This window comes from Amblyomma mixtum, chromosome 4 (assembly GCF_055824585.1).
Source record: "Amblyomma mixtum isolate Tamu chromosome 4, ASM5582458v1, whole genome shotgun sequence".
NCBI classification, from domain to species: domain Eukaryota; kingdom Metazoa; phylum Arthropoda; class Arachnida; order Ixodida; family Ixodidae; genus Amblyomma; species Amblyomma mixtum.
This window is the reverse complement of record NC_143015.1, coordinates 94,140,421-94,284,599: the sequence shown is the minus strand read 5'-3', so window position 1 is coordinate 94,284,599 and position 144,179 is coordinate 94,140,421. Positions and strand designations below refer to the sequence as shown.

The 144,179-nt window shown below is 47.2% G+C and overlaps 1 protein-coding gene and 1 pseudogene across 3 annotated transcripts; one reads left to right on the top strand and one right to left on the bottom strand.

Moving 5' to 3' along the window:
- The first annotated feature begins 46,743 nt into the window (after nucleotides 1-46,743).
- LOC149347460 (uncharacterized) lies at nucleotides 46,744-75,527 on the top strand (annotated as a pseudogene).
- Nucleotides 75,528-90,752: 15,225 nt separating this feature from the next.
- On the bottom strand, nucleotides 90,753-128,325 carry LOC149347459 (mitochondrial dicarboxylate carrier-like). 3 transcript variants are annotated; one of them, XM_089587128.1, is made up of 10 exons: nucleotides 128,189-128,325; nucleotides 117,939-118,058; nucleotides 116,740-116,859; nucleotides 114,649-114,809; nucleotides 113,143-113,184; nucleotides 108,034-108,148; nucleotides 104,480-104,572; nucleotides 102,498-102,578; nucleotides 100,508-100,564; nucleotides 90,753-97,842 (listed from the first exon to the last, which is right to left on the bottom strand). In XM_089587128.1, exons 2-10 carry the CDS (start codon nucleotides 118,047-118,049, stop codon nucleotides 97,735-97,737), a joined length of 888 nt encoding a protein of 295 aa, XP_089443254.1. In that variant the 5' UTR covers nucleotides 118,050-118,058; nucleotides 128,189-128,325; the 3' UTR covers nucleotides 90,753-97,734. The 3 variants fall into 3 exon arrangements, with proteins under 3 accessions (XP_089443254.1, XP_089443255.1, XP_089443256.1); XM_089587129.1 differs by lacking the exon at nucleotides 128,189-128,325 and adding an exon at nucleotides 127,879-128,163; XM_089587130.1 differs by lacking the exon at nucleotides 128,189-128,325 and adding an exon at nucleotides 127,540-127,802.
- Nucleotides 128,326-144,179: the final 15,854 nt, after the last annotated feature.

Sequence of the window (144,179 nt, the reverse complement as noted above, 5' to 3'; positions counted from 1 at the left end):
GGAGCGTTTCCGAGAAATTTGCATAAAACTGCACTTCCTAATATTCAGTTCCATCATCCACCAAGAGCACCAATTTTCTATGAGCTTCAGATCGTCTTGGATTCATTCTAAAACTCTACTCAGGCTACTTTCGGAAGGCCTATACACATCTAGCGACGCTCACTCAGGACTTCTCTCCTGTATTGATTTTCAAAAACAAGGTTTCCTTTGCCTGCAGTAACGCGAGAAAATCTTGCACTCGCATCTATACATATTCAATGTTGTTGTAGACGGCATCGCGAAAGGTGCAATCGTGTTCTTGGTACGGACGGGCCAGAGCTCGAAATATTACTTCCATTACAGGATCGATTGGGATATGTCATGAGACTAGGGACTAGTTGCGCCGAGCGAGCGCGAAAATGACCTTGCTGATGTCAATTCGTAGCGCACTTCCTAAGCGGAGTGGACGCCTGTTGACTAGTCCATAGCTCAGGACATTCAGACTGGTCCATATACTTGTCATCTGGTGGAATTCAGAAAGTTTCAGCAAGAATTGCGCCCACAGCTTGAAATGCTTACAGCGGACATTTTCTCTGTGAAAAGAACGTGGGAGCTTCGTCAACTCACTCTATGCATGCGGCTTGACATCAACTCTCCATTCAAGAGGACTTTTTAGCACGACACTGAAAGGCAAGACAATAGCCCTGATGCCTGTGAAGGTTGCCAGATAATTATTAAGAAGAAACATTAGGAACGATGATCAAAGTGCTCATTGCATGGACCTGCTGTATCTATTACGTGGAACCCAAAAACACAATTTGTTTCTGAGCGAGATCACCTTAGTTTCCTTTACGACGTCAGTTTAGATTCGCATTTGCCATTCAGTGATCAGAAGCAATGTGCAACTTATCTGTTGTCCCGTCTAGAACTGATGATTTAAACACATCGCTGCAATAAACAAGGCAATAGCAGTCAATAGCATTTAGAAAATACGCGTCGCAGAGTTGACCTTTAGGCACATTCAAAAAGATATAGTAATTATTTTGCTTTAACTGTGTTTACTGTTTTAACTTCTCACTATAGTCTTTCTATTTATAGGTGAACGCAGTTCAGAAGGAAGCTAGGTTGCTTTGCAAGAAAGCAATCGCCGAACTTTCGCGGCTGTAGTGAGATAATGGAGAAAAAATCGACAATCTTCGTTCTTTATTTTTGCTTTCAAGCTATATTACAAAGGCAATGTTTAATCGAAGGGTGCCTAGGACATGCAGAAAAATGTTCCTCTGTCGTACGTGCTCTTGAGTCCCACATATCGAGAGACGACCGCACGGCGTTGGTAACTTGCAAAAGACGCTGGGACGACGAAGACCGCCTGTTGCTTAGCCGGGTACCATGGCCTGTAACATTATGGAAGCTGCCGAGTGAATTCCTGCTTCGATATTTCGAGGGCAACAGGCGCATGAGTATTAAGACAAACGTCCTGTTGCTAAGCCATGGCCTAAATGACTCAACGTGCCTGGAGAAGACTGTAATTTTGTCGCAGTCAATCAACTTAGTCGACTGGCTAGTGATCGAAGGGAGCAGCGCGGTACGGGACACGCTTAACCGCTTCGTGTCACAGTCCACGGTCAGAAACTTTTCTTGCGGCCATAAAGAAATAATACAAACTGCCGCAAGCGAGTGCGGAACGCTACGACCTAGCGTAAATAATTACGTGTCTCGATACTCAAGGGGTTGTTCCGAGAGTTCGCATGTCCAAGGTGTCAAGTCGGACAAGCGCAGCGAGCTGAGAGACAGTGTCGTCCGCGTCGGATGCCTTCAGTCTGAAGCCACCGGCCCCTGTTCGAACTTTTGGAAAACGGAATTCCTGTTGAACGCTCTTAGCCTGTACAATGTCACAGTGCATCGAAGTTTGTACAACGACAGAAGAATTCACCACGAGGATCTTTTGAAAAGCTATTACGACATTTCAGGACAAATGACCATTGCGAACGAATGGTTAGCGATGAGGTTCGCAGTTCCGGCTAGCGTCCTAACCGGGCAAGAAACATTCTACGTCAAAAGCAGCCGTCCTGAGCCGGTCTCTTTCATCGGTATTCTGGTGAAGTCTAAGCTCGGGGTTTTTCTCCTTTTCGCGGCATTGCTTGCTGTCTCTGCAGTTGCAATAGTCGCTCAGCTCGTGGAAGGAAATCGTGAGCTGGGGACCACAGCCGCTGATGCTTTGATGCTGCATCTTGCGTCGTTTTACGCAACCTCATTACCAATTCCACGAACACCAAGTTCAGTGCCGGCAAGAGGCATGGTATTCGGCGTATGGCTAATGGCGATACTCCCCCTGTCGAGTTATTTCCGCAGCGAACTTGTTTCAAGGCTTAGTCTACAGACATTCCCTGACATCATCGACACTATCGAAGAACTTGAGGAGGCGCTGGTGCGCGGAAGGATGACTCTGTGCGTCGTGGCGGGCACTTTCACACACCTCATTCTTGAGGCGGAGACCAACACAAGCAGCTTTTACTCAAAGATGCGGTTAGCGTATCAAGGAAGAAAAGAAAAACGCCTTTTGTTGGTTCCACATGTAAGAGACTGCCTCCCATGCGCACAACACGAGGACCATGTATGCTTCGCACTCAAGTGGCCTAGTTGCTTTGTGCTTAAATGGGGATGTGATATGGTGCAGTCGAGAGAACATTTAAGCACGAGTTGGTTTGTAACTCCCGTCCGCAAGAATTATCCCTTTCTGCGCGGATACCACGAGTTTCTGCGGAGAATAGACGAAGCCTCACTGCTGGAAATGGCAAATTTGGGCCTCCGAGATTGCATTTCTGATAACGGTGACTATGGACATGTCTATCCTCAAGTGAGCCAAACTGCCGAGTTGAAAGCTTTCTTTGTGACTTTCACAGTGTCTCTGGCTTTTGCTACTGCCGTTTTCCTTTTGGAGTTGATCATTGGTGGGGCTGGAAAAACGATTGCAGTGACTAATTTCACACAGAACTGAAGAAATGGCCCTAAAGTTTTCTGATGTTGAGAAGACGGCTGCTCGTGAACACCGAAATCATATGAAACTGAAATTCCTTACTTTACCAAAATGTGTAAAAAGGCGCTACGTAAACTGCACTATAAAGCTCAAAATATAGTGACGTATAGAAAAATGCAGGCTTCGAAAATTTTTTTTGGTGCGCAGTCCCGCATTTTCCGTATTCATATTTTGTTAGTACCGTAATCTGCTGAAAAGATCCCCTCCATATTTCCGGCTGTGGACCTATAGAACGTGCGTTAGTAGGTTTCATGTGCATAATATGTGAGCGCTTTTCGCGGAATCCTTTATTCCGAACTTCTTGCGCTAGATGTAGTATGACATGGAAAGATTCTGTGGTAACGGATTGATATTTATGAGAACACTTCTTATTGCACATTCGTCATATGCCTTGATAAACACGCACGTACATCATCATCATGCATGAGCGACATCTGCAATGAGGCATCTACCGCAATGAGCACTAAGAGTTTCTTGTGTTGGCTGGCATCTAGATGAATCAGTTTTAATCCCCAACACCGACCATCTACTCAGCGGTTTTTTCTGAAAACCTTAGTGTGTACGCAGTGTTTACGTTCCTTGTGTGGCCAAGTATAGATATCATTAGGCGACCTGCCTTCATGATATCTGGTAGCCTGAATTCACTCACTCATATGAAATATAATCTATTGAACGGTGTGCTCAACTCTGCGCTCTGCTGGAACAATGAAATCATGCCGCACTAAACTATATTTTTTTTTTCATTTCATAGGAGAAAGCTGCAATCTAAGCATACCACGTGCTAACAGTCTTGGAGCTCATCGAAATGGGTTCATAACGAAAACAACTCATTTCATAGAAACGGCCAGTCGATACAGACTACCCCACTTATAGCGGCCGTAATTATAACTAAAACGCTCGCTTCTTACGCGCGCGGGCGGTTCTCGTTCTGCAGCGAGACGCCAGTGAGAGTGCATCTCTGATACAACGTCCAACCGCGGTGGTGTAACTAGCAAACAGGCGGCGTAAATCCGGCTCCGCCGTCGAAAAACGCGTGCAACTGAAAACCGCGGACATTGAATTGCGCCTCCGAGCACACTTGACATTCGTACTCGGAAAGGTGTGGAGACATGAAACTGCAATGGGAAAAGAGAGGGCGTGCCAATAAAATTGCAGAGTTTTACAAAATGTCGCCGTCAGAAGCAAATTCCTTGAAAAGGGTTGTCTGCGTTGGCGGAAGGCACGCAAACTTTCGCGTTAGCGTGCTTTTGTACATGAGAATGAAAGGCGCCGCCCGGCAACTCTCCTTTCTCGTTGCAAGTATGGTGAGGTGCGATGCTTGTGGAGGTAGGCTTTTGTCGACTACTGGCCGACCACAATGGCCTGCAAAATGGGCCACATTTTAGTGTTGTTCGGATAGCGTGCAACCAAGGAAACGTTTCGCTATAGTGACTCACTATTTTTTCTTAGAGCTGCTTTTCAGTTCAACCATATAATAGAGATTTGATACTCCATATAGGGAAATTTGAGCTCAGCTGTGTTTGCGTCAACGGCGCAAATGGCAAGGTCTTTTAGAAGTGGCCGCTTAGCGTCTACATTCGCACCGCGAAACCTTGGGTTCTCTCGACGGCGGTGCTTAGCTCCTCCTGCTTAGGCGGCGCGCACCTCTCAATTCTGGGGCTGGCGGTGCTGAAATTGTGATCAGGCAGCTCGTTCACGAGCAGCGGCAGGTGAAATATTTCCACGGCTGCGTCGCTCATACTTCAGGAAGAATTTTCTGGGTATTTTGTGGTCTATTATGCAAGCAGGCGGCACGTACTAGGAAGACAACTCTGTGAATGGCGTCGTCGACGCGCACAGTGCATTCGCGCCGCCCGTTTCACAGCTCCGCCCGCTTACGCAGCGGAGCGCGGTGCGACTGCGAAGAGCCTGCGCGTGGGTGTGCGTGGGCGCATGCCGGCTCGAAAAGACCTCCCTGCCCTAGCCGCCCTATCTCCGCGCCTGCACCGCCGAAGGACAACGGTGCACGCGGCGCGAACTATTGTGGCGCCATCTTTGAGCGAGCAGCGGTACACTTGTTGCTTCGGTTACACTGACGGCTGTGACAGCGATGCGGCTGAATCCACGAACGGGAGCTTAGCAACTGCGCTCTAAAACAGGAAGTCCTGCTCATTCTTGACAACGTTGTGTAACACAAGTTGCCTTCTCTGAATGTGGTTAGAATACTCTTCTCGCCATGGAATGGAAAGTGCTAGAGTCAGTCACCAGACACGGGCGCCATAGACGCGCTCAAGATAAAGCAACATCAGCACGAGATGAAGCGCTTCCCAATAAAAGCTGACCCAGCCGATGTCTGGTTAAGGTATCGATATCTTTGTTCCCCGCTGCGAAAAATACTATCACCGTGTGGACCGGAGTGACGCTGGAGAGCATCGAGAATTGCTTCCATAGAGCATTGTTTGTGGACCAAAAAATGCTTGAAGACGCCGTTGAACATCCGAGTGATGAAATGTATGGATTTGTAAGTACGTGTAGTTAAGCGCACATGGCCAGATTAGATATCGTCAGGTATGGCTTGGTGAGGTGGAGATTGTTACGACTGGGCATCCCACTCTCTCTTACTGTTGGGGCTGGAGCATCCTAACCTGCTGCCACTGCTGTGCAGAGCTGAGCTATTAAACGTTCGAGGCGACGGTGGGTCAGACATTTATTTTCAGTATGTACAAGGGCTTTACACAATCCGTACAATGGCCAAGAGCACAACGGGATAGCAGAAAGGGGTTGGGCCATGCCGCGGGAGAGCGTCTCTCTGGGGAGATCTCTCGTCTGCTACCCGTCTGCTGCCCCGGATCAGCGCGGCTCCGTTGGTATAGCCTCGACAACGGTTGCCGCAGCCAGTCATTCGAACACTCCAATCAGCGCATGCCACTGGCCACCGTTTGTATTGGATGAATGGACGAGAAGAGCTCGGCCGTTGAACGTTTGCAGCTTGGAATGGGCTGGCGGCGAAGCTTCGGTTGAGTCCCGAGCCGAAGCTAGAGAGGAGATGGAGAACGGACTACTCGTGCGAGTCAGGATGAATCATTCTGCAAGCCGCAACATGTCCAAGAGTCCGGACTTGCTTTGCACAATGTCGGTTGCAAGCGCTGGTTTCCGTGGAGGCTAGCTTAATGCGTGTTCAGGCATAACAGCACCCCCCGACGCCAGACAATGCGCCATGAAGACAAGCTGCTTCCGTGTCGCTCGGATGCGGGGCGCGCCCTCACACCAGGCCCCGCCAAGGTCCCGTCTGGTATTCAGAAGCAGGTGGCTCCATGCTCCTTTTCGTAACAGATCTCGCTCATGAGACGAAAATCACTGCTCCACCACCTGGTCTCCCAGGTGTCTGGACCACGTTCACTCAGTCCTTCTGGAGAGCTTGCTGCTCAACACCGGTCGTTGATGGTTCTGCGCCACGCCAAGAACCGACCAACAACAGACAGCACCCAACAAGAGCAAGTGCCCTCTGTAACCAGTCATAACACCAGACTTCAAGGTCACAAAAAGTCTACTAGCTTTATTTCTGACACCCTCACTTGCTTCCTTTCAACAAGAGAAACATGAGGGATACCACAACTCTTAAAATACTGATTCAGCAAAGTGCCCAACGCATGTGACACACGGAGTGAAATGAATGCAAAATAAAGTTGGTCCCATGGTCCTTTCTGGCAGGAACACACTCAGCTAAGGCCGCAAATGAGGACATCAATTTTTCCCCGATCTACCGGAATCCTTCCTGGTTAACATGCCTGCCTTTCCCTCTCTCTCTCTCTCTCTCTCTCTCTCTACGAGCAAACCGGATAACTATTCGCATAGTGACAAACTGTAAGTCACGAGGAGGTAGAAGACAGCCTACCTTAGAACGCAAATGTTAGTGCGTCTACGTCAGCGCTTAACTCGCTTCTAACAGACGTTAAAAGACACACTCTACTGCGGAAGGTAATGTCTCTCTTTTCTACGGTAGGAGCAATACCAGAACGAGTTCCTTTCTCTTACTGACGATGTGACCCTTTTCTTACGCTTCCGGCGTCAGCCGCGACTTTCCATTACGAGTGCGTAACGCTTCTGATGTGAGAGTTCTTTTTTTCTTGCCTTCTGGTGGCAAGCGAGACCATCCAGGAGCGTTTAATTTCTGGCGCACAATTCCTTTTCGCTCTCTGTGAGGTTCCCATCTATCCGGCGTTCTGATTTTGCGCCTACTAAATAGCGTTATCTCGACCCGGGGGTTCCCATCGCGATGGCTATGCTTGGCCGAGGACTTAAGCGGTTTCTTGTTGCCAGTTATCTCGTTGCCTCTGTCACTACGGCCCCCTACAGGTTTTGGCATCATGAGCCAAACACGCGTTTTCTCTGAGCGCCCGTGCCGCTTTCTGTGGGACCGCGACTTCTTCCGCGATTGCAATGGAAAGTGACAGCCTGCATGAGAGTACAGACCTCTGCGCGTCCTGCTCCCTGTGTACTGGCGGCAGGCTTCAGCCTTGTACCGCTCCATAATTTTTGTCCTCTAGGCACCGCTCTTTTGTGTCTAAGTTTCCTGCCATGACACTCTTTCCCGCGCGAATGCTTGCATGCTTTCTGTTCCCAGTTTGTCTTACTGCCCAGATCCGCGTGCTTCGGCGCACTTATGTGCTTCGCTTTGCGCGATGGTGATGCCTCGCACATTTCTTTAGCGCTGTTTCTGAACGTATTTTCAGGGCTAACAACGTAACTGACGTTCCTGTTGTCCTTGTGGCGGTGAAGCTGATGTTTTCGATGGCCGCTACTCCTTTTCGTGCGCTTGCCCTTTCTTGTTGGAAAGCGCCGTTATTTATGCTTTTTCGAAGAACCCGATGCGCATAACGATCCTTTCTAAGACACAAACGTCAGTTTCTTGCTACTTCGCATTTCTGGCTGCATATTGAAAAGTCTTATTTCATCGAAACTCCGATACATCCAACACACTCCTCAAGACTTTTGGGTTGCTTTTAAGTTGGCAGGATAATACACCCTTACACATAAATACTAATCGAGGAGAACGCATTCGACAAAAAAGAAAAAAACTACCTAGCGCAACTGTTTTTAGACACATAATGTCAACTAAAGTTTGCAGAACCATTAGCGAAATTCACTGTTTAAGAAAAAAATCGCAGTCAACTCAAAATTTTTTTTTTCTCTGTCCTTATCTGTACACGTAGTTGTAGAGCTAGAGGTGTCTCCTCAGGGTACAACTTCGATTTCGACGCGGATGAGACAATTACCTTCAGTGCCTCACAAAGTCAAACCAAACCTAACTGTATGGTGGTGTGGCCCAAGCTACGGTACTATGACCACGTAATCATATGAGTATGACCATTGGATACGTGACCTTGAGCTGGACATTTGATTTGAGACTGTGGAGACCACGTGTAAGATTGTTTTCATTCGTATAACTAGATTCAAGCCAGATTGAACGCAAGCCATTTTTTGTTTGGAGTTGGACCATAATTAAAACATGTGCGCATATTTTGCGATGAATGCACTTCCTGAAATGTGAAGCTGACGCCTGAAACATTGATTTATATTGTTTCTGTGCAATACGCGCGGACTGTTTTATATTCCTGTTTGCCTATACGTGATACCACTCAACTGTGTACTCATGGCATGAAGAAATAAAGTCATGTATCACATCATCTGCTCTGATTTTAATGACCTGTCTGACGAAGCATATTAGTTGTACTCTTTACCTCTGCTACTGGGTCATATATGGGAGCTACTATTGGACGATGCTAATGAAGAACCAGGCGTCTGCAACACACTTTTCTTGAAGCGTTTTCATTAAATCTCAATTCTTTGAGAAATAATTTGACATCGGTAAGTGCTCTTGGGTGCGAGTACAGTGTACGCAGACGATAGTGAAGCAGCTGCTCCAAAAGGCCGCTCCACCAGCCGGACGAAGAAGCAATCGATATCCCAGCCAAGTGGGTGGGCCGGTTCCACGTGTGTTCTGAAGGTTGCTTTTTTTAAAGAGCAGCTCTTTCGCGCCCGTACTGCGTTCTGAGTCGCCGCCGACGGGTGGGTGGTGGTGAAAACATTTATTAAGAAGGGATAGGAGGTATGTTTGGATCAGCCCATAAGGGACCGATCCTTAGAAGCACTAGGTGGAGGTCCATAGCATGGGAGCCCAGTGGGGGTGGCCGCCACCCGGGCGCGCCGGGCTAAGGCTTGCTGGCCGTGTAAGTCGTGGCAGCCGATCAGGGTCTCCTCACAGTCCTCCCAGGTTTGTTGGGGATGGGGGAATAGCCGGTTGGAGGGGCAGGCCCACACCATGTGATAGGTGTCAGAAGACACTGCACTATAGTGCTGGCAGCTGCCGTTAAATCAGGGGTCAAAATGTTTTAGTGCTGCCGGGCACAGCAATGTATTGGTGAGAAGGCGGAGAAGGAGCCGCTCATCCGCCTTCTTCAGGCGTTTACATGGGCGACGGTAAAGGCGATGACCCTCTTGGTAGTAGGTTGTAACATCTTTGAAGGTACAGATCGGATTGGGATCGGTTTCCTGATCGGGTGGGAAAGAGAAAACAGCCCGGTAAAAGACAGCGCGGGCGGCTGCGTCTGCTGCCTCGTTTCCTGCCAACCCCTGATGAGCAGGGGCCCATATAAAGTAACGGTGTGCGTGGTCCGTATCCCGTATGCAATTTGCTACATCGGATAGGCTAGGAGGGGATTGCAGCCTTGTTCAATGTTCCGACAGCCCGGTCGCGAGTAGATGATTATGCATTTGAATTGGAATGTGAGCCCGCGAGAGCTAAAGCGACCTCTTTTGCTTGTGTTGCACTGCGGGCTCTGAAGGTGAGGCCGTTAATTGTGTTGCTGTTGTGATCTACCGCGACCGTGTACCATCCGCCGTGGTGAGGATCAGGCCGCCAGCTCTCCTGGCTCAGAAGCTCATAAACCGCTTCTCCGGTTCCGCGAAATCCTAATTCATTATTGCGACAGCCACCGTCTCTACCCAGTACCTGCCAAGGGGCTGAGTAAGGCGGAGGAGCGAACTCTGCGGCGCCTGCAGACAGGAACCCTTCTCTGTCCTGCCATAGCAAAACACTTCGATCCGAACACAGATGGGCGCTGCCGGCACTGTGGAGGGATCTGCGATATCTTTCACATGGTGTGGGGATGTACTCAGAATCCTCACCTTCCTCCTTCCCTCACCCCACCCCCACCCGAGAGGCATGGGAGACTGCCCTCCTCAACTGCTCTACGCTGGAGTCCCAAAGGGCTTTGGTCAAGCGGGCGCGAGACGGGGCCTCGTCGTGCGGTGTCCCGGACTAAGGATACCGACCATGCAGCAGGGTTTTTTAACCCTCAAGCTCTCATTGAATATTAAAGTTTTTTCACCACCACCACCATGGTGAGGACCGGAAGCGCACAAGTAGTATACACCTGTTTTGTTGCCATAATGTCTGGCGATGGCATCCGCTAGTGCCAGGCGCCGACTATTATGGTCCTCTTGTTACATGTTGGCAGGAAGAGGTCGCACATGGAGGGCGCGTCTCCACAGTTCTGGGATATGAAACCTGTCTTCCATGGGAGTGGTGTGCTGGATATGGAGTCGAGCAAGAAGCCGGTGACCCAACTCCGTTTGCGACAAGCGCGTCTACTGGTTTGTCAGGTGCGCCTCTTGGAACTCCCGGAAAGTATTCACCACCCCAAGGGCCATAAGCCGGCTGTTTGGAGTAGTGACGGGGAGGTGAAGGGCACGTTTAGCAATTTTGCGAAGGATGACCTGAAGGGCATCCTCCTCTTGTTTCCATATGTGGAGATAAGGAGTCGAATAGAGAATTCGACTAGTTACGAAAGCTTTTGTCAGCTGCAAGGCATCCTTACTTTGTAACCACCACGTTTGCTGGAAACCCGGCGGACCAAGCGGCCCACCTGTTCCCCACCTTGCGGACTTTGTCCAATGTTGTGTGTCGCCGTCAGTGCTTGAGGATGTAGCGTCTGAGTACCCGTATCTCATGAGGTTCGCGTATGGGACCACTATCAAGAGAAAGAGATATTTTAGTTGTGCACTTTTGTGAGGGGCGGACGTTCACAGTTTCCGATTTTGGAGGGGAACATTGAAGACCGCAGCGACGGGCGTAGCGGTCTACTATAGTCGCCGCTATTTGCAGTCCGGTTTCAATGTCCCCTGTGCTGCACTGCGTGGCCCATAGGGTGATGTCATCGGCGTACAGCGCGTGCTGCACGCCGGCGACACCACCTAGCTGGGCCGGCAGGTGCATCAAGGCCAGATTGAAGAGCTGCGGGGAAGGTACTGGGCCTTTGGGAGGGTTCCCCGCGTGCTGAGTAGGTAAGGACCATGGTCTCTGTCTTAGATGCGGATGTAGGACTGACGATCCATTAAAAATTGCCATATGTATCGGAATGTGTTGAGGCGACAGTCGGCCTGGCTTAGGTTAGTGGGTATGATGTCGTGTGTTACATTATAAAATGCTCCTTTAAGATCCAAGGCGAGTATTACCCGGTGAGTATGGGGGAAATTGAGGGGGTAAAGCACTCTCCGATTCAGTTGCAGGAGGACAACCTGTGCGGATCTGTGTGGGCGGAGTCCAAACATGGTGCTCGCAAAGATATGTTTGTGTTCAAGATATTAAGATAAGCGATCCTGCACCATCATCTTCATAATTTTTCCCACACATGAGGTGAGAGAGATGGGGCGAAGGTTATCTGTGTCATTTGGTTTTCCTGCTTTACGAATAAAAGGGATCAGAGCCGTTTTCCAGTCGATTGGCAGGGGGGTGTCCCCGCGCCAAATTACATTGATGTAGACGAGGAGGGACTGGTATGCCAAGTCAGGCAATTTCGTGAAAAGTTGGACGGTGACCTTATTCTTCCTGGCGCAATGCCCCGTTACATTTTGGCGAGAGCCGCCCGCAGAACATGGAGCTGGAAAGGTTGATCCAGCTTCATCGTCTGTTTGCCTGCATAAGAGTTCGCAGATCCACGGGGGTCCTGGGTTGTACACAAATACTGGCCCCGAAGTTCCTGGGCCAGTTGAATTGTGTGGCCAGGGAAAGCATGCATGGCTCGCTGCAGGTGTTTTTGTGTTTCGGTTCGTGGTTGGCTTGGGTCGATTAGGGCTCGAAAGAGACGCCACGTGTAGCGGCTGGACATTTGTCGCGCGGCCGTGTTGCATCTATCCTCCCAGTTGGAGTCGGCGAGTTGGGCTGCATACTCTGCCGCTTTCTTGGTGAGATCGGCAATTCGAACTTCACCTTTTTTATTGTATTTCTCGTGTCGCTAGCGCAAAACGAGGCTGCAACGTGCTTCCCAGAGGTGTAGAAGGTGGTTATCCACGTCCGTGACAGCCTCTCAGAGCTGGATCTGAGTTTCATGCCAGTAAAGGTGTGTCAGCAGCTGTTGGGACCATGCTGAGTAGCGTTTCTCGGAAACGGGTGTATCATCAAGTGAGTGAAAATTTTACCTGAATTTCATCCAGTCTGGGATACGGGCTTGTGTTCTGGAACGCTTTAGGGGGCGTATGCGTAATGTAGTGTTAAGGATGCAGATCGCTACCGAGGAGACCCTCGGTCGCTACCGAGGGTGTCCTCGGTGTTGAGCCAGTCTGCGTGTCATATGTTGCGAGTGAAGATTACGTCCGGAGACGTATCCGGTGCCACGGAGTTTCCTAGCCGTGTTAGGTAGACGGGGTCCGTGTGGAAGGTGAAACGCAACGTGGACGCAATTTCCGCCAGCACGTACGTGCGACTCTTCCTTGCGATACCCCCACAGCTGACTGGGAGCGTTAAAGTCGCCCACAATAAGCAGGGGATCGAGACCCACTAGTCTTAGCGCGCGGCTAAAGAGGTCGCTCGTTTCCTTTGAGCTCTGGGCGTTTAGCCTTAGGGCAGGGCACCTTGAGCTGCCGGAATTTTCCCGTGCAGTCGCGGGAGTTAGTAGCGTGGGCTTGCCCACAGACTGCACAGGACAAAGAGTCTAATTTCCCAAGCTTGCGGACATCGACAAGCTCTCCAGCATGCCACTGGATATTATTTTGGAGCGGCTCACTTGTCTCGTGCTTGGCCACGGTGATGACGCCGCGGCACACGTCGCCAGCGAGTTTCAGCTGCTCGTACATGAGGAGCCGGCCCTTCGATGTTGTGAGTTCGAAGTCCCACAGAAGCTTGTCAGCGACGTGCGGCTCTCGGGTGCCTGCTACGATCAGGTTTTGCTCCCATGTGGGGAGCAGGCTCAGCGATGCTGCGGCCTTGACGCCGAGGTAGGCCGCGAAAGCTGCTCCCTTCTCGCCATGTTGATGCACATTCTTGACAGCGACGCTCACCGGGGCTTCAGGATGATGACGAAGTCTTGAGGATGAAGCCGCGGAAGCAGCTTTGGTTTCCAGGAGGGTCCGGTCCTAGACTGAGGCCGGCTATGAAGCGCTGCAGCGCTCGCAGCAGCGTTTTGCCGGGTTCAGCGTCCTGCCGATGTGGCGTCCGTTTTCTTGCAATTAACGTTCCTCTTGCGGTAAATTGATAAATTGTTTTGGGTAAAGAAAATGGAGCAGTATCTGTCTCACATATCTCGGCGGACAGCTGAACCGAGCCGTAAGGGAAAGCAGGAAGATGGGAGTGAAAGAAGACAGAGAGAAAGAGGTGCCATAGTGGAGGTCTCCGGAATAATTTCGACCACCTGGAGATTTTTAGCGTGCATTGACATCGCGCAGCACACTGGTGCCTCTTGTGTTTCGGCTCCATCGAAACGCGGCCGCTTGCGAAAGCGGCGTTCGACGAGCTTAAAAAGCTTCATGTTTTCAATGGGCGCAGTATTCGGGTTATCAGGCGTTGGAGTTGCAGGAACCTCGGACCAGGCCATGATCTCCGAGTAGTAGCCACGTTGTACTACTTTTTGAGAAGCCATCTTGACGCGGGTGGGCGACTCACTCGCGGCCCGGTGTCGGCGTATGGCCTAGTGCCGTTGCCCCGATACGCAAGTGAGGATCGGCCCTAAAAGGTCTAAATGTAGGCCCACCAGGGTGCGAGTGGTATCCTAAGGTAGCTGTCAAGTTCACCAAGACCGACGCAGCTGCTTTAATGGGGTTTTGGTCGGAATTCCGTGGCTCCAGCCAAAAGTTGGCGGAGCCGATGCGCTCCAGAATAATTTCTACCGCCAGGGGATCTTTAACATGCGTGAGCGATCACAGAAAGGTAAGGTCTCGCATTAGCTTAGGTTCTAAAAGGTAACGGAGGAAATTAGTGAAGCGGAAGTCTATTAACGAGTTTGCATTAAGAGGAAAAGTAGAGGAATTCTGGATTTTGCTGCAGAACAGAATTTCCCCTTTAACTGAAGATGACGACCTTAATGTTGAAACAATGAGCGATCCTCTCACAGATATGATTACGGAGTGCGCCGTAGAAGTAGGCGGTAGGATGGTTCGGCAGGATACCGGGAAGCTATCTCAGGAGACAAAATCTGATTAATAAACGGCAAAGCATGAGGACGGCTAACTCCGTGGAGAGAATTGAACGCGTAGAGCTGTCAAAGTTAATATATAAGCGCAAGGCAGCCAGCATCCAGGAGTTTAACATGGAGAAAATCGAGCATGCTCTAAAAAGTGGAGGTAGCCTAAAAGCAGTTAATAGAAAACTAGGCATACGTAAAAACCAGATGTATGCGATAAGAGACAAAGAGCGCAATTTGATACCAATATGGGTAAGATTGCTAAAGTAGCCGAAGAGTTTTACACAACTATACAGTAGCGATTGCAATCAGAATGTTACTGAGAAAGGCAGTAGAGCACAGTAATAGGACATCCCGCCAGTAACGAAGGAGAAGTAAAGAAAGCCTTAGGAACACTTCAAAAGGGGAAAGGAGCTGGTGAGGATCAGATAACAGCAGATTTGTTGAAGGATGGAGGAGAGAGTGTGCTCAAAAAACTAGCCACCCTGTACACGCACTCCGTTGTGACCTCGAGCGTACCTAGAGCTTAGAAAAACGCCAACATTAACATTATTCATGAGAAAGGAGACGTCAAGGACTTGAAGAATTACAGACCGATAAGCTTGTTGTCTGTTCTCTACAAGGTATTTACTAAGGTAATCGCTAATAAGGTCAGGACAACCTTAGACTTTAATCAATCAAATGATCAGGCAGGCGTTCTTAAAGGACGCTCGACAATAGACCATATTCACGCATTCAAAGAGATGATAAAGAAATACCCAGAATATAACCAGCCCCTATATACAGCATCCATTGCTTATGAGAAAACATTCGACTCAATAGAAAGCACAGCAGTCATGCAGGCATTGCGAAATACGGATGTAGAAGAGTGTTATCTGACCATATTGGAAGATATTTATAACCATTGCTCAGTTACCATAGTTCTCCGTCTACTCAGCAATAAAATTCCAGTCAGGAAACGCGTCCGGCAGGGAGACACGATCTCGCCTATGCTATTCACTGCCTGTTTACATGAGGTATTCCGGGGCCTGAAATAGAAACAGTTGTGGATAAGAGTTAATGAAGAATACCTAAGTAATATGCGATTCACTGATGACATTGCCTTGCTAAGTCACTCAGGACATGGCCTGCAAAGCATGACCAATGAATTAGAAAGGCAGAGCAGAACAATGAGGCTAAAAATTAACATGGAGAAAACCAAAGTAGTATTCAACAATCTAGCAAGAGAACAAAAGTTCGCAATTGATGGCGCCGTGCTGGAAGTAGTAAGAGAATATGTCTATTTAGGGAAGGTAGTGACAGCTGATCCGGATCATCAGAGGGAAATAACTAGAACAATAAGAATGGGGTGGAGCGCATACGGCTGGTTCTCTCAGATCATGAATGGCAGTTTACCAATATCCCTCAAGAGGAAAGTATACAACACCTGCATCTTACCGGTACTCACCTATGGGGCAGAAATATGGAGGCTCACAAAGAGGGTTCAGTTTACGTTAAGAACAATGCAGCGAGCTATGGAAAGAGAAATGATAGGTGCAACGTTAGGAGATTGGAAGCGGGCGGAGTGGTGAGAAATCAAAAACGCGGATTAATGACATCCTAGTTGAAATCAAGAGGAAGAAGAGGGAGAGGAAGAAGAGGAAGAGGAGGAAGACTTGGGCAGGGAATGTAATGTGAAGACACAATAACCGCTGGTCCTTAAGGGTAAAGGAGTGGATTCCAAGTGAAGGCAAGCATAGCAGGGGGCGGCAGAAAGTTAGGTGGGTGGATGAGATTAAGAAATTTGCGGGAATACGATGGCCGCAGCTGGCGAAGGACAGGGTTAATTGGAGAGACATGGGAAAGGCATTTGCCCTGCAGTGTGCATAGTCATGCTGATGATGATGATGAGGAGGAGGAGGTATTGGTATATCTTGGTTAAGCTTGTTATTGCTTGGTTTCCCCACTCTTAAACCTTGAAATTCCGGTTCCTGTAACTATGACTAAATTAAAGACGTAACAATGTGCAGTATCAATTGTGAAGTGTTTATTTATCTTATGGTTTCTCTTCTAGTTCTCCTCGTTGGTGAAGCCATAGGCCGTCGGCGTTCGTTGTGTTCATTGGCGTTGGAGTAGACAACGTTTTACACTCCGATCATTTTAAGGAAATGAAGTGCGCATAATGGCTCCCTGGGTAATGGCTCCGGTGGTTGCGGTGAAAACTTTATTTACAACTGGGGAGTTTGGGACACACAGGTCCGTGGGCCCCCGCACGGCCCCACTGCACTGAAACGTTCATGTCCCGTAGGCTCATGACGCTGGCAGCCCGGCCGGTCGCATGGCTTGCTTGGCCGGGTCCTCAGAACGCAGTAGCGTCTCCCATGCCTCCCAAGTGGTAAGGTGCTCCAGGCCCCGCGGGGGAGGATCCCCAGAGAAGAGGAAAAGGATATGGTCTAGAGTGGCTTTGGGGTGGTGGCAGAGGGTACAGGAGGGGTTTGTGAAGTCTTGGTGATAGCGTGAGCGTATATAAGGGGAGGGTAAGGTGCATGTTTGAAGCCGCCTCCAAAGTGTCTGATGATAATGGTCGAGGGAGGGATGGGGTGGAGGGTAGAGCCGACGCTCGGCTTTGCAGGCCTGCGTCATTTAAATGAATTAGTGCATGCGCTCCCGCGAGAACCCCAGGTCGGAGGCCGCCGGTGCCCGGTTGAGAAAACCTCGGGCTAAAGCGTTGGCGGCCTCGTTTCCGGGATTCCCGGAGTGGGCAGGCACCCATATCAACTCCATGTGGCGGAGTGGGTGCGCGGTTAGGGAGTTCAGTATGCGAAATGCAGGGACGTGAACTCTCCCGCGAGCAAAATTTAGTATGGCAGTTTTAGAGTCGGATAGGATATATCGGGCCTCCGTGCGTGTGATGGCTAGGGCAATGGCGGCCTCTTCGGCCTCCTCCGAAGTGGCAGTAGGGGTTATGTGAAGGGTGGCAATCGGTTAGAGGGAGGGGTTCGTGATGGCTACAACCGCGTCCTCGCCCGTACATGCGACATCCACCCAAACAGCATACGGTTCCGTGACATAGTGTTTGTGGAGTGCCCGCGCGCGAGCTCTGCGGCGGGGTTCGTGGTAGGTGGGGTGCGTGTTTTTGTGGAGAGGTTTAATAAATAATTCGTGGTGAATGTGGCGGGGGACCTGGAGCTGTGTGGGATCCATGGCTAGTAGGCGGATACCGAGGGTGTGTAGGACGTGTCTGCCGGTGGTGGTTTTCGCGAGACGTATGTATTGTGCCTGCCGGTGGGCCTCGATAAGCTCCCCTACCGTAGCTCCCCTAGGAGTTTTTCGGTTAAAGTATTTAGGGGCAGGTGTAGTGCTGTCTTAAATGCTGTTCGGATCATGGCATCCAGGGTGGAGATTTCCCCGGCCTGGAGTTTCAGGTAGGGGAGCGTGAAGAGAAAGTGGCTGAGGCCGAAGGCATCAATGAGAAGACATAGGTCATGCTCCTTCATGCCCCGGTGGTGTGCAGAAACGCGGTGGATTAGGTGGGATATCGACACCGTTGTCTGCTTGAGTTTCCGTATGGTGAGTGTGTTTTTCCCGTTGTTCTGTACATGGAGGCCCAGTACCCGGAGGGAGTTTACCTCCGGGATGTGCCGGTTTTCCACTGTCACCATGATGGTGGCTGTGGGGAAGTTTCGGGTTGTGGGGCGGATGATAAGGAGCTTCGACTTCTCCGGAGAGCAGGAAAGTCTGATACTCCGCGCATGTGTTTGGGTGAGGTTAGCTGCCGATTGTAGAGTATTTTCTGTCTCCATCACTGCCAAGGGTGGTTGGTCCATAGCGTGATGTCATCGGCATAAAGTGTATGACGAAGGTTAGGGATGGTTTGTAGAGTGCGGGCAAGGGGAATGAGAGTGACATTGAAGAGAAAAGGCGAGAGGACGGATCTCTGGGGGGTGCCAACCCCGCTAAGGGTGTATGGGGGGATATGTAGGGACCGAAGCGAATTTCGTCCGTATGGTTAGTAAGGAATGCTTGAATATAGGTGCACATACGTTCACCTATGTTCAAGGGGGAGAGGGCTGCCACGATCGCTTGATGGTCTAGGCGATCAAAGGCCTTGGAGAGATCCAAGGCTAGGACAGCTTTTGTGTGACCCGGAATGAAGGGAATGAAAACGTCCTGTGTGAGTTGGAGCATGGCTTCCTGCGCCGACAGATGGGGACGGAAGCCCACCATGCGCTGTGCGGGTAGAGGTCTTGCTCAGCCATGTGGTGGGTAGGTGTTCGAAAAGCTTGCCCAGGCATGAGGTTAGGGAGATTGGATGGAGATTGGCAGGTGTAAGAAGTTTATGGGGCTTTGGTATGAATAAGATTTTGGCGTGACGCCAGGATTGGGGGAGAGTGCCTTCCTGCCAGCATTTGTTAAAGTACCCCGTGAGGTGGGCGATCGACTGATCGTCCAAATTGTGGAGCATAGTATTCGAAATCAGGTCAAGTCTTGGGGTGGAGTTAGAGCGGAGAGTCAGGAGGGGAGGGCCGCTCTGACTTCTGCTTCCGTGATTTCTGCGTCGAGGCTGGCATTCGGAGCGCCTGTATAGGGGGGCAGGAGGTTTGAGGTACCGGGAGTTGTATGTGTGTTTCTAAGTATATTGAGGAGTGCGTCAGGAGAAAGGTCGGTCTTGTGTGTAAGGCGTCTGACGTGGTGTTGTGTGGCTGTTTTGGATTGTGTGGGGTCAATTAAGTGACGGAGGAGTTGCCAGGTACGTTTGGAGGCTGGAAAGCTGTCCTCCAAACGTACCTGGGTCAATCGACGCCTGAATCGTACTTATAGGTACGTGGGGCGATAAGAGAAAGATGTGGGCTGCAGGTATTGACAAGGTTGTGCCAGAAACGCGGCGCTCAAGCCATAAGCCGTCGGCGTTCATTGTTTTCATTGCCGTGGGCGTTTCTCCTCTATGGAACAAAGCGCGGTAGCTGCGTATCCCTCCACATTGATACACGCCACTCAATCTCCTCGCGCATGCGCAGTAGCCCGCAGCGGCGAGCGCTCGCGGCGACATGCGCAGCATGGTCGAGCAAGAGAGCACGTGAAACGGCGAGACTGTGGCCAATGTCGCTCACGCTACAATAATAGCCTGAGTAGCTCTGTGATGTTCACCATCATCGTCATCACTTCACTGCACCCAGTGCAGGGCAAAAGCCTTTTTCTTGCTAAGCCACTCAGGAGATGAGCTGCAAAGCAATGACTGATGAGTCAGACAGGCATAGAAAAACGGTGAGTCTAAAAATTAAATATTCAGAAAACGAAAGCAATGTTCAACAGTATCGCAAGGAAACAGCAATTCACAATTGGTAGCAAGGTGTATGAATTGTAAGAGAATACGTATGCTAAGGGCAGGTAGTCACCGCTGATCCGGAGCTTTAGAGGGAAAAAACCAGAGGAATAGAACTGCTGTGGATAGCATATAGCGGATCATCTTATATTATTAATGTAAATTTACAAAATACCTCAAGAGAAAAGTAAGTTATCACGTAGTTGTGACTGCGGGTCCGGTGAACAGGAAAACAGCGGGAATCGCTTCTAAACGAAACTCTTTATTTGGGCAGACTTGCGCCCGCAAAGAACTTAATCACTCGGCGGCGGCGAAGCAACAAGCGTGCTCGGCGGTCGTCAAAGAGAATGCCCGCCGCTGTCGGCCACGCTCTTTTTTAAAGCTGATAGCGAACTTTCGAGATAAAGCTTGGAAAATTACTGGAACATTCCGGCGCAAAGTATAATCGGCTCCGCCTGGATGCGATCAATCGAGATAAATCTAGGCGCGTCTTGCGTCACAAACTAAGCCATAAATCGGCGTGTCGGCAGCCTTGAAGCATGAACAAGCACTACAAACAAACGCTACAAAGGTTCGCGGCATTACTCCCCTCACAAAGAAGCATCGACTCGATGCTTTAGTAGATAATGCGACTATAAAGAATCAAAAACGGATAGTGCAAAAATAACCACCTGAATGTGGAAACACGGCGTCCTTTAGCGTGCATGATAGGGCTTTAGGCGTACGACATGGACTACTTCTGGTCGTACGCGGCGTCGCTGGGATGCAGTCGCTTGGTCAGGGACGACTTCATAGTCCAATTCACCTAGCCGACGAAGAACCTTGTACGGGCCGAAATAGCGGCGCAAAAGCTGTTCACTAAATCCTCGGCGGCGAATGGGCGTCCAAGCCCAGACTCGGTCTCCTGGCTTGTATTCCGCGTTGCGTCTTCGTAGGTTGTAGCGTGTGGCGTCGGTCCGCTGCTGGTCTTTGATCCTAATCGGGCAAGTCCTCGGGCTTCTTCTGCGCACTGAAGGCAGGCGGTGACGTCCACGTTATCTTCCTCGGAAACGTTGGGCAGCTTGTCATCTAGCTTGGTCGTGGCCTCTCTGCCATGGACGAGCCTAAAAGGCGTCATCTGGGTGGTCTCGCGCACTGCGCTGTTATAGGCAAAGACTAGGTAAGGCAGGATGACGTCCCAGGCCTTGTGTTCTGCACCGACATACATGGCGAGCATATCGGCAATGGTTTTGTTGAGGCGCTCGGTCGGTGCGTTCGTCTGCGGGAGGTATGCAGTTGTTCTCCGGTGGCTGGTTTGGCTGTAATTCATTTCACACATACTGTCAATCCCATTGGGATTTTTACAGGATGGGCATATAGTAAGAAGGTACAAAGCGAATACAATGGAATGGTGTACATTAAAAACACTGTTATTTGCAAGTAATTACATGAGTATGGGAAAAAAAACACAGATAAAAGAAAATAAAACACATAACGAGAGAGTATTTTTCACAGAAAAGGGTGCAATTTTATACATTCTAAGTAATATGTTCATACAGATGCTGTTACATGCAGTGATACGAGTGGTCTGTTGTACTTGAATAATGGAGGATGGCTTGCGTCAGTTCCGCCGTGAATGCTGTTCATCTGTCAATGATGAGCACATCGGGGACGCCGTGTCGCAGAAGAATGTACTCCACGAAAAATTTGGCGACTTAAGCTGCTGTTCCGTTCGGCAGGGCTTTTGCCTCGGCGTAGCGGGTCAGGTAGTCGGTCGCTATAATGACCCACTGAATTCCAGACGTTCATTTCGGGAAAGGGCCGAGCAAGTCCATGCCGATCTGCTGAAAGGGCCATGAGGGGGGTTCAGTGGGGTTCAGAAATCCTGCTGGTCGGGTTGGAGGGGTCTTTCGTCGCTGACAATATCGGCAGGTTTTAACATAATGTGCGACATCGGCAGACAGTCGGGGCCAGTAATACTTGTCTTGAATGCGGCGGAGGGTGCGAGAAAATCCGAGATGTCCAGCTGTCGGCTCTTCGTATGAAGCCTGAAGAACTCCGCGCAGGCTTGCAGGTACAACAAGCAGGTAGACTGTCTTGTTCGCTGCAAAGTTCTTCTTCACGAGGACATCGTTCTGTAAACAGAAGGAAGACAACCCTCGTTTGAACGAGGCGGGGAGTGAAGGAACATTGCCTTCCAAGTATTCGATGAGGCATTTTATGTCGGGCTCCGCGCGTTGCTATTGTACAAAAGAGCTGGAGCTGATGGGTCCCAGGAAGGCGTTCTCTTCGTCGTCCGGCGGTGGTGCATTTACAGGTGCGCGTGACAGGCAGTCGGCGTCAGAGTGCTTGCGTCCGGACTTGTAAACGACGGTTACGTCAAACTCCTGGAGTCACAGGTTCCATCGAGCGAGGCGGCCGAAGGGGTCCTTCAAATTGGCGAACCAGCAGAGTGCGTGGCGATCGCCGACGACCTTGAACTGTCGTCCATGCAGGTAGGGGCGGAATTTCGACGTAGCGCAGATGATGGCAACGCAGTCCTTCTGAGTTGTCGAATAATTATCTTCGGCTTTTGACAGGGAACGGCTAGCGTACGCAATGACCATCACCACTCCGTCATTTTTCTGAACGAGGACAGCGCCTAGGCCCACACTACTGGCGTCGGTATGAATTTCAGTCTCGGCATTTTTATCGAACTGCGCGAGAATCGGTGGGGACTGTTAACGACGCTTAAGTTCCTTGAAAGCTTCCACTTGCGGCGCTCCCCATTTAAATGGCACGTCTGCCATTGTCAGGTGGGTCAGTGGCTCGGCGATGCGCGAAAAATTCTCGACAAAACGTTAGTAATACGCGCACAGTTCGAGGAATCTGCGCATAGCTTTCTTATCGGCCGGTGGCGGAAACAACGCGATAGCATCTGTTTTCTGCAGGTCTGGGCGTAGTCCCTCCTTGCTAACAATGTCGCCTAGAAAAAGCAGCTCTTCATAGGCAAAGTGGTACTTCCCTGCTTTCAATGTTAGGCCGGACGATTTGATTGCGTCTAGTACTGTTCGAAACCATTTTAGGTGCTCCTCAAAGTTCGAGGCAAAGGCAACGACGTCATCTAAATATACCAGAAAAATTTACTATGTCAGGCCTGCCAGCACTGTATCCATTACTCACTGAAATGTCGATGGTGCGGAACAGAGACCAAACGGCATCACCTAAACTCGAAGAGGCCATCTGGAGTGATGAATCTGGTCTTCTGGCGACCTCTTTCATCGATCTCAATTTGCCAGTAGCCGCTCTTGAGGTCCGTCGATGAGAAATACTTAGCGTTCCAGAGCCAGTCCAGTGTGTCGTCGATGCGGGGGAGGGGGTAGACGTCCTTTTTTGTGATCTTCAAGAGGCGGTTATCAATGCAGAATCGAAGTGTACCGTCTTTATTTCTCAATAGAACAACCGGTGCGGACCAGGGCCTCTTTGAAGCTTGGATGACGTCGTCGCGAAGCATTTCTTCCACTTGGTCCCGGATAGCTTGTCATTCTCGCTTCGACACTCGGTAGGGGCTTTGGCACAGTGGTCGGGTGTGCTGGTCGGTTGTAATGCGATGTTTGGCAACCGGCGTTTGTCGGACCTTCGGCGATGATGAAGAGTACTCGCCATAGCTTGAAGGAGGTTGCGGATCTAGTCTTGTTTGTTCCGGGGCAGGGCTGGGTTCATGTCGAAAGAGGGCGATTTCTCTTGGTCAGGCGAACCTTCTTTGGATGGATCGGAGAGGGCGAAGAAATCTTGTACGTCGGATATTTCGTCGAGGAAACCATTCGTTGTTCCTCTGTTAACGTGCCGGTATTTTTCGCTGAAGTTAGTCAGCAGTACTTCGGCTTGTTCTTTGCTGAAATGTGTGATGCCTCTTGCGATGCCGATGCCTCGGTCGAGAAGCAACTGCTGTTCTCCTCAATTATGGCTTCAGTGTTATTCGCTTCTGTGGCGCCTACGGTGACGATGACGATTGAGCTGGGTGAGACACTCACTTGTTCCTCCAGGACACTAAGTGCAACGTGATGGTCGTGAGTTCTCGTGGAAGGGATGGCCTCGTCCGTGGAAAGCGTGATCAGCTTGGATCGCACGTCGGTGATCGCCTGATGCTCATCAAGGAAATCCATGCCAAAGATCACTTCGCGGGAACATTGCCGTAGCACTACGAAGGTCGCGGGATAGGTATGTCCCTTGAGAGTCACACGCGCTATGCACCGTCCTGATGGTGTAATGAGGTGGTCTCCTGCGGTGCGAATTTGTGGGCTGTCCCAAGCGGTCGTTACTTTCCTCAGCTGCGCAGCGAATGGTCCGCTCATCACCGAGTAATCGGCTCCTGTGTCAACTAGAGCGGTAACTTTCCGGCCGTCGATAACGACTTCTAAGTCGGATGTCCTGGCTCTAGCGTTGCACGTCATCCTCGGCGTCCGGTCACGGCTTCGTCGGGTATGTGAATCGTGGGTGAGGCGTGTGGTCGAAGCTTTTCTTGATGACGGCGTAGGTTTGAAGGCGGCTCGCGTCGTGGTAGAGGCTGTTGTTGCATGCGTCGTCGGCGCAGTAGGTCCGGCGTCTTCATACGGCGCGGTCGCTCGAGGATCTTCGTCGTTTTCTAGGCAAACAACCTGATCTCCACAGGTTGGTTTGTTTACTTTCCCCTACGGGGGCTAAGAGAACTTCCTCGGACAGCCGCGGCGTAGCTGTGGCCCGGTGATGCAAAACCTGCGGCGGACGGCGACGGCGAGCGAGAAAGGCGGCTTGACGACACGTACTCTTCTCTGGGCAGGTAGTCGTCGATTTCCCGTTTTCGCTGGTCGGGGAGCGGTCATGGGGCGTCGATGGCGAAACCTCGCAGGCCGATGCGTCTGTGCGGGCAGTGGTGAAGTATATGACCGGCTTCGCCGCAATAGAAGCACAGCGGGCGATTGTTGGAAGTCCTCCAGGGGTCGCACTTCCTGGGGCTTGGGCGTCGTTCGTATGCTGGCCGGGCGGAGGCAGGGCGGTGGCGTTCGGGAACAGCTGAATCACGTCGAAGAGGCGGACTTCGGCTCTCGCGTTGGGGCTGAGGACAGCGTAGTGCAGCGGCGTAGATTAAGGCTGCAGCTTTAGCTGGAGGCGAAGATGACGGGGTGCCAAGCGCATGCTGCACCTTTTCGCGCACGATTTCTTCAAGGGCCGCAACTTGAGGCTGGTTTGAAGATCGTAATAGGCGACGCAACTCTTCGCGTACAATTTCGCGGATGACATCCCGCAGGTTGCCTCCGAATGCTGCGCCATCCAAGAAGGTTGCTGAGGTCACTTGGAGCTGTCGAGGGAAATGGCGGGCTCGTGCTTCCAAAGTTTTCTCAATGGTGTCTGCTTCGCTGGTGAATTCAGTGACGGTCTTGGGTTCATTGCGGGTCAAACGAACTAAAAGTCCCTCCTTAGCACCACGCATCAGAAGCTCTACCTTTTCATCTTCTGTCATGTCAGGATCGACTCGTCGGAAAAGGCACTTCATGTCTTCCACGTACACGGTCACTGACTCGTTCGGGTGTTGGATGCGCATCTGTAGAAGCAGCTGAGCTCTTTCTTTCCTGATGATGCTCGTGAAGGCCTTCAGGGACTCCCGCTTGAATACCTCCCACGTCGCTAGAGAAGATTCGTTATTTTCGAACCAAATTCTCACTGGTCCTTCCAAGGCGAAGAAAACATGGCTCACTTTAGTCTGGTCGTCTCAACTGTTGAACACGGCGACATGTCCTCAGCCGTGTTCTATACACTACCCCATACTTACAACTATCCAAACATGACATAAACGCTTTGGATGCTTTGATTCGCAAGGCATTCAAGGTAGCACTTCATCTTCCCCTCAACAGACCCACAGACAGATTACTACGCCTGGGCCTCCACAACACGATTGGGGAACTGGTGGAGGCCCACCGACAGGCCCAATACATCAGGCTCACAAAAACTTCCACAGGTCGGTATATCCTGGACTTCCTTGGAATCAGAATACCGGCGAAAGACCCAGCCCTCCTCGTCATCCTACGACCCCTTCACCGGGAGCTTCTCATCAGGCCGCTCCCGAGGAATATGCACCCGCCCCACCATGAGCAGCGCCGCAGAGCCCGTGCGAAGGCACTCCATCGAGCGTACGGCTCCGAGCCGGACGCCGTACGGGTGGACGCTGCCTGCACGGGTAATGAAGCGACAGCAGCTGTGGTGGATTCCTCTTCATCCACCCTCCTCACACTACCTCTCCCTCCTGACACGTCCCAAGAGGCTACAGAGGAAGCCGCCATTGCACTTGCTATCACTCGCACGGAAGCCGGGTATACTTTAAGTGACTCTAAAACTGCGATTCTAAATTTTGCTCGAGGCCGAATTCATGTCCCTGCTTTTGACATACTGGACTCGCCCGATGCACCCCCGCCCCGTCATGTGGAGCTGATATGGGTGCCTGCGCACTCCGGGAATCCCGGAAACGAGCCCGCCAACCTTTTAGCCCGAGGTTCTTTAAACCGGGCTCAGGTGGCCTCTGATCGGGGATTCTCGAATGATCGCATGCACTCATTCAGTGAGCTGACCCAGGCATACAAAGCCTCACGCCAGCTCTACCCCCCGCCTCACCCCTCCCTAGATAACAAACATGCAACACTCTGGCTCAGACTACAGACACACACTCTCCCCTCACCCCTTAACTTATCCCACTACCATCCCTCCTTCCCCACTCCGGCATGCGCTCTATGCCCAGAACCCTTCACCTTTTCCCTCCACATCATTTCCCTCTGCCCGGCGGACCCTCCGCCGCGGGACCTAGAGAACCTCAAAACCTGGGAGGACTGGGAGACCCTACTGCGCTCAGAGGACCCGGCCGTGCAGATCATCGCCACCGGCCGGGCTGCCAATGTTATGGACCTTAGAAACATAGACACTTGAGTGCAGTGGGGTCGTGCGCGGACCCTGGGGCCTGCCCCGAATTCCTCTGTGAATAAAGTTTTTTTTCTCTCTCTCTCTCTCTCAAACTGTTCCAGCCATTCCTCGGGATCCTCACCCGGTGAAGCGTTGAACTTGGGCAGCAGTCGGGGCTGATGTAAAATAATGGCGGCTGGTGCCGTAGCCATGGCCGACGTAGAAATTGAGGGGTCCTTCTTCGCTAGCGTGCGGTCCGGTAACAGTTTGGATTCTGGCGTACGCCTCTGGAGACGACGGCGGCTTCGCCCTTCGCCTTCGGTTGGGACGGCTTCTGCGGCCATCTCGTGACCTTCTTCGAGACGGCTCGGGCTGCTTTGACGGCTCCCAGGGGGTGAGGGCGACAGGGACATCCGTTAGCACCTCCACCAGATGTCACATAGTTGTGACTGCAGTCCGGCGAAGAGGAAAACAGCACAGCGAGGATCGCTTCTAAACGAAACCCTTATTTGGGCTGACTTGCGCCCGCAAAGAACTTAATCACTCGGCGACGGCGAAGCAACAAGCGTGCTCGGCGGTCGTCCAACAGAATTCCCGCCGCTGTCGGCCATGCTCTTTTTAAAGCTGATAGCGAACTTTCGAGATAAAGCTTGGGAAGTTACTGGAACATTCCGGCGCAAAGTAGAATCGGCTCCGCCTGGATGCGATCAAACGAGATAAATCTGGGCGCGTCTTGCGTCACAAACAAGCGATAAAGCGGCGTGTCGACAGCCTTGAAGCATGAACAAACAAACACTACAAACAATATATACAACAGTATATATGTATATAAATGTATCGTACCGGTACTTACCTATGGGCAGAAACGCGGAGGTTACGAGAAGGCTTCAGCTCTAGTTAAGGAGAACGCAGCGAGCAATGGAAAGAAAAGTGCTAGGTGTAACGTTCCGAAATTAGAAGCGGGCAGAGTGGGTGAGAGAACAAGCGCGTGTTGATGGCATTCTACTTGAAATCAAGAGGAAGAATTGGGCTTGGCGAGGGCATGTAATGTGGAGGCAAGATGACCGCTGGTCCTTAAGGGTAACGGAGTCGATTCCAACAGAAGTCAAACGTAGCAGGGGCCGGCAGAGAGTTAGGAGCGCGGATGACATTAAGATGTTTGCGGGGATGCGGTGGCCGCAGCTGGCAAAGGACAATGTTATTTTGGGAGACATGGGAGAGGCTTTTGCCCTGGAGTGGGCGTAAGTAGGATGGTGCTGATCATTATTCGAACGCTACCTGAGAGTCTACTCACTTTTCGCGTTTCGCTTCCATCTAAATGCGGTCGCCCTGGTCGGTTTGAACCCGGGTATTCCCACTTAGTTGAAACTTGATCGCGGCTGCCGCGTTTCGATGGAGGCGAAGCGCAAAACGGCGCCCGTCTGCTGTGCGATGTCATCGTAAGTTAAAGATCCCCTGGTGATGGCAAAGCTTGCACAAGGAGCAGGTCACAGGTTGCATGCGCAAGCTGGTCACGTTACTGCGGGTGAACTTGCCCCTTCCAGAAGGTAATGCAGGATGAGTAAAAGCCTTTATTTACCAAAGGGCGTTTAGCGCACGTAGGAACCTGGGCCCCCGCACAGCCCCACTGCACTCAGATGTTCATTAGTCTATGATGGTCCAGACGTCGGCGGCACGGTCCGTCGCGATCTCCGGCGTGTCCGGGTGCGCTTAGCGCAACACGGTCGTCCTCCTCCCAGCTAGTCAGGTGCTCAGGCCCCGCGGAGTATGATCAGCAGGGCATAAAAAAAGGTTGTGGGTGAGAGTGGCAAATGGCTGAGTTCAGAAATAGCAGCTGGGGTTGAAAGGCTCCAGAGTGGATCCCGGAGAGGATATAGGGTTATGCGAGGGTGCCGGTCTGAAAGGGTCTCCAGAGGATCTGGTGCAATTATCCAGAGATGAGGGAGAAAGCGCGTGTAGAGTTTTCGCTCTGCCCTATAGGCTTGCTTCAGCTCGTTGAAGGTGTGCATGCACTCTCGGGAAGGCCCCGGCTGGGAGTCCGCCGCCGCCGTGTTTTACAATACCTCGAGCGTGGTCATTGGGCGGCCTCGTTACCGGGATTACCCGAGTGGGCAGGCACCCAGGTTACCTCCCCATTTCCCGGCGTGTACGCGGGTAGCGAGTTGAGTATGCAAAAGACAGTCTCGTCGACTGGCCCCTCGCAAAATTTAGGGTGGCAATTTTGGAGTCGGTTATTATTAGGACCCGGAAAGTTAGGCACTAAACAGCCCCGAAATAGGCAGGCATCTAGGCTCTAAAAATTGTTCAAATAGGCGCTATAGAGCAAAACTAGGCGTTTGGAACTATACCCTTTATTTATTAGTACATGATCTGTCAGTCAAGCGCGGAGCGTATGCAGTCCTCAATTGAAGCACGCCAAAATAAAGCACATTCTCAGGTTTTCCAACTTGAAGCTTCCTCGGTTTTCGCTAAGCATAGCTTTGTACTTTGAAAAGCTTCTTTCGAAATCACATGAAGTTAGTGGCGCGAACCTAAAACGTGAGAGTTCAAAGGGGCTCAGGCCTTCAGGTTATGTGACCGTATCGTCTCCGCGTACAAGGTCTCTGATTTGGAGAATTGCTTCTAGGCCTCTGCTTTTTCCTACCAATTGTTGCATCTTCATAGAAGCAGTAGCGCCCTTTCCTTCCAGTTCCTGAAGCGCTGCTTGCACTTAGACTGCCTTCAGTGATTCATCTATTGAGAGCCCAGCCTTTTCCAACATTGTCATCCTTTCCGTCAATGTTGAGAAGTTTCCACTGATGTATATCAGGTCTCATTCCCAACTCGCCTCTTCAAACACAGCTCCTGCTTTGATCGCAAACACAGCGTCATCCATGAATTCATCGAACACAAATTTGACCACTTCAAAGTGCCGTGCATAATATACTGCTGCGTTTATCCACGTTCTCTGTCCAGTCAAAACAGGCTTTGGCGGCAGAGGAACGACAGGTGCTGTGGCGCGGAAAACAAATTCTTGTCGGAGCTTTAAGAAACGCCTGTTTTGGGCTAGATACTAACGCGTGCACATGGGAAAATAGAGCTGGACAGGTTCGGCGACACGATGCATTGCATGAACTACACAGGTGAGGTGAACCATCTTGTTGTATAAAAGCGTCAGTCACTTTCCTGTCTTGCACATGTAGGATGCCCCATCCGTGACGATGCAAAAGTACATTATCATATGAATATTTCTTGGCCTTAGAAGCTCCAGAGATGAAGTGAAAAAACGAGCTGCCGTCGAATGGCTGACCTTTTTAAGAACATCTGCGTTGAGCAGGACTGTCCGTACGGCTTTCTTTTGGCGTAATGTTCCGACGGTGAAGTTGGCCATATACCAGTCGCTAGCGTCCATGGTTTCGTCGACATACAGGGCATACTCGCAGCACTTCTTCATGCATGTCTTACGAAGCATTAATTCATCTGGAACATGCTGCTTGGTGTACTTTTTCAGAAAGCTCCGAAGACCGCTGTCGCTTAGTTTCCACAACGAGATATCTGCCGCCAAGGATGCTTGACACAACTCCTATGAAAATGGCGATTCCTTTGCTGCCCAACTACAGCTGAAAGACTCTGCCAGTACGAGCTGCGATTCCCCTAATTTGTGCGCTTCAGGTTTGCAATATGCTTGTTGGTAACGACGTGTTTCGCTGCATTCCATCGCTTCTCACTAAATACTGAAGTTTTGCACGCTTTGCAGAAAACCACAGTTCCATCAGTTGAAAAAACATCTCCAAACTGCGAAACCATCTGCCTGCAACGAGCGCCTCTCGATGCCTTTTCTTTCGGCATGTCAATACGAAATGAAATGGAGAGCAGCTGGTGAAGCAAAAGTTGTGAGCCCGCGCAAGGCAGTCTTCTGGAAGTGGCAGGCCAAGAACTGGCCATTCTCTGCGGAGGGATAGGCAGCCTAGAGTCGATCGAGCGACAAGCGAGCAGTGAGCGCGCGAGTGTGCGCGTCTTGTGCGCGTTGAGGCAATGGTCCCCGGCTGGACGCAGCCCGTTGAGGCGATGGTCCCCGGTTAGACGGTCCCGATTCGGATGTCTGGTTGCACTCAAGGAGGTTATATAACCTGTTTGGTTGGGCCAATTAGACTTCGAAAAAACTTTAGGCGAGACTCGCGCCTTTTGTGCGTGCATAGCTGTGCGCCTGTCACCATACTTAGATAGACGTCTAAAACTTAAAAACGGCACCTAGGTCCGAAACGTCGGATTTAGGCATTTATAGGCAACAAGTGCGGTTAAGTGGGTAGTATTTCCTAAAAAATGACATAAAGGCAGAGAATTAAAAAATACCCCGTTTAGGCATTTGTAGGCATATTTAGGCAAATGCCTAAAGTTCCGTGCCTTAGTGATTACATATGAAGTTCCTGTGCGAGTACGCGCGAGCGCCAACACTCGCTCCTCTGCGGTTTCTAGAGTGGCGTCGGGTGGCAAAGTAAGCCTAGAAGTAGATACAGGGTACGTCTACAACCGCTGCTGTTGTTTCAGAACCCATGAAAGGCGCGTCCAACCATGCGGCATAAGGTTCCGATCCATGGTATTTCTGAGGTGCCCTCGCGAAGACCACGCAGCGGGACTCGAGCGGGCATTTCAGTAGGTTTCTCAGGAGACGTGTACACGGCTCTACATGGCTTTGGCTGTAGTCTGCCCCCACTGGTGCGCCACTTTGGAGCATGACCGTCTCAGCGAGGCATCTGTGTGAAACGCCAGTCGACTGGCCACGACGTGGGCTGCATACGACGTGCGAGAGTCAGCCACTGCTTTGAAAGGAATGTTGTCTTGAATCTGCATGGTGACTGTTGTTAGCATTCGCCTTGCTTTTATTTCTACTTCAAGCATACCTTTGGAAAATTACCCACTGCCGTAGCTCAGCGGTAGAGCACCGTACGCGTAATTCGGAGGTCGTGGGTTCGCATCCCACCGGTGGCATGTGGTTGTTTTTTCTTCTGCTTTTCTAATCAATTAGCTTTAAGCGATAACATATTCATTAATATTATAAATTTATCAACACCACAAAAAAAAAGAAATTATTTAAAAAAATCCCCTCTGCCCCTAGGTTTCTGTGGCTGTTGGCTTCTCCCACTGCCTACAAGTGTGTCATGAGCGTCGGAATGTAACGCGAATTGCACCTGCGAACAAAACAGCATATTTTATCTCTCAACTGTCAGCTGCAATATACAGTTTGCCTGATTCATGTTTCTCGGTGAAAGTTCTACCGAAGTACTTGTTCATAACCTTCTGTAAAGAAACAAATGGAACAAATGGCGAAGCAGCAGAGTGCGGCATATACATGCTCGTAATTTATTCTGGCCTGAATGCATGTGTGTTCTTTTGATTGTTGGCAGGAGTAAAGCTTGCCCAGAAGCTCCTGAACCTAAAAAAATATCTCTTGTAATAATGATCACAGCGAATTAACTAATTAGGCGGAATGTAAGAAATGGTCTCCCTTGGGCCACGAGACAGCAAACGCTATGCCATTAATTTCACTCATTTAAAGTGCAACCTTTCAAACTGTCGACCAAGTTACGGGAAACAACTCGTATAGTAATAACATATAATGTCTTTCCCGAGTTCTTTCTCTTTGAGTATTGTTTTATTGCTGATCAAAAATGCAATTATTTTATAACGAATGCGCCACAAGAAGACGACATTTTTATGCACATCTATAGCCTTAGTCATTTGCATTTATGAATTCAATACATCATATAACACCTGTAGAACAAAGCATATGCATCGCGGAGTGAATTTTTTTATATGGCTCCGAAATTTTGTTGATTACAGCTGAATATGTTTTAGATACAGCACATCTATACAAAGCAATCTTTCTTTCGCCAAAGCGTAGAGGGGGAAGGCCGGTGAGCACTTATTCACTATTACAACAATTTGCACATTCTGCACACCTTAGAACGTCTGTACTCAGTGTTTGGCTCAAATTAACCCAACATGACAACGAATTTAGTGGTCCACTACGAGTATCGGACGTTGGATTGCCAAAACTAATTGAAAGGACAATCATGAAACCTGATGCTAGAAAGTTGCCACAGCAACATTGGGATTTACTCTTGATGATTACTGTGATCATTTTACTTTAATCAGTGTTGCATTCAAAGCAGAGACTTCGCACAAGCGATAGACTTTTTCTGGAGGATAGGGCCGGTGGCGATGGCTCGAGGGTGGCAGTATATTTGTGGGCATCCCGCACTGGTCAACATGTAGGCCGGCCAATGCCACCGTCATACACTACCGGTGGGGATGCCCCCAACCCATGGCAGTACCCCATACCGAACCAAGCCCTCCTTATGGCAGCCCGCTCTGCAGTTTGTACAGAGCTATCCGCAAAGCCCAGGCCCGTGGACTCTTGGATAATTTGGAACCCACCCTTGAGGACCTTGCTTTGTCTTCGTTTTGCTTCAAGCTGAGGTTGTTGCCACCACCACCCGTTTCGTGGGTGTAGCGTCGGTAGGTGAACGGCGGGTTCTGCTTCTGCAGTCTAGGTGGCTTTCCCACTTTGTCTTCGAAATCTACTTCGTGGTTTTTTTTTCGTTTCGCTCTTGTGTAGCTTTTTATTTGCTGGAGGCTGTAGAGAGTGAAGGTAGATGGGTTGGTGTCGGGCCGCATGTGGAGGATAGAGTTGAGTGGGTTGGCAGTGGGGGGAGCTTCTGAAGAGTCAGGACGGATGGAGCTGAAGTGGTGAGGTGGATGAGCAGTCCTCTGTTTAGAGGGTGCGGTGTTGAGGGGGCTAGTGGGAAGCTCTCACATCTCTGGATGTGAGAGCTTCGCTCACTGAGGCTTGGCCAAGACAACACACCCAATTTCAACAAAAAGTACCGGTACCGCTGTCGCAGCAAAACGTTCAGAAGGCTGGTCAGTTGCGCCATAAATTCTAGCGAATCCGGGCATAAGAAACAGACATGTAAACCAGCTGGATGGTAAATAGAACTTTCCTCGCACTAGGAAATCCTTTGGGGGTTCGCACAACACAGCTGCGCTTCCCGCCGGCGAGCTATTGACTTCTGAGGCGCAACGCTCTTCAGGACTGTGCTAGAGAGCCAAGAGCTAGCATCATCTCTGCTTATTATTATCATGAAACTGTCAGCAATCCAAAATACAACGCTCGTCGCACAAATTTAACTAATCGACGTCACATCGCAAGACCATTTCTATATCGGAAATTTTAATATTATGTTCCGAACGAGTCTATAATTCCTGCCTACCACACTCCAGCAGCACAAAACATAAAAAGACCACTTATCCTCCTCCTGCCAGCACATCTGCTCATCCGTCTTCATTTTTTGTACGCACTGCGAAAGTCTGGTTTGGTTCGATTTATGGGGTTTAACGTCCCAAAGGGACTCAGGCTATGAGGGACGCCGTAGTGAACGGCTCCGGAGGGAAAGAGAGGAATGACTTGCCCAGTGACGTCGTGCTCCATACTGAAGAATAGCCATAGAAATAATCAATTGAAGCAATGGTATGCCCTGTAATCCACTCCCTAGTGTAATACTCCTTGTATAGGGTCTTTGTGGTAGTAATTAATAAATGAGGCCAGGAGGCAGGCGCTGGCTGCGCTGTAAACAGCGAATAGCGATCAGAGGAGACGCAAAGATATGTGGAGTCTTTATGAAGAATTCACCACAATCTTGTGCTGCTGAAAAGGTGACAAAGGAGGACATAAAAAATTGGTCCCGCTGCCGGTCTCGGGGGTCATTACCAATGCAGTGGCCGCTCCTTTTTGCGGTGTTGATATTCTTTTTGAAATCTATTGCTCATATTAACTACAATTGTGAATTGATTTTATATCTTCAACTGTCAATTCAACTCAAACTGGTTTTCCAACGATTTGAGGTTTCCAACATTACGCAATTCAATCTGTATTAAATTGATTTGAAGATACCGAGAAACTTTGAAGGAGTGAGACATTATGGTTGGCGTGTACCTCGTGCAGGCGCACGCCTAGCTATCGAGTCACTGTCCGAGCGCTAGCAAATTACGCCGTAAGTGGAGCTAAGCTATGTCATTTGTGACATTTTAAGTATGGTTTAAGCAATTTTTTTCTACAGCCTTTCTTTTTTAACCTTCTTCTATGCACAAGCATACCGCTGGCTTTAAGCACATGGGCAGGAATTTTTGTTTTTATTAGAAAACTTCAACTATCAGTCGCAAATACGACAGCCAGCTAACCGGCGTTGACCAACTAACCAATGACATCCAGCTAACCTACGGCAAGACATCCTCCCGTCCTGTCGTTACAGCAAATCATTCTGTAGTAATGCGAAGTTGACTGTTGTCACAACAGAAATTACTTTGTTCTTATGGCAGGGCACTGTATAATATTACTATAGGAAATTCGGCTCTTATACAAGATTTTCGGTTCTCAGGTCGCAGAATACCCTCTTTCACTTTCATTTGTGGGCATCTCTTTGGGGAAGCGTGGGCTACCGGTCACGTCGGTTGTTTTCTTTTCCCAAATTTTTCAATTACATTTTTTTGCAGAGAACTCACTGCTACTGTACCAGCCCTCCACCCCCCCCCTCCCCCCGCCTACTCGCCCTCTTGGAAATGTGGTGTGTATTGAAATCTCCAGTTTAATCAAGGAGCATCACCCCGGCATCCTGCAGAAGCACGAGCCACCAACGGCAAAACCGATTCCAACGACGCAGGGTGAACGTCAGCTAACCAATAAAAACACCACCACATACAAACAACCTCTCCCCCCCCCCCCCCTCCCAAAGGCTAGGGAGCAGCCCACTTAGCCACCGCCATCTTCGACCCGCCGCCTTCTACCTTAACTGTCCAGAAAAATTCTGCCATGTGTGCGAAACCTTGGCTTAAAGTGAATGCATTTTGGTCGAGCTAAAGCATCAAAGTAATCACCAAGGGTAAATCAAACTTTTTTCTCAGGTCTGTCGCATCAGATGCCCGGTCGTCCCGTAATTTCTTGAAGCAAAATAAATCTGTAACAGTTAGGAAAATAAAAGTGCTTAATAGGATGTTTCTTTTCCGTAGCTCTCCTAACGACATGTTTAAAATTCAAGAAACTAAAAAAATGTTCTCATCCTTCCTCGGATTTATCACTGTTTTACGGTGAACTCATCCCGAACTACTTCTTCGTGAAACCTCAACTGCTTATGCCTGTTGTGTTTTTACATTCCTGGGATTTTAAAATCTGCTGTATTCACTTTCACAAAACGAACTAATCCAACACCCCTTTTGGTGCATGATAGCCTGATATGCTAATAAACCCACTCACAATTTGGAACGCTCCCTTGTTAGAACGGTTACATACGTTCATTTCAATAATTCCGTGTGCTTCCACATCGCTTATGCGGAGATTATGCTGTGCTATTGAAGTCTATGAGGTCTGAATGGGCTACACTTACGGAAAGGTGGAAATACCTACACATGCCATATATGTCATTTACATCCTTCAGAAACCATACAAAAGGATTCGTAGTGGAAATACAAAAAGTACGGACTCTATACGGAAACTGTCCGTATTTCCGCATATTTCTTGTGTCCCTAGGTTTCGGCATTTCAATAAATGCGCTTGCGTGGCTCACATGAAAACGTTTCCGCAGCGTCTATGACTATGCAATTGAAAGATTAACCGCCAACTAAAAACGTGACCAGATGTTTTTTTTTCGAATAACCAGTGATGTGTTTGGTGCAGCAGCATCCCACCGCTGCCACCAGTTGATGTGCTCGGGTGGTCGGGACCAGGATCTTCACCGCATGAAGACGAAGCAGGCAGACCGCGGAGAGAAGCCTTCAGGAGAAGCAAGGAAACTTGAGAGGTGTATTTACATTATGTACAGTATAGCAAGGAGACCAAAAGTCAAAAAAGGGGAGATGCTCTTGAGAAGAGAGATCAGGGAAGAAGCTCTCTGACACAGCACAGATTGCTGCTTAAATGCAGTTCACATTCCCCAGGCACCCAGCTGGGGAATCTGATCTCTGGTTGAGCGTCCAATGGGCCGTTAGCGTTTTCTTAGGCTCCGCCCTCCCCACGTGACCACGCACACCGCACAGACACACACAGAGGCGAGGAGGAACTTGACGCCTGGCCGTCCCGAACTGTTTGGTTTGCCGCGGGCCGACCAGGCCCAAAGGTCGTTCGCTGCTGAGTGACGATCCTGATCGATGGAGACACGAGCGAGCTCACACCGGTGACCTCTTCAGGGACAAATCAGCCGTGTCGCCCCTCCGCTTTGTCGGCTGCTCCGGGCGCACGCGGGCAATGAGTTGGCGGCGCCGTCGCCTGCGCCGTCGCCGCCACTGGGTCTCTTCCGTCGGTCCACGGGCAGTCCGGGAGAAACACCACACTCAGCCTCCCGGCGAAGCGGATTAGACGCCTTTGTGCACGCCGACGCCGTCGCCAGTAGCTGCCCCACGCCAGCGTTTCCTTTCGTCTTCTCTTAAAAACAGCGCCTTTGATCAGCGTAGCCTGATGGCGCTAGCCCGGCTTGCCGTTCTCCGCTGGCTGGGCCCCCGATCACTACAGTCCGTCCGCCGCCAAGACGTCACGAAGTGGTTGCAGCTGATCGGTGCACCACGAATGTACGTCAGTCTCCGAGTCCTTGTGGTCGACAGGTCGGCCAGGAAGCCCTGCACATCTTGCAGTGGTCCTCGAAACGGAGCACTAGTGATCAGGCCTACGCTAAGCCCATACCTCCAGCAGGGCTGCACACGGCCAACCTCAGAGAACTGCCAGGTTTTCGGATAAGTTTGATCAAAGGCTGTAAATTTTGATACACACCACAGCCCTCGCTAGAAAGCGCATTCCTGGAAAGCTGGCCTACCGGACCTAGTTGAGCCAATTTTTGTTTTCTTTTGTAATGGAAGCCACTCGCTTCCGAATTTTGACCAAAGAAAACCGCTCTAACTAGACGACAAAAAGAACAAAACGGTGACGCAAATGCAGAAAAAACAAATCCAAACTGTTTTTCTCGGGAACTTTAAGCACTTCCGATAGGGCCACGGAGAAAACACGTGCTGAGGCCCTCACGTTTCAGTTTTCTCGCCCTCTTTATAATGGAGTTCAATTCGTAATTACCACTAGAATTACGAACGTGCTTACCTCCCCTCATTTGCATGACCGCATACTGCCGTCACCTTTGCTCAGCCTGGCCAAGCTTACCTCAATATCAGAGCCGAAGTCATTAATCTCTTTAATGCCTTAAACCAAAGTTGCTCCCGGCGCTTATGCTATGGACCTACAATGGCCCGTCTTTCCAGCATTTCCGCGTGACAGCAGACGCTGCTACACATAAGCACTACCTGTGCATTATGTCAAACAATTAGCACTAAAACAAATGCTATACATCACTGCTGCGAAAATTAACAAAGCATTTAAAACTACACCTGCTCTAAACTTTTTTCGGCAGCAGCGAGAAAAAGAAAAAGCAAACAGCAGAGTCTTTCATTCCCGGAATCTGCTGACTACCCCCGTCGCGACCTGAAGGGGTTGCCCCTTCTTCAGCCACGCTCGGCGCGGTCGTAGACTGACAGCAGCCTCGGCAGACGACACCCGACAAAAGCCGAAGGGCTTAAGTGCTCGTTTACCTCTTGGGCCTCCAGACGCCACGCGACATTGATTTGTTCCGCACCCCGGCCGCCCGCCTCGAACAATCCGAGAGAGGGATGATCGAGCATGAAAGAAATGCATCTCTGTACTCCTCTCTCGATGCAAGAATTTCCCTCGACTGGAACGCGTTCTGCGGCGTTTTTTCGTGCGGTGCTGTGCGTACCCTTTTGTGTCCCGCTGCAAGTTTTCCCCATCGTGCAAAAACTTCCGCAGTGTCGCCACAATGGGTCAGGTGGCTTTCGATTTATCTGAACCCTTCCTGTCAGTCTGGCCCCTGTGCGGTGTCTATTGCACCTTGCGTGCCGCGGTGACAGTCTCGGACGATTACACTGTTGGCCGGCCTTTAACCTTACAGTGTCCTCGGCCCGTACTTTGTCCGTTCTCTGGAGAGCACCCCTTGGTTTGGCTCTCCTTGCTCGCGGCCGCCTTACAGAAACTGTCGTAGCAGATCGGCCCTGCGCGCCACCCTTTCTCGCGGTGTCCTCACCCTCCGCATCTGTTCTCTGACGCAGCACCGACCCGCATTTCCCACTTGAATTCCAACTATCGGCTCGTGTTTTCGGGGAGTCACTGCACTTCGCAGTATCTAGCTCTCTCATCAGCACTTTACTCTCTCCTGAACATAATGTGCTCTCCCGAGGCTTGCTGTTCGAGCCTACGACACTAACGCTCTGGCCTGCAACTTGACGTGAACCACGCTGCTCGGCTAACGTAGCGTTTTTGTCTTGTGTGCTACCCTCTCGATCGCAGCAATCAACCTCACTTCTCAACATAGCATCTGCTTCAGGGTTAGAGACGGCCGCCTTCTTCCCGGAAAGTGCGCGCTCCTCTGGGCTCAAAACCACCGCGCTGCACATTTCCTTACTGCAAGCATTAGTGCCCATAATATCCCCCGAGCCGTCACGACTTGCGGATATAGTGCCCACATTATCCCCCGAGCCCTTACGGCCTGCGGATATGCACTTTTCGCTAGCCTTAGTGCCCACATTATCCCCCGAGCCCTCATGCCTTGCGGATATAGTGCCCACATTATCTCCCGAGCCCTCACGGCTTGCGGATATAGTGCCCACATTATCCCCCGAGCCCTCACGGCCTGCGGATATGCACTTTTCGCTAGCCTTAGTGTCCACATTATCCCCCGAGCCCTCATGCCTTGCGGATATAGTGCTCACATTATCTCCCGAGCCCTCACGGCTTGCGGATATGCACTTTTTGCTAGCCTTTGTGCCTTCACAATCCCCCGAGCCCTCGCGGCTTGTGGATCTGCACTGTTCGCTAGACTTTTAACCGAAGTCATCGGTCCTCGCTGCCGAAGTGACCCTTCTTTCTAGGACAAAATCTGCCCCTTCCCGGCACTTCTGAGCAGCTGCCGTGTCTTCCGGCGACTGAGCGGTGCTCCTAAGTCGGTCGCTGACACTGTCGTGGTGTACCTGATCACATTCACTTTGGCTTTTGAGATCGACTTCTGCGGGGATTCCAAGGTACATAAAAAGCGCACATTTAGCTTTTCCATAATTTTCCGCATCCTCGTCCGACAGGCGCGCCAGTACGTTGGCGACTTCACACGGGAGGAAACCCAGCAGCATAACTGACCAATAACCCAGTTCTAGCTGCTCCTCAGTACAAATTCCCTCAAAATTTTGGAGAAAATTGCTGAAATTTTCGCCTGTCCGGAAAACACTTAACCTAGATCGCATTGTTTGCATTCTGATCAAGTTAAGTTCGCGTGTGATTTCCCGCAGCTCTCTTTCGCGCTCTTTTCGAGCTACTTCATCCCCTCGCTTCTTTTCATCGATCCGTTTTTTCTCGACTTCCTGTGCCTTCGCTACTTCTTCCTGAATGTCCTCCCAACATCCGACTATCTCCTCCGCGTCTGCACCGCTTCCCTCAGTTGCCTCAATCAAGAGCGGTTTCCTACGGATCGACCCACAATCAATGCCCAATTTCCCGCATATCAGAACTAGGTCCGGTTTGCGCAGCTTTTTCCAGTCCATGACCGCTCTCAAGCGGCGGCTAGTCTCTACACTACGTGGTCAGAGAAGATTCCCAGGCAATCTCTGGAGCCACATTTCATTACCTAGGTTAACGAATTTCCAAAGTTGTACAACCTGGCGAAACTCAAAGATACAAGACCGTGCACTCACCCATACCAGATACAGGACGCCGCGCACACCATCACACCGCTGCCATGCAGTTCATGTACTCGGGGCAGCAGCATCCCACCGCTGCCACCAGTTGATGTGCTCGGGTGGCCGGGACCAGGGTCTTCACCGCATGAGGACGAAGCAGGCAGACCGCGGAGAGAAGCCTTCAGGAGAAGCAAGGAAACTTGAGAGGTTTATTTACATTATGTACAGTATAGCAAGGAGACCAAAAGTCAGAAAAGGGGAGATGCTCTTGACAAGAGAGGTCAGGGAAGAAGCTCTCTGACACAGCACAGATTGCTGCTTAAATGCAGTTCACATTCCCCAGGCACTCAGCTGGGGAATCTGATCTCTGGTTGAGCGTCCAATGGGCCGCTAGCGTCTTCTTAGGCTCCGCCCTCCCCACGTGACCGCGCACACCGCACAGACACACATAGGCGAGGACGAACTTGGCGCCTGGCCGTCGCGAACTGTTTGGTTTGCCGCCGGCCGACCAGGCCCAAAGGTCGTTCGCTGCTGAGTGACGATCCTGATCGATGGAGACGCGAGCGAGATCACACCGGTGACCTCTTCAGGGACAAATCAGCCGTGTAGCCCCTCCTCTTTGTCGGCTGCTCCGGGCGCACGCGGGCAATGAGTTGGCGGCGCCGTCGCCTGCGCCGTCGCCGCCTTGGGTCTCTTCCGTCGGTTCACGGGCAGTCCGGAAGAAACACCGCACTCAGCCTCCCGGCGAAGGGGATGAGACATCTTTGTGCACGCCGACGCCATCGCCAGTATCTGCCCCACGCCAGCGTTTCCTTTCGTCTTCTCTTAAAAACAGCGCCTTTGATCAGCGTAGCCCGATGGCGCCAGCCCGGCTCGCCGTTCTGCGCTGGCTGAGCCCCCGATCACTACACGTCATAACCTGCCACTCAATTCGAAAACCGTCCCACTTCCAGTATTGAACGCGACCAACAAAGTGTTTTAGGTTCTGTCTTGCTATTGGTAAGCTGTTAAACCTTGCTGAAAGGGTTTACTGAAAAGAAAAACGCACAGAGCTCATGCTATAGCAATGCTATCGTGCTAAAGGAAGGATAACAAGAGCTTGGACTTCGAGCGATTGCCAACACACAAAATCTGTTGGCTCGCTTCCGCGAAAGAACTCTGTTCAGTGAGCGCGAAAACAAAAAAGAGCATATACAAAAATCTGACCAAAGGGTGACTATACCTTGACATCATTTAGCTGCTGTCGGGGAAACCGCGCCTTTTTTTTTAATTTCAGTTTATCTACGCGCGAGCAAGCAAGTGTGCGCTTGTGCATCATGCCCAACCTATTTTTACCTCAAATGTGTGCATCCGCACATTGTACAAATGTTTATCCGAGACTTTGGAAACGTTCTGAAATAAGCTACGAACAAATGCCCTTAGCAAAGCCTGCCCCAACAGGTGTTGTTTAAAGCGGTGCTGTCGGTCGTTTGCGCACGAAACGTTTTTCCCAATGCTGGGTCAAGTTTTCGCGTTCTTGGCCCACTTTCATGCGCTTGCTACATGGTAGCATATAAGAATAACGGATAAAGGCACTTTGCGGATAAGGTTACTTTGACAGTGAAACACCACGGAGTTGCAGATAACACCATGATGAATCTTTTAGTCATCACCTTTGCCGTAGCATCTATGCTTCCGCACGGCGCTTTCGCAGGGGGTGGTAAGTATCCGGTTCTTTAACTTCCTTTTCAACATCAATTTCCGCTGCCCGACTCAAGCCGTTGAGAGACCCGCGTTTTCAGAGAACAAGAAGCCAAGTAAGCTTCATTAGCGGCTGGTTTTCACCAGGTCGGTTTTAGAGTTCAAGAAAAGCCCTGACATTCGGCGGTATAAATAATGTGCCCGGCATTCTGTATCGCCGTGAAAAACATTTTCCGTATACCACTAGTATTCAAACGTCTTCCACGCACAACGAGAGGCGTAACGTATTAGCATTCGTAGTAATGAATTGTGCAGCGGCATTTTCTTTTTTTTTTTCAACCGAACCGCAATCTGCACAAGTATGCGATAAAGTGCTTGATAAAACTTGAGATCAGACAGCTCGCGGTCTTGTTTCGGGTAAGAGTGGATAACGGTGACATAAAGAGGCAATAACGTTATCTCTATTCTGATTTTCTGCGGGTGCTGCTATAGGACGCACCCATTTTAGCAGTTATTTCAGATGCCGAAATTAACTAGCGCTTTGTGAGCCATCTAAATTGTTAAGCATCTAGATACAATCGTTTTTAGTTTTTATAAATTAATAAGGAAATAATCATACAGTTGGTTTGGTTCCTTTTCGTTTAATGGGGTTTAGCGTCCCATAGTGACTCAGGCTTTGGAGGGACGCCGCAGTGGAGGCTCCAGAAATTTGAACCAGCCGGGTTCTTTAATGTGCACTGACATTGCATAGTACACGAAACTAGTATTTCGCCCCCATCGAAATGTGACCTTCGCCGCCGGTATCGAACCCTTTTCTTTCGGGTCAGCAGCCGAGCAACACAGCCACTGAACCACCGCGCCGGTTAATGATAAAACTACTTTTCCGTCGAGCTGAACAGTTTTCCTTCATGAGCGGCAGTGATAGAAGCATGACATGGTACATGCTGCTTAACGTCCCGAATCTGCGCATAGGCTCTGAGGGATGTCGTAGAGTAGCGCTCCGCAGATACAATGAGATTTTATTGAAGCTACTTTTGTTCGAACCACTGTGTTATATTAACCGAATTTCGGCCAGCTTACACACCTCGAATATCACTTGTACAGCATTCGACGGCTCGGGTTCCAGGGCAAAATTTCGCTGCTAATCATGCCCATAGAAATTGTTGAAGGTAGATAATAGTCAGTGTTCAGCTTTATCTACTTGCGCGAGAAGTGGGCTGTCTAGTAACATCAACGGAGAGCAGCCGAAAACAGCGCGGCCATGTTCAAATGTGACGCTAAAGTGGAAGCACCTCATTAATGATTCTCATTTTGTTTCATTCGAAAAAATGGATCTCCCGCTAACAATTGAACCTTAGCAGATCTACCATTAATACGGCGCAGTGTCCGAATAACAAATCGCTGGCATAATCGGGAACACAGCGTTGAAGTCGTTATTGCAACTTCGCATATCTAATAGACAAGTGCCCTGAATGTTGTGTAACAAAAAATCACCCCAGCTGGGCTGCCTCGGCAGTAAGAAAAAAACGACCTTATACATAGAGTTTCGCGGCTTGTTGTGCTGTCAGTCCTTTTTTCTCAATTATTCGTCTAAAACGATTGCTTTCCACAGTTTGAGCAGCACCAAATCAAACCGTAACTTCGAAAGTGACATTCCATTCGACTCCCGAGACAGGAAATACCGTACTATAGACTCAAGAAAAATATTGCGATTTTTCACGTGCCCCACAGAATATTTGTGAACATCTGAAAAACAAGTCCAAACTACAGCTTGTAGTAATTTGCCCAAAAACAATAGCTGAGGGCAAGCATCGAACTTCAGACAGAACGAAACTATCAATGACGGTCCGGCTGCTTTTAACCATCATACCGGTTTGCTTATCTTGCAGCATTACTATGTTCAAACTTCAGCCTGCCAAACTTATTAGACATCGGAAAGGTACGTACAACGTAAACCTAAATCCAGAGAATGTGAATATAAACTCTGAATTATTTTGCCTTCCAACTGCCCTTCCTTTGCCGCTGTGTAGTGTAGCACTCAATGAGGTCTGATAGATTAGCGGCAAACACCTTGTGTTAAGCGGTATTACTGTCATTTCTGAGGTAAATTTAGTTGTAATGCAGTTTTTATTATAATTTTAGCTTGTTCAATTAAGTTTTCTAGTTCCGCAAACTTATTCTACTAAAAATGCGTATATTCAAACCTAAAATTGCAGCCTTGTAGTACTTGATTGCATTTTTGCACGTTATCAACCAGAAAACAATGGTGTTTCTATGGCAAAATTAGCAGACGAAGCTATTCTTTTGAGAAATGCAAGCACGCAAAGTCAAGGAAAAAAAATAGACATCACACCAACTTTCCACAAGCATTGATATCAGAAAGTTATGTATTGAAAGAGTACTAGGCTCAAACCTCTGCAAGCACCTTTCGATGCCTACAGGGGCTCGGAAATAGCAGGACCACTAGAAATAACCGGACACAGGACCATCAAAAAACAATATATGCAACTTTACCCCAATGTTTTAGGTGAATCAGCAACGGTGAAGTAGGTTTGTGGTAAGGGAGTGATCGCGCATTAGCATCCACCCAAGCCCAGCCATGCGGCAACAAAGGAAAGCTACACAGAATCCAGAGAAACTTCACCTTCGAAGAAAAATTCGTCCCAGTCCGAGGCTCAGACCCGGAACCGCAGCCCAACCGGAGCAGTAGCTGTACCAGTTGAGCTAACCAGGACAGCTAGCAACCACAATTCGAGAAGAAATAAATATTAGTCTAATTGTTTGAGCCACGCTAGGTTTATGAACGGTGAGCTCTTTCTGTTAGAATACGCTGTATACTAGCCGAGATTTTTTATCATCGTCATCACCTGCAGAAATGTGCCAATTAGCTCCTTGCAGTAATGGTTGCATTGCAACAACGGTTGCCTTGCAACAAAAAAAATAATTGGTCATCGCGACTGTACTTTCTTCCATCCTGTCCATATCTCGACGGCCATATTTATAAACTGCACCTCTTGCGGCCGCTGTCCTCAGTGCAAAAAAAAGTTATATCGAAGCATCATCCAAAAGCTGCAAGGTTTATTCAAGACTTTTCTCGGAAAGGACCAAAACACAGACTGACTGCTTCCAGTTTTTGGTCATGTCGCGTAATATCAAAAGAAAAGAAATATTAACACTCCGCCAATGGCTAATGGTTTATCATTTGCTAAGTGTCAATGGTTCCCCGTAAAATCGGACTCCGAACAAAATCGCCCTTTGGCTCTCAGATGCTGATGGCAACAGAGTCCGACGTACCACATGTTTGCTCCGGTGCACACCTCTTGTCGTATGTGTCCGTGCAGATTATTGTGCGGCCCTTTCTTTTCGACCCTTGCGAATTGAGTCATTGCAGCTGAAAACTAAAATCTAGCATATGAATTATCCTCAACCGAGTTATTGGGTGTATATTAATATTAATATGAAAATTTCTGCAAACACATTGACATATGTACCATAACTGGACAAAAAACTAAACTTTTAAAGGCGAAATAATGAATATTTTCGAAAATAATTTTTATTTCTTGTTTCTATTCTTGGGTTCCATTCATTTTACTTTCTCCCAAAAAGGCGCATCAGTGAATGCACTTACAGAAATTATACAACCGATCGATTTGCTTGGAGTGACCAGCTTGTCACAGTTTTTATTGCTTGACTTTCGTGTTTGAAGCAAGAAAGAAACAATTACTCTCGAACCAAAATTCTCCTGAAGCGTATTTATCCTCTCTTCCTTTTAACACTTTCGACAAAGAGAATGACTTACCTGGGCTATAATCTGTCATATGTCTTTCCATGCTACGTTTAGATCCATTCGTTACCAGTTACCGATCGGCAGCTACCACTGCTCACATCAGGAAAAGTTTCGCTCACTAGTGGTGATATCAACGGCGCAGCTGACCATTCACAAGAGCTAAAACAGTAGATAGGGAAAACAGTTCGCGCAAAATTTCACCTCAGGTTTCACTTTCACACTAATGCTCAGGGGTGCGGCGCAAGGAACAACTTCCATTGCTATTGGCTTCGAGGTGAATGTACCAGAATAAACTAGTTGGAGCAATTTTAAAAGCCCGGGTAGAGATAACAAAAATGCATCACCATCATCTTCAGCAGCAGCATGGCTACGCCCACTGCAGGGTAATGGCTTCTCAAATGTCTCTTCAATTAACCCTGTCTTCAATTAACAATTCAATTTAGCACAAAATAACCTTACAGTAAATGGCTCCTCAGCTCTTAACCTTTGCGTGACAAAGCCGTTTTTTGGCTCCATCATGATGTTCCTTTCGTCAGGAAGAATACTGTTGCAGTTTTCAAGTAACGCCAACCTTTACGTTCATTATTTCCCCAGTACCAGAGATTCATGCCCAAAATATCACAAAGTGTCTTGTCGTATAGTCGAAAAGAGAAATTTTTCTGTTATAAAGTAGTAATTTTTTTCTGTAGCAGCGCAATACTTTTCTGTAATTCTGCAGCTACGACAAACGATACCGTAATACTGTAGAAAATTATGCTGTTGCTACAAAAAATTCTTATTATTGCAAGGCCAAGTTCCAACATTTTGAAAAAAAAATCAGTTGCACTAACAGAAAATTTTTGTTGCGCTTTTCGATAGCGTATGACCCGAAGTTCCCTGGCCTATAATGGCGAAGGTATGTTGCGAAACAAAGTTTGAACGATGATTACCAACGTTTAAATATCTCCTAATGAGTAAGCACCTCACCCATAAAGAAAAAATTCGCTGTGGCTTAGCTTGGTTAAGCCCGGTAATTGCGAAAGCAATATCCGTACCTACGCCATGGTACAGCTGGTAGTGTAGCTGGTGGTGGTGCTTGTGGTTAGACCTGTGGTGATGCATCGGTTATACAATCCAATCCAAACCAATCAAATCAAATCCAATCCAATCCCATTCAATCAAATCCATTCCAGTCTAATGCAATCCAATCCACTCCAATCCACTCCTATCCAATCCAATGCAATCGAACCCAATCCAATGTAATCTACTCTAATCTAATGTAATCTAATCTAATCCAATCCAATCCAGTCCAGTCCAATCCAATCTAATGTAATCCAATCTAATCCAATCTAATCCAACTAATGCAATCTAGGTCAAATGAAGGTTAATGGTGGTCAGCGCCGCGGCACGATGGTGGTCACCCTGGAAAGTGCAAGTAGTATTGCTTTCGCAATAAAAGTAGCATACCTGGAATTATGCGAACACAAAGTTCAATCAGTTACAACAGCACGTACGCTGTAAACTGATCACGTTATGACTGTACACTAATTAAAAATTTGTGCGGTTGCTGAGTGTTATGGTCAGGTACTACATGTAATTAAGAAAACAGCGCTAAGGAATGATGCTGATTGAATCAGAACGAAAGGACCTAATTAACTCAAGGAATACTGAATATCCGATTTAGGGTACATATGGTTCACATAATTGCTGCCTTCGTAGTGACGTGGTTCTGTTGTATTTTTGCGTTGCAATCAGCTGTGGCAATTGAGATGCACTTTTCTGTCATGTATTTTCACTTTATCTACACTTACGTCTTTTAAACTAGGTAACGTAATGAGAAAATAGCCCCTGTGCGTGCGCAGCAAGATCTCTGCTCCTTGTGTTGTTTTCGAGGCGGTTTATAAAAGGTGATGACGTACCCGTAAAATGGGTTTGCGCAGATCTCCCTCACGCCTTCATTTCATCTCCCTTCTTTTGTAGTGTCTGAAAGCTTCTGGGGACTTGTGTACTGCTGATTCCGTAAGTACCCTGCTAACCAAGAATTTTTGAGACGAATCATATTCGAAATATGCCCCGGAAGAAAATATATCGTTCTAATTTAAAAGACGCAACTCAGAGGAATTATTTTCCCGAAGCTATTTCTCCATAAGAGCCTCTCTTTACGTACGCTTTATGCAGGCGCGAAAAACTCTCATCGGATCTACACTTACCTTTAGGCGACTCAGAGAAAGAAACATTTAGCGTCTGTCATAATGCGCCTTCCACTATATCGAAACGGTATGCATGGTTCGAACATATTATCTTGAGATTCGATATCAATATCACGAGAAAAGCACGACAAATCGAAAAATTTCAGAAGAATGCTTATTCTAAACGCAGAATAAAGATCACCAGGCGATCTCAAATTGACCTTAGAAACGTTGCTAAAAATTCAAAACGCTCGCGCACCCTTTAATTCACGACATCGGAGAATTTGGGGATGGAAAAAATGCAATTGGGGATCATGTTTTGCTCTTTTTGCGAGGAAACTACTTTTTATGCAGTTTCTGTGCCATACGCGTCATAATCAAGATTTACCAGAGGTGTTTCGAAACTAAACTGTCACTTATTGCCCTAGCTAATACCTTGGAGAGTTGTTAACACTATTATCCCCGTTAATGAAATCTTTTTGCTTACATTCAGTCACTGACAAGCCTAGACTGCTCTTAAAATATTCGTTCCGAAGGACTGCGATCATTGAGGAACGATGTCAACTGGAGTTATTTTCATTGTGCATTGCAGGATGGCATTCTACTGTTTCTAGGCCAGCTCTTATCGGTGAGAACACTTTCACCACTTATGTTGTCCATCATTCCTTTGAAAAAAAAATGTCAGGAGCCAAATTCAGAACCATTACCTCGACTCATTATTTATTCCAGAAACTGCCGAGAAATATTTTTACAACTATCCTACCATTGTTCGGCACCAAATGCCACTGGTTTATTTCCAGAAAGGTCATTTGCACAAATCCTCAATATTTGTGTTTTATTCTCACACCCGTCTCCTATTCTTCCAATAGGTATTATATTCAGGGCAACCTATTCGAATTAAGCCTGCGGTCAGCCAGGTCTCGGTGGATTGCCAGGAAGGTCAATAGTATTAGCGAGCTGTAACAGAAAAACATTCCGTCGTCCAATCATCCACTAGGGGCCACGTTGGTATTTTTGTTCCCTAAAAAGCACATTAAAGGAAATCTTGGTCTTATTCAGTCGTCACTGCATCGTTCCCACTGCAACATCAAACCGCTTCATGGCACTATGGTTGCCAGCAACACGCCTAGAGTGTACATGATGTAAAGTTATATTCAGGACAGATTCAAATTTGCCTGCTGCTGTAGATATTCACTACACTAATAGGCGCGTGTGCTTTGCATGCGTGCGTGCGTGTGTGTGTGTGTGTGTGTGTGTGTGTGTGTGTGTGTGTGTGTGTGTGTGTGTGTGTGTGTGTGTGTGTGTGTGTGTGTGTGTGTTTGTAAGCGTGTGTGTGTGCGCGCGCGTGTGTGCGTGTGTGTGTGCGTGCGTGTGTTTGTGTGCATGTGTGTGTGTGTGTGCGTGTGTGTATTCATTCATTGTGACGAAGACGACGAAGCTGGCAGTGGCGCGGGACGGAGCGCTCGCGCTAGGCCAGCGGCCATTAAATCATCTCTTGTTCATGGTTCATCACGCCTCATTATTCGGCTCGCCGCCAAGTTACATTTGGTGTGAGGTGCTGGGGTCCCTTCATCGCCATCCTGGTCCCGGAGCCTCGGTGTCCTGCGCCTGCCGTGGACGTCGGCCGTGAGTGCCTGGTCCGCGCCGCCCGGCCATGCCCCAGCCCGCCCGACCTGAACCGACCTCGCCGCTCACCCCAGCCCCCTCCTCCGCCCGGACCACAAGACACGACGAACCAAGACCCGACCGACCCAAGACCCTGCCCACACATGAGGACACCGCCCCACTGCCCATGCCGTTCGGTGCGTACAAGAACCTCGGCCGTCAGCTCCTGGCACCCTCCGGCCCGGATGCTTCGTGGACCGGGAGTCATCCTTCGATCATCTCATCCACTGTGGCGGCCAGCACCTCATCACTTTCTCCTTCCTGTCCCAACATGCTCCGGAGCCCATCACCATTTCGCCCGTGTGTTCGTCACCGATCGGGACGATCGCTCGGTAGCCCCGGGTAGTGTGACGAAGACGACGAAGCTGGCAGTGGCGCGGGACGGAGCGCTCGCTTTAGGCCAGCGGCCATTAAATCATCTCTTGTTCATGGTTCATCACGCCTCTTTATTCCGCTGGCCGCCACGTTACAATATATTCATCATTCTTAAACCTGCTGGGAATGCCACCCCGCACTAAAAGGTGGTGGCTCATCCGCCACCTACGTCACATGATCACGTGATATACACCTGGCAGATTATCGTGGCGTCACAAATCACGTGACCTAGATCACGTGATATATATATATATATATATATATATATTTATATAGCGAAGTATACGCTTCGTTAAAGGAAACATATTTATTCAACTCGACGTTTCGATCGGAAGACCGATCTTCTTCAGGAGTGATATATATATATATATATATATATATATATATATATATATATATATATATATATATATATATATATATATATATATATATATATATATATAAGATGCGAAATTGAGAAACGCTTCGTTTATTGGGAGTCGACGTTTCGGACAGAGCCTGTCCTTTTCAGAGCCTCAGTCTTGAAAAAGGAGAGGCTCTGTCCGAAACGTCGACTCTCAATAAACGAAGCGTTTCTCAATTTCGCATCTTATTTAAACTAGCAACCAAGTACGTTTATATATATATATAAATATATATATATATATATATATATATATATATTTATATATATATATATATATATATATATATATATATATATATATATATATATATATATATATATATATATATATATATATATATATATAAGCGCAGGTCGGAGGCCGTTGATCGAAGGCGTGTCACGGCAGGCACACACCCAGGAGTCGCTCCGGAACCAACACAGCACTTCGTTCACCTCTTCGTCGCACCGCGTGAACGGATGCCGGTCGTTCCCATTACAGTTACCTCCCTGGCGAAAAGGAGCCATCCTGGCGACTTACGGGGACGAGAGTTGTCGGGTCATAGTAGGGCTTAAGACGTTCGACGTGTGCAGTTTCACGCCCCCGGATCCGAAGATGGGTCAAGGGGCTCAACTATGTAATTCACGGGAGAAGTTTGTTGTAGAACGCGGTAAGGGTCGTGATAACGGGAAAGCAGTTTCGAGGCGAGGCCGGGAGTGGAGGAAGGCACCCAGAGCCAAACGAGTGCACCGGTGCGATATGACACGGGAGGGTCCGAGGGGTCCCGACGGTGCTTTTGGTGCCGCTGGAGTTGTGTGGTGAAAGAGCGCGCAAGTTTTCGACATTCTTCGGCATACATGTGAGCTCCGGAAAGGGATGTGGTCTCGGAAGGCTCAGGACGGTAGGGGAGGATGGTGTCCTTAGTGGATGTAGGCTCGCGACCATATAAGAGAAAGGGGAGAATCCTGTCGTTGTCTGCGTAGCCGTATTATAGGCGTAGGTTACGAAAGGAAGTACTTTGTCCCAGTTGGAGTGGGTGGTATCAACATACATGGCGAGCATGTCACTGAGTGTGCGGTTGAACCGCTCAGCCATGCCGTTGGTTTATGGGTGATAGGCGCTGGTACAGAGATGAACGATTTGGCATTCCTTTAGCAGCGCCGCGACGTCTTCCGAGAGAAAAACACGGCCACGGTCACTGAGCAGTTCTTTCGGGGCTCCGTGACGAAGAACAAGACGTTGTAGGATGAAAGAAGCAATATCCTGTGCGGTAGCAGATTGGAGAGGCGACGTTTCTATGTAGCGGGTTAGGTGGTCAACGGCCACGATAACCCAGCGGTTGTTAGCCGAACTCGTTAGAAGCGGACCGTAAAGATCGATGCCGGCGCGGTACAAGGGGCGGGCAGGGCAGGGTAACGGCTGCAATGGAGCGGGGTCGTGGCGGGGAGGGTTCTTGCGACGTTGGCAGGCTGTACATGACCGAATGTACTGACGTACGAAGCGGTACATACCGCGCCAATAATAGCGCAGACGCAGGCGAGCATATGTTTTCAATACACCGGCATGGCCGCATTGTGGATCGGCGTGGAAAGAGGCGCAGATCGCAGCACAGAGGTTGCGAGGAATCACGAACAGACACTTCCGCCCGTTGAAGAGGTAGTTACGCCGGTATAAGAGGTCATCACGAACGGCGAAATGGTGGGCTTGGCGACGAAGAGTCCGGGATGAAGAAAGTGGCGAGAGATTAGACAGGAAGGTGAGGAGGGAGTTGATCCAAGGATCATGCTGTTGTTCGGAGAGCATATCAGGGACACCGAACGACGAGAAATCGTAGGCACATACGAGGGCAGAGACGGAATCGCAAGAGAGTGGTGAACGGGAAAGTGCGTCGGCGTCGGAGTGCTTGCGTCCAGAGCGATAAATGACGTGAATATCAAATTCCTGGAGACGTAAAGCCCAGCGGGCAAGTCGGCCAGAGGGATCTTTGAGTGAGGACAGCCAGCAGAGAGCATGATGGTCGGTGACGACATAGAACGGCCGGCCGTAGACGTAAGGGAGGAACTTGGCAATCGCCCAAATGATGGCGAGACATTTTTTTCTGTGACAGAATAGTTGGATTCCGCCTTGGTGAGGGCGCGGTTGGCGTAAGCGACAACATATTCCGGATGGCCAGACTTCTGTTGGGCAAGAACTGCTCCCAACCCCACACCGCTCGCGTCAGTGTGAATCTCGGTCGGACAGTCGGGATCAAAATGGCGGAGTATTGGAGGGGAGACCAGAAGGCGACGTAAAGTGGTGAATGCTTCATCGCAAGCGGGGGACCAAGACGATAGATTCGGGCTGCAGGCAAGAAGCTGTGTTAAAGGGGCGATGATGCAGGCGAAATTCCGGATGAAGCGGTGGAAGTAGGAACACAAGCCTATAAAACTGCGAAGTTCTTTTAAGGTGGTCGGTTTGGGAAAGTCAGCTACGGCGCGAAGTTTGGCATGGTCAGGAAGGACGCCATCTTTGGAGATGACATGGCCTAATATCTTCAGCTTCGTGGCACCGAAGTAACATTTCTTCCGGTTTAGTTGTAGCCCGGCAGCAGTAAGGCACGTGAGAACACGCTGAAGGCGCAGTAAATGAGAAGAAAAATCTTTGTAAAAAACGACAATGTCATCCAGATAGCACAGACATGTTTCCCATTTGAGCCCGCTGAGAATATTATCCATCATTCTCTCGAATGTGGCTAGAGCGTTGCATAGGCCGAATGGCATGACATTGAATTCATACAGGCCGTCTGGGGTGACGAAAGCGGTTTTAGGCCGGTCAGCGGCAGCCATCGGGACTTGCCAGTAGCCAGAGCGTAAGTCTAAGGACGAAAAATACTCCGCTCCCTGCAAGCAGTCTAGTGCGTCGTCGATTCGGGGTAGAGGATAACATCCTTGCGAGTAATCTGGTTGAGACGACGGTAGTCCACGCAGAACCGAATGAAGCCATCTTTTTTCGTCACCAGGACAACAGGAGAGGCCCAAGGGCTGTGAGAGGGCTGTATGATGCCGCGCTGTAGCATATCGTCGACATTGTCACGGATGACGCGGCGCTCTGTGGGCGAGACGCAGTATGGTCGCTGGCGCAAGGGGGCGTGCGTACCTGTGTCGATTTCGTGAGAGACGGCAAACGCACGGCCCAAAGATGGTTGGGAACGGTCAAAAGACGTGCTGAAGCTCTGGAGAAGTGTCGGTAGCTGGTCACGTTGAGCGGGCGGAAGGTCGGCAGCGATGGGGCGTTGAAAGACGTCGACGGGAAGCGGATCGGGCGTGGTCGCACAAATGTCCAGGAGAGCAACCTCGGTACAGGCACGGTGATCGGAGAACTCGTGGGCAAGAGCAGGGTCCAGTTCTTTGACACGACCGAGGCATTCACAGCGAAGGAGAGAGGACGGCCAAGCAAAAGGGTTGGAGACATAAATGGCACAGTGACCATCGGAAATCGTGAGAACGGCGAAATGAATCAGAAGGCGGTGTCGGCGGGTGGCAGCTGTGGTGGGTGTGAAGAGAACAGGGCTACTGAAGGCGGAGTCAGGTAGGAGCGGGACGAGGGCAGAAGAGAAGGGAGGTATGGCGGTGTCGGCAGCTACGAGAAGTTTAGCGGGGGGCACAGGCAAGTCGCACATGGAAACGTTACACACCGAAGATAGCGTGAGTTCAGCACGAGCACAATCAATCACTGCACGGTGGGTTGAGAGGAAGTCCCACCCTAGAATGACATCATGAGGGCACGCACTCAGCACAACAAACTCGATTATATATGCTACGTCGTTGACAGAAACTCGTACTGTGCAGGCTGAGGTGGGGTAAATGCGCTGCGAGGTGGCCGTACGGAGAGAAAAGTCAGACAGGGGCGTCGTCACCTTGCGAATTTTGCGGCGAAGAGAGTCACTAATCACAGAAACGGCAGCGCCCGTGTCAACGAGCGCGAGAACAGGGACACCTTCGACAATCGCCTGACTCACGTTGGCGGGAGGAAACGGAGGGCTTGGCGAGTTCGCAAAAGACGCAGTTCTTGCCTCCGGAACTGCAGCAGTTAGTTTTCCTCTCGGAGGGGTTCCGGTCGCCGAAGCATTGGGGAAATTCAACGGCGACGAGGGGAAGGCGAGCGGCGAGTAGCATACTGGGAGCTAGGCATAGACGAGCCAGAAGAGCCATTGGTCAAGGGCTGCTCGTGATCGTATCCGTACGGATGCACAGCCTCCCCAGAGCAAGGCAAGCGCTGACGGCAGAGACGTGCGACGTGCCCTGGAAGCCCGCAAGCGTAGCAGATGGGCCGATTATCGGCGGTGCGCCAAGGGTTCGTAGGGTGTCGTCGTGTGCGAGGAAACGAGGCTGGGGGAAGTGGCAGGGACTGGGGTGGAACATAATAGGCAGGGCTGCTGCGATACGTGGGGGAGGCAAGAGAGCCCGGTGTCCGGGTGACGGCTTCAGCATAGGTGAGTGGTGCTGCGACATGAGGAGGCGGGGGGCTGGATGGCAGGACTGCAGAGACCTGCTCCTGAACAACACGGCGGATAGTCAGCGCAGAGGAGGGCGCGAGGTCGGCAGTAGGGCACACAGAGTCTGGAGCGTGATGGAGAAGAGAAAGCTGGTGGGCGACTTCCTCGCGTATAAAATCTTTGACGCGCTCCATGAATAGTGATTGGTCCGAAGGCGAGGGACCAAGGGCCAAGCCAGCAAGACCCTCGGTAGGCGCACCAGACTGCCGCGTAGACGCGCCTTGCTTGCGCAACTCGTCAAAGCTCTGGCACAGCTCGATGACGGCACTGACGGAGGTGGGATTCTTCGCCAGGAGCATTGGGAAAGCGCCATCAGCTATCCCTTTGAGAATGTTGTAAACTTTGTCAGTCTCTGGCATCGAAGGGTTCACGCGCTTGCATAAATCGACGACGTCTTCAATATAGCTGGTGAATGTTTCAGCTGGTAGCTGGGCACGAGCACGAAGACGTTGCCAGGCGCGAAGTTTCCGCACGGCGGGGCGGCCGAAAACATCTGCGAAGCTTGCCTTGAATGAAGACCAGGTGGGAAGGTCGGCTTCATGGTTACGAAACCATAAGTTGGCAACGTCTGTGAGATTGAAGAGGACGTTGCTCAATTTCACGGCGTCGTCCCACCGGTTGTAAGTGCAGACGCGCTCGTAGGAGGCCAGCCAATCGTCGACGTCCTGGTCGTCCGTACTGCTAAATTGGGAAGGGTCGCGCTGGCGTTGGACCCCGGAACAGAGGACGGTGGCAGGGATGGCCGGCGATGACTGCGTCGAAGTGTTGGGCATTGTTGGCGGTGCAAGTAGCGTTCCGCTCCCAAGTTCCAGGTTGAGCACCGGGACGGGGATCGAAGCACCTCCACCAAGTGTACAGGTGCGTCTTCAAAGCGCAGGTCGGAGGCCGTTGATCGAAGGCGCGTCACGGCAGGCACGCACCCAGGAGTCACACCGGAACCAACACAGCACTTCGTTCACCTCTTCGTCGCACAGCGTGAACGGATGCCGGTCGTTCCCATTACAATATATATATATATATATATATATATATATATATATATATATATACACGCACCTGGCAGGTTATCGTGACGTCCCAAGATGACGTGACGCAGGTGGCGGATGAGCCACCACGTAACTTTTAGTGCAGGATGGGAATCCCAGCAGGTTAAAGAATGCGGTGTCGGTTCTGGTCGGTGATTTCAATAAAGAATGGAACAAGCATGCAACTTTTGTCCAGGAGATGGAAAATCACTGTGGTATAAGATTGACTAATTCGACAAGCATGGTTACAACGCACTGGCAGATGTGTATAGATCTGGTCTTTTAAACTAGCTACAAAACCATCATGTACGGTTTGAAAGCCACGTCCAACTACTTCACGGACTATAAGACTTTGCTTGTAAGCTTAGGTAAGAAGAAGGATGAAACGAATGCCGGGCAAAATGCTGAGCTGAGTATCGAATGAACGCGTGTCACCGTGAAATACGCTCGTTTTACTGCTGCATTACAGAGGACACACCACGACAAACACCGTAGCGTGCCATTGCACCATGCTAGCGCACATATTCGCATTTGGTCTAATTTTGCCAATCGACTGCATTATTTTCTCGGAATTCATGCAAGCAGTACAGACCGTGACAATGCAAAATCCGGTAGGAGTGCTTTTCTATTGATTTTGCGCGCTTTTTCGAGATGGAGGCTGGTCACTTAGGTTCCTAAAATTGACTATGCAACTTCACGTTCTTGACTTCACACACCAATGTCGTATTTTTCAGTGCACTTTCCAAGGACTTGGAACAGTAGACTTAGGATCGCAGATCTACTTGCTTCAAGAATTTCTGAAATATCTACTTGAAAGAAACGATTTCGGTGAGACTACTTCATCATCTTCTTTTTTTTTGCTCCAAAGATAAAGTGTGAATATTTGTTTTGCTAAACTGTACCATGCTCAAAGGATCAAACTTTGGCAAAAGGGTGGGAAAATGTGCGAGTTGGTCCTTGTGGCACCTCGATCATATGGACAAGCTTTGGCTTTTCATCAGGTCAAATTTATAGTGTAGCAAAAAGTTCACCTTTTGCCTGGTCACTGCCTTTTGTTACATTTTCTTAATTTCTCACTTTCAGAGACGAGATGCAAAGACGCGGGCAGCCATTAATGTGGTATTTTCAGCACTTCCCAGAATGTTCATTTCTGTTCTAGATGCAATGTTTTCGTGTTCCGCGTGTTCTAGAAGAAACCCTCCATTTTTGGTTAATTTGATTCCATAAGGACCGAAAAGTTTTCGAATTATGTTGACTGAAATTTATCAAAAACTTCGAGTGCCAAACCGTGAAAGCATGCCAAACCGTCAAAGTGTGCCAAAGCTTCGGGACCAAAACCGTCTGTTCGAGTGAATTCAAATAAACTGTAACAGGACAGCCACACAATGGAAATATTTGCAGCGCACAAACTATTTTTCAGGTTATTATACGGAATTGTACATCTCCTTCCTTAGAAGTTTTACTGAAGTATTCAGACACCCACATCACAGCAAGGAGTTTGAAAAAAAGATTATACAGTTTATTTCTAATCCATGAGAATTACAGTAGCATATTGGCCGCTAAACTGATAATGCTTTCCTACTTTACACGCCAGCACGTGCGAATATCTTCACGGCATCTGGAAAATAACACTTGCTCAAGCGTAAAAAGCGAATAAGAAAAAGTATTTTATGCACATTTAGGACCACCGAACTAATTCGTATTATTACCTCCTGTGCTGAACACACACAAGCATTGGATTAACGTGAGGCTCAGATATATTGGTTGGTATAACATAGCTATGCAAAATTATATAAATTAACTGTTCAAGTGGTTACCAGATGTACTATTGGCGACAAAATTATCCAGGACGTGCGACTGATGATATTGGCTTATAGGTCCGAAGTGTGCTATTGTTAGGCAGATTTCACTGGCACACATTATGAAGTCCCGGGCCTAGTTTCATCTCTACAAGTGTGATCTGCAAACCACTGGCTGATAACAAAGCTATATGCTTTTGATGTCGATCGCGTGTCCTGGGCAGTTTTGTCCCCGATAGTACATTCATATCATTTTGCTGGTCCTCGCCTCATTCTTGGCTACGATACAGCAGCTGTCCCTGCTACTCCACCCCATCGTACTATTTCTATTGCTTTCTCTAATCCGTCACTTGGAGTGTCGTTTTCTTTATTTATCTTATGGAACACTGCACTTTTTGAATATCTGAAACGAGTGGACTACTAACCGCAGGTGACGCAAACTGAAGCATGTGATAGATTTGTATATTTAGTCTGCCAGCAGACGTACTCTGGGTGGCCACAGGGACACATGATAGCCTGGCTAAATAGTGACGATGTAGACTCATCTAGCCACTTCCTTTGAGTGTCACATAATGTTTAACAAATTAGTTAGTGACAGTGTTTACTGCGTTTATGTGCTTCCTGTAGATATTTTTTTTTTCAACTAATTATTCCTGAAAAAGATATTCGCGATTTGCTCACATTTAGGAGTCTCTTTTTCTGCAATTTGCGCCGTGGCATCCAACTTTCCACATCACACATCACCTCTGCAGTACTTGTGCATCAAATTGGTTGTCCGTGTCCATTTGTATCAGTCAGGCATTTTAAATTTATTAACATCGTATTTTTCCTAATGCCGTTGCTACTATAAAGCTTATTTGTGATCATCATCATAAATCTAACTACATCCACTGCAGAGAAAAGTTCTCTTCCATATCTCTGCAGTAAAGTGTGCCTTGTGACAGCTGCAGCCGCCTTATCACCACACTTTCTAACCTCATTCACTCATTTGACTTTCTACCACTCTCTGCTACGTTCGCCCTCTCTCACAATCCAGTCCAAACCATTAAAGGTCCTTCGGTTACCCTGCCTTCGCGTTACAACTCTTGCCAGCGCTCATTTCTTTTTGGTTTCGGCTAGCAGGCCATTAACTCGCGTTTGTTTCCTGTCCCGCTCTCCTTTCGTCTCGTCTTAACGCAGCACCTATCATTTTCTTTTCCATAGCTCGCTCCGTGTTCCTCAGTTTACTTTTAATTGTTTGGTTTCGTTTGGATTGGTTTATGGGGTTTAACGTCCCAAAGCGACACAGGCTTTGCGAACCTCGTAGTGGAGGGCTCCGGATAATGACGAACACCTCGGTTTATTTAACGTGCACTGACATCGCACATTACACGCGCCTCTAGCATCTCGCATCGGTAGAAATATGACCGCCGCGATGGCTCAGTGGTTGTGCTCGGTTGCTGACCCAAAAGACGCGGGTTCGGTCCCGTCCGCGGCGGTCAAGTTTCGATGAAGGCAGAATTCTAGAGGCCCGTGTACTGTGCGATGTCAGTGCACGTTAAAGAACCCCAGGTGGTCGAAATTTCCGGAGTCCTTCACTACGGCTCCTCTCATAGACTGAGTCGCTTTGGGACGTTAAATTTCCGTAAACCAAGCCAAACCAGGATGGAACCCGCATCTTTCGGGTGAGCAGCCGAGCCTCATAGCCACTGAGCCACAGCAGCGGCTCAGTCCTTGTCGTCACCTTCCAAGTTTATGATCTAATATATTCAACAAAACTCCTTATTCTAATGTTTAATAGATATTTGAAACGCCATCGTCAATGACCATATAATATTTCATATGACTAACAAAGTTTCACCTTCGTTTCCATAGATACCATTCTGCCTTTACTCACCAGCATTTGCAACACCCTTAGCGACACTCTTGGTTTGGCAACTGGCGGTATATTAACTCTCTCTTGCGACGAACTCCACTTCGATAATGCAGCCGTTTGCGGAGAGCCTATAGTCATCATCGTCGAGGCTACCACCCCGTTTGCATCGGTGAGAATTGGTGCAAATATTTTTTTGCGCTTTGAAAACAATTTCAGAAAACGAAAGCTGTCCGAATGCACTAGCGCAAAGTTTCGCCTCTCTTGTTCTGAGATCTAAAAAACGGAGCGCAAAGCATATACAGATGTAGTAACACTCCTAGTATTAGCTCTGGTTCTAAATCACTATAGTTGGTTGCGTTCAATATTATGTTTTACGCATTCTGAGGTTCTGCGACGAGCCGTGCCGTAGCATATGCCGAGGTATGGAGGCGTCCGTACTAGGGTCGAGAACGCAGCTTTTACTCCAGCATGGTGATTGTGCCACGCCAATCGTACAAAGATAAAGATGGTATGACTCAAACACGCGTCCCTTGCCTCTATGTTTCTTTCTAGGTTCCGTCACGATACGCGTGGTTAATTCTTGTTGCTTCGAGTAGAACCCTGAGGCAGCCGCTTCAAAGTTTGGACTGCAGAACACAGCCATACAACGTGCGCTCAAAGCACTTCCGCTATGCCCACGTTGGGTAACCTGGTTTCAAACCTGTTTTTTTTTTTTTTTTGTAGCGAGAGCTACATTATCCGCAGCGCGGCAAGGGGAGGAAGAGGGTCGCGGTGTATAAATGATGGTGATGCGGCGGTGGAAAAAACACACCGTCATGGTGGCCTAGGAGAGCGAGGCCGACGCTGTGCCAATTGGTCAGCGTCGCCAACTGGCACGTGTCGCCGAGCTCTTCGTCACGCGAGAAGTTGCCGCCTTCATCACGTGCCGTCTTCACCACATGCCTCATCTTTAATGTCCAACACGTAGCCAAGACGATAAGCAAAACATTTAGACGTTACCAGGGATATACCGTACCTCTCGCTACGTAAATCCTGGCGTAGCTGAGCTATGCCACTGCTAATTTTTTTTAAGTACTACCTTATTGATTGCAGCTGAGGTGAAAACAAAGCGATGAACCGCGGAGAAGCCTTTGATTCTAAGTTTAGCTGTTGTCCCAGAAGGCGCAAGGGCATTCTAGATAAAGACGTTAGCCAGAGAGAGGTAAAGAGGAAGAAAGAAAGCATAGATGTTAACCAGAAGGGTGTACTGGTTGGCTACCTTACACTTGGGAGGAGAGGTGCGGGGATTGAAAAGAGCGACGAAGAAGGAATGAGAAGAAGAGTCAAAGTCTGTTATTTAAGCCAGTCGCTCTCACTAATGGCGTAGTAAACCCTGAGGGCAGTCCATTGCTATAACCACGGTCCTATGATCTTTTCCTCCGTTAATTGGCGAGGACCCAGGCGTTCCACAGCACAACACAGAGGGTCTGTCAGAAATGATAAAAGCGCCTACGAAAATGTATACAGCTTATAGTATCTTCGAGGAAATATCAGGGAGTGACACTATAAGGCTGCAAAGGCTTAAGGTAATACAAAAACATCGCCTCTGAACAGCAAAGAAGCTTCATTATGGTTCAACGACTGACAAGGGTTTTGAAAACGACACATTTAGTCCAGTGCTTCTCATGACACTGATATATTACTTTAACAGATCACAATCACTTCCAAAGGGGCCTCCACACACCATTTTGCTCATCACGAAAAACGTTATCAAATCCGTAGGGCGCGCTGTTAACGATCCCCTCTAGAGAAAAGTTGTCCCAGAATAGTCAGCTAGAGCGGTAAACTCAGCTGCAGAGTATTAACTTTTTGCACTTTTCATGAACCAGTACTCTCTCCGCCATCTGGTGACGCGTTCGCGGCAGCGACGACTCGCCTAACGAAGCAACATGCGGCCGCCGTTGTCCTGTTGTTGCTGGTGGCCGCTCAGAGTAGCATGCTGTTGACATCATAGGCGCTGATATATATGCTTAATGAAGGTCTAGGTTAGTTGCAAAATATGTTGTACAAACACAGCACACCCTATAATCATGCCATTAGGGCAAGGTGTCATTCGTTTTGAGCCAGTGTTCGGTCGGGTAGAGCGGGTGTTTACAATTAGTCACATGGGAACTTGTACGAGCAGTCGCCACATACCGCACTCACGTCGAGTTATGTTCAGAAGTCTTGCTTCAGTGGCCTGAGCATATCTCATTCCGTCCACGCGACACCCTCGATACCAACTTTCTAAAAATAATGTGAACGTTTTAAAAATCCGGTTAATTAAAAGAAGAATTGTGAAGTATAGCGGTGTTATAATTTTTGATGAAACGATCAGCCTGAAAAAAGCTATGGAAATTTTCCACCTTGTCCGTAATTGTTATGGTCGGGTTTTCTGCTTATCTCCAGTTACACTACCAGATTACGCATGACATCTCAAGACCTGTTTCACTTATTGAACATTACATATAAAAGGCCTTAGTTCAGAGAAGTTGCGTACAAACTCCATATTTATTGCTTTTAAGAATTTCGAGCACAGACTTACTCTGCCTTCTGTCATAATAAGCTAGTTTCGGTGGCCCGTTTCATCCATTGAGAAAAGACACGCAACACTGCAAGCGCGGATCTTGCACTGAGCGAAACGACGCCCACGTAGTGAAAGTAATGCTGGACTCGGTCGCCGGACTGCGGCATCGTTTTGCGCTTGATATGTGACTATACTGCTGAGCGTCGCAAAGGACCGTTAAATTCGCTTTGGTTCTTAAGTAAGCGTGCCGTATTGCAGCCGTCTCTCTCTTAATTCTCTACCCTGAAGGCCCTAAAATACGACCAGAAGATTTAATAGCAAAAGCTAAAATGTCTAGAGCTCAGGAAACAGGATGCTCATGGGGATATCCTAGGCAAGAGTACAATTCTAGCGGTCGCTTTGTAAGCCCCAGCAGGCAGAAGTAATCATCCCATGGTTTAAAAACGCCGCTAAATGAACACTTTTTTTAATATCTCCGAGAAAGTTTGGATATTCATGGTGGTGAGTTTCAACAGGCGACAATCTCGTCAGCTCCACCATTTGTTGAGTTATGTGTATAAACGGCTGTACGCATGCTTTCTCTTTTCACGTCACAGTGCCTGAATGTCACTGGACTCACCTGTGCCCGGAACACACCGGTGGACGTAAGTAGTGGCTTATTTGAACCCAATCTATTCTATCGTACTAATTCTTGAAGATTGAGCGGAAGCTATGTTCTTACCGCATGATCTGCTGAAAGAAGTCGGTATTACATGAAAAAAAGAAACTGTCCCATCCCTTCCAACTGCATGCGCGTGAGAACAGGACACTGACCGTGTTTAGAAAAGGTTCCGCGATATCTGACCGAATTTAAACACAGTATTCGGTTACGCCGTCGGCGTAATCGAGCACGGAGCGCCGCGGAGGATGAAAGCCGGCGACAGCGAAGAGAGGGCAAGGAGGAAAGCGGAGGAGGAAGGTGCGGCGGTAGGTGAAGGCAGGTTGCGTGGCGGAGCTCCGCGACACCTGCGCCGTCGTCATCTCACTGATGACGTTATCGGTGAGGTATGTGCGACTCGCCTGAACAGCGCGCGTTGTAAACACGTCGGACGTTCATCCGAGGCGAGGCTTCATCGGCGGCGGAACACTGTGTGCGCTACCCAAGTCGAAATCAAGACTCACCTCCTCACGACAATGCGTGTTTCGTATGCGATCGCCTATAATTCGAGTACCGCCGCAGCTTGCGCTCAAAAATATCATTGCCGGGAAGCGTAATCGTCGGCAATTTTCTTGGAGGAAATATCAAGGGAAATAAACAAGGCAAGAATTTCAATCTGAATATTGAACCATTATGCGAGTTACGAAATAAGACCGCGAAAATACCAGCTCTTGTACCGGCCCCTAACGCATCCGTGTCACCGATTCACCGCCTAGTTACTTGGACATGATAAGAGAAAGCTAAAAAATGCGCTGTCCACGTAGCAGTATGCGTTAGTAAAAATGCTTGAGGCCGCCTGATTATCTTAACTATTCGTTTTAAAGCTCTCAGATATGCCACATTTCTGTTCAACACGACGCACACAAGGCTAACCTTACGTCAAATGTGTGCGTTTACTCTATTCCACGAGTAAAGTCTGTTCAGAGTCTTACTGCAGGGTCGCAAGAACGACGTAAATCGCTTAATGTTTGAATTGTATTTATTCTTTTTTTTTCTGTAGCAGATACTGAGCAACTTTAAGTTTATGTTTAAATCCACCGGTTACTACGACTAAACAGCTAGTACGAAACACCATTTTTTCTAGTAGAAAAAAAGAATTTATCGTATATTTTGCAAACTTCTAGAACCTGCCATCTCACATCTTCCTTTCATCTTTAGGAACCAGCCATCGTTGGATTTTTAAGGGTCCTCGCGGTGAGCAAGTTTGTATTTTTTGTGTTCTCTTCTTTCTTGCTGTTACGCATGAACAAAGGCTCCGTCCCTGATGTTGGAATCCGGTTTAAAATAAATTATAGTCTGCGCCATATTTTCAGCAACTTTCATACACTGTGCGGACAAGGCAAAAAAATTTGCACCAATAATATATGTGAAAACATTATTTTTTTTCTTTAACTGCGATGTTTCTGAGAAAGCTGTATAGCTTTCCTTTGTAGCCGTATGGCTGCGCTTGGGTGGACGTCCATGAGTAATTACTCCCTTATTATTATTACCTCTAGTTAGTGATAAATTTTAACATTTCAAGCATGTGAGAATGTCTGTTCAGGAGACTCTATAGAAAGAAGCCTGTACCTTCAAAAGTAAAAACTTCAAAGGTGTGCTAGGCGCGCTTTGGTAATATGTCTTTTTTTTAGTATACGACTGAAATTAACAATTTTAGGCCCAAATAACGCGTACAATATATAAGTCCAGTCACCCACCAATAACCTGCGGAGCGGTCCTTTATTTAATGTGCATGATAGCACATATCCTTACTTTGCAACCGAATAATATCTGCTGTTTTTATAAGATTACAAGTGCCGACGCCGTGGCCATAGCTCATCATTAGTAGGCGAAGATCTTGAGCTCCTTAACTGCCTCAAAAAAAATGGCCTGGCTTAGCTTATGGTCAAGCCTAGGATGCGAAGCATAGTTTTGCGGTCTGGCGAGCCGCCCTCTCCCTGGCCGACATCTCGCTGCTCAACTGACTCAACGAGTGCGTCGCCTTTTGCGCGACGTCAGTATCTCCTAGCGGTAGGAGCGGGAGTTAGGCCGCCGGCGGAGGCTGCGCGTCCGCAAGCGAGCGCACGAGGCCCCAGCTTTCACAGCTGTTGTGACGTCATATCACGTGGTGCGCCGATGAAGGTCACGTGGTAGCTACGCGGCCGTGCGCGGCGCAGCAAGGAAGAGCTCGGTTGTGCGAGTAATATGCTTCGCATAAAAAACTTTCTTCTTTGCCACAAGTTTTGCCGTACGAAGGTCCACGCGTCTTCCTTGCTGAATTGTTTACGTTCTGTGATGTTCTTGCCGTTCTTCAACTACTGTGTTACGTTGATGCGTCTTACTATGAACACCCGCCGTCAAAACTATACAGAGCGCGTGTTAGGCGATAAACCGAAATTTCTTTGCATCCAAGGCACATTTCAAGAGCTTTAATAATGTAGTGTAAAACGTGCTATGATACAACGCTACATGTTATATTTACTATGGGCATCTTGCAAACGCGGAGATAAAACAAAGCTTCTTTAGTTCAAAGTGATACTTTTTTTAACTTTTCTACCCTCTTAATGTGCTGTATAGTTGATATTTTAAAGAAAGTGCAGGAACAAAAGTTGGAATTTTCGACTGAAATACGCCGTTTTCTATTACCTTAAACTCTTTTTCCCCACCCTCTACTTATTGTGTGGTGTAGAAAGCGGTTTCAAGAGGTGCAGGATTCTCTCGGAGTTTTTTACCAAAATATGCATTTTTAGGTTACTTTTGGAATCGTTTCTCAAGATGGGAGAACTTGTCCACATTTTTTTTATTACTTTTGCTTGTAGAGTAGATATATGATATGTGCTAGTCAATTGCATCCCTAGTGGCGCGCCCGCCGCGTGCGACTCGAGGTGACAAAAGAATTCGTAGTATAGGCCTCATTACTAAGAACGGTCCCTTATACAAATGGGTTTGGGTTTATGGGTTTATGGGGTTTAACGTCCCAAAGCGACTAAGGCTATGAGAGACGCCGTAGTGGAGGGCTCCGGAAATTTCGACCACCTCGGGTTCTTTAACGTGCACTGACATCGCACAGTACACGGGCCTCGAATTTCTCCTCCAAAGAAATTCAACCGCCGCGGCCGGGATCGAACCCGCGTCTTTCGGGACAGCAGCCGAGCACCATAGCCACTGAGCCACCGCGGCGGCTTTTATACAAATGGTCTATAGACAGGGTATAGACTTCTTATACACTCCATTGCCTTCCTATCGATATTTCTTGTCTCTTCATAGCATATAGACTGTCTATAGACAAGTGTCTACTAAAAGTGTAAGGTCATAAATCTATTGATTCTATTTAGACTGTCTATAGTATTTCCATTGCCTAGAGACTGTTCTCTAGGATTTTCTATAGACAGTCTATAGACTATATAAACAGAAGTCTACAGACAGTCTATAGACTGTGTAGAAGGATTTTATGAAGGTAACCATCGATTTCCACAGAAAGACCAATTTTCCTTTATTTTTGGGCTTAAGTTGAAATTGCCGTCCGAGGGGTGTTTCGTGTAGAGGAAAAATATGGAATATCAAGATGAAAGTGCACTTCTTGCTTTCCTTTTAATGCTCATCGTGCTCCTACTTTCTTATCGCCATTTCCAGTAATCATAATGCGCTTGATGGAACTGATCGGTGGAGGGGATACTGTCGTTAAAAGGCTCCTTTCTGGCACTTTCTTACCTGTGTAATCGCCTCTGCAAGGAATATGAAGTGTTTGATGCGCTCAATAGAAATTATAGTTACTCTAAGAGATTAGCTCCAGAGTTTCTTAGAAGACGCCAGGCACCTAATGCTGTTCGCTGATAAGCTTCTATGAGGCATCCTCCTCGCCAGAAAATATCGCCTGAAAAGCAGTCCTTAACCGTTATTAGATTTTACGACAAGCTTGCATTGAATAAAACAAAACTCCGTGTAGTCTGAAGGCAGGCAGCTAGGCTAGTTGGTGTTTAGATTGAGAGGACATAATAGTAGCGCTTAAAAAACAAGGACGACAGGGTAGAGAAAGACAGCACAGGCGCTAGTGCTGTCTTTCTCTACCCTGTCGTCCTTGTTTTTTAAGCGCTACTACTATGTCCTCTCAATGTAGTCTGAAGCATGGATGAAAGCAACTTTTCAACTTCGGAATCTTTTTAGCTTTCGCAGCAAAGCAAAAAAAGAACGGCGGGGTGGGGCAACGGATATGAGGTAAATTTTCGAGGCATTCTGAAAATATCGGTCCTGACAGAGGAGTCGTAACCTCTCGGAAATTTTGAAATTTTCAGCCTGTTTTTCTCAGTTTGCCTATTTTCCCTTTTACAATAGAGTTCTTCGTGAGTCGTGGATGACACCTACTTTTGTAACGGTCTGACGCTTATACGTCACCGGTCCTCTTATGACGAAATGTGGCTCTTACGTACGCAAACACGTTTCCTGAAACACGTTTCCTTGCGTATAACACTATTGTGCGGCCAATCTTAGAATATGCCGTAATGATCTGGGACCCATATACCAAGATTATCATTAACAAATTAGAAAGGATTCAAAAGAAAGCAGTAAGATTTATTTATAATTCCTATGGCCGCACCTCTATCACTAATCTTATTAAAAAGAGTGGCTTACCATCCATTACTGATAGAAACCGTATCTGTCGTTTGAAATTCTTTTTCCAGTTAATTCATGGGCAATACAACATTGACATCTCGAAAATTGTTAGTTACTCTAGTGGTTATGCAACACGCCTGAGACATTCTCTTTCCGTAAAACCTTTATCCACAAGAACGAACTGCTACAAATATTCCTATTTTCCGAGAACCATTACCGAATGGAACAACCTTGCTGGTCATATAGTCGAAGAGAATAATTTGTCCCATTTTGAGGAGATGCTGCAACAAGTGAAGAAATTTTGAATGTTCGGTTGATGAGTAATTTGTTTAGATTTACTGAATTATGTGCTTGGCTCTATGACTGCAGTATATATATTCTGAGGTTGTGAATTTGATACAGTACAGTGTGATGTACTAATTTCGTTGCTGTGACGCCTTGTCTGCTGTATTTCCTTTTCATTGTCCTTTGGTGTTACACAAATCATGTACCCACCTGCGATGGTCTTGTAGTTCAAGACCGCAGTATTTATAAATAAATAAATAAAAAAAACCACAAGTCAGGAATAACTAGTTGTTCATGATAGTCAGGTCTGTCTTGCCTTAGTTGCTAAACACGCCTTCGTCTGATGAACTTAGTACTTCGTCAGTCTCTTCCACTAGTAACCTGTATAAATGCGCTGTTAACTCAATTATCATCCTTCTTTCGTTTAAAAGCTCCGTGCGTAAAATGCTAATTGTCGTGGTACGAGGATGTGCACTCCATTTTTGTATATATTTTGCTCTTTATTCGTCTTTATATTCTGTCGAGCCGTGTTTTGTGCTCTGTCTTGTGATTTCAACATACTTCAGATTGTTTTTTACCTCAATCATTGTTAAAACTTTTTGTGTGTCTTATTGCTTGCTGTCAGTGTTTAGGGACGGAGACCCGTCAAGCAAAAGCTGAAATAAAGAAATGAATCAAATTAAACATTATCAGGAAAACTATCACATCAGCTCGCTTTCTGGACAAAAATTTTGTCAGAAATTAAAACCTAGGCTTTTTTGTCGTTTTTCCGCCGCTTTTGTAAAAAGAAAAATAAATTTCTAAACTGCAGTTATACCATATCTAAGCAGACTCTGCAAGGTGGCACTGTCATATTAACCTGGGAGGTATTTGAAAATTCCTCATTTATTTTATATAGTTCATTCCAGACTTGTTTAGTGCTTAAAATTAGAAATAATAAAATTACCATTACTTTCCGAGCAACTGCGCTTAGTACGCTTATTTACCCGTTACCTTGCAGCATTCATAATTACTTTCCTGCTATTGACTACATGACCTGTAAACAACCTTACAGTCCTCATTCACTGCGTGCCCGAGTTTTTACCATACAAGCCCCTGATTGGTTTAATGGTTTATTGGGGTTTTACCGTCCCAAAGCAACCCAGGCTATGAGAGCCGCCGTAGTGAAGGGCTCCGGATATTTCGACCACCTGCGGTTATTTTACGTGCACTGACATCGCACAGTACATGGGCCTCTAGAATTTCGCCTTCATCGTAATTCGGCCGCTGCGGCCGGGATCGAACCCGCGTCTTTCGGGTCAGCAGCCGAGCGCCGTAACCACTGAGCCACCGCGGCGATAAACCAAACAAGTCCCTGAGAAATCTTGCTGCCTAAATCTTTTCATCCACATTTTTTAAGTTTCTCCTGAAACCTTATTTTTCTCTGTGTTTCCCGTAATTAAAAAGAAAACCATCCTGTGTCCGCTTGTACAGCTTCGTTTGTTGTCATTCCATGCGCACCTAGAGCCAACATTCCAACGGTTCTTTGATATATTTCCGCTCTCTTTAGCACATCTGGTTTCAAGTACAACACTGCGTTCGCAGATGTCAGCCCCGAAACCATGACACATTTCTCTAGTCCCCGTAATACTTTATATTTGCTTTAAGCAGAGAGTGCTGCGTGCTTCGTTATGGCCTCGTTCCCCTGCTTTCAGATTCATAGTTCTTTAAGTTTTCTTTAACTTCAATAATTCAAGCACCGCTTCCTCGATCACGCCTTCCTCGCATTTCGCTCCTCAAAGAACTAGCTTCTGTTATCGTGAACAGGGGTGCCTAACGACGCTAAAAAACTCTTCTTTCGAGACCCATGCCAGGAGAACTCAAAGAGGCGAAGCAGGTCGACCCAGCAGGAGTAAGGAGACTAGGAACAGTTTTTTTTTTAAGGGAAGGAAAGGGAGTAGTAACGGTCTTAGTTCCCTGTAGACATCCTAAACGGGCCGTGACGGTAGTCATGAAAGAGGGAGTGCGAGAAAGAAGACAGAAAAGCAAAAGAAGATACTGCTACGAGTTACTAGCAGAGGAAATGCTGCCTGAGTTTTGCCCAAGCCCAGGTTACCCCAAGCAGCAGAGATAATCGACCCATTATTGCATATGGATGGTTTTACTCTTGTTCATTGCAGGACTGGCCTTTGACAATGCATTTCCAGTATGGAGCCTATTAGCTTTGCTACTGGGGACGCTTGCGCTCTAAAATACGTTTTGATTTGTTGGAGTTTCGTCCATCCTGAATGCATGGCAGAGGATAAAAAAAACTTCATTAAACTTCAATGAAATGAGTAATAGTGCGTTGCCTTTTCACACTCGTGTCATGGCCGTCTTTTGTAATGGTTCGGCTTCAGTTGTCCCACAAGGGAGGTTTCAGAGTCTGCGTGAGCAAGCTGTCAACTAAAACCAGCGTGATGTTTCTAGCGGGGGATTCATTAGGTTGGAACCCCGTCCCACCCTCGTTCGAACAGCAGGAAAGAGAGTAGCTTTATATACAGGATATAACTCAGGCGCCGATTGCACGGTCGTCAGACGGAGGGACTCAAGCCAAGCACTCCACGTAGTTGAGCAGCTAGGCAGAGAAGAGGTGTGCATACTAAAGGGCTATGGAGCAGCAAAATATGCAGAGTACGAGAGAGAGTAGGACGCGGTTTTATACAGTTCAAGAATGAAGGAGGACAACAACATCCATTTTTAATGCGATAGAATTTAGGTTGTCGTCTTGCCAGAACACCCCGGTTCCTCCGTAATAAAATTCCCGGATTAGTTGGGAGTAACACTCTTCCACCTTAACCTACCCACTAATGCTAATTAATCTACCTTAATTCACCCAATAATCCTTCCTAATCCACCTTAACTCATTTCTGAAAGCCTACTTCTGAAATTTGCCGGGTCCTGTGGAACGTCTATGGGTGCGCTAACTTCTAAATGCTACCACATTTTCTTTTTTAAGAATGTGGTTATGAAGGCCACAAGTTTTGTTGCTGCTAACAATCGATTGTGAGGCTCTTATAATACTACGCTTATGTTTGTCTGGCAAAGAAAGAGGCATTTATGGTTAATCTATTTCAAATGCTAAATGGCGGTTCATTCAAACTCGCGACGTCCAGGCCGAGAAGGACCTGTTATCAAAGTCTCGATGTAGCCTAGCTCCTGCTTGTGAAAAAGCTATGTCGATGCACCGCAGTTTGCGTGTGAAATTGGCCGGTGATGGCGACACCTGCATAAAAATGGTTCGCCTTCTCTGGCTTACAAAATAGCAATGGCCACTGAAAGTAGCTTCTTTGCCCTCTGAATGTGGCAATCTATAAGTGCGAACCAACTTCAAAGTGTTCGTTAAAGGGAGAAGGCTGAGTACCTGTAGACGTAGATGTGAAAGCTGGACGCAATTAGGAGGGTGTTGAAGTAGAGTTTTGCTCAACTTCCTGTTGCAATTAGATGGCTTTATGGAATGGTTCACTGGAATTACCTGCCGAACAATTCTATCTAGTTCTTTCCGACGAAAAGCGACTCTTTCGCTTCTGGCTTTGCTCATCTTTACCCATCTTTTATTTTCGCGCCACTGGATTCGAACATGTGACACCAAATTCGAAGCGATTCCTTGACGCCGTTAGGAAGTGAAAGGCGTTGCAGCCTAGCCTTAGCTATAAGCGAGCAAAAAACCGCGTTGACGTCAGCGCAGTGTGCTTGCAAAGACAGCCGATGGTGGCGGTATCTGTATTGCATTTTTTTTTGCTTTTTCGAACTAATCACAGCTAGTGCAATGTTATTGTCAAAAGTAGCCTATAGGTCATTAGACCTCAGCAATATATCAACGCAGGCGAGCTTCAAATCGTCGTCAGTTGCACTTTAACCTTTGGACATAACTATCGATTACCTGACGTGACAGCAATTACACATGCTTTTAGGGAGCACTCAGATTTCTTTTATGCGCACAGAAAGACGACACAATAAGACAAGGTAGACAGCACGGAGCGCAAACTTTGAACTGTTTTATTCCGGAAAAAGTACGACATTTATACCAAAAAGAATGGATAGTCATCAGTGCCACGTATAAGCCAAAACCCGGGAAAAGCATATAGGAAGGGCACAGGTGACTCACCTCTTATGTAATTTATCTAAAAAGGCAAAATCTTTATCATATATTGTCACAGATGGTGCACTGACGCATGAACTACCGCTTTTCCTTATATGGTAGGCCTCAGCCAATTCTCGCGCAAGCGTGTCAGTGCTCCTGCACAAGATGCTGGTGCCTTGGAGCGTTGCATCACACAGTTTTCGTGCTTTCTGTTTTTTGTCGTTATCTTTTCCACACTCACTGATGTGCGCCGGCAGGTGCGAACCGGTACCGTTCTTCAAAGACAAATTGTGTTCCCTTAGCCGCTCATTAACACATCGGCCCGATTGCCCAATGTGCACCTTCCCACACTTCAACGGAATTTTGTACACTACCCCTTTTTCACACTTCACAAACTTATTAACATGTTTGATTTTGCAATCTGAGTTGCGGCTACCATCTTGCGAAACTAGACGACACAGTGAAGAGAGTTTCCTTGGGGCCGAGAAAACCACAGGTACCTTAAACTTGTTAGCCACGCGCTTGAGGTTATGAGCCATTTTATGCTTATATGGGATGACCAGAGGTTTCACTTTCTTTTTTGCGACTGCAACCATTGTCTGGTTCCTATTCCTTTCTTGTTTTATCTTCTTGAGAAGAGCTTCAGCAACAGAACTCACTACTATCTGTGGAAATCCTGCCTGTTTTAACTTCGCGATCTGATCGTGAAAGCTTTCCTGCGCCATGTGACAAACGGACTTTCTTAGAGATGACTCAAGGCACATCAAAGCGATAGCACGTTTAACAGTGTTCGATTGCTTGGAATCGAAAGGCAACAATTTCTTCTGTGCACGTGGTACTTCCAGCAAAAGCCTTCGTCGTTAAGGGTTATTTTTAAGTCTAAAAATTGCAAACAGCTGTCATTGGCAAGTTCAAAAGTAAAATTCAGTCCTTTGGAGAGTCGTCTAAACTTAGTAAGAATGTCCACCACGACTTGTGGATAGGTCAAAGGTGATTGTTTCTTCGAAACAATGAAAAAGTCGTCTACATATCTAAAAATCTTTAGCGTGCTACCGTTTTCAAGCACCTCGGCCAATGATCTGTCCCCAACTGCGAGAAAAATGTTGCAAAGCACCGGGGCCACGCACGATCCGATACAGATGCCATTTCTTTGTACATAATTATACCCCATAAAAGAAACAGTGGTGGAACTGAGGTAAAACTCCAGGAGTACAAGGAAGTTGTCAACCGACATACCAGCGCTGTTTTGAAAAGACGCCGCTCCTTTCATTTCTATGCACAACCTGACAGCAGCCAACAGCTCGCTCTGTGGAATAGAATAAAACAGGTCAACAACATCTATAGAAAACATGTGTCCTGCAGAGTGTGTTTCATGCAAAAATTCAACAACCTCAAGACTATTCTTAATGGCAAACGGGTCGTCTACTACATGTCTGTTAAGTTCCTTTAGCAGGAACCGGCTTAGTAGGTTCTGCCAGGCACCCCTTTCGCTAACTATGCACCTAAACGGAACACTTTCTTTGTGGTTTTTTGCAGTGAAAAAAACTTGCAAGCTATTACATTTGGTATTCTGAATACTACTGGCTAACTTCTGTAGACCAAGGTTTTCGCATAACGCAATGGCTCGGCTTTTTACCTTTGCTGGTTTTTGTTCTGTCTTCTCAAAATTCTTGCGGATAGCCTCCGAGCCTTTCTTGTCGTAAGTTACCGACGGCATAGCGACAAAGCCCCCTTCTTTATTCGCCTGAACGAGTTGCAGGTCGTTGTCCTTAAAGAAGCGCACAATTTTTCTTGTTGGCGTCTTGGCCGAGGCCGAGGCCTTGAAAACGGTAGCACGCTAAAGATTTTTAGATATGTAGACGACTTTTTCATTGTTTCGAAGAAACAATCACCTTTTTTTGACCTATCCACAAGTCGTGGAGGACATTCTTACTCATTTTATACGACTCTCCAAAGGATTGAATTTTACTTTTGAACTCGCCAATGACAGCTGTTTTCAATTTTTAGACTTGAAAATAACCCTTAAGGACGAAGGCTTTTGCTGGAAGTACCAACCGCGTGCACAGAAGAAATTGTTAGCTTTCAATTCCAAGCAATCGAAAACTGTTAAACGTGCTATCGCTTTGATGTGCCTTGAGTCATCTCTAAGAAGTCCTGTTGTCACATGGCGCAGGAAAGCTTTCACGATCAGATCGCGAAGTTAAAACAGACAGGCTTTCCCCAGATAGTAGTGAGTTCTGTTGCTGAAGCTCTTCTCAAGAAGATAAAACAAGAAAGGAATAGGAACCAGACAATGGTTGCCGTTGCAAAAAAGAAAGTGAAACCTGTGGTCATGCCATATCAGCATAAAGTGGCTCATAACCTCAAGCGCGTGGCTAACAAGTTTAAGGTACCCGTGGTTTTCTCGGCCCCAAGGAAACTCTCTTCACTGTGTCGTCTAGTTTCGCAAGATGGTAGCCGCAACTCAGATTGCAAAATCAAACATGTTAATAAGTTTGTGAAGTGTGAAAAAGGGGTAGTGTACAAAATTCCGTTGAAGTGTGGGAAGGTGTACATTGGGCAGTCGGGCCGATGTGTTAATGAGCGGCTAAGGGAACACAATTTGTCTTTGAAGAACGGTACCGGTTCGCACCTGCCGGCGCACATCAGTGAGTGTGGAAAAGATAACGACAAAAAACAGAAAGCACGAAAACTGTGTGATGCAACGCTCCAAGGCACCAGCATCTTGTGCAGGAGCACTGACACGCTTGCGCGAGAATTGGCTGAGGCCTATCATATAAGGAAAAGCGGCAGTTCATGTGTCAGTGCACCATCTGTGACAACATATGATAAAGATTTTGCCTTTTTAGATAAATTACATAAGAGGTGAGTCACCTGAGCCCTTCCTATATGCTTTTCCTGGGTTTTGGCTTACACGTGGCACTGATGACTATCCATTCTTTTTGGTATAAATGTCATGTACTTTTTCCGGAATAAAACAGTTCAAAGTTTGCGCTCCGTCCTGTCTACCTTGTCTTATTGTGTCGTCTTTCTGTGCGCATAAAAGAAATCTGAGTATGAACCAAATAGCCCCACAACGTATCTTTTAGGTAGCAGTCAGTCAATTCATTACTCTAGACTCACAGCGAAAAATGTGAGGCCGAACAATACGTTTTTGGACCGTTGACAATGAAAAATCATGGCACGTATGTAATGTGGACAAATTTTCTTTCCTCTGAATTGCTGGCGCTTGTTCATCCGGCAAACCTGTAAGATCTTTTCTCAAGCAAATATATGCCCATAAGCATCGCACTTAACAAGAACGTCAGGAACAGAAGGTTGTAAAACGGCACTGGTGATAAATATGCATATATATATACGCACTCTTAGCAGCCTTGTGTGTTGACCGGAACGACTAGGTGTTTTATTTTACAGCGATGACCTTATTTTGTGTTGTGGTGTAACCTACAACAATTTTCTCTTCTCTTCAGTGCCTCGTGAACTACATCTTCACGACAGCCCTGAGCCAAGTTGTTACGCAACTGGGGTGCGGTCTTATCACCGGACTCACATCGCTTCTGGGCAGCGCCGGTTCCAGCAACGTTCTGCCATTCACGTGCGCTCTGCAAAGCGCGATTGGTGCATCGTGCGTTCAATGCTAGATCTATGCTCTTGCCCATAGATCCGAGATTTATTCTGAATGCCAATCGGCGTTGGATACATGGTGTAATAATCGCGTATGGCCGAAAATTCCTATTTGAATCTCGTGGGTGTCCGAAAGCATTAAATGCACTGAAATTAGGCAGCTACGAAGTTCGCCCTTTCCATAAAAACTTGACAAAGTTTTTGCAATATTTCTCCCGCGCTTCATCAAATACTTATTTCCATTCGGTCAATCTGCCCTCATCGTAAGAACTAAAAATGTCTCTCGGCGACAGCAGTTTCAAAAAAAGAAACGCAAAATTTCGGTAGTACAAAAATGTAACTTCACCGCGAACAATCTCTAATGCAAAAACGCTTTTTCGGTAACCGCTGTGAATAAACAGAACACTCCTGGCGGTGATGACATTCGAAGGCTTTAAAGATACGGATACATTCTATGTTTACTCGTGGATACAGAGACACGATTCGCTCTTTTGCGGTGCCCTCATTTTACAGGCACCATAGTGCATGAAGAGAGAGAGAATAAACTGCATTTGCAAAATGATATTTGCTCAGCTCCTTCATGTGCCTGAGTCCAGAACTGCAGTCGCCCATCAGTCTGCGGTGTTTCTACGCCAACCAAGTCAGAGACCTATGAGCGGCTGCTCCCAGGAAGCGAGAATGCATTTCGCTGAAAAGCGCTGCCCTTAGCGCTTTTCACGTGGAACACCTTCCGCCGCCATGAATCACCGTAGCACTACGCTATAGCCTGTGCTTGTGGGTCGATCCTAGACAAAAGTTTGCTCCAGCGCCGCAGGCTTTGTTTCGCGTGACGCTTTAATCTAGGACAGGCTGCATCGCCGAAATACGTCGTACCCTCTACACGTCCTACAATGACGTGGTGCATTACGCATTGGCGTGCCCCACCTGGTTCCAGCTCGGGATGTTGTTGGTGAACTCTAAGGCATAGAGCGCCGCCATAGATTACCGAGCAGGTCCTAACTACGTCGGCTTCTTGACAAAGGAATCTCCCACATACCTCAAATTAGCCCCCTCCTGTGCCGGCTGTGGGCACGTTATCCCCTCAAACATCCTAATCTCATTAACTCCCTCATTAACCAAACTCATTAACCCATTAACCGCCCTCATTAACACCTGGCCTTCCGACGCCCCCCTTTCTTCGAACCCACCTATTTACCTTAAAGGACCATTGTTTATCCTGTCTTGAGCTGTCCAAGCCAATTTATTCTCGTTGATTTAAACTATGCTGTCATCCAATCCCGTTAGTACCCTGATCGATTCTGCTCTTTCCCTGTAACTTAACATTACGCCTATCACCCTCCTCTGCATAGCTCGCTGCGCTGTCCTCAATTTAAGTGCAGCCCTTTTCGTTAGCCTCCGCGTTTCTGGCCCATAGGCCAGTACCGGTACAATACAACTCTTGTTCGCTTTCGTGGAACGATTGCATAGAGGTAGAGCATTCGCCCCGCCTGCCAGAGGACCGCAGTTAGAATCCCGGTGCCGCGCAATTTGCCACCGGATAAAAAAATGACTGAGGCTTAGCTAAGGTTAAGCCTAGTCAGATGCGAAGCATATTGATGGCTAGGCTTGGTAATACATGGCTTTCCTTGGTTGAATACTTGGTCATTTTAATACAACCACTAGAAGTGTAGCAAGGATTGTCGTGGCAGCTATATACGGGATCATCGGTGAATTCAATGCAGAGTGTACAACCGCTGCCCCAGCACCGGCTACAACAGCATTCTTGGCACCCATGGAAAGTACATTGGAAAGCTGAGGCAAGCTCAGCTTTATACCGCTGCTGTAGCGTCACGTGGTCAGCTGCAGCGCCTCTGATGTGGAGCCTCCACCGCCGCGGCCGACCGCGCGAGCCGGCAGCCCATCTCTCCTCTGCTGTGACGTCATGTTATCACGTGGTGTCACGTGGTCACGCTAAAGGTCAATGGTAGCTCCACCGCCGCGCTCGACGGGCTGTAGTGTAGCTCTAGAAATATGCTTCGCATCAAAATTGTTCGGGTGTCAATAGAATAGAACTGAGAGACCGGGCTTGGGCTGCGTCCGGATTTTAGCAACAAGAGCAGGCTACGCATCCTCTCATCAGAACAGCGTTTGGTCAGCACCTCATAAATGAAGACGTCACCAAAGGCCGAGTATGACGTGGCTATTCCCACGTGGGCACTGTACGCTCAATGGGAAAGTTCTTCGGCTCCCTATCGGGTTTCATCGAGACGTCGAGAAGAGTTTCATCGAGAAGTGTGTCGTAGGTGATTGCTTCTGCGTTCATCGGCTATACAACTTTCGAAAGTGCGGTCTGGGAGGCAGAGGCACTCGGCGCCGGCTGTATTAACTTGCCAAAAGCATTCCGAATTGGGCCCTTATTTTGGTGGCCCATCTCTATCATGCGGTCAAATAAAAACTTATTTCTAGCACGCACTTATTTCGACTTAGCTGTCAGTACCTCCACTGTCGAAGTGTAGTGTTCAGTTCAGTTTAGTTCAGTTCAGTTTATTTACCTTAAAGGCCCCCTTGTATCGGGGGTATTACATAAGGGGTGGAATATTAATGAAATGAGCAAACAAAACAGCGAATATTATTTAGCACTGAAGGTGATCGGTTACATGTTCTTGAAAAGTAAAGGATGAAGCGATGTTGACGATGTCACGGGGTAGGCCGTTCCAGTCCGTTGCTGCTCGAAGGAAAAATGAAGCAGAAAAGGTAGCAGTATGCGATGGCGGCCGGGCAACTTGTAGGGGATGACTGGTGCGGTGAGATATGCGTGTGGCAGCTGCGATATACGGTGACCGATTGAGGGAAGAATGAAATAATTTGTGATAAAGGGTGAGACTTGAAATGCGACGACGGAACGAAAGGGGCGGTAGTCCTGATAATGCTTTCAATGAAGAAATGCTGACGTCATATGAGTATGAAGAGTGGATGAATCGAGTGGCGCGATTTTGGACAGCTTCTAATGCATTAATTAAATAAGTTTGGTGCGGGCTCCATATGGCAGAGGCATATTCTAATTTTGGTCTGATGAGCGATTTATATGCGAGTAATTTTACGTGTTGAGGGGCAAGGCGGATATGGCGCTTGAGAAAACCAAGTGTTTTATTCAATGCTGAAATGATGTTGCCAATATGGGTGCGCCAAGATAAATCACAAGACAAGGTGACTCCTAGATACTTATAAGATGATACTGAATCAATCGAGGTGTTAGAAATGGAATATTGGAAGCGATGCGGGCTATGGCGACGAGAGAAGGATAAGAGTTTGCATTTATTAGGATTTAGGGACATGAGCCAGTTGTTACACCAATTAAGTACGCTGTTAAGATCGGTTTGAAGACTAAGTTGGTCACGAGAGTTATTAATAGTGCGGTAAATAACACAGTCGTCAGCGAACATTCGAATACTGCAGGAAACGTGGTCAGGTAAATCATTAATATATATTAAAAAGAGTAATGGACCGAGTACAGATCCTTGCGGAACGCCTGATGTAACCGGGAGGCTGTTAGACAGGTACCGCAAAATGAGATACCTGGTGGTATAGGAATTCCAACATGCCTTTTATAACACTTCAAACAGCATTTCAGGCGACAATCAGTACTTTTATCATATGAAGCATGAAAATGATTTGCGAAGGCTGACCCAAAAGACGCGGGTTCGACCTCGGCCGCCGCGGTTGTACGTAAATGGAGGCGAAATTCTACAGGCCCGTGTACTTTGCAATGTTAGTAGAGGTTAATGAACCCCAGCTAGTCTAAACTATCTGGGGGGCCTACACTACGGCGTTCTTTCATAGCTTGAATCGCTTTGGTATGTTAACCCCCCTAAATCAACCAAGCCATCATTTCCAAAAATGCACAGTCATAAGACATGGCCCTTCATTTGTTAAGACGTTTTGGCGGGCAAGATGGTTATGAAGCATCATGAAGCAAACTGCGCCATCTCTGACGCACCCAGCAGGACGAATAACAAGACAAACATAGCGCTGCGTTCATCTTCTTCGCCCTACTGTACTTTTCTTGGATTGCACTGTTCGCTTCATAATCCTTCCTTTCTGACATTCATGGTATACCTTGATCCGCCTTCGGTTGGCTGCCACCGCTGCCTCTCTTATTATATGTGACCAGATCAAGGGTCGAACTTTAGCTGTCTCTGGCAGCCTACCCGACGCCACTGGAAGAAACAAACTGAGTTTCATTTCGCTACAGTCACTGCATGGACTTCAACTGCCCTCTGGGCGAAGCACGACATTCCTGCTATACACACTTTGTGAGCATATCTGTTTTAAAGCTTTCCTTGCACAGTTTTAACCCTCTGCCGGAGGTCGCACTACGCCAGTCAAGAAAATTGTGGATAGGATAACTTTATTTGGCTCTAGCACAAGTGCTTTTTTTTTATGTGGTCAGATGAGTCCATCCGCAACGGTCGGTTGCCCCTGTTCCAGGGCTCCACTGGATGCTGCCCTCAGCTGAGCTCGCCGTATCAAACCGATCTGGTCATCGCGGCAGTCGCTAGAGAGCACACACTCCCATTGCTCCACACTTGGGTTTTGTATAACTGTGACGATGTCGACTTTTTGACATGCCCATGTGATGTGATACAGTGTAGGTTTTTCATGGCACCAAGGACAGTTGTGTGCGTAAAGTGTGGGTGAATTTTACTTAGTGTGTTTAGATTTGGATATGACCCCGTTTGAAGTTGTCTCCATGTGACAGCCTCTACTTTGTTTAAAGATTTGTGCGGTGGTGGGTACCGCATCCTGCTGCCTTTGTAGTTGTTGAGCATGGCCGAGTATTCCTGAGGTAGTGGCAGGGATTCCTCAAGGTAGTTGACGTTGGATGCTCGGTAGTTAGTATATCCTCGGGCTATCCTGTCCGCCTCTTGGTTTCCTGCCACCCCCGTGGGCCCCAGTACCCAGATGATCTTATGTTTGATCGGCTTGTGTGGTTTTGCATGTGTTTGTTGCGTCTTGCAGTCTACAGAGCGGAGTATGCAGAGCGCTCTGTGACCGACTCTGCCGCAAAGATAGTTGCGGCAGGCTGCTTGTGAATCAGTAAGAATTGTCAGTGACCGCCCAGTCCGATAGCCCTCCGCTGCCGCTAGACTTCGGATAAGAGAAAGTTCTAGCATAGCGTACACCGCCTATCGTCAACGCTTATCGCCGCTCCCATAGGCCATTTCCCTGGCGCGAATGGCCCCGAAAAGCATAGGGCACCCGCATCTGGCCTTCGCCTGTTCTGTCCGCCCCATCTGTACATGGGACACCGGTTGCTGGTGTCCGCAGTAAGTTTTGATAGTAGAAGGTGTACGCTGTGATACAACTCTCAAACAACATTTTGGCTTCGATCTGTCGCCGTCCGACCTGAGTGTAAACATTCTCCATATCCTACCGGCAATGTTGGGTCCATCAGAAGTGTAACTAGACCCATAGGTGGTAACCATGCTTGATCAGTTATATCCAGACGCACCTTGCTGGTAAACAAAAGTTCATTTGTGAATTTACATGGTTCCTAAGCAACGTTTCGGGTCATGAGCAGCGCCGTAGGTTATTCTTCTGCCAGCTCAGGCACTGCCACTGTGTAAAACTCAAGTTGGCCCGTGTCAATAGATTACCAAGTTCGAAAAGTGACTAGAGTGGTGAAGGCGCAGGGTAAGAAGTATTCCATGCACAGTACCGCTCAATTCAACCAGATTTGTCACGCTTTTGGCGACAATAAGGAAGCTGTCCTTCAGCAGGAACACTGGGGCTCAGCTTTGGAACACGTTCGCGAGGAGAGGAGCAGACGAACTTCAACGTATTTTGCCTAAGCGCCTCCTGGAAATATGCTTTGTTTCACGCGTATCGGGATAAAGGATTTCACAGCGAGAAAAGAAACGTGGTGTCTGCGGCTAACGCTTCTCTACTCCCTACGTTGGCTTAGTGGATATACAGCCTGCCAAATCTTTAGCTGGCGTGCGTGACGGCCGCGTTTTCCGTGCTCTTGCAGCTTATGACGGCGCAAACTTGCTAAGACATCAAATTTCAGCGGAGGCTTACTAAACTCCTGCTTAATATTGAGCTTTCCCGAAGTTTGCTTCGTCACAAAAAGCAGGAGCGCCGAAAAAGCGGCCGTCACGCACGCCAGCTAAAGATTTGGCCGGCTGTACGTAGCGTTTGGCGGCTGAACCCAAGGTATCGGGGTGGAATCTCGGCCGCGGTGGAAGTGTTTCGATGGCGGTGGTATGCAGAAGACGTCCGGTTGCTGTGAGAATTCAGTGCATGTTAAAGAACTCTGGGTGTTTAAAGAACCTCGTTCGAAATTTATCCACAGTATTCCACTATGCAGTTTCGCATAGCTCATGTGCTGCTCTGGAACGTTGAGGCCCACATACCACCGTTAACGCTGGCACATAAGAGCAATGAGGACGATATTGCACAACCTTCTCTCGGGGTCTCAATAAGCCATTCATTCGACAAAATTCCAGTTGCTTTTCAGTTATGCACTTTTTTGCTTGTGCACTTCAGGGTTTTTAAAGATATGACGTCACCTTCGGATTATTGGCATATGTCCCCTCTATAGTTGTCATCCGTTTGTCGTTCGAGAATACCTACTACTTTGTCCTTGCTGCTAGTGGTAGTCAAGCCTACCCTTGAATGACGACGAAGCACACCGAACACACAAAATGCAAACAGCGAAGTCTGCGGACATCATCATCATCAGCGCTCGTCTCATGTACTGCACTTCGTTGTGCTTCTTACTCATGAAATCGCTCCAAAATGCTCGACTCGCAGTTCTTGAGAACCACATATTAAAACGCGGACGATTGTCTCATCATTAAAAGAAATGATGGCACAAGTTTCTTTTCAGGCACCGCGGCTCTCGCAGAACTGGTACCATAACGAGCTGCGAGTGCATAGGCGCGGATAAAAGGTTAGAGCAACGATCGTTGAAGGCGAAGTACCAGCACGACACGTTTGCGGAGTAAGAAGTGGGGAAGGCCACAAAGGTGACGGTCGCGAGTCACGACTGAATAAATACACAAGTAGCTAAAGCGACCCATTAAAGCAGATCTTCTATTCATTTGAGGTTTAGCCCTGAACATTCAAAGACTAAAAAGCCGCCTCTGTGCGTTTTGCCGTCCGTAGCTCTGCAGAGTGCTCTCACACAGCGAAATTAATTCAGTGAGTAGTAGCAGGGTATCCAGAGAAAAAATTAAGCGCAGGTGCAATTTCCACGCAAGAATCCTTGTTTCAGCCGATGGTCAGTACTAACCAATGCGAAGCATGTTGGAAGCGACGCTTGCTCTTCAGGCGTAGCACCAGGCTGACAACTCTCGATTTTTCCTGTTTTAGCGGCAGACGCAGTTGAGGACAGTCGCGTTAAAAGACATGAAGAGTCCTCTTGACCCAGGCTCTAGGTCGTGCATCACCAAGACGAAAGCCAGCGAGGTCCTCTTGTGCGGACCGGAGGTGTAGGGGACTCAGCGGGCGGGCACCGTCGGCACGAGATAGCACACCATCACCACGAGCAGCACCAACAGGGCGCCGGCGGATGTCATCAGCAGGAACATGTCGGGCTTCCGCACCCCACACCGTCGCCGGATGCACACGCTCCCTTGCGCAACAAGCTGCGCGGGCGGGCATGGTGCCTGCAGGCACCGAGTGAGCGGAGAGCATATATTGAGGCCAGGATATGCGGTCAGATCTCTTTCAGGACGCTCTGCCTTCAGTGCCGATCCCGGGATGGCTAGCATTTTATGTTTGCGTATTTAAATGGCACATCGAAGCACAGAACCGACATTGCCTAAGCATTAAATTCCTGCGCTCAACCGCTAGTCAATTAAAACGTGTGACTTGGCTGGACAGAGGGCGCTGTGAATATCCTGCTACTCAAGCGGCTCTCGAACTGCGAAGGAGCTCTATGTGTGTATTCCAGGCAGTCCTTGGGGCGCATGGGCGCTGCCTTGAGGTAGGGCGGCGAGCCCGGTACGCTTATCCACGTTTTTTTTTCTTCCATGTCCATGCGCGGTTGACTTTCCTTCCTCGTTGCGTGGTGTAGTTTCTTTCCTACGCAGGCATCATCATTATCATCAGACTGACTACGCCCACTGCAGGGCAAAGGCCTCTCCCATGTCTCTCCAATTAACCCTGTCCTTCACCAGTTGCGGCCAACGTATACCCGCAAACTTCTTAATCTCATCCGCCCACCTAACTTTCTGCCGCCCCCTGCTGCGCTTGCCTTCTCTTGGAATCCACTCCGTTACCCTTAAGGACCAGCGGTTATCTTGCCTTCGCATTACATGCCCTGCCTAATCCCACTTCTTCCTCTTGATGTCGACTAGGATGTCATTAACCCGCGTTTATTCTCTCACACACTCCGCCAGCTTCCGATCTCTTTATGTTACACCTATCATTTTTCTTTCCATAGCTCGCAGGGTTGTCCTTAACTTAAGCTGAACCCTCTTTATTAGCCTCCACGTTTCTGCCCCAGGTGAGTACCGGTATGATGCCCAAGCTGCTCACAGCTCCGCCAAGACCGCATGAGCAGCATGGGAAAGTATGTCACCTACTCGCCTGCTCTGCGCTCCTTCAACGGCGCAACTCCCACCTACTGCGCTGGAATACTTACCCCGACTTTCCATGCTGAGTCCATTACGCCGGCGGCAGGTACGAGCCCCGTCCCGTACTTAGGCTATCGTCGTCATCTTCATTTGCTCGAAACGCCATGGAATGCTTGTCTTGGCTGGTAAGGATATTCTCAAGCCATCTCGCCTGTGCTCTGCAAGCCGGTACAAAAGCATGCGGATTACTTCTTCACGTAATCGCGCGTCCCAAAACAACTGCTGTTGAAATAAATTCCAGTATATTCATGCGTGGTGATGCATCCTTTGTTTTTGCAGCCGATCTATTTTCGACTAAAACACCAAATATTACTGTAGTGCGCTTAATGATGATGATGTCCTTAGGCTTACTGTCACATCCTGACGTCATTCCTCGTTTTCTTCTTGTCTCATTCGTGAAGAAAGTGTCATCTCCAATGTCCATACCGCCCTTCTGGTTGTGGTTATCTATCCAATGTAAAAAGCATCGATTTTATTCATATCCCGAGGCAAAATATGTAAATAATCCCTATTAAATGCGTCCAACAAGCACATCGAACCATTGAACACATTATTGATTGGGAACATGCAATGGTCACCACCGGGCAAAGACATTGGCATTCGTGCCAACATCTGGAGTCATCAAGCATTAAAAAAAAATTGCAGTACTTTCCACTTATGCCCCGAATGCTCTGCGAGACTACGCCAGTAATGCATGCTCTTTTATTCCATGGGCCCCAGAAGGGCCACGTGTTCTCCCGAGGCTATCTGCGCTGATGATGATGATGTCCTCAGGCTTAATGGCAGCTGTCTGCATGCTCGTTCTTCGTCTTCTTCATCTCCTAGTCCTTCCATTTCCAAGCCAGACTGGGCAACAGTGCTGACCGCAGATGACCGATGAGTGAGATCCCGCTTAACGCGCTGATCACTCAGAGTGCACGTCTTACCTGTACTTGTAGCCACACCATTACAGTAGTATATTATATTTATTATAACCCATTTACGCCATTCTTGCGTGAGTGTATGCAGTACATGGTTATGTGTGTGGTGTAAGCTAAAAAGCTCTCGGGCTATTATCGTAAGGCAATGAGACTACTATTGGAGAGCTTGGACACTGCATGCATTCCTGACTGGCTCCACCTTCAGGGCATGACGTGATACCGGGTTGATCAACCCGGTATCTGCATGTATGGCAATAACGATTGCCATACATTTAGAAGGTCATTGTCTACTTTACATTCACAGGTGCCAGGGAGTCCTCGTACCCCTCCTGGCGCAGTGGTGCAGCGATTTAGCAATGCGCCACTGCCCTGCGATGGCAGGTGCTCCCAGCGGTGGGCCCTGTGTGGCCTAGGTTACTCGTCCCGAGCGACCAATCATTAATTTGATTGCCACCTGCCACGATGGGCAGTTTGCTCGCAGTACGTACGGCGGGTGGGTTCTGATGACTCTGCAAATTAACGTGGCCTAGGTGGCTTACCTGCCTCCTAGGTTGCTCTCTGGACACCATTTGTCAGCTCGTGAATTTTTCGCCCACAACGCCGACGCCGGATTTTATGGGTAACGGGGCTTTTCACGCTACCGCGTTAAGAGTTCCGCATGAGCTATGACAGATGCCGTAGCCGAGGGCTTCAGAAGAATTAGACCACCTGGGGTGATTTAACGCGCGTTGACATCACACAGCACACGAGCGATTTCGGCTTCCAAGATATGCGGCCGCCGCAGTCGGGATTCGATTCCTCTTTCGTTCGACTGCGCCTGAATACAGTGAAATCCTGATGATTCGAACTCGTAGTGGCCCGAAATTTTGTTCGAATTACGCAGACTTAGAATTAGGGGTAGGCGCATCGTGTCGAGCGTCTGGTGCACTGCGTTGCGGGAATCGCAGTAGACGCCTTTATCATACCGTGTTACCGTTACCGGAGTACCGAGAGCCCGCCCACCGCCAGTGCGCTTGCGCAGATCACCTTGTAGGCGCCAGATGGCGCCAGGTACCCGGCAGCTACGTGTACGCCTGCCGCACCGGAACCAGTCAACGCATGCTCAGCGGCGGTGGACGGGCTCCCGGTACTCCGCTAACGGTAACACGGTACACGGTATGCTAAAGGTGTCTAATGCAAACGTGTCAGCCGAACTGGGTCTTTTCGCGCGTAGGCCACTCAGATCTAAGGGCGAATACGTTTCTGTGGCTGTGCCGACAAGGCTAGGCAAAAAAAAAATTGCCAGAGGCTTAGCTTGGTTAAGCCCAGAAGGTTGCGAAAGTAAATTACGAGCAACTTTAGCGACTAAAGTAGTAAAAGGCGAAAGCCTGAGTGCTGCACGGAACGCCGGAATTAGCTTAAAGTGCTATTGAGGTGTCCACTAAACCACATAGTTGGTAAGGCGCCTTTCCTTTCCTCGAAATGAACGCCGTCCCATATCTCTTACTGCCAGGGATCTGCGGTGCTCCGTGGCTACCGTTGGGACCGCGCCGACGAACCGACTTGGTAACTCAGATTTCACCTCGGTATGACGTCACAGAAGCGAGCGCCTCCACGCGTCATCCAACCGGAGGCCGTCTCAAGGTCAAACGTGACTACCGCCGGGACCACGCGGAAGGCTCAAAACATAGCGTAGTATTGCTTTCGCAATAAAATTAGGGATCTCCTCCCTAGCGATCCCGCAGCCTCTCCACCTTCACCCCGCCGCACCCCAAGCCCGAACAAGCAACAATCAACACGCCACGACACGTGGACAAAGGCACGTCTCCTTCCCTTTCCTGCCTAGCCTTGGCTGCATAGCCACAGGAATCTGTCCTTCAGGTCTGCCCGGTGTGCCACATTGCGCTAGCGCGGTTTGCAAAGGCCAGAGAGGAGGCGCTTCGACATCATATGGCTCCTCGCAGCCGGTCCCACGTTTGTGCTAGTGGTGCTCCTGTATATTAAAGTGAACTAGAATTCTAGTTCACTGTACTGTGCAGGCTCCCGCAGTGAGCAGAGTTGCGCGAAGGTCCGCCATTATGTTCCAAGCTCAGCGGGAAAGCCGCTTCTCGTGTGACAGGAGCCATGATACTCGGGGAAGACTGCGCATGCGAAGAAGGAGCGCTGACCGTTTGAAGTCCTCTGAGCTGGAACTAATGAAGTGGCAGTTTGGAGGCATCCCTCCCCTACCGGTGGTGCTATATAATACCCCCTCAGTCGGATAGAAAAGCAGACTGCGCTCAAGACGGCAGCGGCTGGACCCCTCCCGCTCATACGTCGAGTATAGGGGACCGCAGCTTCGCAGGGGGGCGCTGCGGACGCCAGTGAAAAGCGCCCTCTCCGACCGACTCCGTATTTTTGTCCGGGCAAACCGGTCACCCCTCCCATTGAGTAGCTGCGCGAGCAGCGCGCTTTCCCCTGAAAAAAAGCCAGTTCTGCACGTACTTTGCACATGTTGGCCAGCGTGCAAATCTCTTTGTGCAGTCCCGAGCTTTTTCCCTCGTGCTTGAACGCTGGCGAGCTTCAGAGGATTAGCAAAATGTACAGGGGCGCTAGAAAAAAATGCGAACAGCACGGCGCCCACGCGCTGCGCAGTCGGAATTTATCTTCAATGCGTTTTTATCTCGTTAGTAACAAAAAGACGCTAGAGTGGTACGTTATTGTATCACGGATGTCTCTAGCGTATTTGTGTTGCGAGCCAAGTATAAGCGTGACGAAAATAAATTCCAACAGCGGAGAGCCTAGGCACTCCGCTGTTCGCACTTCTTTCGGTCGCGGCAGTACGCTCTGAGATGTAGGTTAAAAGAAATAGTGGACAGTGAATTTTTTTTTTTTTTTCGCTGCGAACTTGAAAAAAGAACTGCTAGTGGATCAGGCCCACTACGTGAAGCAGATTGTTGACGAAAAAGCCGGTACCGTAACGGCGAAATGTGTATCGCAAGTAAATGACGAGATCATTTAAGACGTGGAATTCGAGGTAATACCATTTTTTTTTGGCACGGCCATCTTCGCAGATGCTTAATTTCGTTGGGTGACTGAGCACTTCGGTGCATGCAGGTTTGTTGGCCAAATAATAATGATTTTGTTACGTGTTTCGATGAATAATGATAGAAATAATTTTTATTTTAACTTAAGGCGACACGCGAGGCTGAGGAGAAAAACGAAAACACGCACGAAATGCGCCTACCAGCTGCTTGCTATATACGGCTAAGAGAAAAAAAATGCTCTAGTTTGTCAATCGCTACAACGGAGATAAGTGGTTCGTATATTTATTTTAATTCCGATTACAGCTCACGCGCATTCCCAAAACAATTATTTGCAGAGCCATCGCTCATATGCAAACGCTCATTCATGTGCAAGCAAACATTTTGATTATTTTTATTTTTTTGAAATTTTTTACATGTAAAGCAACTTCGAAAATTGAGCCCGGCGTCATAAGTCGGAACATTCAGGCGATCACTGACCTTGCCTCACACGCGTCTGCATAATGCCGCTAGCTGCAGTCAGTCTCCAAAATAAAAAACGGTAAAAAAAAATGAGTTTCGTTAGTGCGAGCTTTACTAAACACTGCATGCTTAGTGAATTACAGCAAAAACTGCGCAGAAATAATATTACGCGTGCGACATACCAAACGTGTTTAGTAACAGGAAAAAGCTTACTTCACCCTGCCCATAGCAGTTATCGAGGCCTGCCGTTTCTCGTTCTGATCCATTTCATACGCAACAATTCCGGACAAAAACATTTTTGAATAGTAAAAAATGTATGACCGCATTTTTTTTTCATATACTGGAAGATTTGACTATAGCAATCTCCCATCGATAGGCTTGCATTTTTTTTTCGTATTAACGTTTTTCTTATCGTCAACTGCTCGATACGAGCGATGAAAAATATCTAAGATTTTGCTGCATATTGAAAGGGTGGACCATTACCTTCAATATTTCCGTTACTGTACGTTACAATTTTCCAATATTAAATTTTTTTTCCCAAGAATGTAGGACATCACCAGGAAATCTGTAGATTTACCCGGGCATTCCTTGGCCGTTGATGTTCAGAGAACTATTGTGACAGCCGCACACACAACCAGTTTCTCCACTCTTAGAACGTCGCGGAATTCACAGCAAGCGGCAACACCACTTTTGTGCGCCCGCGAGCAGGACGGCACGTGCTCACAATGAAAGAGAGAGTGCCAGCTGCGCGAGCAGCACGCGCGTACCAGCCGACAGGCTGCTGGCTCAATGCGCTCCGCCGGCGACGTGCCCGGACAGCAACGCCAAAATGACCGGCAGGGGAGAAGTGGCGCTGGTGCAGTGGAAGCAAACTTCAGGTGCGCTTCCCTATAAAGCACGGCTGTACTCGACCGGCGGCGGCGCGCGCTTCGCCGGCTCTCCAAGTCCGGCTGTGGTATACGAGCCGAAACGAATTGGAACATCTGACGCCAACGAGATCATGTGATCGCCGCTACGCGCATACTGTCACGATCGAGCGACGTGTGGAAAACAGCCGGCAACTCTTACACTAAGTGCTAACAGTGCCATTCAACCCCCGTGCCCATAAGCCAGTCGACCATGACACGGGTAGCCTAGGGAAAGCGGCTCCCCTCGAATCCGGCCGTGCCCGTGACAGGGAAACGTCCGTAGCACCGTTCGAGGCAGTCACGCACATGGTCTATTGCTATAGCTAATGGTGCCCCCAGTGAGCCACTGCACTGCGAGCCGGGGTGCGCGCTGAGGTTATAGACCGAGGTAGATCGCTCGCGTCGACTGTTTCAACCGCACCGCCGCATGCGCTCGTGCATTAAAAATACCGTGGGTAGTCTACGGGGCAGAAACGTGGAGGCTAACAAACAGGGTTCAGCTTAGGTTGAGGACAACGCAGCGATCTATGGAAAGAAAAATTATAGGTGCAACGCTAATAGATCGGAAGCGGGCGGAGTGGGGTGAGAGAACAAACGCGGGTTAATGACATCCAAGTTGAAATGAAGAGGAAGAAATGGCCTTGGGCAGGGCATGTAATGCGAAGGCAAGATAACCGCTGGTCCTTGAGGGTAACGGAGTGGATTCCAAGAGAAGGCAAGCGTAGCAGGGGCCGGCAGAAAGTTAGGTGGGCGGATGAGATTAAGAAGTTTGCGGGGATACAGTGGCGGCAACTGACAAAGGACAGGGTTAATTGGAGAGACATGGGAGAGGCCTTTGCCCTGCAGTGGGAGTAGTCAGGCTGATGATGATGACGATGAGTCTGTAACTGATAATGGTTCTTTTGACGGGACTGACGCATTTTGTATAAACAGGTGGCTCAAATTACACGAGTTCTAATTAACAACCTTACACGCACATACACTGGCCAATTAACTCCCACCAATCTTTTAACACATACATATTGAACACCCATGTGAGAAGGTCCGCATTACTTTGCCGCGCAACATACCATAGTGATGCCCCGATAGCGATGAAAGTAAATTGTTTATGGTTACAAAAAATCTTGTCACAGCTATCACTACAACCGAAATTATGCAGCGTTTACGAGTTTGGACGCATAACCGCAGTAGCAAGATGATTACTTAAACACAACCAAGTGTTCTAAAACTGAACGCTGCCTGAAAGGCGAGATCAGATGGAAACCATCGACAGTTCAGAGAGTGCACTCAACTTTGAATGGCATTGTGAAGAATGAAAACAAACAATCAACACCACTGAAACATTTATTATTGCATAACCGGGCTACACGTACTGTACAAAAATAAACACATTTATGAGCAAGCTTTTACTGTGTGTGATAGAAATGTCCCACCAGCACCTGGGCTACTGAAACAAAAAGGGAAAACAAAACAAAAAGTAACAAAAAACCACTGATACAGTGTTCCAAAAATATATGCAAGCTTTTCACTTCACAACACCAACAGTTCACAGAAGCAGAGGTTGAGGGTACAACAACGGCTAGCTTTTACCTCGGCTGGAAACAATTTTTTGTAGGCACTGCTGACTTGCACACACCGTAGTTCACCAATTCGAAAAACAGTTAACAGTGGGCAAGATTTTTGCTGCAGTAACTGTTCAAAACAGCAGCAATTAAGTGCAATGTAAGCGACAGCAATACTATACACATGGCCGTCTGCCATGTCAACAATGTCGCACAACAATGTGTCACGGCTCCGTCTACACGATGAGGACCAAGCTATTGACTAGCGCGTTAGCACCATCTGCACATAGTACGCAAGCTGTTAGAGGAGCCCAAGGGGCATCGATCCTTTAGGGACAACAAACGCTGATTTCCATAGGACCCACCTACATGTAAACACTGTATGGGCGACAATAATGGAATTCATTGGCAGATACCAAAGTTAAGCCTAACCTCCATATTCAACAGAGGTGCATGCGTAGTGTATGAGAGCCATGTTTAAACGGAGACTGAGAACAACAAATTCGACTTGAGTCTGCATCGATGCAATAAAATAACAAACGGGCTGCTTTAAAAGGAAGCTATAAAAGGAAGTTTTGACGCGAGTCTCTGAGGCTTGAATATACCACTATTCACTTCGCATCAGCAATCACGGAGTCTTTTTCACTCTTGATGCGACGATTTTGAACTGAGTGGTTGCATAAAAAAAAGTCTCAATTCAATTTTTTTACCAATGAATGCACCTTGTGTTAATAAAAGAGTGGAAAGATTAATTTGCATCCAGAAAAAAAACTTGAGTTGTATGCAGTGTAACTTTAAACTTATCAATCAACTGGTAAATAACATCCGGTGCCACAGTGATGAATGCAACTAGCTGAAAGCATGCCAACCAAGAACTGCAGTCGAATGCAGTTCTTGGTCGGCATGCTTCCAGCTAGTTGCGTTCATCAGTCCAATGCAGTCGCGGCATCTAATGTGAGCTTCTGTCCTAACCTTGCCTCCCCTCGGCACAAGGTCAAGTATGTTCGAAACAGTCTCAGTCGCCCTCCAAGAAATGATTAAGCTTCACAATAGCTTAGTCATGAAATGTAACCACCGGCCCAAGCTATGTTGTCTTTACGGAAAAAGAAAATAAAAAAAGGTTACCTTGAAGGAACGTATATGCCAATGTTAAGCATACCCGGCTCCTGTGAAGAACGCCAGAGCAGTGGAAATTCTGACATTCTCAAGGATGCCTTAGTACCTTCACCCGACGCCCACTTGTTATAGACTGTCAGCTTGTGTAAGTCTAAGAGAAGTGCTAATACTGAAAATAAGGTAGTCCAGGACTACATGCCTATCACACAATAGGGAGAGACCAGCAATGGCATAGTCCATAGTCATATCAGAACACTCCTGTAACCCGCTACCTTCCCATGACCATCCAGTATAGTGCAGTTATTATTCGCTTTCTATATATTATCTAAATATCCCTTAAATTTCTCCTGTGTTCTCAATCCTACTATCTTCTTCTACCTTTCTATCTCCTTCGCATCTATTACTTTCTACCTTCCCTCCTTTCTCGTTTCCATCCACTGCAGTGTCTGCTTGGAATGTTGCAGCTACGGCACCCATTTAGTTCTCATTCTAGATAAGTGCCAACACGTAATTCTCTCGTTTGCTCTCTAAACATCGGTCCTGAGTACGAGCCCGTTACAAAGGATGCAATGTCCTGAAACTGTGCTACCACAAACATGGCTAGTTTCAAAACTGGCAAGCAGTGAAAGACAGTTTGCACACCACAGAGGGTCGTCCCAAAAGCCGAGTAGTACGAGGAAAGTACGAAAGCCCCAAGCAATCTGCTATGCCTAAGCCATTGTCGCGTTCACACCAATCACTACCACGTACTGCACCACACTAGAAAACCAACACAGTTCTTTGCCTGGGACATGTTAAGAACAGATGGCAATCGAAAGATGCAATATGGTTGCTTCAGAAAGTCCATATTGATTAAAATTGAACAGCTATTCTCACACTGAACAGCGTATTCTCACACACTCAACAGTTTTTCGTAATGCAATGTCTAGCACTGTTTATCAAAAGTAGGAGCAAACCATGAAGACTAACACCCCTCAGCACTAGCACTGTTATACCCCTGTTACACGGGTGTTTTCAACGGCAGTTCAGTTGACCGTCAGTTGAGCTGAACGGCAGTTAGCAGTGTTACACGGCAGCGCTAACTGCCGTTCAAATCTCAACGGCAGTTGAGTTCGACTGAGATCAGGGGTCCCAGTTGAACGGCCAACTGACAAGATGGCGTCCAACGGATAAAAAAAGTTTCCGTAGTGGATTGTCTTGGCTCAGTGTACTCCGGCATGCACAAAGCAGGAAACTAAGAAAACACTCCAAATAAAACTGACGCATTAAACACACGTATACATAGCGTGTGCGTCGAGCAGTCGAAGTGAGGAAACAAAAAATCGACGACGACCAGCGAACCGACCCACATCGGATAGTCTTGGCTACGAACCGACATCGTCAAGCAAATTTTTACCCAAAAACAAAAAATATATACAAAATTTGTCGCTATAGGAAAGAATATGTACAAGACGATCATTTACTACACACAAAAAAAATGTATACGCTATTTTTCTTTATTTTCACTTCGCTCTAGATGCGATGTCACGTGGTTAGTGTGCTAACTGAACTGAACGCGAAGTGCTCGTGTAACAGCAAGTGAATCCAGTTGAGTTCAACGACAGTTGAAATACTCAACTGAGGGTTAACTGAACTGCCGTTGAAAATGCCCGTGTAACACGGGTATTAAACTAACTTTAAGAAAAGCTGTCAATGTGGATTTGCCAGTTTACCAAAAGTGTTCTTATTTCTGCCATACCTTCATTGAGATGACCGCTATCACAACTAAACCCAACTGGATGAAACAGAACATCTCATGGTTACCTTGAACTTCACGGAAGTGATGCTTGATAACACTTTTACAGCTCTGCCAGTGGATTGTTGTCAAGTTTAACGTCAGAACTTTGATTCATTGACAACGAAAAACATATCTGGCAGCATTTTAAGCTCGTGCTTATCTCTCATGGCCATTTCATTAGCAAATACACTAATGCCATAATCCAATTAGTGATCCATAGCACAGCCCTGAATACATGAAGGAGCCCAAAATCCATCTCGGCCAATAAGAACGCACGATTCAACTCCAAGTCACCCATCAAAGCACACTTTTCCATTTGAGGCAAGAAACAGCAGACTGGGATATGCCATAAGATAACAGAACAGTGCTCTCAGGTCAGTGATTTTTAGAGCATTATACGCCACTCCCCTGGTTATTACCAAGCATAACACCCTTATAAATCTACTACAAGAAAGCTTCCACTAACCCACATTTTACGTCTCAATGTCAACCACAGCAAAGTCACAGTTCACTTAACCTCACCACATGTAATCAGCAGACATGTTCGCTTATGAGGGTAACTTTTCCTCGTGCATAACGAACAGCCTTTCGCACACCGAAGTATTTTGCAGTCCAGAGGTACAAGTCCTAATGACTTCTCAAACCTGTTACACAACTGCAAGCTATGGCACTAAACTCGTACCCTGAACGACATTCACAGCGTACACGCAACACACATCCGTGGTTCAGCCTCACAACTGCTGGCACAAAGCTTCCCACAAAAATCGTAACCTCCCACAAGCTCACTCTAAGTCAAGGTGCAAAGCGCTCACATTCTGGAATCTTCATTAACACCTCGCCCAAAAGGCCAAAAAAGATCTTCTAATGAGACACAAGAGATCGTCTCACTGCCAAGATGGAAAACGAAAAAGCATCTCCTCACCATAAAACCAAGGGCGTCTCTAAAGAGAGATCAAGCAACAACAGAGTAAAATAAAAAAACTCAACAAACCTATAAAAATGCACGCAGCGTCGCCAATACAAACTCAGGTACAAAAACAAAAGCCATTTTGTGTGGGTCTTTTCAACACTAAACACTGCACAGAGGTAAAAAAGGGTGAAAATAATAATAAGCGCACAAAGCCACTTTGCAAATGAAATAATTCTCTGGAATAGAAGCAACGTTCAAATCTGCAATGCAGCATTGCACCTCATAGAGCAATGCAATAATGGCAATAATGTGCAATTTTCCCTATACAACGTTTTACAGGCTATGAGCATGTAAACAGGCCGCTACAGCCTAGATATATGTATATTAGACCAGCAACAATAGAACTGATGTTTTTTTGCAAGGTACTAAATGTACTGCACTTCAGACTGAGAGAGCTCCTTGAAACTGTGAGCACTGTAAAATGAGCTCTGCACTATATTCCAACACCTGTCACACATACACAAAGAAAATTACTTCAAAACTAATCCACATAACATCAATGCTCAACACACCAGCAGCTTCACAAACAAGAACGGAATGCGCAAACTGGTCACACTTGTTCGCTCGGCAGCACTGGAAAGACTTTCGAAGCCAACAGTTTTAATGGACGCATTTACACCCTCTGAATAGCATGATGGCACACAGAAACCACATTCAGAGAAAACTGCCTACGCGCATTCTTTCCTTGCATGCAAACTACGAAAGTTGCCATGAATTCGGGCCTACAACCAACCAAACACAAGCTACGGTGCAATGATGGCATGTGAACATATCTTTGCAACATAAGTGGTAAACATTTTTGATGCAAAGTCAATGTAATGTAGGCCGCATTCATGGCAACCAACAAATCTAACCAACCCCACGGGCTTGCTTCTATTACGGCTTTCACAACTGAGTCTAAACCTTGCTCCTTAAATGCAGTTATCAGGCACTAAATCACGCATTGCTGCTGAACACGTAAAGTACGATGGTAATAGAAACAGCAAGCGTGCTTTCATTCCACAGGGTAAATATGCAAATTTTTCAATGCACAGAGTTTTATAATAGTTAATTAGGCTTAAGTTAGAACATGCGTCCAAGTCGTGTGAACAATTTGAAATCCTATGCACTCATCACTGACTAGATAATTGGTTGATGCACTGTAGTGTGCTTAACCGGAAGTAAATAGTGTAAAAAAATTTAGCAGGCAAGGGGTGCCACATTTAAAACCACATAGGTGAACCTATCATTCCTTCAACACTTCATTAAAAAAAAAATGGGACAAAAGAGGTTGACGCGATTGCATGCATAAGTTGACTCGTGTGAAAGTCGCAACTTTTCTCAAACACAAAATTTCGGAAAATGGCACTAACTTGCCCATGATAATATGCTATATGAGCATGAAAATAGAAAAGACAGGTTTCAATGACCAACTATGAAACAAAGATGCTCATGTAGACAGAGCATGAGACCTCAAGATTGGAATCCCAAACTAAGCTATAAAAGTTGGAAACAAAAAATATGGTAACCATGCAAGGCTATGTGTATAAGCCCTGAAACGGCAGATGCATTGGAACTGAAGGCCACAAAAAAAAAAAGCCTGAAAAAGAAAAGGCAAATGCAACACAACAATGTTGTGGCCCACTTAGCCACATGTGCTTTAATGTGGATAGCATGGATGCTACACAAACCTAGCAGAAAGAGTCGTGTAAAAGTTGGCTGAAAAATTCTGCTTCAAATACAATAATATTACAATTCGTGCACGATCGATACAGAGAACTTCAGCCAACTATTAATGGTTTTAGAAAATAGAAATCTGCAAGATTCTTCAAACTACACACCTGCAGATAAAAAGCACACAAATTTCTTGTACCGCACTTACCTTTCACAATTCCACCTGCTTTTTCCAGTTCAGGAGCTTCACGCTGAATTAATTAATAGCTTCACATTAACATTCCCGCTAAACCACAAAGATCCAGGGGCTGTGATGGTGGCAGTTTATAAACATATTACACATGCACAGTCTTTAATCAAAGTTCATAGCTGTAGGTACTGAAATAGCAAAGCACAGAATTTATCATAATTAACGCAATGGAGAAAAAAAACCAGCAGAAAATCAAGCACTGGGGGCAAACTACAGTGCTTGTCATTGTATTTGAGACAACCTTGCTACACAGCTATGAACCATACAGTCTGCAAGAAATTTGACGGCTCAACAGAAATTTTATCTGCGGCATCATTAATGACTCGTTATAAAACAGCAATTTTTTCTCCGTATACTGATAGAGAAATAAGAGGCAGTCACTGGCTATTGCTGTGTTTTTGCCATCGTAGCATAAATGCTTCAAACAATGCACGTTAGACTCCACATGAAATCTGCCTCCCTTACATTACAGAACTGCTTAAAAGGAACATTACGACCAATACCTGGGTGCAAGAACCCCTCATTTAAACATTACGATGCACGAATCTCCAATTACTGGTTGTCTGATGTTACTATACGGGGTGACAACACCACAGAGTTCACGATGATACACAAACACATTCAAATTGTTACTAGTGTGTAACTGTCTACAACCGGGCCGTTTCAAGAGGAATTGCGGGTTCGAACTGTAAAACACAGAGGAGGGGAAGTCTTGGCAGATGTCACCATTTTTCGCAAATAAACAATGAGAAGATTCACATAATGAGCCAGTAAGTCTCCTGCCCTGCCACCAGCCATTTCCCGCCCTTAAGCAACCTTGCGGACTCGTCATAACCGCACTAACACCTCCGCATCATTGCAAACATGGGGGGGAGGGGGGGTCACGTGAACAACAGACTGACGGCGGAGGTCGCCAGAACAGCTCATCGACGTTGATGGGTGGGAACAACTGGAAGTTCCGCGCAATGGGTCGAGCTGCATCACTGGCTGCTGTACCGCACGATGCCGAACTTGAGCCGCATCTGTTCGAGGAAGACCCAGGTGAGGATGGTGTGTGGGCCGAGCCGGACAAAGGCTGGAATGTAGCCCTGGAAATAAATGCGGGGGAAACCGAAACAACTGAATGCGGGTGGTCCAAGGATAAAAGAAGAAAATATGAACTGCTTCTCTGATTTTAATCAAATTTTTTTTTGTTATATATATGCTATGACAGCTGTGGCTAAACCACCTTTTCCTCTCTTTGCTCTTCTCGGCCAGTGCCATAGCAGCTGTGCCCGGGTGAAGAGCACCGCAATCCTCCATTCCCCACCATCGGATATGGAAGATCCCAGCATTGCAATCGCATCCACATTCAGAAAAAGGTCGTCAGCAAACGCAGGCCGGGATGTACCGTATTTTCACGATTCTAAGCACCCCCCCCTATTTTCGGAAAAATTCAGAAATTTTTTTCCGAAAATAGGGGGGGTGCTTAGAATCGTGAAAATACGGTACATCCCGGCCTGCGTTTGCTGACGACCTTTTTTGACGGACGGTACGAGCCAGACGTCGTACGAAGCGGGGTCCTTCTAAAATTTGCGTCGTATAACCGAGGTTTTTAATGCATGGTCTCTATTGGGGTTTTGCCGGGACCGCACAAATTCGTCGTAAAATGCGGGTCGTCGCATGACCGGGGGACGTATAATCGAGGTTCCACTGTAACATGAATACCGTATTTACTCGCATAATAGGCGCACTTTATTTCCAGAAAATCCGGCTCAAAGTTCGTGGTGCGCCTACTACGCGGGGTAAAATTTCCGGAAATTTTTCGACTCTCAAAATTGAACACACCACGTAAACGCACTCGTGTACGGGGCCGCACCACATTTTCCCGAAGAAAATATTAAAAAAAAAAGATCCGTGTAAGGTCTGCACCGAAACTTTCCTGACTTACGCGGGAATAGCCTTCGGAATGCACGCGCCGAGGCCTCTGCGATCGGCTCCGGCTGCGCGCAACGGGCGCTTGATCACGGAGGCCACACATGCGCACAGGAGCTTCCAGACGCCACCCACGGAGGGCGCCCGATTTAGAGCTTATCATCATCATCAACGTTTTCCTCCGCCGCGCCGCGAGCTTTCGCTATCCATATCGCCATCAGCATCTCCAGCTCGTTTTTTTTTGTTTTTTTTTGTTGCTGTCAAGTGCCGGGATCTGCGGTAGCGCGATAGTTCATCGTGGTTTATGGCTTTGCCGCGGAGCGTTGCTGTTTTAGCTCGACGGCCAAGCACCTTAACAACTACACGGCTAGCGTGCGGCAGGTCGGAAAATACGACGTGGCCGAGAAGTGGGGCAGTTGCGACTGCGGCGTCCCTAAATTTTCGTACGCGACTCCAAGCGCCGAGGTTTTCGCGGGCCTAAGTCGGGAACGTTTCCAGCTGGAGATGAAGCTTTCCAAACAGACGCTTAAAGTGAGCATCCCTGAAAACTGTGTGCGGCTGTTCTACGCGATGTCGTTGTACGTGCTGTGGGTCCGCAGCGGCACTAGTGAAGACTAGTAGTCAGTTCAGCAAAAGCTTTGTTAAAATAAAGATTGGGGAGCGGGGGGGTGGCGAGGTGTCGGCTTGCAATCGAGTAAATACAGTACTAATCACAGTGCCAAGTTCGGGGTGCGCCTTTTATGTGCGGAAATAAAAAAAAATCTGATTTTTCGTGCCCGAACTAGGGGTGCGCCTATTATGCGAGTGCGCCTATTATGCGAGTAAATACGGTATATGCTTAGAAGGAACCAGGAACAATCATTTTTGTAGCTCACTAAAGGAACACCACACACATGCATGCAGAACCTAGAGAAAAGCCCAGAGACTTTGGAAGCCTGTTGCTCCAAAGAGGAGTCCCTGCAAATTATGGTGTGTGCTGTGTTGCCATCCTTGGGCCACAGAGGCCACATATCTTCAAACCTTAGCAGCGCAGAAAAAAAGGAATGCGGTATTCAACGTTGGGACGCCTTCGTCCCCTGCGTTCACTTTCCCGCAATGCACTAGTTCCCTGTGGTTAGCTCCCCCGCAAAGCACTCCTCTCGGTTCAGTTACTTTTAACTAACAGGGGAGGGCGCTCGCGTCGCAGCGACACCAGCGCCACGGATGGCGTTTTGCTGCGCGCGCGCGAGGGATAGCCGGGTTTCTTCTGCTCGGCACCGGGATAGCTCGCGGACGTTTCGCGAGCGGCTCCGCTCTTCGCCGCGGGCGACCTCGTGTGGAAACATGTTCCCCTCAGCTCGTCCCGTCCGGCCTCGGAGTTATTCCCTCTGCCCTACCGTGGGCGAACATTCGCTCGTAACCGTGCTGGTGAGTCGGACATCCTCGATTCCTCAGTGTATTTTGTTGCTAGCTGGCGTTATTGTTGTTATAGCAATAAATGCCTTGTTTGTGTCAGCCAGTGTGTCGTTCCTTTGTTCCCGCAGAGCAAGGCCCGCCGTGGTCGGCGTGCGCTCGGTAGCGTACGCGACCATGAGGTGAGGTCCGTGCGGTTTTGAACTGGCTCAGCCGTGGTTAAACGGGGAGAACGGATTTATCTCCCCAATTTAAACCCCACAACGTTTCGCTCTCTCCGGTTGATGAGAGCGATTCACGACAGCATAGATAGCTTGCTTCCAGAGGTACACAATTTGAGTTCGGTGCTAACCAGGCGTGTTGATAGCTGTCATTTTATTCTCTCTATCAGCCGACAGTGGTCCAGGCTAGTTCAGGGTGCTATGGCCGTGTGGTGAAGACACTCACCTTGAAGAAAGCCATGACTCCCAATTTCTTTGTTTCTAGGGCACAGTGTAGTATACTCTGGAGTGAGAAATGCAAAACACAAAAAAGCCCCATGACACAAAAGAACTGCACAGCATACCAGGATCACAGCAAGAGAGAAGACAAACACTTCAAGTGGCAACAACGGAGCCACACACAAAGGCTATCTCACACAGTCACAAACTTACATTTCACCCGAGCGCTTATTATGTTCTACCGACCATATTCAAGAAGAACAAGCTGCCTGCATGCACCATCCTTACACTAGATTATCAAGGTTCCATGTCTGCACTGAGACATTAGGTAAGTCAACTTTCTGAAGAAACCAACCACACACTCTGATATGGATAGCGGCTCGTTCACCACACAGTGTGATTAACGATAGTTGCTCACCCGTGCTCGTTCATCACCCCTATTGGCAACACATAATCACCCCTGACCGTAAATAAAACAAATGATGGCATTACTAAAGTACATTTCACTTTCCAAGCATACCGTATTTTCCGGTGTATAAGACGCACCCCCCATATATGCAGGCTGTCATTGAAAAAGTTATTATATAAGACGCACCCGTGTATAAGACGCATCCCAATTTACCCAGTTAGGCTAGTGAGGCTTAATTAAACATGCTTGTGCGACCATTGCAAAATGCACCGTACCTGTGAGAAGTTCTTAAGCACCGCTAAGTGATCGAAAAAGGCAACACTCACGCCATACCCACCCACGTTTTAGCAAAAAAAAAAGAAAAAAAGAACGAAGGAACTCTCCTTATGTCCATAAGAACATTTTATATTAACTTAAAACCTTCGAAGTCTTGATCTTAAGATGTGCTATCAAAAAGCATGCCCATTTCTGGAGGCGACCCAGCTGAAACATTTTCTTCGCACTACGTACGTACTACGTACACGGAGCAAACAAAGTTGCAAAGGGTGACTGAAAGAAACACCGGCTTGTCTTGACAATGGCGAGAAACGCGATCGTCACTATCTTTTGGCATTTCACATTACTTTTGCTTGGGGCCTGCGAAACGGTCGCGGGTTTATGATTCCGGAAGTCGTCATCCCCACCGTTTAATAATAAAGTTGCTCTCGGTGGTCCCCGTATTGAAGTATTAACCGTATTAAAACCGCGTTATTGGTAGTGATGTTTTTTCGGTGAAAAAAGCGTGAACATGGACCTGAGTAATATCTGAACTCGCAAAAGAAACAGAAAAAGTCGCATATAAGACGCACCCTTGTATAGGACGCACCAGCAAGATTTTTGAAAAAAAGCCGCGTCTTATATACCGGAAAATACGGTATGTTAACCACTTTTGCAACCGGAGGTTCAAAAGCCATGCAAGTCGTTATACACGAAGATGCAAAGGGACAAGTCACAGGTTAGGCGGGCCTGCCGAAATTTCACCTGCCGTCCACCAAGACTGGCTGAGTGTGCTACCATTTACAGCAGCTCACACCTTAGAACAGAGGTTCACGGGACCACTCATCAGGGTGTGGAAGAGCCATGTTAGATACCCTCACCTAACCCAACTACTTTTGACACTTGAATCGAAACAAATTCTAAGCTCTACTGTCAGCATACCAAAGAGCACTGCCATGTATAAATGGTTCTTATTGTATTGCTCAAGTACAGCCTGATGCACAGAGCTCAGTTTTCACCATGTGCTCAACAAACAAATTTATATGAATAGCTATGAAGATTCCTAGTCCTATTCATGAATAAAAGGAACATGCAACAGCTGGCCAAACATGTCTGCCAATGTGAACTCACTACGTAGAATACATTTTTTCAGCGCAAAAAAAAAAAAAACACAGGACAAAGAAAGGGGAACACGCAGGACGAAATCAGTGTTCGTCGACCTGGAGTCGAGTATATATATTTTGTGGCACTGAAACTTTGGTAAAAACGAACTTCACCACAGCTGCGTTTGACTGCACCAAACTGCACTCATCCCTGAGAGTGTAATGCTCACCCTGTACTCGCCCGGCTTGGCATTCATCATTCGCGTCTTCATGACGTCCAAGGGCTGCGTCAGTGTCGTAGCGATGCCAGCCTGAAAGGACAGGGGAAACATGCTTTTGTTCGTGCCATAAAAGCAAGCGAAATGCTAAACAGTGACAAACAATGACCGAATCTCCTGAGAAGAAAAAAATTTTGAATAAGATTGGTCCAACTTGTAGCTGGTGAACAAACTGCAGAAGTGCCAGCCGTCATCTCATTGCGAGTTGCATATAGAACCAAGCTCACTTATCACAAAAACAGGAGTAGAATGCGGAATTTGTTTCTTCTATCACAATGTTCACAGTAAGCTAGGCGACTGAAGGTAGCTTTCTTAAAGGGCTACAGGCACTAAATCCTTATCCCATGCTTTCTGAGTACACTGCAGAAGGTACTGAATGCATGGATGAACACGTGGAATTCATCTCAACCTGCCAAACGAATCAATTCGGCCTGCCATGTAGTTTCATTACAAGTTTTGACAGCTTGTCATCAGTGGTTATGCTGCTTAGGTTTGGTTAGCGAGTAGGTGCCACATTGTTCACATTTCTTTTCGCCACAATTGTACCACAATAATAACATAAATAGCACAGCTCCACATGGCAGATCATCTTCTGAAGCTCCATTTCAATGAGGACCAAGAAATTTCGAAGAAAATGTCTTTACAGCACTAAGAAATTAACTAATTAGGCTCCAGTTATATTGCCATAGTATGGGAACTAAATAAGCCATACAGAAACTAATTTTATTTTTAAACACAGGAGATAACACATGCAGAAACTTAATTTCATTACAATAGCTAATTTTTCATTTTAAGACCAGCATTTCCCCTTTAATGCAGTACAACTGCAAGCTCACTGAGCTGAATAAGGTATCGTCTGGCTGCAAAAAACCAACTAGCCTGCAAAGACAATCTTTTTTTGGTGTTCCGGAAGTATTCGAGATATTCGCTTCGAAATTATTTGAAGAAAATTATTACTCGCTTCGAAGTCATTTTGAACCAGAAAACCACTATTCATATAGGACTGTATAAAAGCCCATATGCTATGGCAATAACATGCAATAATAAGAAACAGTCACATCGATGTCACTCCTTCAGTGAGAGTTTGTTTTCAATGGGCCATTTGTAAGTGGTATATCTCTACGAAACAGACAAGGTACTGAGTATGAAGTGAGGCTGACCGGTACCAACTCCAAGAGCGGTAACGAACTAGCACTAACTACACAAGTAACTTTCCAACCCGCTGTGTCATCTAGAGGCTTTTATTTTGCAGATGTACAAAGTTTTCAAAATGGCAGGTGCTTTCGAAAGAAAACACTCCTCGTCACCAAGCAACTCAACGAGGGGCCGTCCAAAATCTGCGGCTGTTTTCATTTATAATGCTTGACATCTCCGACCAAAGCATACTCAAGTTCTCAGCGCTCGCACCAGCAAAACCAAAAAAAAAAAGTAGTCAACGACCTGACTGAACTTGTGAGCGACCAGTCATCCTGTGTTTCATCTTCCTTCAGAGCAAAAGCTCTACATCATGACGAAAGCTGCAAAAGCCAGTTCATTGCTGAAGCCTGCCCTTGAGTTGACCTTGTGAGCCTAAATAAAGTAAATAAAATAAATATTTCCAAGGCTAGGCTTCGAACCTGCAGCAGCATGAACAGACCAGCTTTGCTGGCCAGTGCACGAGATCACTATGCTATCACCGCAGCCGATCACGCCTCGTGTTAAACTGCAACACACTGTCACGCTGTGCACTGCATGTCGTTTTCTTCATCAAGTAATATCTAACATCAAACTAATATCGTCGCCAGATGGACCAACAATCCAGCAAACAAAAACCACATAATTTTGCACGTCTACTCGGTTTGACTATGTAAAAACTCTACCACTTTTTTTGTCCCTGTCTTTCAAATTGTCACTCCTAAAAAGTGGAAGCAAAGGCAAGATGGAGACAGCCTTACCGCCATGAGGCTCGAGGAGAAGTGTGTCGTCAAGTTGTCGCCAAAGTATCCGGTCGTCAGAAGAAGCTGTTTAATCTGCTCGTAGAATGAGATCTGCAGGTAAAGAAAACAAAATAGATTTGCTACATGCAGCTGGAAAAAAAAAAAAAAATTTTTGGGGGGGGGAGAAAAACAATGCTCCCCGGCTTTTCGCCAGTCCAGAATGCGACTCAAAGCTGCTGTGAAAGTTGACATGAGCAATGCCGGAGAAAGAGGATCATCAGTGAAATCATTTTCAGCATCCTCATGCACATAAGGTGTCAAACTTCGAGTCTCGTTCATCCATCCAGACACACTTGAATGACAAAAACGGCGCTAAAGACACCACCATATCGAGAAATAAAGATAGGACAACAGATGCAGCAGAGACAACTGAGTTCTTGTGAAGTGCCTGACCTCCCCTCATCCCTTCTATGATGCCATCATTGAAGGTGCACGGAAGAGGAATCCGAACTTGTCTTTTTGCCACGGGAACTCGAACTGCACGTTCCGAGCTTCCTTAGAAACTGCGATTTACTGCCCTGTGTGGCCGATTTCCCCAATTAAATCGAATTAACGCCCGGCTCCCGCCCTTTTTTTTTTAATTCTCCCCATACGGTGGGCGGAGTCGACCAACGCGTGGAGTGCCTTTCACCCAGTCCCGTGGCGGCTTGCCGCTCTGCCATCGACGGAGTAATACGTAGTAGTCCGTAGTAGCAAATAGTCCGCGCATATTTTTATTTCTGCGGGCTTATTTTGCGGCTATATTATCTGCGAATGAAACTATTTATTCATGGAAACCTAAAAAACAAAATAAAGCGAAAGCAAAGCCTCCTCGGAGCTGGCTGAAAGGAACTTCACGTGTTGGTCGACTCCGCCCACCGTACGAGGGAGAAATCAAAAAATAAAGGCAGGAGCCGGACGTTAATTCGATTTAATTAGGGAAATCGGCCATACAGGGCAATAAGTTGCAGTTTCTAAGAATGCTAGGAACGTGTAGATCGAGTTCCCGTGGCAAAAAGACAAGTTCAGAATCCTCTTCAGTGCACCTTTAAGGCCCCTAATCTCCTGTCATCCCACAATAAATCGCAGATTCAAACACTTTTTGTGCTATTGCGTGTTAGCAGACACATTCTCTTTTTTGATGTTATTGCTGTTATGTAGATCACAGCAGGAGCTACAGTATGATAGAAAATTCACAATTTTGCCAAATTAGTGTGCATATAACATGACGGGGAGCGTAAATGAAATAATTTTACGATCCTACTGTGATTTAAAACTATTCAGGCCAACTATATCTGAGGCCGCCCAAAAAAAACGCAGGCGGCACGGAAAAAAAACGGAAGTGGCGAATATGGCGACATTATTGAAGCTTCAATGCTTTAAGTGCGCACGCCATATAGAGTGAAGCCAAACAGCCTACACATTAATGTACGTAGCCTCCCATGCAGCAGCAGCCGTCATCAGCGCTGTTCACTGTTCATTAAACTCTTTCAACATGTTTTCCTTCTCAACAACCAGCACCGCCCCTCTTTCCATGTGCACAGCAACCTTCTCCTTTGCAGTGGCACGCCGTATGTTTTGACCAGTCATTAAGAAGCTCGTTTCTCCTACTAGCCTCTAAGCCTGGTGGGGAAAGTCACTCCAGCTACCTTGTCAAGCTCTAAAAAAAAAAAAAACGATGGTCGATTTGCATAGTTGGGCCTAATGTCTTCAAAAGAAAATTTTATTAATTTAGTCATAGTTATGAAATTCTCAGGGCACATGTATTTTTGTGCACTGATTCTAGATATGTCATTTAATTTCACATAAAACAATTCCTTGAGCACTTGTGCACTTTTTATGCAAGTATTTTGCAGAGAGTTTTGAAGAAAATTTGCTGCAGGAAACTCGCTGAAATGTATGCCATTGCGTTCTCTTGACAGCAAGGAATACAATAACGGTAAAATTATCATCCTGGCTCTCATAGAACATGAGTTGTAGGGTACTGAAGCTGCCACTTCAGAAACAGGAATACGCACTTTTCTTCTCATTTCTGAAGTGACAACTTAAAAACTCTATAACTCAAGTTCTATGATAGGCAGGAAGACAGTTTCACCCTTATTGTATTCCTTGAAATCAAGAGAACCCAATGGCATGCATTTCAGCGAGTTTCCTGGAGCAAATTTTCTTCAAAACTTTTCCCAAAATACTTGCATAAAAACTGCACAAGTGCTCAAGGAATTATTTTACATGAAACTGAATGACATATTTAGAATCGGCACACAAAAATACATATTCCCTGAAGATTTCGTAACTGTGACTTCATTAATAAAAATTTTTTTTTCAAGACCAGGGTCCCCCCTTAAGTGCGCTAGCAGCTGGGTTTTCACTTTGGTTCCGGTGTTCAGATGCAGTGTTCACGGATGGCAGTTTTTCGGATAGCGATAATTGCACATATATGTGCAATTTGTCTTCTCTCCATTCACAGATCTCTGGAAGTCTTCCTACCACTCCTTGTGGTTGCGATCCCGGTTGCGCTGCCCGAGGAGCTTCTCATCATTTACAGTGCTTCCCTTTACGTGTGCTTTTCAAGGCACTCATCACTGCCGGCCTTTCTAATTTGAACAACTCTGCCAAGCATACAAGTTCCAAAGCCAGTAAAATTACATTCACACAGAGCTTCGGCAAGAGGTTGAAAAACAAGTATGCAAATAGAAGACAATGTGGAAAACTTGAACACTCCATGCAGTTTCTGTTCCTCATAAAAAATTCCAATTTTGTGGCAGTTTTTGGCAAGCTGATGTTCGCTCAGCAGCAAAAGAAGTATTTACCGCAGATAAAATTGCATTAAAAAAAATCTCCCGCCACTCAATCCTGATTCCTGATGTCTATACACTGGGAAAAAAAAAAAAAGACTCCATGGTCACCATTCGGAAGTGAACAGCAGTGTTGCTGGCAAGTCTCAGTGATCTCAGTCAACAAATAAGTCGACAAAATGCAGTTGAGCTGCAAAACCAGATGGTGATGACAACTGTAATTCATTTTTTTTTTTGTTTTCTAGCTAACAACAACAGCTCAGCTTTCCGTGGAAGTAGCGTCTTTGTCATGAGAATGAAGTCACATATCAATACAGCAGGCCAACTCAAATTTGTCCTCAGTGTGCTATGGAAAGAAAAATGATGGGCAGAGACCGTTAAGAGACCGGAAGAGGGCAGAGTGGGTGAGGGAACAAACGTGGGTTGATGACATCTTAGTTGAAATCAGGAGGATGAAATGGGCTTGGGCAGGGCATGTAATGCAAAGGCAAGATAACCGCTGGTCCTTAAGGGCAACGGAGTGGATTCCAAGAGAAGGCAAGCATAGCAGGGGGTGGCAGAAAGTCAGGTGGGCGGATGAGATCAAGAAGTTTACGGGGATACGGTGGCCACAGCTGGCACAGGACAGGGTCGATTGCAGAGTGATGGGAAGAGGCCTTTGCCCTGCAGTGGGTGTAGTCAGGCTGGTGATGATGATGATGATGTGCCATTTAAAATAGTGGCAGCGTGGTGTCCCACCTGTCCGATGGTCATGAGAACGGCTCTGGCGGTGGCCGCACCCCCACCGGAGAAGAGCTTGAGGGCCCCCTCCTGCTGGTAGACGCGCCAGAGGCCATCAATGGCATTCTTGTAACTGGGCAACAATGAGGGACAAAAAAACGGCAAGTCAGTCAACAGCGGCATCACAAAAGGACAATGCGAACGCAACATGCAAGACATGAAAATGCTCGTGTCGTTGGCATTCCGAGAATACAAGCAGAAAATAAAGGGCATGCTTTGGACTCCCCTGTGTGACCCAACACTGCAACCCCAAAGTCGGGCCCTGCCACCAGGCAGCAAGGAAATTCAGCTTTCGTGTTGCTTTTGTTACCCCGACAACCACGGTGGTTCGCCGCCACCGCATTTAGAGCCATTGTATCACCTGGCTCTAATTGCCTCTCTCTAATTGCTCCACATCAATTTGTTCAATTAATCAACATTAATTAACCACTTTTAATCTATTTCAAACCTTCGCCCAGCTTTTCCCCACAACTTCGACGTCCACGGCTGTTGTGACGTCCACGCACTACAGCGACACCCGGGACAATTTCAACATCTAATCGACTTTTTCGCCTCTAATTGATTAATTACTGCACATCAGCCAAATTTGACGCGCAGCGACATTTTATGATCCTCTCACATACAATAATTCTTCTACTGCTAATTCTTCCTTGAATGACACAAGGGCAGCAGTCATGTTTTGCATCCACTTTCTACACACACGAAACCGTGAACACAGCCAAGAAATGCTTTCGCATTAAAATATCTGTCTATATGTGTCTATATAGTATATCTGTCTATATAGATGATAATGACCGACCCCAAAGCCGGAGTACGCTACCCAAGCAGCAAGGAAACTCAGCTTTCACGTGGCTTCTGTGTTTCAAAAATATCTGTCTGTATGTGTACAACGTACGTGATGCTGCAGGCTAGCCAAGGCCTCATAACTGTTGACAATCTACAGCAAGGGATTGCAAACTCGGTTCCACACAACAGTCGGGCTCGATGGAGCACTTTTTGCGTTCCACAAGCACCTAAATATACCAATACACTAGACTCCCTTTAAAAAAAAACTTAAAGAGATCAGAAAATGTGTTCGTCTTATCAGACCTTCACCTTAATAGAACTGCCCCAAAGAAGTTATGCAAGCATGCTATGCATGTCCAAATATTTGTTACACGAAAAGAATGAACAAAATGACCTTGAAATGAGAGGATAACTGCATATGAAGCACATATGGCACTATGCATGAAGTAAGCTAAGAGCAAAAGCTTGAAACAAGGTCATGTTATCCTACTTGAAAACAGCATTGGTCTACCTCTCTTTTTTTCGACGTCTCTTTTTTTCACTCTCTCTGTCTGCAAGAACTGCTTCTTTTTTTTTCCTCACTTGATTCCTGAGGCTCTGAGAAGGTGCTCAGTTGTGTGTGTCCATCTCTTATCTCGCATCTGCCACAGCGCAGCTGTTATCAACTATGCCACCAGGCACCTTTCCGTCCGACTTGGGCAATGCCCATGCGATGCCAGTATCTGGACATCTCTACGCGGTGATAACACATATCACGAGGCTGTGTGAATAGACAATCTGGCTCCCAACTGTATGAGCCAGAGCGAGTGCACTCGACGCCTACGGGTCCCACAATACCGAGATATGGCATTTCTGTACCGCACACAGGCAGGAACGAAGATGCCCTGCCTCTTCCGCATCAGCACGAAAGCTTCCCTGCAAGAAACTCTGCCCCGCAAGACAGAGCAAAGTTGCACGGAAGCTATCCTGAGAGGATGCGCTTTCTTCCACGCAAGCATTTCATACATTTTTTTGTTCCTTTGTTCTACAGCACCGCATAGGCATACTGTGAGTGTCATTGCATGCGGTTGCCAGAGTTCCCAGTTGCTGCGAAAGTTCGTCTTAACTGCAGCACATGCGAAACATGCACATGTTCATTTCTAGCATATTTCTTATTTTTTACACTGGCCCCACATAGGGAACCAACGAAATGGTCTCACATTGGTCATTTTATCCGAGAACTTATCTTAACTGAATTCGTCTTCACAGCAGCCTACTACCCGCCGCGGTGGCTCAGTGGTGAGGCACTCGTCTACCGAGCCAGAGTACCCGGGTTCGCACCCAACTGCGGCGGCCGCGTTTCGATGGAGGCGAAACGCAAGAGGCACCCGTGTGCTGTGCGATGTCAGTGCACATTAAAGTCACTACGGCACCTCTTTCTCTCTTCCTTCTTTCACTCCCACCTTTATCCCTTTCCTTACGGCGCGGTTCAGGTGTCCGCCGAGATATGGGAGACAGATACTGCGCCATTTCCTTTTCTCAAAAAACCAATATACCAATTTTAGCAGCCTACTGTACCTGCACCTTTCCTTTGCCCACTGTTTTGGATAACAAGCGTACAGTAATTGCTTACAACAGACTGTTTCATTACACAACTAGTCTTTATTAATACCGTATTTACCCAATTCCAACGCGCACCTTTTTTCGGGGGAAAATACGTCTCAAAATCGCATGCGCGTTGGATTCGAGTGCAAACTGAAACTGCCCCATAGCTGCCCATCGTCATCGCCACTATACGATGTGGGAGCTCACTAACTGCTGGCAAACATGGGAGCACGTTTGCTTGTTGTTTTCTGCGTTGCAGGAGCCGTTTTCAATCGGTGTGGCGCTTGTCATTGGTCGCGTGCTCTGCGACCACGGACCACGTTCACGGCGACGGTATCCCGTGCACTGCCGCGGGCAGACGCCTCATCACTGCCTTTGCACGATCGAGATACGCGGCTCGAAGAATATGTTGATGAAACAATGGTTGTCGGAAACGCGTCATTTCAGCCGTAAAGTTCCAAAAACGATGAGAGTCCTTTCTGTTTTGCAGCCGATTTTCTGACAGAGATTACATCGTCCGCAGGCGGGGCACGCCGCGCCGCTGGCGAGGTCATGCATCATGCCGATCTCACACATAACAGCACTTCCGCGCTCGTTTTTACGCTTGTTTTGGCAGTCGAAGATCTTTATCTTTCGCTCAGATGCACTGACGAAGTCATGGATGCTCCGCAAGAAGCTTGAAGGATCCAAATGGTGCATCGCCGTTGCCGCAGTTACGCCTAGCAGCAGACGAACCTCCCGTCACCGGAGCTCTCCGCTTGCGCTTGGGGCGTCTTCCTTTATACTGATGCTTTGTCAGGAACTTGCGTGAACGAAAATCTCGTTTCTCAGTCACATCCATAGCGGAGAAAGGAGAAAAACCCGGACAGAAGCGTTGGTTCATGTCTCGGTGGCGGCAGAACGAAGAAGGAGCGTCTGCGTCCGACTGTGCGGTGGAATGCTCGTAGCCAATGGAAGGGCTCCGATCGTACCACGTGATTTGAAGGGCCAGTCGCAACGCTCGACTCGGGCAGGAAACGATCTTTTTTTCGTATTTTTATCAAGAATGCGCCGCTGCCGAAGTGGCTTCTGGTAGAAGATCGGTAGTCCTACTTCCCCGCGAAAATTCAAGAGCGGGCGACGCCGTAGAGCGAAATGCCGCGTTCCCGAAATTTGGTCAAATTCGCACTTTCGCGAGCCACCGCGAGTGCTTTAATTGCATTTTTTACTAACTTCCCACTGATTATCGGCTTTGATTTTTTATACATAAAAGAAGAGGCTTGGGGGAAAACAAAACGCAAGAAAATACAAAATCGACTTATCGAAAAAAATCGCGGTTTTTTCACCCGCATCTTTCTTTAAAATATAAAAACGGTTGCAAATTATTTTCATTCGTGGAAGTCACATGCACGTTAGAAGTGGGGCTTGTAGTTTTTTTTTTTTCATTACCAATATCGGGGGCGCGTTAGAATTGGGGTGTGGAACTTTATTTTTTTTTTTTGGTGCCGTAAATTGGGTGCGCGTTGGAATCGGGGGCACGTTGGAATTGGGTAAATACGGTAGTTCCTGAGGGATTTTTTGAGACACCGTGCATCTGCAGGCTTTTTTTTTTTTCAATGCATGCATGTTAGGCCTAAAATGGCACAAGCCAAGACAAATGAGGTGGCCAGATATTGGTGCCACGTTTGCCACACGCGGAACAGACGAAAAGCTGCTTGGTTTGCCTGCTCGTACAGTTAACATCTACCCTGCGGATGGCACCAGACAGACACACAGGTACCAAACTAGGCACCTTCGGAGCACTTGGAGCGAGAGGGAAAGTGAAAATCTGAGCAAAAAATAAACACAAATATCAGTTGCTGCAGAACAGAGAAAGAAAATCAGCCTTTGAAAAAAAAGAAAACTGGAACAATGTCGTTTTTAAGCAGGAGAATGTGAGCTTGCTTCATGGCCCTCACTAATCAACTGACCTCGTACATTGCACAGTAAATGCTACATCTGCAATTATCCTCTCCCTGAAAGACCATTTTATGTACTTTTCAAGTGCCACATACTAACTAGACACACCTAGCATGCTCACAGATCTTGTTTTGGGGGCACTTCAGTTAAGGCAAACTTCTGATAAGACGGAAAAATTTTCATACACCCTTCAAGTTCATCTTAAAGAGAGTCTACTGTGTAAGAAATGCGTTTGAGCATTGCAAGCCCCTATTACAATCTTGGAGCCAGGCCATTTATGCATGCAGAATAATTTGAGGTTGGCCACTGCAATGACTGAGCAAATAAGGTGCACGGTATTTATAGAAGCTTCACAAAAATAAAAAGAAGAAAGCACTGCTACGACAAACAGCCTTCAGAAATGTTTTCACCACATGTTCGCACGTCCTGGAGGCAAACCTCCCCCGACTCTTTTTTTTTTTTTCCATTGTTTTACAATTTAGGAAAGTGATCAGAACAATGATCAGAACAATAAAGAACATCGCAGTAATTGCCTCATCTGCTATTTGAGCACCAATACACATAACTGACTGTAACAAACGTGTTCATCATAAGCATGGCGCACAAAACAGAATACGAACCTTGGCACTAACGCATTGTCTGGAGCCATTATTCCATAATCCAAACCTAATGAGATGAAACCACCAGCGCAATAAACCATCCCTTCCAAAAATTACATTTTTCTGCGGGGCAGGAGCGGTGTGTTTATGTCAAACTTACTTTCTCCGGCTTTCTGCAGGAAGCTTGATGTCATTCTGCATCCTGGAAAAAAAAGTTAAACGGTAACAAAAGAGACACTAAAAAAAAATTAAACCACAAGACAAAGCAACATTTCTATGGTTGCCTCCACAGCACTGCAAGGTAAAAAGACTGGCCAGTCACCTCAAAGGTAGGCTCAAATTTTCCCCCATCCAAGCTCTTGGCGGAAAAAAGTGCCTACGCTAAAAGCAAGGCACGATGTTCAAGTGGTAGGGGCATCCCTAATTTCAATTTGCTGCACCATATGCATGCTAGACATTAGAAGTACAGTCGTGAGCAACATTAAAGGGAACAAAGTTTACGCACTCATTTAGTGATTACTCCATAGTTATGAGAAACAAGCACGGTCCTTTTCTCTTTTGTAGCTAATTTTTCTTTTGGTGTATACAGTGAAATTTTATTAATCCAATCCCCATTAATTCAGAAATTTGGATAATTCAAGAATGCGGTTCTGGCTGATGCCCATTGAGTCTGTGGTGTCCGGCACTCGTTAATTTGGACAGCAGGGTCACGCTTAAGTATGACCCTTGCAGCCAGTGATTGTTCAAACACCTCCCTGAACCTGTGAAGAAATCGGCTTCCGAAGGCGGGCGTGTAGTGAAAAAAAAAACCCTGACACGGCGGAAGACGCCAACTGTTCTCGCGTTTCCCCACAATGCACAGCCACTGCAGTTCACGAAACAATTTCTTTAGAGTACTTCCCAGTCGATTTCTAGAGTGAAACTCCGAGGCAACATAAAAGGCGAAGCATACAAGCAGATACACCTATTACCAAGTGAAAACAGTTTTTTGGCCATTTTTTTCGGAAGTTCAAAGCTGTGTCCCCTTAGACTCCACATTTTCCATCGATGGAGGCTCCTTTTGGTGCCAAGAGAACATCGACGGCCCCAGATGGCCGAGCTGTTATGTTTTACTGGGCATGTATGAATAATGGTCCTTTTGGTTCAAAACAAATTGTAATTTCATTCCAATAATTTCGAAGCAACTATTTCGAATACTTCTCGCACACAAAAAAAGGTTTAATGGCTCAATGCGCATTTTCAAAATCCATGTATTTGTCTAACATGCAAGGCCACTACACGGAAAAAAAAAAAAAAGGGAGAATGCATTCAAGCTTTGTCACAGTCATTGAAGCTGTGTCGACTTTTGGCAGAAATGGCCGTCGGAAACTGGGGGAGTCGACCTCCATTCGGTGCCAACGTATCTGTGGGGTGTGAGACCTACATATCGGACCAACAAGCACCGAATACTCTGCTATTCGACCAAATATATGCACAAGCCTATGTTTCACTAACAAAAGTAAGGTAGGGTTCTTGTCAGTGTCCCTTTAGTGCATTGACATCCCAGAATGCATCAGGGCAACACTGCAACAATACTAGAATAGCCAGGTGGAAACCGCCTCCGTTTGTTCCCACCACAAAACCCCTCAGCTCCTGGATCGAGCCACCAAAGCCGACTAGGGCGTACCTGACGTTCACCATGTCGGCCGGGGTGCCGACAAAGCCCCCAGCGGCCCCCGCGATGCCGGCCACGAAGATCTTCTGGTAGAACTTCATGTTCTCGCCCGGCTTGACCAGGGACTGGCGAATGACCTCGTACATGCCGAAGCGGGTCGTCGAGTACGTCAACTGCAGCAACAGCACACCCCCAACCACATGACGGCCCGGTCAAGCTCGACTTTAGGCCGGGCTTTCGCTCTACAGCGCCACAATCTTTGGCTGAGTGGGAAGCACACAAAGCAGGGTTGTGCACTGATTACACGGTAAGGTTTAACTGCTCGGCGCCTTTAATATACTCAGCAGCAGTTACTCAGCTGCAGGAGCAGTCACTTAACAATCAGTGAACAGTGACTCAAGCGCAGTAGCCTACAAAAGCGAACTTCACTGGAAAAAGCGTGGTGGAAGCTACTTAACAACTGCAGTAAGAACGCAGTGTCATCATGAACGCGCACTACAGGACGCTCATGTAATACACGCATCATTTTCAAAAAGAAGTTTAGAAAGCATGTAACGACTGGCTAGTAATGGGGTAATATGCTAGAATAAATATTTTCACAACTGAAATGCAGGGTATATTCGTTATGTGAGTGCATACAATATGCAATGACAGTTATACTATTCCCCATGAAGCTCAATAAATAATTTCGCAAGCAAATCCTGTGACCAGAGTTGATAGCTGACAGCAAATGTCTCCAAAATTAAGGTGGGGTGAGAGTTTAAAAGGAGTACCAATGGTATACCTACCTGTACCAAAGGTATAATCAAATCTACAGTAATAAAGCTAGGGATAAATAATGTCCAAAATAGATAGTTATAAAAAGTACAAAATCTGCAAAGAAACATTTTGGAATTCATTGTTATTCTCCGACCCATTTGCCTTTTTTTTCTCAGTAATGTCTTGTAACACAGTGCTGAAATTTGCCAGTGAGAAATGGCACATTTATTTGACAGCTGTGGAACTAGAATTGTAAGCCTAAAGCAAGAAAAGATTGTTTATAAATTTTTTCTTCATTTCAACTTAGTGAATTCACTCAACACATTCTAGCAAGCTCAGCAATTTGGTGCCACTTAGGTGCTAGCAAGGCACAGACCAAACATGTACTGTAGCAATAGGACTGTATTGCAGAAATATGCCATGAGCATAACTTCAGTCACAGGCCGCCACTGGCCACTTGAACAATGGCGGCATTTGGTGAAGGAAAAGAAAAACGCCTTTTCAAAGCTGCTTCCTCCTTTACAAAAAGGCCAATTCCAGCTATGAGGCATGTACTTAATACATCCAACATAACTTCAATCCAACCTAGGACACCTAAGCGAAAAGTCATCCAACTGTCCAACTGAGAGGGACCCTCTCTCCACACCACCAAGCAGCACTGATTAGCGCAGTCACCATGCCTCATCACCATGCCTCTCTTTTTTAAGGCGAAAGCCTTTAATGTCTGGTCATAGTGGACAGAAGGCTGTCAGCAGAAGCTTGTCAGCAGAGGTGTCATGCTTTTGACGGGTGTCCACCCAGATAGTGAGACAGTTACTGTGTCATTTCCTTTCCTCAAATACAATTTTCATTTTCTTCATTATGGCTGACTTCGTCCCTCCTGTACCTGTATGGAGCGGTTAAGGTGTCCACCAAGATGACACAGAATTACTGCACCATTTCCTTTCCTGTTCAAAGGGCAAGGCATCCTGTGTTCCGTGGACTCCCTGGCAGTGCTACAACATGCTGTTGCGTTCCACTCCTAAAGGTGAAGCTTAAGAGTAATTAATTAGCCGTTAATTGGAATTTAGTCATTAGTCAGTAATTATCCATAATTAGCGATATGTCAGTAATTAGTAATTAGTACTACATTATGTGTGACGTCATCCAATGGTGACGTCACCAGTGCCACAGAGGCAGTCAAAGTGGTGCGGAACATGATTTCGCCTCTACGCACTTTAGAGAGTCAAGGTGCCCCTGAATTTTTTTATGCCATACCACCTGGTCATCACCTAGCATTTGTATCAGTGCAGAGTTTGTGCTCCCCACATGACCATGTTTTGGCAACGGTGGAAGCCCACCCACCTGTCGCAGTATGGACGCACTGAGCCCGTTGTACATGGCCAGCACCCCCTGGTGGCGGACTATGGTCACCGTGCTGTCCACCAGGCCAATGCGGCCGGCCGACTGCGTCTGAAGGTGGACCTGCAAAGAGAAGTCCGTGGGAAGGAGATAAGAGAACTGCCAACTCACCCACTATTACGATGTGGCTCTGCTAGGCAAGTCACATCGTTTTTTCACACAGGAAGGACCACAGGCAGAAGCAATATAAAGGCGAACATGCAACCCTACGGCCACAGAGTTTCTCAATTTCACCTAGAAAGAGAAGTGGAGCCACAGTGTATGTGAGTTTCTTAAAAGAGTTTCTCACCCACCATGCGAATGCTGGGAAATTTGCATTGGCTAGCATTGGGCTGAAAATGTGGATTCTATCACAGAACTGGCAACTGTGCCACGATGCTTCCCTCTGTATGCAGATTAAATTATCTTGATAGTGCATTTTTTACTGGTTCACTAAACTTAACACAAGTGAAAGCTAAAATTCTAGGCTGATATAAAAAATTTCGCAGCATTTTTTTCTTAGGTTTACCTCGAGGAGAGTCTTATTGTTCAGGCTGAATACACATTTCACGCTCAACAATACCAAAGCCAAACACGAAACCTCATCATCCCGACATACCTGCACCACTCCACGGTGGATGAACTATTGCAGTGTCACTTAACCCTCTAGGCAATATTGAGGAACTTCAGGCCTAAGGCAAAGTGAGCTGATCACATGCCCGTGGCTGTTCTAAACACTGGAGCTGCACCCTGTTGTGCTTTTGAGCCATTGTGACAGCTATGCACCTCACAGAGCTCGTTCGGTGGGTGATCCACTTTTGAAATTGAAAGCACTGTTGTTGCAATTCCCACTATTCTAGCAGCTATGGTATTTGTGCCACTTTTAGCGCATTTGAAGTGACTGCACAGTTTGCTGTCCAAAGGAAGGCTCAACGCTTTAGTCTACTAAACCTGTGCTCTTAGCTGGTCAATTCCTTCGGTTCATATTGCCTCTAGAAATAGCACAGAGCCAAAGAATACCGCCCACCAAGCAAGGAAGAACAAAAACGACACTTTCTTTGTTTAAGTCATTTCTTTCACAGTACTCAGGACCATGACCCTGCTGCCGTGATGAATTCCGTGTGTCACACAGTGGGGACCAAAGGGGGCCCCCGAACCCTTACCTTGAGCAGGTCGAGCGGGTGTGTGAAGCAGGCAGCCATGGAGCCGGCCAGGCCCCCAAAGTACCACCGGGCCAGCCGAATCTCCTTGCGTCCCTCATGGTGCTGCGCCATCGCGGTGGTCTGCACCAAACGCATCGAAGCACACATCAGCACTCTGGCGCACAATGCCCTGCCCAGGCACAACAGCACCCCCGAGAAACACCTCAACCCATTTCTTAGCTGAAGTGGGAAGACCTTGGAGCAAAAATTTGAAGAGACTCTTATGCTCCACCTTAAGGGTATGACATCACAGCATAATAGGTTAACTCACATACCGTATTTTCCGGTCTATAAGACGCACCCGCCATATATGCAGGCTGTCAGTGAAAAAGTTGGTACATAAGACGCACCTGCATATAAGACACACCCCAAATTACCCAGTGAGGCTAGTGAGGCTTAATTAAATACACTTGCACGACCGTCGTGAAATTCATTGTACCTGTGAGAAATTCTTAAGCAACGTTAAGCGATTGAAAAAGGCAACACTCATGCCATACCCTCCGTTTCAGAAGAAAGAAAGAAAAAACGAAAAAACTCTCCCATATGTCCATAACATTTTAGTTCTACTTAAAACCTTCGAAGTCTTAATCTTCGGATGCAGTATCAAAAAGTTCGCCCATTTCTGAGGCAACACGGCTGAAACTTTCTTTTCACTCTACGAACGTACTATGTACACGGAGCAAACAAAGTTGCAAAGGGTGGCTAAAAAAGAATGCCGGCTTGTCTTGGCTTCTCTTGACAATGGCGAGAAGCGCAATTGTCGCCATCTTTGGCATTTCACATTACTTTTGTTTGGAGCCTCCGAAACAGTCACATGTTTGTGACCCCGGAAGTCGTCATCCCCGCCGTTTCATGATTAAGTTCACCTAAAAAAAGTTGCGCACGGTGGTCTCCGTATTGAAGTATTAACTGTGTTACAACCGCGTCATTGGTAGTGATATTTTTGCGGTGAAAAAAGCTTGAACGTGAACCTAAGTAATTTCTGAACTCGCAAAAAAAAAAAAAAATCGCGTATAAGACGCACCCTTGTATAGGACGCACCAGCAAGATTTTTGAAAAAAAGCCGCGTCTTAAACACCGGAAAATATGGTATGTGCAGGTCACTCTCAACTTAACATTCCTAGATCCCTGGGAGTCCTCATACCCCTCCTGGCGCAGTGGTGCAGTTCATAAGCGTTGCGCCACTGCCCTGCGATGGCAGGTGCTCCCAGCGGTGGGCCCTGTGCGGCCCAGGTTGCTTCGTTTATATACCAGCACTTCGTTTTATACCACTCTTTGTTTTCGTCGAAACGCCCACCGAGGCTTCGAGAAGAACGAACGATATGTGGCGAAGTAATATGGTTTTGTACGCACACTTATTCCATGGCCTCCGCACCACTGACTGTCACATATGAAAGGGAGTATTTAGATTCAGCTCCTGTTCTCCTTTGTGTTTTTTAAAATGCAAATTTTGCCCAGTTCATCAGCAGCTTTTAACAGCAAGTTGAGATTAAGTCAGCTAACAAGAACAAGTGAGCTTTCAATTCCTGTAGTCTTAAAAGCAAGTGTTTATAACAGTATACAGGGTGCTTGACCTAAGACATTACACAATTTTTATAAATAGGTTTTTCAGTTGCAACAGCGCTCTCTTCGGCATAGCATTGTCAGCGGTGCAGTTCATCAGAATACAGCTAAGGTGTGCTAACTAGAAGGCGCTGGTTAACTATTATATTCAATAATTAACTTTTGACTATTACCATTAGCATCCTTAATTAATGAGAGGCGCGTAGCCCACTGTAAGCAATATCCATATGAGTTTTTAGAATTTCAAAAACGCGGTTACCCTCGGCGCTATGGCCCCAACAAATTTTGGCTATGGCTATGAGCTGCGTTCACTGGTGAGGTTGCTTCACCTGCAAGCTTCTTGAAAGCGCATGTGTTTTGGCATGATATAGGCAGAATTTGTTGGGCCACAACGACGAGGGTAACCGTGTTTTTCGAAATTCGAAAAACTGATATGCAGAGTACATACAGTGAGCTACACGCCTCTCAATAATTAAGGAGCCTAATTGTAACACTTCAAAGGTAAACTGTTCAATATCAGTTAACCAGCCTCCTAGTTAGCACGCCTTAGCTGTATTCTGACGTACTTGTAACTGCGCTCTTGTAACTGCAAAAGCCTATTTTTAAAAATTGTGTAATGTCTTAAGTGTAACACCGTGTATATTTCATAACTAATAGAAATGGCTATAAGTGTCGCAGATGCTTGCATTCTACAACGTGAGATGTCCATTAGAAGAATAACACCCAAGAGAGCCCATGTCACGCATTATTCAACTTTCTCCTACATCTATCTGCACAATCTAGGAATGATACATTTCAAGACCTTATGTGCTTAACCTAAATACCCCCTGTTAGGTCAACAAGAAAAAAATATTCAAAAAAATGCTAAACATACTAATTACGAGGCAGGAAAATTTAACAGCAGGTAACCTTTGGAGTGCAGCCAATTCGCTTCTTCCTTTATGACAATGTATATAACTCAGTATGAAGAAACAACTCCTAAAAAACTTGACATACTGATCTGTACCCAGCATAAACTCTGGCACACAGTATATCTATGTGCATGTTGGGAAATATGCCAAAAATAGAATAGTTTCTATAATGCCATTCAGCTTCTGAAGATGTTTCTTCTAAAACAAAGCATAGTGGCAACCAAATCTTGCGACCTCTGCTGAGGAAAGGCCACACAAGATGCACACCCAGGAAAATGTCGCGTCTGTTGCAAAAGTTCATAATCCACTGCGACATTAATTTCGATGGCGTGCTGGACTATAAAGTTTTGCAACAGACAGTACATGTCACTCCCTTTAAAGAATGAGAGTGGCCAGTTCACACTCTTCAATCATCTTGGTAAAGCTATTTTCACGAACCATGCATCGCCAGAGTTCTCTACAGTGAGTCATGGATTCTCAAACTGGGCTCTATGGAGTTTCTTATGGAGTATGGAATCAGTGGGCATGTTCGCTAAGTATTGTATAATGACCTCTTATGAATTCAAATACGTAAATTTTGTTCTAGACTTATGATTCAACTAATCTTGCATTTGCACCAGGGGAATCTGTATTTATTTTCAACGTGTGAATGTCCTATGTATGTTGTTAAGTATCTTAACCTGAGATCTGCTGAATGCCTTGTGAAGGGGGGCACGAATCACGTCAAGTAATGGTCTTTCACTTTTATTCGAGCCCTTTCCGCTTCGACAAAACCAAACTTCAAAACCCCTAAATCCATGCACGTCCTTAATTAGTTTATAAATGTGAAAGCACTCCTAGCCACTCTCCCCGGGTTTCAGTGGTGAATGTGTGTGAAGCCTCTGAGTAGCAAGTGCAAATGCCTCACTCGGTCAGTGGACACCTCAATCGCCCTGTGAGTAGGTGGTGGTATCCACATACATTTGAAGTCAAGAGTTTGACGGAAGCCCGTCTGGTCGGGATGGGACATGACGAAAAATGAACGGCACCGACCAAAAAAGAAAGATGGAATGACGTTTCGCCTCCCACACGGGAGCCTTGTTCACAATCAAACATGATTTCTAGAAACATGATTCAACTAATCTTTATTTTGCACCAGGAGGATCTGTAATTATTTTCGACAAGTGAATGTCCTGTGAACAAGGCTCCCGTGTGGGAGCCGAAATGTCATTCCATCTTTCTTTTTTTTTTGGTTGGTGCCGTTCATTTTTCGTCCTATCCACATGCAAATTGACAATTGAGGCAGTTATGCGTCTTTCCTCTTCTCAAAAGCAGTAAAAAGCCGTGAAAAGTTTAGACTCTTGATTTTGATTTGACCCAAAAGATGCGGGTTTGACCCCGGCCGCGGCGGCTGAATTTCGATGAAGGCGAAATTCTAGAGGCCCATGTACTGTGCGACGTCATTGCACGTTAAAGACGTCGAAAGTGGTTAAAGTGGTCGAAATTTCCGGAGCCCTCCACTAGGCATCCCTTATAGCCTGAGTCGCTTCGGGACGTTAAACGCCAACAAACCAAACCAATCTTGATTTTGACGAAAGGAAAGGCGCATAATTGGCTCCCTGGCTCAGTGGACACCTCAATCACTCTTTGAGGCATGTGGTGGCGGTGTCCAGCTGTAAAAAGTCGTGCTTTCGCACAATATTCCGTGCTTAGCAATGCTAAACTGCCAGCCATTTTTTTTTTGTGGGGACAAACTGCACTTCAGTTGCTCACAGCACATGGTGTCACTACAAAGCCAGTCATTCACCCAACACAGGTGAAGCTCACTGCATACAAATCCCTGGTTAGACCGATTTTAAAGTATGCGTCATGCATATGGGACCCCTACACCAAAACAAATATAGATGAGTTGGAAAAGGTACAGAGAATGGCCGTCCGTTTTATTTGCAACCGCCAGAGATGAACAGATAGCGTAACACAGATGATTAATCTCTTGGATCTTCAGAGCCTCCAATCCAGACGCACAGAATACAGGCTTAAGTTCTTGTACCTCCTGTATAATAATAAGACAAAAATAAACAAGACTCTCTACCTTACCCCTGCACCTCGAGCTAACACACGGTTTAAGCACGGGAAAATCTTAAAAGAATACCAGGCTTCTATCGATTCATTTAAATATTCCTATTTTCCTACGACTGTGTCCGACTGGAATAGGCTGCCTCAGAATGTTGTCGATTCTCCCGACGAAGTGGAATTCATTGCTGCTTTGAAAAGTTTGAATGTATGACTTTTTTTCTTTGACTTTGTTTTGTATTTTTGGTATCATTCATGTGTTTCCCACTCCTGCTTGGACTCCAGAAGGAGTCTGCAGTATTCCTAAATAAATAAAATAAATAAATTACTTTTTGAACTAGGGCTGCGGGGAGACCTGGCACATGCATGTGCTTTTCTTTTATTATTCATGCCAAGCAGCAAAAAGGCTGAAGCCAAGACATACATGGTTTTACAGCAGGCACCTTTTGAAACCTGTTCCGGTTTCCCTGAGGCTTTCAAAAAAGGCTGACAACTCCTCTCTTAAAGTGTTTCATATCCCACAAGAAAACTAAACCCTCAAACACGAGAATCCTTCCAACAGTGTCTTGTTGCCGTGCCGAAACACTGCTCTGCCGGCGACGAGCGAGAGCTGTTCGAAAATAGCTCGCCACGCGGGAATTTTTTTGCTGCCGCAAATGACTGGCACAGCTGCAAATGAGTGTGCTACACACGTGCCACAGGTACAGGAAACAATGACCGATGGGAAACGGCAGGTCGCTCCACACGCTTGCCCGTGCACGGCAGCTGTATGCTGCAAACGCCACAAAACCTGAATGGTTTGATGCAGCAGCTGAGAAACACACGACAGCTCTGAAACTACTTTTTTCTTTCTTTCTTTCTGCACTAAAGTCCCTAGGCACCCATTAATTCTCCGGTAGATCGCAGAGGTAGGCTCGAAACAAAGGAAACTGCAAATTATGATGATAGTGGCTTTTAAAGGACTATAGACACCAAATTTTTGCTTGCGATGTGCTAGCCATTTGTATACACGAAGCACCCTGTGGTATTTGTGCACGACCGCTAAACAATTTATAATTGAATTTCTTCTTGAAGCTGTTTCGGTTCCGTTTTTGAGTCGAACGATGGGTGTGACGCTTAGCTGGTGTTTAAGTCACGTCAGGCATAAAAATCGGCTATATAATTGCTGACAGGTCATTTTTTGTCATTCCAGGTGTTGTAATAGGCTGGATTAAACATCGTAGTGAATTAAAACTACATATCAGCGATTATGTTATAGTTTTCCTCGTGGATCATATGACCAACACATCAACTTGACAACACAGTCGTCGTTCAGTTGGTGAAACCGAAATAGCATGAGAGAAGAAATTCAATTGTAAATTATATAGTGACTGTAGGCAAATGCCACCCGGTAATCGTTGTATTCTAATATCTAACGCATCGTTTCACAGAAGAAATCGCGCAATAAAATTAGGTGTCTGTAGTCCTTTAAAGGTGCGAGGATAGCTTTAGCCAAGCAGCGTCATGACACAAGGTATTTTCATCTGAGGAAAATTGGGTCGAGACCCATTTCCCAAGCACCCTAGTAAGCCGAACACCAGGCAACACTGGGGATCAAATCCCGGGGCCCCCGTACGCACAACTGCAAATTAAAAGCAGCTGATATTTGTTAATGCTGGCCGCGAGGCATGATAATCTTTGATTTACACTGTCAGACTTTTGACCAACAGTGCTGTGACTATTGCTTTTTCTAAAGCATTCCTAAAAAGTGGTCCCAATGTCTATGTGAGCCTCTCAAAGACTTTCCAAACCACAGTGACAGTATTGGAAAGTCTGAACTTCCTATCTGGGTTGTCTGGCGTTAGGTTGAAAGTTCTGACATGGAGGTGAAATTGCCAGTAGTCAATGCTTTTCAGTTTCTTCCAAACTAAATGTCTTAAACAATACAGACTGAATGCAAAAATAGCAATTGTGCAGTTATTAAGCCTGTGAGGTATTTATGGAGGCCTTAGAATGTGAATGAAAGACAAGAACTTGCATTCCCACTGAGTACAAACTAAATTCTTTTAAATCCTCTGCTAGCCCCGCCATGGTGGCTCAGTGGTTACAGCACTTGGCTGCTGACTCGAAAAACGCGGGTTCGATCCCGGCCGCGGTGAATGAATTTCGATGAAGGCGAAATTCCAAAGGCCCATGTACTGTGCGATGTCAGGGCACGTTAAAGAACCCCAGGTGGTCGAAATTTCCAGAGCCCTTCACTACGGCCTCCCTCATACCCTCTGCCGCTTTGGGACGTTAAACCCCCATAAACTAAACCATAAACTAAATCCTCTGTTAGTTTCTGTGAAGCTGTACAAGCTTTCTCTGCTGCCTTCCTATGAGCAAATGTTAGATATTATGTCTAGAGATTTCGAAAGCATCTGTTACATGTATAGATTGGAAAAAAATCGTACTTCTGCAGCCAAACTAATATTTCCAGCAGAATGCTGGCCAAGCCAAGTACAAAGTTTATGCATTTTGTTTGGGTGAATTCGATAACTGCAGCCCCAATTTTACACTTATGTAACTCCATCAAGCACAATGACTTTGCTAAGCTATAAGTATTATTTCTCTGCCCAAATGCATCTGACTACAACATCGCCACTGACTACCAAACGGCGGCAACCTGTACTTTTCAATAAGAACGTCACAAGTTTAAATCGACAAGCGGGAAAAGTCTTAAATTCTATTTTCTCAGGGATAGATGCAGCATTTGCTGTTGGACAAACGACGTCAACACACCCAGAGAGAGAGCCAAAAAGTTAATTTTTACTGAGAGCAATCATTGGGTAGAGTTGTCCTTAATTATACCCTAAAAACCTAAGGAAGATTAGATAATGGGGGTCATGTAAAACACAGGATATGGGCGCACAATATCCCACGAAGAAGTTGGTTTAGTTCGGTTTGGTTTATGGGGGCGTTTAACATCCCAAAGCGACTCAGGCTATGAGGGACGCCCTAGTGGAGGGCTCCGGAAATTTTGACCACCTGGGGTTCTCTAACGTGCACTGACATCGCACACTGCAAGGGCCTCTAGAATTTCGCCTCCAAAGAAATTCGACTGCCGAAGCGGGGATCAAACCCACGTCTTTTGGGTCAGCAGCCGAAAAAATATAAAAGAGCCTGCCAAATCGAACCAACAAGTCGTCGGGAACTTGGCAAACAAACTTGGATGAAGAACAGTTTGCCCAATGAGCTGTGGACACCTCTCAATCCCTTTTTTTACCTTGCAAAGAGAGACCTAAATATGAAACAAAATTGCGACGCACCGTGGATTTCATTTGAAATTTTTCAACAAGCATCACACGACTGATTTGAAAAGCACCGCAAGAGCTGTGAATGCAAGGTTATGACGATAAAAATTAAAATTATTTGCGGCTTTCTTGTGACACCCATAACTTAGATACAATACCAGCCTAATGAAGTAACTGAAGTATATACACCAAATTTTTCATTTTTCATGGTGCATTCTAGCTCTGCAATGAGCTGTGTGAGATTAAACATGGATCACGATGTGAAATTAATCAGCGCTCAATAAATAATTTGTAACTTTTTTTTTTCCTCTGTAGTTTCAGTTTCAGTTGCCAGACGATGGTTGTGACATCGTAAGTGGATATGAGATCATGTGAGACATACAAAAACTACCATATAACCGCTGCTTTACCATTTGAATTCCTTCAAACTCTTACACTAAACTGTTCCGCAAGAAAGAATAGCAGCAAGTGAACAAAGAGCTATTATATCGCAGTTTTCTCGGCTGCTGACCCGAAAGAGGCGGGTTAATCCCGGTCGCGGCGGTCGAATTTCAATGGAGACGAAATCCCAGAGGCCCGTGTACTGTGCAACGTCAGTGCAGGCTAAAGAACCCCTGGTGGTCGAAATTTCCGGAGCCCTCCACTACGGCGTCCCTCAAAGCCTGAGTTGCTTTGGGACATTAAAGTCAAATAAACCAAATCAAACCATACCGCCGTTTTGTATGCCTCACGTGATCTGGTGCTCAATGGTGACGTCCCAATCGTCTAGCGACTGCTGAAACCGGAACCGAGACTAATGAAAGAATAAATTCAAATATAAATTAGGTACCCAGTGCAGGCGAATTTTACGTCCTGGTTCGTGTTTTCCAATGTCTTACACATCATTCGAATGCAAGAACACACTATAAAAATTTTGGTGTGTCTAATGCTTTAAGCACTCTTACAAGCCTTGCAAGTCCAAGATTGCAAACAGTGGAGGTTCATAAGGAAACTACATTGGTACACCAGCAAATATTGTCGAAAATGCAAGCATAGTTCTTCAAGTAAGCAGTTAATATGTGTAAACACGGCCGGCATCCACTTAGCACGAAACACTGCCGCAAATAAAACATTGTAGCTACCCTAGAAGAGTAGACTCTTGGGATGAATTGCAAATTTTAGACTGAAAAACTGATGGGAACCCAAAACAACAAATGAAAAAGACACAACAGACCAAATGCGTGCCTTATCATGCCCTTTGTTCGTCCTGTTAGGCAGCACAAAGCTTATCTAACCTAAAATTATAACTGCAATGTAGCATGCTTTAAACCCTGCAAGGCACAGCCGTGATCTCTGACTGGTTAATAGACACGGCTGTCTGGGAATACCTTGGCACTCATTTTAAAGTGAACACAGCAGGAACTCAGAGCTCAAAGTCCCATCAGCTCTCTTACAAGGAGTGGATCATTTGCTGAGGCACGCATATTGCACATGCAATCAACCCCTCCGGAAAATGAGGTAATCGAAAGCGCGAAAGAATTCTAATAAATAAGCGACACCCATACAACAATGTTATCGGAATCACAACCAAGATGACGCAACGTAACGAAACACTGCAGAAATGACATTGCCCATTCCCTACATCCCACATGCAATGCCGAGTAAAACAACCTGGCCATTTCTAGCACATGTCAAGCTGTTACAACATCGACAGTGGTTCCGCACTGCTGTAGTTAAAAACCATGTCGTAAGAAAAAACCAGTAAACAGCTTCAAATACACTTGCCGATTTTTCTCGAGCAAAATGAATCCGAGTAAGGTACTCTCTACACCAAGCAGAAGACTTCTAACCAGTCAACTTCGGAATGACTGGCGGGAACAGCTACAGCGGGCTACCGGCGTTTTATCGAGCTTATCAAAGCGCAACGCCGATTATCTGTTATCGCGTCGAGGCCGAGAGAAAGTCCCAACTCGTGCCCTCAGAGACACAACACTCCCGTCACTTTAGAGGAAGAGATAGATCGAAAGAGGAGCTCCATTCAAACGTCACATTGAGCGTCACTGGCGCGTTGCCCGTTAGCATCCTCGATGGAGACGACAAACAAACCAGGGCGCAGAGACTCACGAAATGCTTCCGCGTCTTCCGATCCGGTGACAGTCGCCAAATCGGGACACTTGACAGACACGGTCCTCGTCTCTACTTAGCGTTTCAAGTCGCGGCGCTCAGTGAAAGTGGTTCCGGCGACTCGCAACGGCATTTAAGGTCACGCGCAGATAATAAGCCGCGTAAACGCGCGACTCCAGTGACGTCCAGTAGTGGCGAGAGTCGACGACAGCTGTTTCCTCATGCTCGGAGCAGATCGGAGACATGCCAGCGAGCGACTCGCGTACCGCGGTAACCGGCGGAACTACGCCCGTCTCAGGGTTTTCCTCACCTTCGGGCGACGCCGGGCTTTGAAGGGAATGAACGCTCGCTCTAGGGCGACGCAGTAAACACTAATCACAGCAATTTTTTCCTTCTCAAACAGCCACAGGAAACCTGCACCGGCATTTCGAAAGCAACCGGATCAGAAGCAGCGAGCTCCAATGGCTACGGCTCTCGTCGACTCGCGACGGCTCGCCGGCTTCGTTTTGATTTTCTTTCGGTTTTGATATCGGTTTCGCGTGGAGGGAGTTTTTCTTCCGTTGATGGACGTATGGAAGCGATGGAGGATAGGAGAATCGCCTTTGAAACAGGGTGGTGGCAGTTCCCACTATGCTCAGTTTTTTTTCTTTATTTTTCTTTAACAGTACAATTAATTGGTCTATAAATTCTCATTTTCTTCAAGTAGGTTTTTAATTGTACACTCGTAATTTTCTATTGACCATCTGCTTTTTTTAGAAATGTTGGCGCTAAATTGACGTTCACAGTAAAAAACAAAAAAAAATACTGGGCAGAAGCGCAGCTATCACCTTTCATAACCGCCAAATGACGCCAAAACTTTTTACTTCCTACATGGCAGCGTGAGAGAGCGTGAACTTAACCAAAAAACGAGCAAACGGGCATGTTTAAGCGAAAAATGCATGCACATTCACATGGGCTCAAATACATGCGTAACATCGTCTGAAAAAACAGAGGTGCAATAAAAGATGACAATGAAAAGAAATACCTCCATGTGCAGGGCGGCAGAACAACTTAAAAAGCACATTAAAGAAATATAGAGTGCTAAATTTGGTAGCATGTTTTCTACATAGATGTGGAATGCACTACTATACATGAATCACTATGACGACCGATTGGTGACTGTGACGCCAACGTGTGCTTCAACGTGACGTGAGACATGAAAAAGCTTCAATATAATCGCTGCTTCTACATTCGTTATCATTACACCTCTTGAGGCAGGCTAGCTTTAGCATTGTAGCTAATTAAAAGGACGGAGCAGTGATTATATGACATTTGTTTCATGCCTCCAGTAACCTACAAGCAGACGTCGAGGTCATAGATGGCTACAAATCTATGAGCTTAAGTAGAGAGGGGAAGAGAGGTGGGGGTGTTGCGCTCTATCTGAGGAAGTTTGCATTTCCAAGCTATGGATGAATTGACAAGGATGGATGAAGACGTTGAAAGCCTTTTTGTCAGGGTCTCAAATTTTGCAGTTGGCGTTTTGTATAGACCACCAGCGAGTAATATATCAACATTTTTAAATTTCCTAGATGATGCACTCTTTTTGCTTCAGTCTTCAACTTCGTCCATCCTAATCATTGGTGATGTAAATATAAATATAATATCAACAAATGCAGAAGCACAAGAATTTCAAAATGTCCTGAATCTTCATGCCTGTACTAATGTCATACGACTGCCCACTCGGATTGCTTGCGGCTCCGCTACCTAGATAGATGTTTGCATCACGAACCCGTATTGCAGCCATGTCACTTCTGGAATTATAATCAATGATATTAGTGATCACATGCCAATTTTTGCCTCACTTCTTCACCAACAGAAAGCGACTTCCGTCCTAGAAAGTTTATGTCCCGTGCAATCAACCAAGAGGGCCTTCCGAGATTTAGAGCACTTATTGACCTAGAATCGTGGGAAGATGTATATGAAGCAACCAACGCCAATCTGGCCTATAACGCCTTCTTGAAGAAGTTTTCTAGATGTTACAACGCGGTCTTCCCATTGCAGGAGTACGAAGTAAGGAGCAAGAAAATAAAGAAACAATGGATCACTCGTGAATTATATAAGAGAATAACACAAAAGAACAAAAAGTACCACGAATTTGTAAGATGCAAAGATACAAGCGTACTTGTGGAGTTCAAGAAGCTTAGAAATCAATTAAATTCCGATTTAAGAAAGGCCAAGAACACATATTATGAAAATAGGTTCATGAATGTACAAAATGATTCTAGGAAAGTAATATGGGACATCGTCAATGAAGTAATGGGTAGAAAGCGCCACCAACAAGACGTAATAGACATTTACAAAGACGGCGTTCGAGTTCCCGTAACGGAAGTTGCTGAAGAAATGAACAGACATTTCACTACCATATATGCTCGTGTGAAGAGGCTCGTGATGAAATATGCAGTCTGGTATCAGAGCAGCAACTCGAATCTATTATGCTTGTACCAACGACACCTACTGAAATATATAACATAATTCAAGGTCTGTCGAATAGTGTCGCTGCTGGAGTAGATGGTATAAAAGTCTGACCCATAAAATATGTTGCAAATACAGTTATAGCCTGATATTGAGTGATATTATAAATAAGATGCTCCAGTCTGGAGAATTTCCTGAGGAACTAAAAATTGCTAAAGTAACTCCTGTGTATAAGGGTGGCGGAGAAACCGACGTTAATAACTACAGGCCTATTTCGGTTCTACCAATGTTTTCAAAAATATTCGAACGTGCCATATATGTCAGGCTGTCGAGCTTCTTTGAAAAGCATCATATAATTAGTAGCGCTCAGTATGGGTTTCAGAAGAATAAGTCTGCAGAACAGGCACTCATCAATATAAAAGATAAAATAATTGAAAACATTGAAGACAAGCACATGACACTTGGTCTGTTTCTAAACTTAAGAAAAGCTTTCGACACAGTACAGCACAATATACTGCTTAATAAATTACAAACATATGGAATAAGAGGAGTCCCACTGGCATTGATCAGAACATATCTTCACAACCGGTATCAGTGTGTATCTGCTAACCAAATGTTATCTAGTAGATTGACAGTTCTGAATGGCGTTCCCCAGGGATCCATTTTAGGGCCGCTGCTATTCCTTGTGTACGTTAATGATATAACAATAATACCCAGTTCTCCCGAATAAATAATGTACGCTGATGATACAAATGTTTTCAAGGCCCAGTCAAATGAATCCCTGGAAAAAGCAGTTAACACTTACCTTTCTAATCTCTCTACATGGTTACGAATGAATCGGCTAGGACTAAATACTACTAAAACTAAATATGTCGTTTTTAAGCCAATCAATAAAAAAGACTCCTATGCAATATTGTTTGAAAACACGCTGATCAGCCAAGTAAGTGAACAAAAATTTCTGGGAGTCTGGTTCTCTGAGGATCTTTCATGGACGTGCCATATTCTTAAGCTCACCCCTGATCTCTCCCGAGTAGTGGGTAGCATATGTAGAATACAGTGTCTATTACCAACGTGGCTGAAAATAAAATTGTATCACTCTTTATTCTACTCCAGGTTATGTTATGGCATCTTAACATGGGGCACAACGACATTCTAATTACAACAGGTTATTGGTCCTACAAAAAAGAATGTTAAGAATGTTCGAAAACTTCCAGGGAAACATCAGAAACTCACCCGCACAATCGCTTTTCACAAAATATTCTATGCTCCGGGCCGACCAGGTGTACTATTTCGAGTTACTTCTATGGATTCATAAATACAAACTGTCCAACTTTCTCAGGTAATTCATCTCGCTACAAACATTAAACTTTCAAACAATTAAGATGTTGAACAGAACCGATTTCAATGTAGATTTCAACAAAAGATTTCCTATATTCAAAAAAGAGTATAAATGTTTTGGTTTCAAGCGGTTTTTCCTTTGCTTTGTAAATACATCGTGTGCTTTGCATGCGTATTATCCACTAGAAAGAAGGAAGCCAGATAAAAAATATATATTCTGTGCTTTCTCTGTCCCAAAGTTCATTATTGTAGCCTTGCTACTACCGTGTTTTTTATGCATTTATTTACATTTCATTATCAGATGTGCAAATCTTTTGTTTGACTCACAAGTGCAGTGCCGTTTGCCGAAATGTAATAATTAATATTTTGTGCTGAATTTGTATTGGGGGGCCGAGGCCTCGTCAGGCGTTGTTACGCCTTTAGCTTCGGCCCCCCTCCCCCTTAGACACGTTCTAAGAAACAAATAAAGGAAAAAAAAAGCCATGGTTTGACTTGAGACAGGGCAGACCATGCTCAACGGAGCTTTCGCTCGTATACAAGGGTCAAACCACGTTGCACCCTAGCCATTTTAGAGCGCAGCTCTTTGGCGTCCGTTCCTGCGTTTCGCGGCATCGCCGTTGCCGTCGCCATTGTCCGCTGTAACAAGCAGTGGACACCTCTTTAAGCTGCGAAACCAATGGAGCGCGAGCTTAGAAAACGAAGGAAAGGCGCATAACTGCCCTCTTGGAACAGTGGATACCTCAATCGTGCTTTAAGCTACGTGGCTGGCGGTATATAGTGAAATCTGAAGAGCGCGGTGAGGGGCTAGTTGGTATGACATTATGAGAACAAAAAGTAACTGCGCAAAAGGACGGGACAAGACAAAGAGAACCACACGGGACAAACGCAGACTGACAACTGATTTATTCCACCAACTCCTCTTTCCTTCAGCAGCAAAGCGCATGCGCACCAACCCCAAAAAACAAAAAAAAGCCACGCTCATCTCGTTGAATCAAGGAACTCGAACTCCTTGCGGTACAGGTGTACTGAAGCATCGCTAACACACTTGTCAGGCCCTAATCTCGCGATTTCCAAGGCCTCGATAATTTCCCGTTCTTTCTTATCCCTCGAGCGTCCGATAATCTTAGTCCTATCGAAAAGCGGATTACAATTTTTGTCATCATGCTTGCAAGTGTGACAATGCTTAGGCAGATGCTGCCCCCTTGAATCATCTAAGGAATTTGCATGCTCTAATAATCTAATGTTGACGCAGCGGCCAGTTTGCACTATGTAGAACCTACCACAACTCAGGGGAATCTGATAAATTACATTGCATGTACACTGTACGAACTTATTCCTGTTGTTAATGCCACACACAACCTTCTTTTGCTTATCTTTTCTCGCCAAATTGCACAAACGCGACAACTTGCAAGGCGCAGAAAAATGACCTCAGCGCCGAATTTTCCGGCGACCCTCTTCAGGCCGTGCGAGACCCTGTGAACATAGAGCATAACTTCATACTTCCGCCTCTCCTGTGCATCCGCCCCCCGAGGTTTTGAGTTTGGGCGGAAGGACTTCAACAGGGACTCAGCGACAGCCTGAAGAAGGGCCAACGGAAAACCAGCAGACCAAGTCCTGTCCACATAAGGTTCAGGTTAGCTTTGAGGCTCAGGTTGATCGCCTTAGGTCTGCTGGTTTACCGCTGGCCCTTCTTCAGGCTGTCGCTGAGTCCCTGTTGAAGTCCTTCCGCCCAAACTCAAAACCTCGGGGGGCGGATGCACAGGAGAGGCGGAAGTATGAAGTTATGCTCTATGTTCACAGGGTCTCGCACGGCCTGAAGAGGGTCGCCGGAAAATTCGGCGCTGAGGTCATTTTTTTCTGCGCCTTGCAAGTTGTCGCGTTTGTGCAATTTGGCGAGAAAAGATAAGCAAAAGAAGGTTGTGTGTGGCATTAACCACAGGAATAAGTTCGTACAGTGTACATGCAATGTAATTTATCAGATTCCCCTGAGTTGTGGTAGGTTCTACATAGTGCAAACTGGCCGCTGCGTCAACATTAGATTATTAGAGCATGCAAATTCCTTAGATGATTCAAGGGGGCAGCATCTGCCTAAGCATTGTCACACTTGCAAGCATGATGACAAAAATTGTAATCCGCTTTTCGATAGGACTAAGATTATCGGACGCTCGAGGGATAAGAAAGAACGGGAAATTATCGAGGCCTTGGAAATCGCGAGATTGGGGCCTGACAAGTGTGTTAGCGATGCTTCAGTACACCTGTACCGCAAGGAGTTCGGGTTCCTTGATTCCACGAGATGAGCGTGGCTTTTTTGTTTTTGGGGTTGGTGCGCATGCGCTTTGCTGCTGAAGGAAAGAGGAGTTGGAGGAATAAATCAGTTCTCAGTGTGCGTTTGACCCGTGCGGTTCTCTTTGTCTTGTCCCGTCCTTTTGCGCAGTTACTTTTTGTTCTCATAATAGTATATAGTGAGTGCTCTACATACGTTGGCATTGGCAACGCTGTGCCATTTTAAGGAAACGAAGTGCGATAACCTAATCCCTGGGTCAGTGGACGCCTGAATCGCGCTTATAGGTACGTGAGGTGATGAGAGAGAGAGATGTGGGCTGCAGGCATTGACAACGTTGTGCCAGAAACGAGGCGCTAAAGCCGTAGGCCATCGGCGGTCATTGTGTTATTTGGCGTTGGCGTTGACCGTGTTTTCCACTCGATCATTTTAACGAAAGGAAGCGCGCATAACTGGCGCCCTGGGTCAGCGGACGCCTGAATCGCGCTTATAGCTCCGTAGGGTGATGAGAGAGATATGGACTGCATGCGTTAGCGCTGATTGATTGATTGATTACAAACATCTTTATTTCTTCAATATTCTCAGAACATGTGGGTGGGCCGCCTAGTCCGGTAGTCCACTGGCTGCTGCTGCAGCGCTGGCCCTCCCCACCAGCCAGTGCTGACGGTCAGGATCATCGCTGAGCAGAATAGCGTCCCACTGCTCCTCCGAAGGGTTAGGAATGGGGTAAACTAAGGGATTATATTGGCATGCCCGCACCATATGGTAGAGGTTAGCTACCTCTCCACAATGTGGACACTGCGGAGAGTATACTGTAGGGCACCACTGGTGTAACTCAGCTGGCGTTGGGTGTGTCTTGGTTTGTAGTCTCCTAAGGGTGTTCTCTACTAACTTATTGAGGGATTTATGTGGTGTTGGGTACTCCTTCCGGGCTGTTCTGTATGGCGCGAGATTGTCAGCATACACTGCTAAACCTATTTGGTCGCGGCACCCTTCATGGTCATCAGGGGGTGACGCCCGGTATAGAAGAGCTCGGGCATGCCTGTGGGCGGCTCCGTTTCCTCCTGGTAGTTCCAGGTGACCGACAACAATAAGCGAATTCTCGCGATCAACCATTATAACTGGCACCTGCCAGGGTGGCAGGGTGGGTGAGGACTTTAATGTAGTACATATAAAGGCAAACAGAAATTTTTTACCACTTATGCGAGAGAACATTCCGTTCCTCTCGCTCGTAACGCCTCCCACGGCTGTGACAACCACGCGAAATACTCGCACAGACCTCGTCTTTGAGAACCAGGCAAGTCGAGCCTATATATCCATCTATTTCTCCGGCCGCAAAGCTTCCTTCATGACAATCAAGAGCTCTGAGTGGAGTGTTTCTTGAAGAAGGAATATGTGTGAAAAATTACGCGTTGTCTGTAATTGTACAGTCGGGGACAAAAGCCTCCGGATCACGTGTTCCTCTAACGAAGCCGATAGCTCTGCTATTAATCGGCGGCTGGAGACCACACTTGTGGAGGTAAAAGTTCAATTTTTGTTCTTTCATCTCCACATGTGCGGTCTCCAGCCGCTGTCTGATAGTAGAGCTATATGCTTCGTTTGACGAACACGCGGTCCGGAGACTTTTGTCCTCGACTGTACATACATGTCTTGATCGAATTCTTTGCCTCAATGTATCCAGAAGCTAAAACAGCTGATGAGCGGCTCTCAAATTTCGCACTAGGAAGTAACCTACTCGTCGGCAATTTTAAGGCGAAAGCCTTTAATGCCTCATACTGTCATGACCAAGGAATGTTAGCAAATGTATCCGCGTTTCGGCGTCACTAGAAAAATAACTGTGTCGAGGCTGGGAATCGAGCCAGGGCCTTTGGCATTTGAAGTGGAGACGCTACCACTCTGCCACGAATGCTCAGGGTTTGAGCATGAATAAAGGCGCATCTAGTGAATGCATGGGTTTCATAAATTAAATAAAAGAAATAAAAATATTAAGAAGAAATAGACAAAATAAAAGAAGGAAAAATGAAATAAGAAAAGGAACAGAAGTAAAAAATTGAAAATATGAAACCTAAAAAATAAAAACAAACAAACTGCGCTAGGAAACGCTTTCGCCTTGCAGCACTTTAGAGAGCCAAGTTCCCCCTGCATTTTTTCTCAGCAGGTATTTCGCAGCAGTATGTTGTTCTAGGCGAAAGCCTTTAGTGCCTCATACTGTCGTTAGCAGCCGTGTCGGCAGATGTGTCCGTGTTTTGACGGGTGTCCACCGAGATATGCGAGACAGTTACTGCGTAATTTCCTTTCCTCAGATACAATTTTCATTTTTTTACATTACGGCCCATCTTTCTTCTTTCCCTCCCAGTTCCTCCCTTCCTGTACGGTGCGGTTCGGGTGTCCACCGAGATGACAGAGAATTACTGCGCCATTTCCTTTCCTCAAAAAGCGTTGCGTTCAAAGGAACAGGCATCGCGCCGTACGGGTGGTGGCGTTCCGTGGACCGCCTGGCAGCGCACAACCAGCGCCATCTTGAATTGGCACAACACGCTGGTCCTCTTCGATTACCCGCCTCTGGCAGCCCGCGGGCTGCTTGCGGGCTGCCCGAGCGCTGCGCCAGGCTGCAGTGTAGCCAAGCGTTGGATTTTCTCGGGCTGCTCCGCGCACTTCCGGTGGCTGCCCGGAACGCGTTAGTTTTTCTCTGGCTGGGCTGCCAGCTGGCAGCCCGACTCGCCAGGACGATTTTGTGCTGGCAGCGCTCGGGCTGATAGCAGACGAAGGAGAGGTGTATGGTAGCGGGAGCGGGAAGCTCGCGCGGCCATTTTTATAAGGACTAGAAGGACCGCGGTTCTTTATGCGATGTTTGCGCGATGCAGGCGCTTGTTTCGACTAGGCCACGGTGCATATCGACTGTGTCGTGTGCAATGGCACCTTTTGCGGTATTCCTCGCTTTTTATTGATATGTTTTGCGTGCGTATGCGCGATCATATTTCGATCGTCTCACCACCTCGCAAGCACAATTGTTCGCATACTTCTGATTAACACAATATTTAGGCTGTTAATTTCGTGCGCACGGCTGATATTGCGATGATGTTCGAGGCCTTTCACGAGAGCAGCCGCAGATTCCAGTTCCGAGTCCGCGCTCAGACGCGTGCATATAATATATGTGCTGAACGTGTTTTACGAAGTGTTGGTTGAGCGCGATACAGGAACGTACGTATTGGGTTTGGCGCTGTGCAAAAGCGGATATGCTTTGAAAAACGCTTGACTGAAACATGTCCTTTATTAAAAGCCCTCACGAGCACATTGCTCGAGGCATCTCTGCGGGCAAATATATGGCCACGGTTGTCGCTATTACGGCAGCCGACCAAGTGGTTGGTTGGTTTATGGCGTTTATAGTCCCAAAGCGACCAAGGCTATGAGGGACGCCGTAGTGAAGGGCACCGGATAATTTCGACCACCTGGGGTTCTTTAACGTGCACTGACCAAGTGTTGATTCTGTCGTCGCCAACTGTTGTACAGCTTGATGCTCGGGCCTTTTGCCACATATGCTCAAAATATTTGAGCAGTATCGAAGGCATGCATCTCCTCGCGTTTGGCTCATTAAAAAAAGAGAGATAAAAATAAGCTCTTAGCGCTGATCATCATGCAAGCACACGCGGAACGTCAGGCGCCGACACGCAGGGCTTTTATTGTAGCGCCTTCTATTCTAGTGACAGTTCTCTGCTATATTTGCTGTATTATTACAGGTACGATACGCAGCTAAATTTATACAGTACACCCGCTTGTTCTACGTGAACGTTCAACAAGCTGATATGCTCTTTTGTCGAGATTATGCATGCATTCCTTGCCCACAGCAAAAGCCGGCGGCCGACAGACAACAGTTGAACGAAACGTATCCCGATTCTTTTCTGCTTGCAGCCTACAGGAAGCAGGCTACGAGCGTAGAAATCGTAACGACCACAGAAGAGTCAATCACCATGCAGGATCGATCGGTGGCGGTCATACCAGTAGTAAGCAAACACGAAATAATCCGAGAGTACGGCTTGTCGTTTGATAAACAACGCACGAGCAGTTTTTCCGTCCTATGTGGTGTCGAGTGAAGCACGTTAGATTGCGATTGCTCATCGCATGCTTTTGAGAATTTCTTGAAGCTTACACAGCACACTGTGCACCGAAGGCACACGCTCGCGTTGTCGTCGCCGACGTACACGACTGCGAGCATGATCAGCATGATCGCGTGCGTAGCAATGAGACGCAGCAGAACGCGAAGCTAGAGAGAGCACCTGCCCTCCGTGATCCACGACTTGCTTGCCGCCGTGATTGCCGATTGGCTGGTTCCGGTGGCCGCCAGCCCACGTGACCATGATGCGGTTTCCTGTCAGAGGCGAACTTGCGGGCAGCCAGCGGGCTGCCCGAGCGCGGTAAATCGAAGAGGCCCGCTGTTGCGTTCCACTCCTAAAGGGGAAGCTTAAGCGTCATTAACTAGCAGTTAATTAGTATTTGGTCATCAATCAGTAATAAGCCACTAATTAATAATTTGTAATTACTGGGTCATCAATTATGTGTGACGTCATCCAGTGGTGACGTCACCAGTGTCACATAGGCAAAGTGGTGCGGAAAACTCTTCCGTCTCTCACTCTCTCCTTCATCCCTTCCCTCACAGCCCGATCGGGGTGTCTACCGAAAGCTATATCCGCCACTTCGCCCTTTCATTTAAAAAAACTGTTCCTAGTCTCCTTACTGCTGGTGAGTTGTCTTGCTTCGCTTCATTTTCTCCTGGCATAGCTTGACAGCGACATTGCTCACGATAAAAGGCGTTCGTTTTTTGAGGAGCGAAATGCGAAGAAATCATGCCTGCTGCTGTCGGAAGATGCAGCTGATCTTATTTGAGAGCAGATGAAAACTTAGTAAGTGACCTTGTGTGTGTTTTCTCACAGGACTTTCAGGCGGTCGCAGAAAATGGTTTGGCGAGGGTAGTGATATAGTGTGTGTCTTGTCGGATGCCCATTCGTTTCTTTTGACCTCTGTCATGAGTGTGTTTGCAACGTTCTGTTTGTTCAGATCCTGGCCGCCGCGGCAGAATTTCTTTGGAGGAGAAATTCTAGAGCTAGGCCCGTGTACTGTGCGATATCAGTGCACGTTAAAGAACCCCAGGTGGTCGAAATTTCCGGAGCCCTCCACTACGGCGTCTCTCATAGACTCAGTTGCTTTGGGACGTTAAACCCCATAAACTAAACTAAACTAGAAATGGGTAAATTGGTTTTTGAGGAAAAGAAATGGCGCAGTAAAGCGCCGTAAGAGAAAATGGAGGTCTGCGCAATAATTTCGACCACCTGGGGTTCAGCACACGGGCCACGATTGCATTTCGCCTCCATCGAAACGCGGCCGCGGCGGTCGAGTTCGAACCCGGGACGCCGCCTCGGTGGACGAGCACCTTAACCACTGAGCCACCGTGGCGGGTTTTCAGGCGATCGCAGAAAAATTTTACCGAAGACACTATGGAAATTCTAAAGTGTGCTTGGCGAAAGCCTTGTGGTCAACCCACTGCCGCTTCCCCGAACATCTTGGCGCATGGCGGGCTTCCTGCATGTGCGGTTTTTGTTGTATTTGGTGACTGCGGTCGCTTTTTTTATTGTAGTGTTTTAGAACGCAGCTTTTTGGCGCCCGTTTCGCGGCGTCGCCGTCGCCGTTCGGCGTTCACTGCCTTCATTGGCGTCGGCGCTGACACCGATCATTACACTCCGATTTTACACTCCATTTTACACTCCGATCATTTAAAGGGAAGGAAGTGCGCATAACAGGCTTCCTGGGTCACTGGACGCCTGAATCGCGCTGTTGTGTTGTTGATGCGTCTATATTAGCCGTTGCCTAGCAACCGTCGCGGTGGACACCCGAACCGCACCGTACAGGAAGGGAGCAAGTGGGAGTGAAAGAGAGACAAAGAGGGACCATAGCGAAAAAAATGAAAATTGTATTTGAGGTGAAGGAAATTAAGTAGTAACTGTCTCACATCTCTCAGTGGACACCCGTAATCGTTTGTAGAGGAAGAGAGAAAGTAGGAGTGAAATAAGAAGCAGAAAGAGGGGCCGTAACGAAGAAAATCAATTTGAGGAAAGGAAATTACGGAGGAGGTTGCGCCGCTGTGCGGAGGAGAGGCCACAGTTGGCACGATTCCAGCGCACGGACGGACACCGCGAGCATGAGCCATAAAAGGCTTTCGCCTAACATTTCGGAGGAAACGGGCTAGGGGCACTCGGGTATCTGTTACAGCCGGCGTCGTAGCCTTGGCGGTCGCGGTTGTTGCGACGTGCGTCTGTTCTCTCTATCTTTCCCCTCACGTCTTTCAACTCTCCTCTCTCTGCACGTGGCAGCGTTTGTGGCTCAGCCGGAGCCAGTGGGCAGGCCTGTGCAATTTCTTTTTCATCAGTCGCAGAAAGCCTGGACGCTGCATGGCGGTTCAAGCAAGCGGACGCGCGTCGCATCGGTTCCGCACATTTTGACCAATTTCGACCGGACCGAATCATTCTCGCCACCGGATTTGCTTCGGAACGGAAAGATATCAAGTGCTGGATCCCCAGGATAGAAATTTCAAGCGGTAGGACCAGTTTTCGGCTTTCTACCGGACTTGAAAGTTATACAGCGGGCGCCGGCCCGCTAACCCTAACGGGCCACCCAGCTCGACATCGTGAGAGCATGGGCCGCTAACGACGCCTTGCATCGACGCCGTTTCAACGACAGACCAAATGGCGGGGCCCAGCCAAGACAACGATGTGCCACTACAATCACCAAACGTCCTTCTCAACGAATTACAAGAGATGGATGAAGACGACTTCGGCGACGCCGACTTCGGAAGTGAGGACGAGATCCCGTCTGACTCCTCGTCGAAGCCAGCCGGGTACAACAACGATGCCAGCTGGGAGCTTGCACAATCCAAGCGCCAGAGAAAACTTCAAAGGCGAAAAGAACGCAAAGGCACGGGAACGGGCCCGGCCGCCAAACCTCACGATGGAAAATTACCGGGTGATGCGACCGGCTGCAACAACAATGGATCAAGGGAGCAGATCAGGCCTAGGCGAAGAATGCCGCCACTCCCCAGAAGCGACTACAAGATCATTATTCGACCTAAGAAAGGACTCATGGTGAAGTCCCTCACCACCCACCAAGTATACGCGCGCCATTGTCATGGCGTGCGGCCAGCAATGCAAGGACGAGGACCTACTTGTAAGGCTTCGCACCGGATCCAATATCATTATCGTTAGCACCCCGCACGAGCAAACGGCCCAGCTAGTGCGGCACATTACCCGTCTCAAATTCGACGGAAAGACTTATGATGTAAACGCTTACGTGGCAGCACCGGAAGACGTCCTGCGCGGCGTGATCCACGGTGTAGACCCAGGTACCCCTCCTGAAGAACTCAAAGCACACTTATGAGTCAGAACTCAAGGAGTGACCACACTTCAGGCAAGGATGCTCGGAAAATCCAAGACGGCAGTGCTCACGTTCGACGGCCCGGTCTTGCCGAAATTCGTCATATATTACGGAGGAGAAGTACCATGCTACCAGTACCGCCCCACTAGGCAAGTGTGTTACGTCTGCTTCCAGCAAGGACACCGCTCCGACGTCTGCCCCACACCGAACATTATTGTGTGCGGACTGTGCAGAGTTTCAAACCCGCCCGACGACCACGAGTGCGCGCCCAAGTGCATAATCTGTGGCGAGGCACACCGGACCGGATCCAAGGAGTGCCGAGAGATATTGAAAAAAGCAAGGCCAAAACCCACAGGAGGAAGAGGACGGAGCGACCAACGCGGGCGACCACCCAAGCGGTGGCTCAGCTCAGAGGGAGAGACATCGAGGAGCCGATCGAGGTCCAACTCCTTCCCGCCTCTACCACCAGCCGGCCCGCAGGAGGGGGAGAAGCAAGAGAAAAAGAAAAAGAAGAAGCTTTCCCAGACAAGCGGCGGCAAGGTGAGCTGGGCTTCTACCACTGCTTCGCACTCGGTAGGAAAGGGTAGTGACATAAACAACACAAACAACAAAGACAGTCGTGTCACAGAACCGAAGGACGCGAACAGCGATGCGCTCAGACGCGAGCTAGAACTGGCTCGAATCAAACAAAACGAGCTCGAACGCAAAGTTGAGGAACTCACAAAAACACTAAAGGAACAACAGCGGGAACTCGACACGACTAGAGCCCTTCCAAAACGACAACCACAGGCATCGAAAGAAGGAGACCTTGAAACACGAATGCAACAGATGATGCAGCAGATGATGCAGGATATGATGCAGCAAATCCAATCGCAAATGCAACAGATGCAAGTACAATTCCAAGGGCAAATCTCAGAGATCAGAAGCGCTTTTCGAAAACAAAAACATACCGAAAACATTAGGGAAAGGGCGTACAACCGTCCAGCGCTAACAGCTTTCGCAAGCGAACAAGGGAACAGCAGTAACGCGTAAACATGATCAATACGTATCGGCAAGAACAAGAATACTTAGATATTTGGCAATGGAACTGCAGAGGCTACCACAAAAAGCAGGCCCTCTTAAAACAATATATAAACACACAACTCACACCTCCTGATGTAATTGCGCTCCAAGAGACCGGAATCAAGCCAACCTTACAAGGGTACGAGGTTTACGAGAGTCAAAACGAAGGTAAAGCGGCCGTCCTAGTCAGCAAAACCATTACAGCCATTAGGCACGATACCGACGTTGAACACGCGCTTGTTGAACTTATTCTGAAAAAGCGAAAGGGACGCAGCACGTTCTTACTGAACGTGTACAGCCCGCCGAGACAAAGAAAAGCCAAACTCTTCGAACTGTTTTATGGAGCGCACAAGCTGGCCAAAGAAAATGCACTCATCATCGTAGGAGATTTCAACGCCATGGACAGGAGCTGGGGATACCAGAAAGAAGACATCAAGGGAAGAACATTAGTGGAAGTAGCGGAATACTTTGGCTGCAGTCTAATCACAGATCCTGCGACCCCCACGAGAATCGGGAATAGCGTGAACACGGACACATGCCCGGACCTCACCTTCGTAAGGAACAGCAGGGAGTCACAGTGGGAAAACATGATGGAAAATCTAGGCAGCGATCACTTTATCCTCCGGACACGAATAGCATCCGACACCATCAGACTCCAGATTGGACAGGCGAAAATCACTGACTGGAACGCGTTTCGCGGGGCTTGCAACAAATCTGAAGGCGGTATCCAATCACTGGAGGAATGGAGCGGCATGCTGAGAGAAACGCGACAACGATGCACAAAAAGTCTAAGGGGAACGACAGCAACGCCTGAAGTAGACGCCCACCTCCTCAGACTATGGGAAGCGAGACGCAGTCTCACCAAAAGATGGCGGAAGCAAAAACACATCAGGAAACTAAAACTAAAGATAGCAGAAATTACGGCAAAGGCGGAAGAATACGCGATGCAACTCGCGAAACAAAATTGGGAACAACTCAGCGACTCACTTAGGGGAACTCTAGGCACGGCCAGAACCTGGAATCTCTTAAGAGCACTAATCGATCCGACCAAAATAAAATCAGAAAACAATAAAGCCATACACCGGTTCATCCACTCCTTCGAGGGATCAGACATCGCCCTACTGGAGAAGGCACGAGAAAAATGTTTCGGCGATCACAACCCCCCGCGATACCAAGGAACGTATCGAGGAGCCGAAAACGAGAAACTCGACCGCCCCATAACTGCGGAAGAGGTTTACGCGGCCATAAGAAACACCACCAGAAACACGGCAGCCGGAGCGGACAGAATCGACAACGCCCTAATCCGCAACCTGAGCGACGACCTCATACAAGAGCTCGTCACCTTTCTTAACAAACATTGGGAGGCGGAGACGGTTCCCGAAGATTGGAAACACGCCGAAGTAATAATGATACCTAAACCTGGTAAAAAGCTACAAATTGAAAACCTCAGGCCTATATCACTCACGTTGTGCCTTGGCAAGCTTTACGAACGGGTTGTAACTTTCAGACTGCAAGATTACATGGAAGATAACGACTGTGTACCACATACCATGTTCGGCTTCAGAGCGAAGCTCTCGACGCAGGACGTTCTCCTCCAAATAAAAGAAGATGTCCTGCGAAACGTACCTCGGACGGGAGAAAATGTCATAATGGCCCTGGACATCAAGGGGGCATTCGATAACGTCAGCCACGAAGCGATCCTTACGGGCCTAGACAACCTGGATTGCGGACGCAGAATCCACGGCTTCGT

Bases quoted from the DNA above. Each gene is read 5' to 3' on its own strand.
- LOC149347459 (XM_089587128.1), bottom strand. From the start codon at position 118,049: ATGGCGCAGCACCATGAGGGACGCAAGGAGATTCGGCTGGCCCGGTGG. The intron at 102,579-104,479 runs GTAAGGCTGTCT...CTGTCCTTTCAG, and splicing joins TCTCCTCGAGCCTCATGGCG to GCTGGCATCGCTACGACACT. The intron at 97,843-100,507 runs GTGAGTGTCTTC...ATTTATTTCCAG, and splicing joins GAGTCATGGCTTTCTTCAAG to GGCTACATTCCAGCCTTTGT.